Source organism: Lissotriton vulgaris, chromosome 8 (genome assembly GCF_964263255.1).
Source record: "Lissotriton vulgaris chromosome 8, aLisVul1.2, whole genome shotgun sequence".
Classification (NCBI taxonomy): domain Eukaryota; kingdom Metazoa; phylum Chordata; class Amphibia; order Caudata; family Salamandridae; genus Lissotriton; species Lissotriton vulgaris.
Window position 1 is genome coordinate 262,346,488 of NC_141696.1, and position 144,179 is coordinate 262,490,666.

Genomic DNA, 144,179 nt, shown 5'->3' on the forward strand with positions numbered 1-144,179 from the left:
ATTTCTCAGCAAGCCATTGGACTCAAGAAAGTGTGAAAGATGTAGATTCACCAGCCTTTCTGCGATTTTACTGAGTCCCGGCAGCAGAGAAATAGGCCTGTTATTCGCTAGATCCAATGGATCTAGGTGAGGCTTTTTCAAGAGGGCTTTCACAACTGCTCCCTTCCAGCTCGGTGGCACCAGACCACAAGCAAAAGATGCGTTGATTAAGTCGGTGACAGGGTTGGCAATGGTAGCTCCTACCTGTTTCAGGATCCTAATAGGGACCGGATCACTGGGGGAGACACTTTTAATAGTGACCAGCAATTTACGGACCTCTTCTACTGGTGTTGGTCCAGAGGATTTCAGGTATGCGGGGGCTCCAACTGACTCACTGCTAGCCTCTGCTATCTGGTCAATATGGGGCAGGGCACTTAGAATGTTCTCTATTGTAGTATAAAAATAGTTCGCCAGGTCTTTACATTTCTATCCTGGGTTATCATGGGCTGAGGAAGGCTCGGGAACTCTCAATAGCTCCTTAACCACTAAGAAAGTTTCTCTCGAGGAATTCGAGGAGTTTTTAATTCTTTCCTCAAAGAATTGTGCTTTAGTGCGACGAAGAGCACATTTATATGCCCTTATCGCAGAGCGATATTCAATTCTATTAGATTCACCCCAATCCTTCCTCCATGTGCGCTTCAGCTTCCTGCAGCCCTTCCTAAGGATTCTCAACTCAGGCGTATACCAAGGAGCAGAGCCTATTCTCTTCTCCCTTTTTGGGACTGTTCTTTTGGGGAGGATAGAGTCAAGTGAGCTGGTCAGCCAGTTGCTGAAATTTGCATCTGCCAATACCGGGTCAGGGACTAGAGAGGGACGCGAGCCTTCAAGTTTGAGGACCCAATTCTCAACCGACAATCTGGACCAAGCTCTTTCCAGAGTGCGAAAACTAGGAGGAGGGGATATAGTCATGGCCTCCATTTGCCAAGTAAAAGGAACCAAGAAATGGTCTGACCACGGGAGAGGGTAGGGAGGCATAGCCTTACAAAGGGGCACATGAGAGAAAATCGGGTCAAGCAAATGGCCCTTATTGTGTGTTGCTCCAGAATTGATCAGGCTTACCTCATAGGCCTTAAGACCACATTGTACGTCTGTCGCTAACACATCCGCTGGATCGTTAAAGTGGAGATTAAGATCTCCCAGCATCATAAAGTTGGTAGCAGTAGATGCCAAAACTGTAACGGTTTCCATTAGGGAGCTGGCAAAATTTCCAATGCACCCTGGTGGACGATACACCAGTAAACCTGACACGGAGACCGTGGGTGAAATCTACAAAGAGAACTGACAGCTCTCACAGTCCAGCACCCCACTGTTCTGTGCCCTACATACAAATGAATCCCTACATAGTATGGCAATGCCACCTCCTCGACCTACTGGCCTGTTCTGAGAGTATATTAAAAAGCCAGAGGGAAGGGCTCGTACAATGTCCACCCCTGAGCTCGAGGTGAGCCACGTTCCCGTTAAAAACAGGATATCTAAATTATGATCCTGTATAAGAAAATTAATCTCTAAAGAATGCCTCGGGAGGGATCTGCAATTCAATAAGGCCATTTGCAGGGAGCTCTTTCCTATAGGTGACTGGGTCCAGCAGCATACCTCACAATGAGTAAAAGGTTTTACTCCCCTGTGAATATAGTTGCATGTCGTCTTTTTTGCGGGACGTAGTGCTAGCAGATCATCGCAGGTGTAGATGATCCTGGGCCCTAATGATTTGGACATAGATCATGGCCCTGAGCCCGCCTGGGCCCGGACGGGTGCAGACGGGCTGAACTCAGGTGTAACTCCGGCGGAAATCCGGCGGGCCCGCCTCGCGTGACTGCTGCGCGTTAAACATATCCGTATTAAATAAAGATCTAGCGTCCTTATGACGACTAGACCGTCAGCAAAGATGGCGCCGCCAGGCATCCTTCTCTCTACAAAGATGTCTGCCGAGGAGGGGATGTTCGACAAGGGACCCGCCGAAAAAGCCGTGCTATTCCAATTATGGTGCAGGCAAGTGGGCCAGGTATTTAAAAACAGGGGAGAAGGCAAAATAAAACAAAATAAATACCAAATAGCAGGATTTTTAAGATATCGCTATATAGCTCGCAAATTAGCGCAATTAAGCGCAGCACGCACTGATTCCTTACTCGTGCCACCAGTCAGTTCTAAAGACTGATCGAGTGATTCCTTCGCCTTAAATAAAGATCTAGCGTCCTTATGACGACTAGACCGTCAGCAAAGATGGCGCCGCCAGGCGTCCTTCTCTCCACAAAGATGTCCGCCGAGGAGGGGATGTTCGACAAGGGACCCTTGCTATATAGCTTGCAAATTAGCGCAATTAAGCGCAGCACGCACTGATTCCTTACTCGTGCCACCAGTCTGCTCGCAAGCTTTTGCAGACTACCTGGTGGAAGCAGCCATGGTGTGGTTCGGACAGCAGTATTTCATTGCTTCCCCTATTTCCTATGATGTGACAATACAAGACATTGATGATTTGAGCAGCACTTGAGACCCGGACCTTGGCGGCTCAAAATGCAAACACTTCTAACTACTTATTGGACCTGGGCCAAATTCCAAGGGTATCTGAGTTATGATCATTTATACACTCCACACATCCCTCTTGCAGGCAATCCTTGGCTGCCAGTATCTATAGAAGACCTCACTAAGCGCATCTTGTTTGCCTTTCGTCTGCTCCAGCTGGGCGACCTCTTTGCAAATGCTATTTTGCGCTGTGTCACATTCCTAACAGATAGAAGCAATGTGCCGTACATGGATAAGTTCATAATACATCGATTACACAACACTATACATGCCACAGTTCTGACTGCCTTGATGGAACTCCCGATTTTCCACTCCTGTCACTATTTATTATAACTACAGATGATTCCCACTTGGTCTCACGGCTCTCTCACTGAAATCTGTGCAGGACAGAGGAGTGCATTTGGCATGGGAGACTGATCTGGGAAAATCCCATACTTGAAATGGCGCAAACCAATCTGGTCTCAAACCATCATAGGCACAATTATTTACATTTCAAATATCTTCATCAAGCCTATGCTACCCCTCATCTATAAGCTAAATGTCAACCCACTTAATCACACCGCTGCACCAGTTGTGCCATGGACCATGCAGACTTCTCACACCTGGCGTTGAACTGTGCACCAATATTCACTTTTTGGGGTGAAGTGTTCAGCATATTATCACAGATTATCTGAATAGAAGTAGCCCCATATCCGCTCATGGCACTATTAGGATACGTTAAGCCACTCCCTATTGTGATTTGGCGATATGCCGCTATTGCACTCTTACTAACAAAGCACCAGGTATATTAACATTGGTGTGCCACATCAGTTCCAACAATTAGAGGCTGGGTCCGATTTAGTTAGCTGCGACACAATGAGTGACATTTATGCCACACTGCAACCTCCCACTTCCAGGTCTACAAATGTATGGCAACCTCTAAGTAATTACTTGCTGCTTCTTTCACTTGAGGATGCAACACCTGCCCATACCCAAGACGCACTCTAATCCAAGAGACGTGCAACTATAGCATACACCATCTGCAGAATCCCACGGGAGGGATGATTGACACAAATTCGCACATAATTATCTCTCCCATTTCACTCTGGATATTAGTCATTCCATGTGGTCATTAAGTTCTTCCCTTGCTATTGATTACTATACTATTTTGCATTGCATCTCTTTCTGGTGCTATTTCAAGTTCAAGTTTCAATCTTTATTTCGATCAATTAGACCATCAAAGATATACAAAAAATCACAGTCATTTTAAAACATTGGTTAAAAATGCCGGGAAAGAACTGAGAGCGGTACTACGTAGGTGATCCGACGGGGTATTGCCCCACACACACGGATGTGACCACGGGGTACCCCCAGAACCCTCGCCTCCCATGGGGCTAATTGCTCCCACCTAATGGGTCACTGGACCTCTAAAGTGGACAAGGACTATAGGTCATATCCACAGAGTGGCACTACCTATATAGTAGGGTAAGATTGGAGCCCCCTGATTGGTCCTGACGAAAGCCATGTACCTCTGGGACACTATGGCTGAAACATGTTGACCTTTTGTTGTTTGAGAATTCACATGGTGGTGATTGAATGATTGGTTTCTTATTCACCGCATTTCCTGCTTTTAAATCCCACATGGTTCCCCTACTAAATAAAGTTTCATGGGGGAATTCTAGATGGCTTTTTAACTCACTATTCCCTTAGGGCCCCCACTCACTTTAGAAAAGTGCATCCCTGTCGTCAGGTATATGCCCGTCCTCCACCAAACGGGGTTTCTGGAGGGCGAGGACTGGCAGATGATGAAGCATGACACCTGGCGGTGTGTGATGCCAGTCCATCACTTTTTGTGAGATGCCCTAGTACTGCTTGGCTATCCACATTCACTTGGTCCTTTTTCTAGAAGTGGTCTATTTTTGTGATATATAAAAAAAGGGCTGGCAATATAAAAGTAGTCCGTGAGCAGTAAGCTGAGAAACATGAATGAGATAAAGATAACATAAAATGAAATAAAATTGTTAAGGGCCCAGCTCCGCTTTCAAGATGCGGGTACGGATAAACCACATGGCTGTGAGGTATTTCGCCAGTGCAAAAACAGTTAGGGGTGAGACATCGGATTTTAAAATTCTGTACGTGGGGGAGAACTGTCTGCAACCAAAGTTTTTGATGAGGGGGACAAGCCAGTATTTTCTGATGTCTTGGTAGGCCTTGCAAAATAGGACCACATGTAAGTTACTTTCCACAGCGAGAGCACATGCCGGGCATAGCTTCGTAGTTGGTGGCGATGTCCAGGAGCTGGTGAAAGACCTAAGGGGCAGTGTGCCGTATCTCCACTGGAGAAATAGCTTCCTGGTTAACACAGGGGTCATCCCATCCAGTACACTCTCCAGGCAGTAGGAGTCTTTACTTTGAGTAAATAGAGTCGTCAGTGAACCCTCACGCTTGATGTCTAAAGCAATGGAAAGTTTTAGATCATAATAAGCCTTTGACAGAACTTTACATGGTATCCTGGCAGATGCGTTCGCTGGGTCAGTCCATAATTCTGAGAACCCTAGGCTCTCACACGATATTTGTATGTATTTTAGCCTCGGAATCTGGATAGCTTTTGGTTGGATTAGAAACTCCTTGAGCTCTGACCTGTAGTTGATAAGTTCCTCGCTGCTCCATAGCTTTCGCCAAAATGTTAAAGGTTTAAGACCCAGTTCCTCTGTAATTGGTCTGAGTCCCAGGTCTAGTCTCAAAGGGAGTAGCGGCGTGCTTGATGGAAGTGCAACCAATTGTCTGATGAATTCGTTTTCAGTTGTCATCAAATTTAGGGCTGAAGTGTGACCCCAAAGTTCAGCCCCGTAGGTTACAGCACCCCGTGCCTGGGCTTTATAGATCTGGATAACTGGGCCCAGTGGACGATGTGTTGATTTAGTCAACATCCTTGTGATACCTCCCGCGATCTGCACCAATTTCAAGTTTGCCTTGGTCTGGTGTGTCCCCCATGTCATGTTCTCATTTAAGGTTACACCTAGATATTCAAATGTGGAAACCCTCTCTAAGCGTGATGAGCCAAGCCGTGGATTGGGACGTGTCTTCGAGGAGGGATTTAGGATCATATATTTTGTTTTTAGAACATTGATCTCTAGGCCCATCTCCGTACAGAATACCAGAAAGAGTCAAGAATTTGCTGAATCCCCATTGGGGTTTTGGACAGCAGCAGGGTGTCGTCCGCTAACATGATTGCGGGCACCCTGCTGCCATTCAATTTGGGGGCATCGGTGTGTTCAATCCCATTCAGGTGGGCGATTACCGCGTTGACAAAGAGGCAGAACAGGGTCGGTGCGAGCACACATCCCTGTCTCACCCCTCTGTCAAGGGGGAATCTATCTGTTAGTTTGCCATTTCTTCCACACCTGACACGTGCAAAGTTGTTCCGATGCAGTCTCTGTAGAATTCCAAGGATATCAGGTGGAACCCCCATCTCAGCGAGCAAACTCCACAATTTCATTCTAGGCACCAAGTCAAAGGCAGCTCGCAAGTCCACGAAAACCATGTACAAGCTGCCCCCCTCGAATAGCGCCGTCCTCCAATAGATGAGGTTTATGCGGAAAATCTGATCTATTGTGGACACCCCCCTTCTAAATCCTGCCTGGTAAGGACTAAGAGTGTCAGTTTCTTCTAACCAAGCCTGAAGGCGATCTAACATAAGCCTGCCAAAAAGCTCTGGAACACGTCTATTAAGCTGATGGGCCTGTAGTTGGCTTGGAAGCAGAGGCGAGCCCTTCTTAAATATAGGAACCACCTCTGCCCCCAGCCAAGTACTAGGGATCTCCATGCCCAACAGGACAGCATTAAATATTGTGACAAGATAGGGGGCCAATACGTCAGGCTCCTGTTTGAACAGGTCACCTGGGAGACCGTCCAATCCGGGGGCCTTACCAGATGCCAGTCCCGCGATGGCTGTTCGCACCTCCTTTAATGTAAACAAGTCGCCCTTGCAGTGCATGGGCGTGCTTGGGAGTGGATTACAAGTGTCCCCAGCATCCGAGGTGTAGAGCGATTGGAAGTGCGCCTGCCACACCCCGGGTGCAATATTTGGTTCAATTGCTGAAAGTAAGTGCCCAGAGCCCCCATTGACAATTCGCCAAAACTTGCGATAATCCCTGGTAGCTAGGGAACTAGAGAGTTCCTCCCACTGGCCCTCCTCCCATTCCATCTTGGCCTGGGCGACCAGTTTCTTGTATACCCGTCTACTGGCCTGTATCTTCCCTCTGCCTTTGCCTTTCTTGATACATAAGAGGAGTTCTCCCTTTGCCTTGCGGCATGCAGCATTATACCATGAGGACTTGCGATGTGGTCCCCCACTTTTGCATTGGGCTTCGGTAAAAAGATCATCCGCCATGGTCCTACTAAGATCCTCGTGAGCCAGATATATTAATTTATGTGTCTCCTCATTGCGGATTTCATCAATTAAGTTACCTACCTTTTCCAAGATCGGAATTATTCCAGCATAAAGCTTTGGAAGCTTCTCTCGGCTAGCAGCTAGTTTTTCCCACCTAATTCTCCTTCTGTTGTTTTCAAGGAGGAGCTCAGGTTTGGTCACCACCATGCTTTGATCACTGACCTCCATACCAGGGTGGGCAAAATCTAGTTCTAGAGCATTGTGGTCGCTATCAGCTCTTTTTGCTACCCTAAAGTCAATGATATCCGACCATGCAGAAAGTTGTACAAGGACATAGTCCAAGCGCGACTCCCTTCCCACTCTGTTGTAGGTGTGTCTGCTCGATATATCAGATTTGATACGCCCATTGCAGGCTCTAACTCTGTGCTTGAGAGTTAGGGCAGTAATCTGTAAGGCTAGAGGTGTCCAAGCTCTGGGAGGGGGTGCCACTGCGGGGGGAACCGCCCACCTTGCATCCTCTTCCATCATAAAACCATCCAAGAGGCCTGCTAGGTGCTCAAAATGTGAATTCAAGTCCCCACCAATCAAGAATGGGGTGCCCCTAGGAATTTCACTAAGGTAAGCTGATAGTTCCTCGATGGTGGGCGATTTGCGTATTCTGTTAACCGGCATTGAATAAACATTTATCACGGCAAGTCTGGCTGAGTTAGGCCATTCTAACAAGACCACTAGTATGTCCTCAGATGCCAGGGGAAGGCGTGCTGCCTGGCAGCCCAAATGGGTCGCCACCCATGTTGTAAGCCCGCCAGAGGGACGACCCCTTCCCGCCCACTTTGCGGGAATGGAAAATGCCAGGTAACCCCGTCGGGAATATTCTTCCCTCGCCCAGGTCTCTTGGAACATACATACATCCCCGGTATCCACAAAAGCGGTCCATTCCTGTAGGTCTAGCTTATTGCCTAGGCCGGCCACATTCCACAAAATTAGCTTCAAGGATGGTGGTTTTGAGGTCTGGACCAGTTTTGGTGACATAACATTGCTACTTGAATTGACCACGAATGTTACCACGGGAGTCCGATCACCACTAGGGGACCGAGCATCCCTAGGTACCCTTGTCTCCGAGTTTATAGGGGGGGTGTCTGCATTAATTTGATTTTTGTCGACAAACTGGCTCAAGTCTAGCATTGGGTCAGATGTGTGTCTAGGGAGAATAAAATCTGCCTCCGCACCCTCCCTTAGGTACAAGTTGTCCCCGGTGACATTCTGCCTGGACTGTCAGTCTATCATATCCCCCTGTTAGACAGGGGGAAATATGTATGGTGTTGGAATCTGGGGTGGCGATAATCAGCTCTCTCTCTTCTCCTCCAACCGACTCCCCCTCTTTGACAGACTTCCCATCCCTCTTCTTCGGTGTTTGGAGGATAATACACTTGTTGGTGGTGACTTGGATAGTAGAAGTCCCCTCTCCCACCTGCCTCAGGGGGACTCCCCCAACCCTCCTCCTCGTAGGCACATGTCAGCCGGGGATAAAAAAAGGAGAGAGGTAGGGGCTGAATGTTGGTTCCCTGGTCCTCGTAATGATAGCCACAGATGTGAGAAACGGTCATGGGGTCTCTGAAGCTGACCAGGACACAATCTCCTTTGATAGTTTTTCTAGTCGTGCCCACCCACGGGACCCTTCTTACCATAAGGACATCACTAGTTATACCCTGCGGTAGAGGTCTATACTTGGATAGCCAGTCCAACACCTTGTTCTTAAGAGAAGCGGTGGATTCTATCAGTGTTGTTTTTAACTCTTGGGCCCCTGCTAAGATTACTGTGTACTGGCTGGCCTCCGGCAGCAAGTTCACTGCTCTTGGCTTTTTTTTTGTTCACTAGAGACTCATCTGTCAGTGTGACTGCTTTTTGGGGTAAGCTAGGGCAGGAATGTTAGCCTTAGGCTGGATAGAAATGGTTTTGGGAGGTGAGACCTGTGGATGGTTGGGAGTAGCTATGTTAGTACTAGGTTGCATGATCTTATTTGAAGGGGCAGTTGGTTTGTCCTGCTGTACTAAAGGGCCTGTGCTTTTCCCCGTGTTGCTGTTGGCTAGGGCACCCCTCTTAATCTTAGTCACTGTCCCTGATCTGCCACCCTTGTCCTCTATTTTGAGGAATAATAGTGGTATGTTCTAAAGACACAGCAGTCTGAGACTCTGATAGGGTTGCCTCAGCTCCCTCAATAGGCATAATCCCCGTTATGCTGGGTCCATGACTATTTATCTTCGGATAAGGGTTCTTCTTTGTGGTATTTGTCTTCCTCCCGCCACTTTTCTGTGCCCTATTTTTCACTTAAGGTACCGCTCCTTCCCTTAACACCTGCAATATAACTCTGTCATTGGTAATTACCACATCTAACTCGTGGTCGGGGTTGGAAATTTGGGCTGGCTGGAGTTGGACTGGTGGGAGGTTTAACAAACTCATGTCATCAAGGTCACTTGCTTCCTTTAGACTAGTGTGGGAGCTAGAGATGGACAAGTCTAAGTTCATAGGGTGCTCGCTATTCCTAGTTGCCCCGTTGCTTGTGCCAGTTGGCTCAGTGCAATTGAGTCTGTTAGTTGGAGTCTTGGCTTGTGCAAGGGGGCCCATGGAGGACCTTCTCACCCAGTCAATTTCTTGGGAAATGCGCCTTTCGAGAATTGTAATTTAGTCGATCAATAATGACCCCGCTTTTACAGAGTAATTGTCCAGAGTACCTTTTGTGGCTCCTGTAGCCGCCTGCGTGCTTTTGCTCCTTGTTTCCATCGTTGTCATCCTTGGTCACAATAAGAAGCATTGGATTCCTGGTAAATGGTTGAAAGGGAGGTGGCCCGGTCTGGTCTCTGCCGATCTCTAACGGCCTCAAACGGCCTGCCCTTTGCCCGGGCTTCGCCCCGTGCTCCGTCCCGCGCACGCGTCCGTCGATCCGCGGGGGAGGGCTTGTTAATATATTGGGAGGGTGCAGGGGCGGGAAGAGACACCAGCTGCGCTGAGTTGTGAAAGCGCTTGGTATGCTGGATCTCGCAGTCCCGACCCCTGCTGCTGCTTTTCTCACTTTCCCCTCAGCATTCCCCCGCCTGCGTGGATTGTTCTCCTGACGATTTTCAACAAAGTCCGTGATGGGCAGAAGTTCCCAGCAGAAAGTACCAGCTAGGAAAAACGGCCTCGAGCCGTAAATAGCCTGGAGAGGGGCTGGGGCGGGAAGAGACACCAGTTGCGCTGAGTTGTGAAAGCGCTTGGTATGCTGGATCTCGCAGTCCCGACCCCTGCTGCTGCTGTTCTCACTTTCCACTCAGCGTTCCCTGCCTGCGTGGATTGTTCTCCTGACGATTTTCAACAAAGTCCGTGACGGGCAGAAGTTCGCAGCAGAAAGTACCAGCAAGGAAAAATGGCTGCGAGCGGCACCCGCGGAGCGGACGGCGAGCCGTAAATAGCCTGTGGAGGGGCTGGGGCGGGAAGAGACACCAGTTGCGCTGAGTTGTGAAAGCGCTTAGTATGCTGGATCTCACAGTCCCGACCCCTGCTGCTGCTGTTCTCACTTTCCCCTCCACGTTCCCCGCCTTCGTGGATTGTTCTCCTGACGATTTTCAACAAAGTCTGTGATGGGCAGAAGTTCCCAGCAGAAAGTACCAGCTAGGATAAACGGCTGCGAGCGGTGCTATTTACCTCTGTACACATCCACTGGTGTATTTTTCTCTTACTACGTTGTACAGGTTTGCACAAACAGATTATATTTCAGTAATTGTACGATATTCCTCCCTTGGCTTATATTGCACATAATGAAACAGAAAACGTGAGATGCATCTTTAGCGATTATTTTCCTTGAGCATGATGTTGGTAGTTAATTAGTAATTTTGCAAAAAGCATTGAATCAGGGACCAAGTGACAATAGTACGAAGGTATAACGATAAGATATTATTGACAAGATTGACATTTACGAATTCCATTTTCAATTAAACACAAATCTTCTACAAGATTCCATCTTCGTACTATTATCATTTGGACTTTAACAATTTATGCGGCAGATGGTGTTGTCATTTTATAGCAGTTGATAGCACAGAACAGATTTTTATGGCTTGGGTCTCTAGTCCCTCCGAGAAACAAAATCACATTAAACAGGATATTTAATTAGTAGACAGAAAATGTATGGAATAATTTAATTGTAAAGATCACACAGATAGTATTGTGAAAATGTGTAAATGAGAAGTTATGTACCCTAGAAAAGTTGCATTCGTTATTTAGCAGAGCCTAGTTTTGTTATATATTTAAACAATGTTTTTTAACTTCATTAGCGAAACAATTAAATTATGAATAGATTGAAATTGTTTGTAAACCCACTTAGAAATCTCTACTAAAATGCAATAATTCTAAATAAATGTATACAAATGAAAGTAATCTTCACCCTAAATCATCTACTGTCTCATAGTAACATAAGTTGCTTGTATTATTATGGTTACTCCTGAGTAAGCAATTTCAGAAGTATAGAACTCTATTTAATTCGTTCAATTTGTGCATAATGTTCTACGCTGATGTAGCTTACTTTAATATCACCTCAGAGTGCCAGTACGGAAGCATTGATTGCTAGTGTAGAAGAACATATTTGTGAACATTGTGCAAGGCATTTAGGGGCACATTTATGAAAGGGTTGCGTCACTTCTGCACCAAGCAACAGGGTTCAAAAGCGACACAATGCCTATCTTTGATTTATCACGACACTCAAGGCCACAGTGTGTGGCCCGAGTGCCTTGATGAATCCAGAGTAATGCAGTAGCAATTGTTGCATTGCATAGCGCTGCTCCAGGGATGAGTTCCCTGGGTGGTCCCTGTGTGGTGCGTTGAGTGGGCCCCCCTCCCCAAGCATCATTAGGCCCTGCTGACCCCAACCCCAAGGGCCATATTTTTAACAAAATTGAGGGTGGAAGGCTGTGCAGCTCCCTCTCTGAGCCCTAAAAGGCACAAGGGGACCCTGTCCCTGGGCACAAATCTAATTTAAAAAATGCCCTAATTAGACCCAATGGACCCCATCTACTGGGACTGCATTTAAGTGAAAAAGAGTAGGGGGACACTCTATTCCCCTCCTTGAGCAATCACAGGTCCCAGGATGGTGCACATACCCATGGGACTTTCTTTATAATAGGTGGGTGTGCCATCCAACCAACATGTTGGGGGTTGCAGTTGGAGCAAAAGTACCCTCGCAGCCCCAGCCTGCTCCCCGCATAATGCAGGAGCTGGCAATGCTCTTAGCCAAAGGGAGCAGCTGCATTTATTGGGCAGGAGCAACTAGTGTTATATTTTTCTGCCCACATCAGTGGAGACATGGAAACATAACACAAATCTGCTCCCAACTGGTGGGAACTTTTTTAAGCTCCCACCAGCTGGGAGCAGACTTAGGGTCCGATTACGATGTGGGGCGGAATACCTCCTCCCAACAGTCAGATTCTCCTAGACCGCGTCAGAGCCCATCCGCCTGACTCGATCGAATTTCAATCCGCCTGACCAATTAAGATGTTCTTGGTTGGATTGCAAACCGCACAGTCTTTCCAAATTGGTTTCACCTGACTCTCAGAGTATCTGTGTCAGTCGGAGCTGCTTCATACAGTTCTTTGGACAGTGTTTCTAACCGAGCAATTAAGATGTCGGTTTCCAACAGCCTTTTTGAGTCAGCCTGTCTGACATGAAAAGGCTGTTGGAAAGTGCCTTTGTCGGCCCTTGGCAGGCTCCCCTTCATCCTGTGGCCTCCAGTTTAGGGTTGAGGGGGTACACGAGGGATCCCTCCTGTAAAAGCATGCACTGTGTGGTAGTCGCAACAGGGTGCAGGTTTTACTACAAATGAGACTCCGACCGAACAGTGTTCAGTCACATTGTAATCAGTCGGGCAGAATGGTCGGATTCGATTCCGAGAAGGAGTGAGGTGGAAAGTTTCCACACAACATTGTAATCGGTCCCTTAGTGTTTGCTCTCATGTGGTGGGAGATTTTAAAATGCTCCTGTCAGTGTCCCAGGGTGGGTTCCCCAGGACCCAGTTAGGGAACGGGCCCAAGGGGATGGGGTCCTTGGGGCCAATAAAGGCTCAGGCAGGGATCTGTGCTGACCCCCTTCTCCAAAGTTTACATTTCAGTCTCAGAGGATGGGGTCCCCAGGGCCTAATTAGGCTCAGGGAGAAGGGCCAGGCACTCCCTCCTTTCATTTGTTTACTCGGCAGAGGGTGACAGGGTCTGGAGGGCTTTTCAGATTCAGGGAGGGGTTGATTTTCCCTGTGCTCAGTGACTAATTTGGCTGTGGGAGGGGGGCTGCATGCACTCCTTTTGTTTAACCTCTGGCCTGGTGGATGCGGTTCTAGGGGCCTCTCAGAGGCTTGGGGAGGGCTGCCACGTGCAGCCTTCACCCCCCAAAAATACAATGCATTCCCCCGGGCCCATGGCCCACCCATGGGAGATTTAATTAACAAGCATGTAAGTCTGTGCTTGTTTTACCACCAAACTCAAACTGGAATGAATAAAAGCAACCCCTGACACTTGTTTCATTATGAAAGGGTACTGTTTTAACATATACTGGGTGCTCCCTTGTGTTTGTACAAAGCAATACTGATAGCGAAACACAAGTCAGGAAACCTTGTGTATGGACATAAATATACTGATAGCGAAACACGAGTCAGGGGTTGCTTTTACTAATTCGAGGTTGGCTTGGGTGGTATTTTACCAATCCCAAGCTGTAATATGGTGCATGGACTGGTAAAAGGCTTTTGTCACTTTACAGCTGGGCATGGCATGGATGGTATACTCCCTGTTTTGCACTGCACTTTTTCAGCACCATTCTGTGGCACGGACACCTTTACAAGATGAACCAGTAGTGTGTGTTGTCTGGCCAATTCATCTGGGCTCGGACTCACCACCCTGGTTAGACGTCCTACATGACGAGGCTCCGCCAGATGGGTGGGCTGATAGGATATCTAACATATACTCGTGTCATGTGACCACTTGGTCTGGTTCAGTGCAATCCAAAAGGGTCACTTTAATAGGACCTCATAGACTCAGCTACGTCGGTTATCAGACCCTCCAACTCTTTATGTTCGTTATGGATGGTATACACCTGTTACAACGCACTACCACTACAACGCAGGCATTACAACGCATACCATTACAACGCATTGCGCTGGGGGGCGCTCTAGGATAGGGAATAAGTATAATTTACTATCCAACACCTTCCCTAGGGTCCACGGGGACTGGAGTTAGAATAGTAAATTATACTTACCACTATCCAGCACCTCAAAGCGCTATGCGTTGTAACGGTATGCGTTGTAAATACCGCGTTGTAATGGTATGCGGAGTAAAAGTATGCGTTGTAACGTCATACATCCGGCATGGATGCCACCATGCTAATCCTTTGCTTAAATACTTTGCTATAGAAATGGCAAAAGACTTTGCCCCTTTCTAGACTTTGCCCCTTTCTATCGCATCATGGATGGCATTGTGCTAATCCTATGCTTAAAAACTTTGAAAATCATACATTTGAAGTGAGCAAATTTAGAGTGTCACTGGTAATGTGGGGTGCTCTATACAGGAGCTGCTTTCCACATAAACTTGGGAACTACCCAGAGTTTTCTGCTTCTTTTTTGCATGACTTATGGAGCTCTCTATGCCTGAAAGGGTATTGTTTTGACTTATGCTGGGTGATCCCTTGTGTCTGGACAAAGCTAAAGTTATCTGAAAGCTATAATGATAGCAAAAAATATGTCAGGGGTTACTTTTATTCATTTCAGGATGGCTTGGGTGGCATTTTTCCAATACAAAGTTGTAATACTGTGTTTGAGTAGTAAAAGGCTTTTGTCATTTTACAGTTCAGCATGGATGGTCCTGTGCTAATTCTAAGGCGATGGCCGTTTCATTGGGGAGCCTAAATGCCCCCTAGGTCTCCGTCGAGTCCCTGCCTCCTGCTGGAGCTGCTGAATATGCTGCTCCATGGGTCCTAATGTAATGTTTCTGTTTCCCTGCTTGCTAGACAGCGGGCAGAGAAACAGACACTTGCTCTGCTTTCAGCAAGTGAGAGCATTTTGTGCTCTCGCTTTCTGAAAGCAAAGCACTTGTTTACTAGGACGTGGCATTAGCGGTGCTCCCACTAAGCCATAGAAAATGTTATTGTCTCCCAGGTGGTCACCCCTGGACATTACTGGAGCTGGCCCTGTGGGGTGGCGGTACCCAGGGTCCTGTGTGGTTCCTAAAGGGGATCCACGCAGCCCCCCTTTTTTGTTCTAATTTGGCCCGAGGAGGTTGTGGTCCCCGAAGCTTGGGGTCTGAAAGGACCCCCTTAAATATTGTACTTGTGCCCCTGGGAGGTGACCGTCCCGAGGGATGTGGGGATTGTACTTGCCTTTGGATGGCGGCAGTTCCTGGGGCAGTAAGGGATACCTTGCAGTACTTATAAAGGAAACAAAGTGCTCTGGGGACGTGGCGGACCTCGGTGAAGGGGGCTCCATGAGTCCATTTTATTGAAATTAGACCCAGGTAGGTCTCCTTGGCAGGAGGGTCCGTGAGGCCACCCATATTATTTTAATTAGCCCACGGAGGTTGCAGTATAAATGGTTCAACAAGGCCTCCCCATATTATAGGAATTGGCCCCAGGGAGATGGCAATTGCTGAGGCTGCAGGCAAGCCTGGTGGACCCCTTCACATTCAAAATCAAAACTGCCTCTGGGAGTTGGGAATCCCCAGAAGTTTGATAAGTCATATGAGTGGGGCCCCCGGCGCCTTCTTCCTATATTTAGGATATGCCCCAGGTGACTGAGTGCATAGATGTGTTAGTGGTATATGGGTGAGTAAATGCATATGTGGAAGGAAGTGTATGTGAGTGTTGGAGTATATCAGTGACTGTATGTGTGAGTGATTCTGACAGTGGCCTTATGGGTGAGTATGTGCTTGTGTCACTGACAGAATATGTGAGTGAGTATGTGTTAGTATCTGTATGAATTAGTTAGTGTGTGTATACCTGTATAGATCAGTAATGGCTGTATGATTGACTCAATGAGTGACTGAGTAGGTATGTGAGTATCTCTATGGGTGGCTGACAGTATTTGAGTGGCTGTATGGGTGTATGAGTAGATATATCAGTAGATGTATCAGTGAGTGAATTGGTATATGAGTGGCTGTATGGGTAACTGAGTGGATATATCTGTAGACTTGTGAATCAGTGAGTGAGTCAGTGAGTGACATCTAACATGGGCTTCGATTGGAATTCCACAGAGCATATTATGAAGCCCATTATCGCCGCTTTATCGGCCGTTTTCGGCCGATAAAGGGACGATAATTTTAGTGCACAGGCTTGATAATATTTCCCTACATTCTCAGGGCTAGGTGATAGGCTGGGACCAGCCTGGCATGTAAAATGGCTGCCGTGCATGACAAAATTGTGGCATTGTAAAAAAGGCAAGTTGGAGCAGACATTGTTTATCAATAAGGATTCATTTATAACAATGGGGCATATTATCAAGCCTGTGCGCTAAAATTATCGCCGCTTTATCGGCCGAAAACGGCCGATAAAGCGGCGATAATGGGCTTGATAATATGCTCTATGGATTTCCAATCGAAGCACATGCTAGATGTGAAGACATCTAAAATGGGCTTCGATTGGAATTCCACAGAGCATATTATCAAGCCCATTATCGCCGCTTTATCGGCCGTTTTCGGCCGATAAAGCGGCGATAATTTTAGCGCACAGGCTTGATAATATGCCCCAAAATATTTTATCGCACTGAGAAATTGGTGGTCAACACTTCCTGATTTCCTTCGAATCGAACGTTAACAGACGTCACGCAGCAAAAAAAAAAAAAAAGCTCACGCACAGCCGCTGGAACACATGTATCAACATATATGAGACTCCTCACCCACCCTCAGAAAATATAAGGGATTAGGATACGTCTCTCGCACCTCCTTATACCTAGTAATTTAATTAAAACGAAGCACAAAATGGCGTATTCCCGTGCAGTTTGCGGCCCAGTTCGGTGTTTGGGAAGCGCTTCTACCGTGAAAAATATATTTTTTTTATTTTCCCCAGGGGACCCTTTAAAAATCCCAACAACATTCCTAGGGGGTCAACAGGGGTATACCTTGCCCCCTTTCATTAAATTCCCCCTTCGTTTTTCACCTCTTCTTCTCTCTCGATCCTACCGAGAGATAAGATGGCGGCCGCTCCGGACTGTTCAGAATGTTGACAGACACCGGGGACCCAATCAGCTTCGCATTGCAAAGTTCCGTTTCGCAGGTGGGAGCGTATTTACAAGAAACTTGCACCATGAAGAACGCTTTCCATTTAAAAAAGAAAAATAACATTATACACACTCATATGCCTTATAAATATGACCAAAAACAACCTAAGAAGCTTTAGCAGTACATATCCAGAAATGTAATTGATTTCAAATAATGACTTACTTCATTGGTAGGCCTTCACATGTATTATTTCCTTTGTTTTCTTAAGTGAAAATCTTATCTGCAACCATGTGTTGGCCTTACCTCAAATAAACAAAACCGGCGATGGACTGAATGAGGATCAATGATACACTTTCACCCCAGTCAAAAGATCTGGGCCTAAATAAACCTGTAGATAGGCCACACCTTATCGTTATTCTGAATTAATCATTTAAAATATTAGGGAGAGATTTATGACTGTTGTATGCCTGTTTTGTAGCACTGTGTGTCATTTTTGTGATGCAGTGCTGGTGCAAAAGATTTGCTATGTTAAATAATAAGTAGGGCATTAAGTTTTTGATGACTGTTATTCATTTACTGTTGGGTAATAGTGGTTATTAACATTTTTTATTATATTTTTCAACAGATTCAACTGCAGATTCTTTCATAGTTTGGAAAATGCCTACAAAAAATAGAATTAGAAAGGCTAGAAAACGTCAAAGACAGCACGGTGATGTTTTATTGCAGCAGTCCTCTTCCCTAAATACTTATCAAAACACCAAGAAAGCTCCGGGTAAGAGCACAAAATCTTTCTTAAAAAATATTTGTAGTAAAAAAAGTATTTATCGCCAAAATGTTTCAGTTCAGAAAAAGAAGAGTAATTTAAATGCAAAGGAAAGACCCATGAAAAATGTTACTGGTAGAGGAAGAGATAACTCTGTGCATGATAGTAGAAGGAAAGAACAGTTTAGGGAGATTCGAAAACGAATGTTCCGTAATAGGATAATAGTTAATTTAATAAAAAATATTAAGAAATGCAAACAGAAAGCGGCATTTTATAAGAAGAAGAAAAATGTAGAGAAAATTATTGATCATGCTTTTGAAATTAAGTGAAAGTTGTTTATTTTGGTAATCAATAGAATTAGGAAACTAAGCAAGGTAATTTCTGATTTCAAAACAAACAGTAGATGGAAGAGAGTAGTAAATCGTAGCAACTTTTGTGAAGTTTTTTCCGGAGAATGGATGCATAGTTCAAGTTCTGAGGCATTTTTTAATGAGGAGAGTTATTTTCAGGATAATGATTTGGTGCATGCAGTTGACACCAGTGGTCGCGCTTATGAAGTGAAGGATGGTTGTGCAGTTGAAAAAGAAAAACTTGTGACAACAGAGACAGAAGAGGCGCTAAGTGATGAGGTTTTAGGAAGACGTCCTAAGGGTCCTGTGTACATTTGGAAGTGTAGTTCTATTTCCAGTGTGCGACAGGTTTCCATCAATTTGCTTTGTGATTTTATACGGACATTTAATAAGAAAAGTTTGAAGCAGAAAATGAAGTTGTTGCAAGATTTAGATCCTTGCAGAGTGAGACAAATGACAGGTTTGCGTGGTCATTCACTGGCTTGTCTTTCCAGGAGAGTATGCCAGAGTGTTTTTCATCATTTCAGGATGCTAGCAGTGCATCATAATAAAGTGAGAAAATTAGTGAGAATGTTGTATTATGCAAAGAGTCCAGCAATTATGCTTAAACAATTATGTGCTGCTCTTTTGCATGGTTCTGAAATAGATGTGAAGAATATTTGTGAAGAAATTGAGTTTTGTTACTTTAGTAGTAAAGATGAGAATGTTCAAATTGACCCTGAAGTAGAGAGTAATGTTGAAGATAATGTACAGGTTTACAGTACAGATAATTTTCAGAAAGAAATTGCCACGTTTCAGATGAAATCAAGTGAGAGGCCTAATTTCACTTGTGTATGTTGTCGACGCACTTACTATAAGAATCAGACTAAGGTAGTGGATTTATATGCAAAAAGTGAAAGGGAAAATAATAGTGAATGGAAGGATTTTGCCACATACTTGATGGTAGAAAATTATTTTGATTTGGGATCGGATCAACGTGTGTGTACTTATTGTTGTAATAAATTAAACCAAAACCAGATGCCTGCTAGGGCAGTTCATAATAATCTGGAATTGGTTGAGATTCCTTCTGAATTGAAGGATTTAAATACTTATGAATCTATTTTGATTCAAAGTATCCATCCCTTTCAGGCTATTGTAAGAATGGAGCCAAAGACAGGGAAGTTGCCTCCAGCAGATTTACAGAGAGGATTAAAGGGAAGAGTTGTTTATTTGCCTCTAGATTTGAATAAAAACATTAACACAATTGGAGTAGAAGAAGTGGAAGAGGAACCTCTGGTTATCTTGGTTAATGGGGTTCCGACAAAGAATAAGAAAATATGGCAAGATTTAGTGGATGTTAGGAAAGTGAAAAAGGCAACAGTGTATTTGAAGAAAAATAATAAGTATTATAAGAATGTGTATGTTGCAGAAGAGGAAGTAAGTGATGAAGAGGATAGCGATTTGTGTGCTGGCCAAATTGAGAAAGTAGAGGCCTCTAAAAGTGAAGAAATATATGAACATTATAGTGTTCATCCTTTGCATTCCAAGGAAGTCATGGGGAATGCTATTGAGTTGTTTCAAATGAAACAAGCCAAAGGGAGTCCCATTAGTGTTTGGGAGGAAAGTTTGGAAGCTCGGTGTTTCCCACAGCTATTTCCCACAGGTCGAGGAGGAAGATATGATGAGCGATCTCATCAAATTCCTGCGTCTGAATACCGGACTTTACGATTGTATGCAGAAGATCCTAGGTTTCGTCAATGCATTCCCTATTTGTTTCATCTCCTGTTTGAAAGCGATCTGTCTGGACTGTCATATGCAGTGAACCACATCTTAAAAAGTGGTATACAGATGCGAAATATCTCGGCAAGGGACTTTATGCATAAAGTCAATGTCCAAGATAGTATTTTGGATTCTCACTTAATTAATCTCATGGCGTGTCAGCGTGGTACTAATGAGTACTGGTACCGTCGTCATGGTGATTTAAAATGTATGCTGAGGAACTTAGGAACTCCGACATGGTTCCTCACTCTGAGCTGTGCCGAGTATGGCTGTGAAGACTTACTTGAATTTCTACGAGAAGCAAATGGAAATATTGAAAACATTGAATTCAAGACACCTGGAGAACTGTGTTCTTTGGATCCTGTGAATGTATGCAGGTACTTCAATCATAAATTTGAAGCTATGATGTCTTTCATCACAAATAAGAAGAATCCACCTCTTGGAGAGGTGTTGGATTTCTTCTGGAGAAAGGAGTACCAAGCAAGAGGTGCTCCTCATATACATATGTTGTTGTGGATCAAGGATGCACCTAAATTTGGAACAGATCCGGATCACTTAGTGATGAATTTCATAGAACAGTATTCTACGTGTGCTGTTCCAAACGCAACGGAGAAGAAAAGCCTAAGAGAACAAGTTCTACGTTTCCAAAGCCATCGTTGTGGAAAGTACTGTCGTCGTAAATTCAGAAACAAGGACAAGTTCTACACCAAATGTCGTTTCAACTTTCCACGACCGGTGATTTCTAAAGGAAAAGTGAACAGTTTGATGTCTTCACTACGACATAATGTGACGAGGAAATCACCCAAAAATACATACAATTTGAAAAGGAACGAAGAGTCCAAGTACATCAACGACTACAACCCAGTGATTTTGTCCATGTGGAATGCTAACATGGATATACAGTTTGTGGGTGACAACTGTATGGCTGTGGCTCGGTATGTGACATCTTACATCACCAAAAAAGAAAAGACAGAACTGAAGGATATGTGGGAGGACATTTCCCATGAAAAGAGCCTCAGCAAGAAGTTGTACAGTTTCAGTCTGAAGATGTTGTCGCATCGAGAAATCGGAGCTTACGAATGTTCAGATCGATTGTCTTCAGCAAGTCTCTATGCCAAATCCAGGAGTATTGTTTGGGCGAGTCTTGGTCTTGCTGCAACGTGAAATCGGGTTCTAAAACCTGTCCGTGAAATTGAATATTTGGCAGAAAAGGAACCAAACAGTACCGACATTTTGAAGACCAACATGTTGGATACATATTATCCAAATCGAAGCAGTCACCTTGAGAATGTTTGTCTATATGAGGTTCTACAAAATTATATATTGAAGAGGAACATCAAAGAAGATATTGAGAAAGGAGTGTATGCTGTAATTGGAAGTGAGGGATGCCTGGTCAAGCAAAGAAAATGCCAATTAGTAAACCATCGAAAATTGAGTGGCGAATCTCCAGAAAAAAAGGAGTTTTTCTATTTAGCACTTTTGCAACTTTTCAAGCCTTGGCGTGCAGAAGAGGAACTGCTTGGAGATTTCCTCTGTTACGAAGACTCTTTCACTGCTGCTAAGGAGACCATAGAATGTCCTGCTTTTCACAAATATCAAGAAATGCTAACTTTGGAAATTGAGCAGGAAGCAACGATTGCAGCCGAGATTGCCAGAGACAGTTCTCAGGACAGTCAGAGTTCTGTTTCATTGAGTCAAGATCCACTTGGAGGACCTATTATCGAAAATGAAGCTGCCACTGCTATGAATGAAGTGGAAAGAGCCATGGCACATGCTCAGGAGGATTCAGTTAAGTTAGAAGACTTGGAAAAACAACTCAACGTTGAGCAGAGGAAAATATATGATGAAGTTACCAAGCAAATTGAGCATGGATTAAGTCATGAGAAGAAAGAGTGCTCATGTACATCGTTGAAGCCTGTCCGACTGTATGTGAGTGGAGAAGCGGGAACTGGAAAAAGTTTCCTCATTAAAGCAATTTCATGCTATCTGCAGGAAAGGACTGAGTCATCGCTGTCTTGTGTTGTCACCGCTCCTACTGGACTTGCAGCACATAACATTAAAGGTATTACTTTGCATCGTCTACTGATGCTGCCGGTGGAGCATGACAACAAATTACAATACAACAAGTTATCTGGGGATGCTTGCTGTGAAGTTTCGAGAGTCTTGAGGAAAATGAAGCTACTTATCATTGACGAAGTAAGCATGGTTTCCAATGTCATGCTTGCCTTTGTGCATTTGAGAATGCAAGAAGTACTTAAAACTGAATATGATGTGTTATTTGGTGGCAAACACATCATTGTTTTCGGAGATCTGCTGCAGCTGACACCAGTAAAAGGACAACCTGTGTTCAAAATACTCACGCATGAAGATACCAGGAAGTGCTTAGGGAGCATTGGCAACGTCAATATATGGTTAAACTTCAATTATGCTGAACTGCATGAAAATATGCGTCAGGCAAAAGATGAAGATTACAAGAATATTCTACAAGATATTAGAATTGGAAAAGTGACCGAGCATGGAAAAGAAGCTTTAAATGCACGATTACTTTCAAATTTATATCCCGGACAAGAGATTGTGGCAGAGAATATTTTTCAGAAAATTACTGAGAAGAAATCCGGAATATGTTTGATGCCAACTCTTGCAGAATGTGCCATCTTCAACAACAAAATGTTGAATTTAGAAAAGCAAGAGATTGTGAAACTTGAAGCTATTGACAAAATAGAGCATATGGGATCAACAATTATTTTGTCAGAGAATTTGAAATCAAAATTGGATTCATTAGAGAAGACTATATCTAAAACAGCGGGTTTTGAAAAGACTCTGAATGTGTGTTTAAATTGCCGAATCATTTTGAGAAGGAATTTACATGTTGAAAGAGGTCTGGTAAATGGATCAATGGGTAATGTTGTTGATTTTGAGAAATACAAAAGTAGAGATGGAATTGAATTTTTAAAAATTAAATTTGATGGCATTGAGGAAGTACAGGTAATTGGTCGTTGTTCTGCTAGGTTTTTGCTTGTTAAAGACTTATATGTTCGCCGTAAACAGTTTCCTGTTTGCTTGGCATATGCGGTGACAATCCATAAATCGCAAGGTTTAAGTGTAGACAGTGCATTGGTGAATATTGGCAGTTCTGTGTTCAAGGAGGGTATGGCATATGTGGCATTGTCACGAGTTAGAACTTTATCGGGATTGTACTTGATTGACTGTGATGTCACAAACATTTGTGCGGATCTAGATTGTGTTAAGGAATACAATAGGTTAAGAAGAGAGTATGCGCCACATTTGCCTCAATATCCTTTGTTTGAGAAACGTGTGGTAGGCCGGAAACGTAGAAATATCAGTAATAGTAGGGAGGTTGTAGCAAAAAGACCAAAAGTCGATGAACCGAAAATTGTTAGCAGAAAGAAAGTGGATTCTGTTGAAGATGTTGTCGGTTTTCAATTTGAAAACAGTTCTGGTGTCAACTGCTATGCAAATGTAGTGGTTAATGTTCTCTTTTCACTAGAGAGTTTAAAAGAACAGATTCTGTTGAATTCAGAACAAATTTTATGCTGTTTGTTGAATTCTGTTTTCGAGAAATGTAGCACTGATCGTACAAAAGTAGAAAGTGTGTCTGAAGTTCGTTATCTGTTAGATGAATGTTCAGGTCAAACAGACTTCTCTGAAAATAATCAGCAAGATTGTCAGGAGTTTTTAATGTATATGCTTGATGTATTGCAAGATGAGGGTGTAGATGTAGATCACCTGTTTGGGGTTTCTTATCAATGGCAGCATGACTGCGAGAACTGTAGGGTATCAAGTACTACTAGTGTAGACTCAGAAAGATTTATATATTTAACTTTGCCAGACAGTAAATCAGTCTCCTTTAATAAGCTAGTAAATGCAGCGGATCACAACATGGAGTGTAGCCAATGTAAATCTGAAATGATGTCAACATTATTTATACGTAGATATGGACAGTATGTCATTTTAATGATCCAACGATGTAGGCCTGATGGGTCAAAATTGTCAACTTTAATAAAAAATTTTGTGGCTTCTCAGCTTTCAATATCAGGAAGGACTTTTGTAACTCTAGCAATTATCTATCACGATGGTCCTTCAACAACATCAGGACATTATACAGCTTATTTAAAGGCTCGAAACGGCTGGTCATTCTGCAATGATTCCGTTGTAACTTTAAAAAATAAATTGCCGTTTGACCTTAAAAATTCTTACCTGTTGTTTTTAAAACCAAAATTTTAATGAAAGAATCTCGGGATTTCCTGTGAAGAATTGCAAAAGATTCATGAAGTAGAGGGAATGTAAGTCTGCAATGCTGTCTAGATTATTGGTGCAAAAGTTTTAATTATAATGTCAATTTAAAAATCCAACTATATAAACCTGATGCAAGTAAGTCTGCTTCATAGTAAGCAGTATCAGTGTCATAGGAAAAGGAGAACATGAGTGACAAAGAAGGGTAAGATATTAGTAGTCCTGGATTGTGAAAATGATCTTAAATGTTTTCTTTTTGAAAGTTGTGAAAACAGAAAATGTCGGGATTTGATTGGAAGAATTACAAGACTTACGAATCGCGGCAACATGATTTGGCCTAGTGGAAACATGTGATAGAATGAGAGAAGTCTTTTCTTGTATGTAACATATTTTTCGAATCGATCGAGGTTTTCTTTCAGAAAGTGGCGGGCTGAAAATATTTATAGCACAACAGAGTGGAAGCTGTTCATAGGAGATCCTTCGACGTCATTGAAAGTAAGTTAATTTTAAGGAGTTTTGAATTCAGATTTCTTAGGTTGTATGGGTTTTTTAAACACAATCATTTTGATTGTGGTCTTTTTTTCCCCGCTGTTACATGATGAATACCTTCGAGTCACTGATTTAAGTGAAATTTGATACATTCTGAGAACAGCAAAAATAAACCATTTAACATGTATAATTAATATTCTGCTTTTTGTACTTATGAAATACATTTAGAAATGTGAGGTAGATATGGAGAAACTGAGTCTTCTGTAAGTGTCAATTTTAATGCTTACAGTGCTGTACTTCTGTGTACTGTTTTTTTTTTTAAACTGAATAGGCCTCACCTTAAAGAAACCTCTTGAAAGGACACATCTTATTTGCATCCTGAAACAATCATTTAAAATGTTAGACACAATTTTATGATAGCTTTACATCTCTTTTGTGCTGCTATTGCATCACTATTGTGAGACATTAGCAATGCAAAAGAAGCACCATGTTCCAAAATAGGCCTCATTTCTTCAGCATGAAGATACTGTTACTTTAAAATATATATCTTTAGGATTGTGTACGGGGCGTAGAGAAGCAGAGGCTTCTGTCAGTTTCAAAGTTGTTTAAAAACTGTTTCTTCTTGATCCTTTTCCCTTCTTTTTTCTAATTTTTAAATACATGTTCTAATATTTTTGGAAATGTTTGTTCTCTCTTTTACAGATTGAAAGTATGAAAAAGTTTCTTTTACAGTTAACAAGAATTATAAGGTAAATGTTTTGTACTTTTTTAACCTGCATTCCACTGCTGATGATGTCACTGACTATGTTATGAATGATGTAAGAAGTGGGCATGTTTTACTACAATGGTAGGTCTTTACAGCTATTATCTCCTCTGTATTCTTCAACAAGCATTAATTTTGATATGCAACCCTGAGTACGGTTCACTTTAAACAAACTTTTAGAGAGGACACACCTTATCGTGACCCTCAATCAATCATTTAGTCTATCACATTTAACATCTATCAGTTCTCCTGCTTCATTTCTTTAATCTTTACTTTCCTGTGTTTGCTACTTCTCTCATTCCTTTCTCTATTACTTAATTATTCTACTCCTTCCAGTATTTTTTTCACTCCCTCTCTTCTCATACTTCTTCATTATTATTCACTAATTCTGTCTCTATTAATGTTACTGTTTCTGAATGATCTCCAAAAATTTTTAAAACAAGAACAGTAAGTATAAGGATAGGAAACAGACATTTATGTTACAAGAAAGACAGCGACAGGAAGTAAACAAAAGATACTGTTACTCGCAATCCACTTCTGATGATGTCACTGACTATGTCAAAAATTATGTAATATATGACATGATCAGAAGTGAATTGCGGGTAACAGTATGTTTTCTTTACTCCCTATAGCTGTCTTTTTTGTAACATAACTGTCTGTTTCCTTTCCTTATACTTACTGTTCTTTTTTTAAAAAATGTTTTTTGGTTCGCTCATAGTTCGCGTACCGGAGTGCGAACTAGGAGCGAACTAAAAGAAATAGAGCTTGGCAGAGTTCAAAGACTTCTACCAATTTTTTTTTATAATGGGAAGGTAGTTCTGAAAAGAACTTTTTTTTGGCTTTTTGTTATTTTAATTTTTTTTATTATTTTTCTGAACATTTATTATATTTTTTTGATTTTTTCAGAAAATTTTTTTTTTTTTTTTTGGGGGGAGGGGGGAAACAAAAATGATTCATCGAAGAGGGCTCAACAGGAGCAACAAAAAAAAGAAGAATTTATTTTTGGGGGCGTTTTGGACATACATGATTTTTGATTGCTCTCATTATAAGAGTTATGCTACTTTCTCTGTAGCATAATATTTGATTGCACCACACGCACATTTGTTTCACTTCCCCCATGTCCATTTGAATATTCCGGATCAACTCCCTTGCTTCTGGTCCCGAAACTTCTGGCACGACCGATCTTCTGGCTATTGCTGGGGAATTTTGTTGTTCATCCCGAAGCTGAGCAGCACTATAATTATTTGGGTGCCACCTACTCATGTGCCTGTGCATTGTAAAATTCCCAAAACTATATTTTTTGTCCGTCCCCCTTGAAAGGCGATCATCACAGATACAGCAGAAGACATATCTGGCGTTCACTTTCTTTTGCCCTGGTGGAATTTTAAACAATTGCCAGATGAAATTTTCCTTCCTATTGTACCTTCTGGGCTCCTCTGGCAAATATTCAGGCTCTTCCTCCTCTTCCTGATCTTCCTCTTCTTGAAAGATTGGTTGAGTAGGTGGTCCTTTTTTTCCATGAGGAGGTGGAGGTGGTGGTGGGGGAACACTACCAGAAGCAACAACTGAAGCCATTTCTCTGGAATGTAAAAGGGTCTTTCTCTCACCAAGATGAAAGTCAGAGTGAGGAAAGAAGGAGGTGTTTTCATCATTTGGGAAAAGCCAAAGTTCTAAACCAATGAAAAGTGTTAATTTTAGATCACATGACCTAGTATTACATCATTAGGAAACCAAAAGTGAAATGAACTAATGAAAAGTGTTATTACCGAGTCACATGACCTGCTGTCTTTACGTTTCGCGCTTTGCGCCGCTATCCAATCCGCTTCCGGGTCCGCTAACTTGGCGCGTCGGATAACGTATTACGCGACAATGCAAAACGTCATGATAACGTAACAGTTACGCTTAAGGAACGATTACCGGCTCGCGCACCAAGTCGCGGCTTTGAATTGAGCTAACGGGAAGCTGACCGGTTCGCGGACTAGGAGCGGAACAATATATATTTTTTTTTTTAAATGTATAAAAGACATGTACAATATATTTTATGATTTAAAGAAGAATACATTTTACAGATACAAATATTAGCTTTCAAAAAACCATTGAAATTCAATGAAAAAACCATAGGTTATAGTCCATATATAGTTAGGAATTTGCATTTACAAAACCTTATTTTACTCGCATAAAACCATTGAAATTCCATATATAGTTAGATGCGCTAACTATATATCGCGCACCCGCAATCCACTGCTGATGATGTCACATATTATATCATTCATGACATGGTCAGTGACATCACTGATGACATCACTGATGACATCTCAAATGACATCACTGATGACATCTCAAATGACATCACTGATGACATCACTGATGACATCTCAAATGACATCACTGATGACATCACTGATGACATCTCAAATGAAATCACTGGTGACATCACTCATGATATCATTCATGTGCTAATACAATGAATCTCTTCAGAGTCTAATATAACCTTAGATACAATCAGTGTAAACAGACACTCACAGACTGTCACTCATCCATGGAGTTACTCACACAACTAGTCAGTCATGCAAACAATCAATCACACCTCCATTTCCTCAACTATACAGTTATACAAACTTTACTTATTCAAACATATACTAACACATATTTTCTCTCTTCTACAATCCCTGATACAAGTTCACAATGATCCATACAGCCACTCACACATTCACTAGCTCTTATGCACAGTTATTTATATATGTCAACTCTCACATGTACTGTGTTTTACATATGTACTTACTTTGACATGTAGCACTGAAATATCCATTCACTCACCAATACACTCATGCACACAGTTAACCTCCCATAGAGCTGTTTCCACATGCACTTTTGAAACCATACATCTAGTGAATCCACTGCTCACACATCTATGCACAGAGTCATACACCTCCCAGCCACCCACACACACACTCAGTGTCCCATACAAATACTTGGGCAACTAATGAATAACCCATATAGTTACTCATATAGCTACTGATCAACACATGCAGCAGTTTATAGAACAACAGACATAATGATGCACAAATTAAGACAGTTTGGTCACTAACCCATGCACTCAGTGAGACACATTTAATCACTCACTCATACAGTCAGTCATGCACCTACTAAATCCTTCATCCAGACACTTATACATCCACTCATTCTTCAATATGTAAGACATATTTTAACTTTACAGAAACATACAGTCACTGGATGTTGTGATCAGTGATGTCATCAGTGATGTCACTGACCATGTCATGAATGATGTAATATGTGACATCATCAGCAGTGGATTGCGGGTGCGGGATATATAGTTAGCGCATCTAACTATATATGGAATTTCAATGGTTTTATGCAAGTAAAATAAGGTTTTGTAAATGCAAATTCCTAACTATATATGGACTATAACCTATGGTTTTTTCATTGAATATATATATATATATATATATATATATATATATATATATATATATATATATATATATATATATATATATATATATATATATATATACATACATCACAGTGCATTTTGGGAATTGTAGGACATTAAACCAAGTGTGTAACATGACAGCCTGAGATGCATCCAATAGCTGTGGTGTAATGAGGCAAATGTTACTCACCTGTGAACAAGTCTCGCAATGGAGACGAAACGCGCCAGGAAATCCTGTGTGCTGCCACTGAGCACTATAAAATAAACGCCAGATTATGCCAGATACTGGGCCTCGGAATCTTCTTTGTTCTTTCTGTTGCAAATTAACAGGGTGCTATAGATACATATATATATATATATGAGAACCAGATCCTGGAAAGAAAGCAAACTCCTTTACAGCGAACTGCTACACCAGGAACGGACCATCACAAAAGGTTTGAAGTTTTCTTAGTGCAGTTTATTCAAGCCTTCACACAACATGACGCGTTTCAGCCGGGTTTCCCCGGCCTTGATCACATGACGTTTTAGGAAAAATACCACCCATAAATACCATGAAACAATTTAGACCCTCCCATCTTTCACATAGAGAGGGAAAACAGACTAAGTCATATATAAAATGCATAATTCCCACAAGCAGAGGCTATTAATTACCCACAAGCATTAAGTCAGGTTGAAACGTCGACATCTTAAATTTGAACCCCCTTGGACCACCAAAAACCCTAATGTGGTAACGTGTAACATAAATAGGATTTAATTCTGAAGCACTAGGTTTTGAAATTCGGAAGTGGACAAGTTGATATTATTTTGAAATTATTGCTCCAGTATTGTTTTTTTATATTGTCACCAAATCTTTCTCCTTTCTTTCTCTTAATCACAAGCGTCAATTCTTGAGCACTACCTCTATGCACGTTCTTATGAGCACTCTCAATTTCGTACTCAAATATTGAAAATAAAAAACTGTATTTGAACCTTTGAATTATAAAAGGAACATACATGACTGGTAGAATTAAAAGGAACTAATTCTCCAAGTGATTGTGTTGGGTCTTGCAATTTTAGAAACAATTTTGGATTGTATACCAGGAGCAATTGGATGAAGGCTCAAACTGAGTAATTAATGACTATAAGTGTGATAAAATCTCTAAGTTCATTTCGGTCAAGGACCATTGTTTTTGATAACGTACTGTACCCAGGTCCAGGACCAATTTGGGTTACCCCATTGTTGATAATGGCTTAAAAGCCCAAACAGCCTTAAAAAATAGGCTGAAAGGCAACTATGTGTGGTAAGTAAGTAAAACCACTAAGAGTGGAAAAAAAGCAAATCAATATACAAGAGGTCCACAAAAGAAGTCAATAAAGCCCTTAAAAATCATAAAATCATCAAAATGTAGTCGAACATGAAAAGTAGCAGCAACAACAAGTTATTTGAATGTATATGTTCGTCCACCACAATCACAGTGCAAAATGCTACTTTTCATATTAATTAATTCCCATCATATAGAATGAATCAATAAAGTCCAAGTGCAAAAAATATCAATTTGATATATCGAGAATTGTAGGATAGCAGCAGCTGGAAGTGGTGAGGTGCAAGTGCACAGTTCGAAAAATGGATCAATATTTGATCTGAACCTCTCAAAAAAGATGACACATAAATAACATTTCATGCTAAATAAAGCCACACTGGTCATTTTAATTGAAAAACTAAAAAATAATGTGTAAATAAAGCAACACAAAAAATTATGAATAAACAGAGGAAAAAAGCAGCACACATGGGGCATAATGTTGAGAACCTAAGAGTCAATAATACAGTTCAGTTACGAAAAGCGACACCACTATAAATAGAGACCTGATAACAACGAAAGTACATAAATAGACCATAAAACATGATTCAAAGACATAAGGATTTATAAAAAATTATGCAGATCGTCATTCATGTTTAACCCATTCGGAACTCTGGTATCTAACAGAAGAATAAAATGTGTTTCTCTCTGTCTAGGTAATTTATCTCGATCCCCCCCCCCCGACCGGGGTTAGGGACTGAACCTAGAACAGTATATTCCAAATCCTTCAATTTATTAGTGTGTATGGATTTGAAGTGTCTAGCCATGGGATAATTACTATCCAAATTGACAATGGCCCTAACGTGTTGCAAGATACGTTTGTTGACAGGAAGCTTGGTGCTTCCTATATACTCCAAATTGCAAGTGCATTTGAGTTTGTAAATTACATACTCTGACCTGCAGGTCAGGTATTCTTGAATGGCAATGCATTTCTCGGTAAAGGCTGATTGATAGTATGTGCCATTCTTGGCAAACATGCAAGCCCGACAGGATGTGCATTTAAAGAAACCCATTTTAGATAACCAGGTTCGCTTGGATAAAGTTTCAGGCATGGATCGGTCAAGGGCATCCCTCATAGAGGGCGCTCTTCTAGAATGATATCTGTCATAAGGATCGGCCATTCGGAGTATATAATTCGTCGAATGGTCTTCTCTTCGGTGGAAAAAGTCGTAATCAGGCGAATCGGACCAACTGCATTAGGGTCAATCGATTTAACAACCTTTGGTTTAAGTAAATAATCCATCGATTTTATTTTTGCCTTATGGAGAGCCTAATCGAGTAGTTTACTGTTGTAGCTCCGTTGGAGAAATCTTTGAACTAACTCAGCCAGGCGACTATCAGATGTTGGTGTGTCACTGCAAATCTGCCGGATACGGATAAATTCACTATACATAATGCTGTTGATAGTGTGTTTAGGGTGTGAACTTTGGGCATGTAGAATTGAATTGCCCGCGGTGGACTTTCTATAGAGTTTAGTATAAAGTCTACCCCCCTCAACGTATAGTTGAACATCTAAAAACTCTGCAAAGTCGTTAGTAACAGAAGCAGTGAATCTCAAGTTGTGATCATTAATATTGATTTCATGAACAAAGGCATAAGCTTGCTCCTTAGTACCACTCCAAATGATACAGATGTCGTAAATGTAACGCCAGTAGTGAACGATATACGCTCTCCACTGATGATGGGTGCTACCAAGCACGTGCTCCTCCCACCAGCCAACATGCAAGCATGAATAGCTGGGGAGAAGCACGGACCCATGACCACTCCCCATTGTTGATGGAAAATAGCATTTTGGAAGTGGAAAAAGTTGTTGCGAAGACAGATTTCTGTCATTTCAAGAAGCATTGTATTATGTTCTCTTAAAAGCACCTCTCGGCTGTCAAGAAAATATTTAGTTGCCTCAATACCCTGACAGTGATGTATACTAGTATAAAGTGATTCTATGTCCATCACAACAAAAAAATAGTTAGAGCACCAATTCACATCCTTTATTTTAACAAGAAAATCGGTAGTGTCTTTGAGGTATGATGGTAAATTGGTCATATGAGGTTGGAGAAAAAAATCCACATACTTTGAGAGATTTTCATTCATGCTCCCTTGGGCTGATATAATTGGACGGCCAGGGACAGGAGTGACCAGTTTGTGTACTTTTGGCAGAAGGTAGAACAAAGGAATGATACGATGTTCAACACTCAAGAATTTAACCTCTTCCTTGGTAAGCAGTCCTTTCCTCTTCCAATGATGAATCTTTTTGCGGGTAATCTCTTCACTGTTTTTCATAGTAGTTCTGGTCGATTTAGTGTAGCAAGTAGGATCGGATAGATAGATAGATGTTTAACAGCCTCTTTTAAATAATCCTCGCTTGACCATAAAACAGTGTTACCACCCTTATCAGAATTTTTTATGATGACATTTGGGTTGTTCTGTAGTTTCTTAATCAAAAGATGGTTTTGGTTGTTGTTATAATCCATCTGTTTAGATTTACCCAAACTGCTTTTGTTAACTTCTTTAAGTTCTGTAATTACTTTGTCACTGAAGACATCCACAGCATCCTTGGGCATGAGTGGCAAAAAGGTCGATTTCGCTCGGAAGGGACTAGGAGCAGATTTATTGACATTGATGGTTTGACTGACAGTAGGAGCGTCCTGTGTGCCATCCTCATAAGCAAGGTCAAGGAGAGATTGTAAACCCCCGATGTTTCTCACTTGCAAAGGTATAGTATTCATTGCAGTAGATATGGCAGCAGATGCAATTTCCTTTCGCACAGAATGTAACAGAAAATATTTCATTAGTTTAATTTTCCGAATAAATTTAAAAACATCAATGCGCGTCTGATTGTAAGAAAAATCAGCCGTATTACTTGTTGCAGCTCCTGTGCCTGATTGCTTTTTACTTGATAATGCTTGACGTTTGTAATTGTCGTATTTTCTGGCGAATGTGAAAATACGGCCAGTAGCGTAGTCATTGTGGTCTCTGGCAAATTTATATATTTTCCTCTCTTTAATTGACTCTTCATATTTTGTAATGCGTGTTTCTATTTCCTTCTTGCTTTTAGCTATGAGGTCAGTTTCGCCTGTGGCCTCCAACAGACCATCAATACGATCTATCCACAATAATAACACTTCACGGTCAGATTCAACATATTTATTGAGGATATGTAGCATATTCTTAGAGGCCTGAAGATTGTTGTCCGCCCATTCCTGCAACATTTTTGGATTCGGGTTTTCGTACGTGGGCACAATTAGTACCCGGAGGCCCCTGGGAACACGGTTAGCGTCACAATATTTTCCAGGGATTTCTTGTCCCACCATTTTGATAATTCATTACGTAGTAATTTTTCCAATACTTTCAAAAGGATCTTGGCATTGCTGTTAACATTAGTAGTTTAATTTACTCGCGGCTCCTCTGTAACCGCCGGGAGGTTCTCAAACAGAGCCTTGGCTGCTGTCTCCCTATTTCAGAGCGCGTCGCTGGAAAACATGATGTAAAATCAATAAACGGCACTTGCAAATTCGCCGTACATATATATATATATTTATATATATATTACCAACTGGCGGTCGCTAGTAGGTATATATTTATAGTGCGGACCTAGTTACCATAGGAAATCCCCAACATTCTATTGGGAATAACTTTGGCGGCGATTGAGGAATCTGCGCGTAATTTTCCTTAAAATTGCTTCGCTCCGCTCCTTTCCTGAAAGTTTCTGGGGGATTTGTCAAGCAGGGCCCGAGAAAAAAGGGGGGTCCCAAAACGTGTTTTCCCCATGTTAATTTCCATAGGGACCTTTAGACACGGCTACAGCCCGAACGGCTGAATGGAATTACACCAAACATGGCAAAATGGTAGGGCCTGGTATGCAGATGTGCCTTTGCTATGATTGGTGAAAATCCCTCCAGTAGTTCTTGAGAAAATTGAATTTGAGCAAATTATATATCTACATGCGCTCACCGTACGCGTACCATACGCGTACGTGCGCGTACCCTTACATGTGCGAGCGAGTTTATGATTGGCTAGCAGTCGACTGTCAACATTCCAAACTGTCCAAACCAGGAAGTGTTGGCTACCATCTTGTTTTTAAGGAGAACTGAGGCACAAGAGAGCCCAAAACGAGAGTGGAAAACACGAAAAGGGGGCAGGGTAGAGACCCCCCCAACCCTCTAGCCCTTCTCAGGGGGTCTCAGGACATCATCCAGTGACACACAGTCAATGGATGATGTCATCAGTGATGTCATTAGTGATGTCAAATGAGATGTCATCAGTGATGTCATCAATGATGTCATTTGAGATGTCATCAGTGATGTCACTGACCATGCCATGAATGATGTAATATGTGACATCATCAGCAGTGGATTGCGGGTGCGCGAAATATAGTTAGTACGACCAACTATATAGGAGCAATTTCAATGGTTTTTTAAATGCTAATTCCTAACTATATAAGGTCTGAAACCTATGGTTTTTTAAGTGAATTTGCAAGGTTTTTAAAATGCTAATTCCTAACTATATAAGGCCTGAAACCAAGGGTTTCTAAGTGAATTTGCAAGGTTTTTTAAATGCTAATTCCTAACTATATAAGGCCTGAAACCTATGGTTTTTTAATATATATAATATATATATATATATATATATTATAAATCCAAAGGTTGCTTGTAAGCATAACGCGCACTCAGCAGTATGTATGCTCAAATTGTTTTATTCTTCAAAAAAACGTTACACGTTTCGACACTGAATGTGTCTTGATCACACGTGTGACAATTGTTCTTCAGGTGTTATTAGGTAAAAAATTAATGAATTTTTTGACCATCCTGATTTTAGAGAAACATGCAACGGACACCTTCTGGACTTGTTTATGAAATGAGAGGCTGGTGTCCCATCTAACCCCAAGGTTTTTCACTGATTCCTTGGGTAAGGGGGGCATGCTTAATTTGTGGGGCCACCAAAGATTGGACTCAAGAGGGGAGGGCTGGTGGAAGAAGAGAACCTCAGTTTTTCCGGCGTTGAGCCGGAGGAGGTTGTCGTCCATCCAACGGGCTATGTTATTGAGGCAGTTCTTTAGGGGGTCGAAGGTGGACTGAGTAGGGTTATTATAAGCGAACAAAAGCTGAATGTCGTCAGCGTAAGAGGTAGCTTTTATACCTGATTGGGCCATGATCCCGTCCAAAGGAGAGAAGTAAACATTGAATAAAAGGGGGCTTAGTGAGAAGCCCTCCGGGACTCCCCACTTAAGCGGGAGGGTGTCCGAGGTGAAGGGAGGGGCGAATAGCGCCTGAGTCCAGTTTTTTAAAAAGGAAGCAAGCCATTCCAATGCCTTACCTTGAATGCCCTTAGATCGGAGACGGTCAAGAAGAAAAGGGTGGGAGACGGTGTCGAATGCTGCTGACAAGTCGAGCAGCACCAACACCGCTCTGGACCCCTCATCCAGTCTCCATCTCACAGAATCGGCCATTTCTATTAAAGCCGACTCAGTACTATAACCGGTTCTAAACCCATGTTGTGAGTCTTTCTTTATTTCTTTATTTCGGCTAAAATGCCATAAAAGACAGTGCATACATTACATTGCATTTCATTAATAATTAAAAAACATGTTATCACTTAAGTACATAAAACACGGTACATAAAATACAATACAGGTCGGAGGATAATTTGAGCGGGAACATACATTCATAGAACATAGAATGGACCATCATGTCAATCCCAAACAATCAGTTCAATTACAATTAATGCCCCATTTTTTTCCTTTGATAAAAGATAGAAAGTAAAAATCTACTGACACTAAATATTATATGTTGAGATGTGTTTGTTGTTAGGATTCTCAGAGTCTGTGAACATGACCTCAAGCCTAAAAGTAGGCATAATGGTTTAATCCACTTCTTTCTTGCCTGTAGATAAAAAGGGCAGAAAAAGAGAATGTGCTGCTCGTTTTCGGTCTGGTTATGGTCGCACATGGGGCAAATTTCATCCATTACTGGGGATGATGAGTCGCGGTTCCTAGCCCAACGTGCCAAAGTAGTTTTAATTAATAAATTTCCATACCGAAATTTTAAAAATAAAGTTTTGGCAAGTGGGGGCTCTATCTCGTCCATAAAAATCTCATAAAGGGGTTCATCCTTAAAGCTTAGAAACTTTGCAACTAAGGTACCACTAGTTGTAATATTTACAGTCCTACTTAATATAAAACTCCAAAGGCCCTTTTTAGGATTAATTTGGGATTAGCAGGTAATTGCTCGGGATTCTCCCAAAAATGCTTCAATCCTATATTATTCAGCCATGTCTTAATATGCCTTAGCCATGGGGTGGTGCTCTGGCTGTCAAGAGTCATGATTTCCTTCAACCCGTCTCTGTAGTCTTGAAGTTCGGGCACATGCCATAATCTCACCCACAGCATTAGAGGTCGAATCAAGACTTGGTAATCAGTCCTTTTGAAGTTTAGGTCAAGCTCCAGGGGAACTAGTGGGGTGCCTCTAGGGGATTCAAGAAAGTTGGCGAGTTGCTGATGGGCTAGTTTTTCAAGCACTTTTGCAGGGGCGGGTAATAGTGAGATTGGCCTATAGTTAGATGGTTCATTGGGGTCAGCATTGGGTTTTTTAAGGATGGGGACCAGTCGGCGTGCTTCCAGGAATCAGGGAAAATGCCTGTCTGAAAGGAGTCATTCCAGATCTCATTCAGAATTGGGTTAAGAAGAGGGGCCAGAGTATTGTATTGTTTGGCCAGCCAGGGGTCTGCGATTTATTGACAACCTGTTTCTTTTATGGAAAGGAAAGGAGTCGGAGTTCTATACCTTCTTTGCCAACCTCAATGCGAATGAAGTTGGCTTAAGAGTCACTTGCTCAGTAAGTGCAAAGGAGATAGAGTTCTTGGACACAAAGGTCTATATTAAAGAAAACAAAATACAGACCACTGTCCACAGAAAGAGAACAGCCACTAACAGTCTCCTGCACGGACTAATCTTTCACCCTCAAAAATTAAAAAAGAGCATACCGTACGGAGAACTGTTACGTATGAGAAGAAATTGCTCTGAGGATGCGGAAATGGAAAAGAAATTTGCAGAAACAAAAACACGCTTCAAACAACGTGGATATAAAACAACAGATCTAAATTAAAGTGAAACAAAAGCTAGAATGAGGCAAGAGCAGAGACTCTGCTGAGCAGAGAGGAAAAAACTGAACTTACAAGAATCCAAAAAGAGACCAAATCGAACGCCAAAGAAAACAATCAAATAGCTGGAAAGGAAGAACAACCACGTATGATAATAACATTCAGCAAAGAGAGTTACAAAATACAAAAGATATTAACAAAATATTGGCACATACTTCAAAAGGATCTTGACATAGGAACAAACATCGGAGACCGCCCATTGGTTTCTTATCGAAGAGCACCCAATCTCTCAGACCATCTAGTACACAGTCACTTTGAAATTAAGAAACCTGAATCCTGGCTGCACATTAGAAGTAAGGGCTTCACAAAATGAATGACGTGCAAAGCCTGTAAGATAGGCCGGAACATCAAAAGTCTCCGAGATCCAGCAGGCAAATAATCTGCAGTCATCTTTTGTTGTCTACATGTTGCAATGTTATTGTGGAAAAGAATACATTGGCAGCACAACATGCCCTCTCAAAAAACGGATATTAGAGCACATCCGTACCATTCAGAATGGTGATCACACCTATGCTTTAGCCAAACACATGGCTACCCACCAAGGAAAAACGTGGTTGGATGTGAAATATTTTGGAATGGCAATTATTCCACAGCATGAGAGAGGTGGGAATCAGACACAGAAACTCAGACGATTAGAATCAAAGTTGATCATGATATTCAAAACAAAACAACCGTCAGGTTTGAATGGAGACGAAGAAATGTACGTTCACCTGTAAAGGAATAAAAAAAGGAGAAAAATAAGAAGAAAAGAAAAGAAACAAGATGAAAAATACCAACCAGATAATTCTTATTATGGACTGAACAAGAAGGAACATAACTTTTTGACTGTTTCTGGTAAGCATCGCTGCATGAGACACTCTACTGCTGATGAAAATGGATCATGAACAATGTGAAACAAATACACATGGGGGGTGGTAATACACAATGGGGACCCAGGGCACTCAGCCCTAGATTGTTCAATAGACACCTAGTCATAAGTTACATACACGATCAAGTATCATTCACAGTGATTTTGATCGAATACATCCATGAGGTTCATGAGTGTGAAAAGCGGTCTGTTTTAAATGTCAGAAAAATGCTTAAAGTGTAGTAACATACATAATTCCTCGTTGTTTCACACTACCTTCCACATATGAGCACTTTAATGCTCGTTAAATAAAGTTAAATAACATACATACTACAAGATCCAGCATGCACCACTACAAACAACTGGGTGGAATGGTATAAATAGGAAAATCAAAAAGGGACTAACAACAAACACTGCTGTGACAAGGAACTATGGTTCGAAACGCGTAGGAGCTTTTGTCACGTTCTGAAAATAAATAACTGCTTGAAATCCAAGAAGTGTGCAGCAAAACTTTATTTTCGTGTGGAATATATACACAGAAATATGCATATTCGGATACACATATACACATATCTATTACGGGGACATCTTGACTACAATCAGCGCCATGAATTTTGCAAGGTTATGTGACCTCTATGTACTGTATTGCATTCAGGCGCTTTATTTTGGCAATATGTGATTTATGTTGTATGCATCTGTGTTATATATTTTTCACACACCATTGAGTGAGGAATTGAATGTATTTAAATTTAATGGATGGGGCGTTTTTATTACGCTTTTGCATTGTAGTATTTTGTCAGTGTCTAGCCTCTTTCAGTATTTAATGGCATTTTAATCATGCGTCCCTTAGATTGATAAAAGCAGTTTCCCTGCCAAAACGCTTTTCTCATCTGTACGAAGCTGCGGTGACCCATGGCATTAAATATTTGATTCAGATTTTACCTACCTCGAGTGCGTGCCCTTCCTCTTGTTTTTGGCATGAGGTTGGATGGATGTAATATATATATATATATATGTATATATATATATATACTAGCAGCCCGTCCCGACCTTGTCCGGGAACAATCAGGCTTCCCGGACCCCCGCCTGCACTGACAATGCCCAGAAGCCCGGGCCCCCGCCCGGCCCGTCCCCCGCCTGCCCTGACCCCAGCCTGCCCCGACATTGTCCGTGGGTCCCCTTACCTCAGCCGCCGCTCCTTCCCCGCTCTCCTCAGTTTACTTGTCTGCCGCTCCTCGCTCCTCACCGCCGCTGTCCGCTGCTCGTCACCTAAACGCTCCTACCGCCTGTCCGCTGCTTGTCACCTCACCGCCGCTGGTCCCGCTCCTCCGGCCTTTCCGCTGCTCCTCACGTCACCGCTCCTCCCCAGCGCCATGTCCGCTGCTCCTCGTCGCTCTCCTGGACGCCACTCCTCCCTGCGCTACTGACGTGAGCATGCACGTCGCGGACGGCGCTACTTTGGAGGGACTACTTTTTTTTTTATGTACATTTTTTAAATAACGTTTTTTTTTTATTTATATAGCCTATAACCATCTGCACACCCTGATGATTACAACGGTTTATCCGGTGTGTGGATTGGCGCTGTGGTTCCCGAGTTTACCCGCCTTAAAGCCTCAAAGTTCTTCCTTTATTATAGTAGTATATATATATATATATATACCATCAAAGTTGCGCCGGTAATTGAGCCACGTGCACTTCAGGTGGGGTCAGTGTAACGGGACTGGTGCCCCCCGTTAATACTCCAACACCACGTAGGAGTAGGAACACCGACACCAGCCTGAACGTTTCAGGAAAATGCTTTTATTACGTGTTGAAAAGCCGGCAAGTAGGTGAAAATAAACCCAACGCGTTTCTCCTCCCAAAGAGGCTTGATCACGGGCAAAGTCTCTGCTTTCACCTCGCCTCACGCTTTACCGGAAGGTTTGGTGTTCACCCAGAGTGCACTTTTAAACAGGTGTGTCCATTTTTTTATACACGAAGAGAAACAGCATGTTGCAACTATATTGGTTCCTATTAAAGCAAACATGCTGCCTTCAATTCTTTAAGTGGGGTATGTTTAAAAATGCCAAGTTCGTTTTTCAATCCACTTCTTCTCCATTTAACTTGCACAATCCTTCCTTCAGTCAGCAAGTAGAAAAATCCATCTTGCACCCCATGCTCGCATTTCATCCGATTTTCACATGGAAAAATTCCGTCCTTAATCTTTGAAAATGCTTGCAGGCTGGGCTCATGGAAAATTAAAAGTTGCGCCGGTAAGTGAGCCACGTACACTTCAGGGGGGGTTAGTTTAACGGGACCGGTGCCCCCCGTTAATGCTCCAACACCACCCAACTTGCCTTACAAGTAGGAACACCGACACCAGGCTGAAGGTTTCAGAAAAATGCTTTTATTCCATGTAGAAAAGCTGGCAAGTAGGTGAAAATAAACCCAACGCGTTTCTCCTCCCAAAGAAGCTTGATATATATCCTACTGGCCTACTGGTGGTCACCAGTAGGTATTTCTGGTTAGGACCAGCCTTCATGAAGGTTTCCCAAAAAAGTTTCAAGGTAGGTTCTGGTTTTCATGGAAAGTTTGGGGGTGATCCATGCAGTGGGATCTGAGAATTTTCGGCGTGAAATAAGGGTGCATTTGTAATGTTAATTCCCATAGGAAACTTTAGTAGCACCTACAGCCCAGCAGGCTGAACGGACTTAAACCAAATTTGGCAGGGAGGTAGGTGTTGGATCAAAGAAAAGCCTTTGCCTATTTGGTGTACATCTATTCAGTAGTTTTTTTAAAACTTACGTTGAAAATTATAGGGATATATCTGGCATTTCGCAATGGGAAATGCTCTGATTGACTGGATGCAACATGATCAGAAAGTTATGGCCATCATTTTATCTCTCACGAATGGTTCTTTGGGCTGAAGCTTTTTGTGAAAGCCCTCATAAGGGGTCGGAGAAGAGGTACTCTGACTGCATGTTTGAGAAATTGGGGTGTTAGTGACACAAGGTACGTGTTCAAAATAGATTTTTAAAATCACGTGCGACATTCGTGACAATGGTGCGACCACCAGCATGGCCCCCCTGTGTACTGTCACAGGGGCAATGTGACTATTGACAAAGTTGCGAATATTGCTAAGAATATAAAAAATATATCAATGAATCATTAGTACACATTATTATTGAGATATTGAGATTTTGATAAATGTTTTTATAGCGGTATTTATCTAGTGAGTTATGTACTGTGATGGTTAGAATTAATTATATAGCTAGAATTGTTTATGTGATGGGGGCTCGTAAATTCCTGCTTTAACTTTCTGTCTTCACAACTTAATCGCAGGTATCACAATGACCAGTGTCCTCACGAACTCCGGCCTCACCGCAAAAAATAGGAATTAGGTTTTAGAGATGCTTGTCCTAGAAATATAAGGTAAAAACATGACTTTGAAGTGTACAGTAATAAACCCCCTATTGTGTGAAATAGTGTAATATGTGTGCATATATGTGTTTTCACTTCATGAAAAAGACTTGAAGGTCACAGTTAGCGACCGCATCTCGATGTCCTTAATAACTATGAAAAACAAATAGGTCTGAAAGAAGGTTTTTAAACAAACATATGAGTTTAAATATGCTTTGAAAGAGGTATGTATATAGTAAAATGTGAAGAGCAAATGTTCAGAAAGGATTTTTTTAATATTATTTTTTGATGTGTTGGTGGTCATTGAATGTCTGGTTTTGTGTTTTGTTTTTGTGCCGTGTCTGCGGTGATCGCGACGTTATCGTGAAGTATGTAAAAAAAAAACTTTTTAAAAACTTCACAATATTTTGTGCACTAACGTGGTTCTGATAAGAGCTGTTAGGTTGGTTGTATGTATATGGCTGCTATATATAAGACTGGATGCAGAGCTTCAGATTACTTAGAAACATCCTGTCTCCTTCCTCTGTAAATTACACTTCATTATTTCTATAAATTTCATGCATGTCAAAACGCAGATTGTTTTTATAGATACAGCCCATGAGATAGTCTCTTAGGAATGCAGAAACAGTTTTTTTAACATGTTTCCTGGCTACGTCAATCTGTGGATAGAATGGATTTGATCAATTCCATTTCTGTCTTTGGCATAAATTAGAGTACACCAAGACAGAGTGAGGGAAAATTGACATCAGTTCTGCAAAGGTTGCTTTCATTAGGATTTTCCAGCCCTACCCCAGTCAATGTGCCATGGTCAATACCACCACAGTGCACAATCATGAGGTCAGTGGTATGTACCCCAACCTAGGCCTAAGTAGCAAAGCAACCTTTTACCTACATTTGTCCTATCTTGCTCTGCATAATGGTTCTAGCACTTACCGAGTTAAGTGCTGAATAAATGTTGATTAATTTCCTTGAAACAAGCCTCAATTATTATGCATAGGGATTCTTATTAAAAACTCCTGCACATGATCTACATAACAGGATTTACATATTCTGTTCAAATGTAATTGTCGTCTTCATTGTAGGGCAACAGAACTACTTTGCATAATTGCAATTATTGATTAGGCTTATTTCCATGATCGTACTCACAACATATTTATTGTGGTAGGAACCCCAAGGATATCTTTGTGGTATAAAAGAACCGCACCTTCATGAGATAAGCAGAGGAGATGCTTCCATGCTGAAAAAGATACTGGGGTCTCCGCATTCTGAAGCTTTGACACGCTGCGCTCTGACATCCTTTGCGGGGTGTCCAATGCGAGACCAAGAAGGGGTCCTTCATTTTCTCCCATCAGGTAATGAGGTTGCTCTTTCCTAGGGGTTTCTTGCAATTACACCCACACACATGCTAGGCACACCTCAGTACACTTAGGTAGGGTCTGCATTGTAGGAGTACACTTAATTACTGTAATTACTGTAATGTTTATACGCCTGCATATAGTCACTGTTTTAGCACCATTGTAGAATTCTACCTTCTATTTACTCTGTTGGTGCTTGTAATATTTTACATTTACTTCTGTCTAATGATTTTTGCAATAAGCCTCTTTTATACTAGAATGACACTGGTTCAATAAATGCTTATTGAAAACGTCCCCAATGTTTATACTGTGTATCTCTCTGAGACTAAGTGAGCACGATTGACTGAGCGAAAAGAACTGTACTATTTCCGCGATCCCAAAACGGTCAAGGGTTGTCATGTTCGAGGGTTGCCAGAAACTATTCAGTGAGCTAGATGGTCTACAGGCTGACATATCCTTTAGGGGTGCCCAGAACCAGTCTTGGCACCAAGCCCTAAGTTTATGAAATACGTATAACTGGAGGTGTGAATTTTAAAGATTACATACAATCTTAGAGCTTAAAAGTTTAAAACTCCAACTGGTGTATCTGGTTGCTTTAGACTAGGGTAAATCCAAAAGTTCAGGCTGACTGCATTGGATAAAGGGACCAACCTTGGTCCATTGCAAAGTACCTTAGATGCGTCATCGATGCGGGAAGCACAGAGGCGATGAGTCGCTGTCAAACACTGGGTCGAAGGCGATAGTTGGTGGAATTTGATATCCATGGTCCATGCAGCAGCAGTAATGCATCAGCATTGAGTGAGATGCACCAGTTGCGATCAACGCAACTTTGTTGATGAGTGGGTTCTGCCAATTACAGTACTTTACTCCCACTTCCAAGGGCCCAGGACTGGATTGGCTCCACTTGGCAGGGCAAGACTTGCAGCAAGCAAAGCCAAGGTGCTGTTACAGGTTGATGAGAAGCCTTTAATGTCTCTGAGACTTAGAACAGGGGCAAAATAGCATGCCCTTGGAGTCACTCTGGATTTCAGTGAGATGGGTCCAGCCCCTCCTCAGCAGGGCAGAGTGTAGCAAGCAGCAGGGAAGCACAGCAGAACAACATTTCTTCCAGAGCAACAGTCCAGTAGAGTGCCAGCCATTGTAGCAGCACAGCAGTTCTTCCTCATGGCAGAGTTAGTCACGGGTCCGGTAGTGTACTGAAGCAGTAGGGTCAGAAGTCCAGTTCTTATACCGATTTGTGCTTTTGAAGTTGGGGGTGGTGTCAAAGAAGGGATTTGATGTGTGCAGACATCCTCGCTCCCAGTTCTGGCTTCGGACTCACTCCAGGGGGTTTGCAACCATTTGTGTAGCTTCTTCCTCCAATCCTGCCCAGGGTGACCCATCAGGATGTGGATTACAACTCAGTCACACATAAGCTGCCTTTGTGTGTGGGTGTCCACAGGGAATGCACAAAGTCCAGCTGTCACCCACCCCAGACATGTATTGGAGACAGGCTACAGGCACACAGGGCTAAGAGCAGAAAAACACCCTCTTTCTAATGAATGAATTCAACTTTACCAGAAAAGGCGATTTATCATTACCATTCCAAAGATATGAAACATGACAGATCTACTCTTCTCAATCAGGAGTTACAGCTTGAAAGTGTAATAAGGAATTCCCAATCTTAGACTTTGAGAGAGGTAGGCCGCACAGTAGTGAAAAATTGGTGTGGGTATTTTTCGCTACCAGCGCATGCAAAACTTAAAAGTGTATGTCCTAACATTTGATTACACAGCACCCTGTCCTATGGGCTGCTTAGGGCCTACCTTAGGGGTGACTTATATGTAATAAAGGGGGAGTTTAAGGATTGGCAAGGGGTTTTAAATGCCAAGTCAATATGGCAGTGTAAACTGCACACACATGATCTGCAGTGGCAAACTTAGACATGTTCAAAGTGCTACTTGTGTGGGTGGCACAATCAGTGCAGCAGGTCGACTAGCGTTATGATTTACAAACAAGGGAACCCGTTAGGTAGCATCGGACCAAGGGTATCAATTATTACAAGAAACAAAGGTCCTGTGGTAACAGAGAATTTTTGAGAACACCAATGATGATATACAGACCACAATGAGTTCTATATATGTTTTTCCAATGCCCAGCCGGACAAAGGATTTTAATTCAATTGATATTCAAGAATAAATTCAAAGGAATATAAGCACACACAATTATACAGGGGCACAGTCCTGTACCCAAAATGAGGATTATGTCTACACTGCTGTTTATGTTATTCCAATGCGCAGAGCCTATAGGGAAAATAGGAACTACACTACATGGTGCCTAATGTTTGGTAAGGCGATAAAACTAACGCAAGACGTTAGAGTAACTCAGTTGTGCTTTTTCACACAGACCCTTTCTCCCGTAAATACTCCAATAGACGTCTGGAGTGGGTGAAAGGTTAAAATCCGCCCAAACTTAGTAGAAAGAGATTCCTATGTAAAGCTTCTGGTTTATTCAACGTTGAAGGATACAGTGTTCCTAAATATTGTGCACCTAATCTTTGTCTCCTTGCAGACCTGCTCTGAAAAACTTTCCTTTATACAATGTCAGTACTAGACAACGGGACCGCTGAAGCCGCAGTAGATGCGAATCAACGGGACGCCGGTGTTAATGAACCGGGTGCGATAATCATCCCGGTCAACATAAGAAAAATTATAACGTTAAAACTTATAGAAAATGGACTGACCACACAAGGTGGCACAGTCGTCTTCGTGATAGAGGCACATGACTATCGGCAGAAAGAGGTATTCTATTCTTGGATAAAATTTCCAGCGGCAAACGCTGCAAAACACGAGTTCCACTATTACAAAATAGAGGATCCACCGGAAGAGTACGCTCCTTTCGAGGAGATTGAAATCCCATTAAAATACCAAGAGCATCTGCTCTGGTTTAAAGGCGCCCTAAAACACAATAATCAATCATATTACCAGGCTCGGTCCACTAGGTAGACCAGGAGCAACGTGGCCGGTTCTAGCCAGCTACACACCACATCCGGACATTGATAAAATGTCTAAAGAAGAACTTTTAGCACAGCTAAAAACATTAATTAAAATACATAGACAATTAATACAATATGTAATGCGGACTGCAACAGTCCAAACAGCTGTTAATGTCCCACAGCTGACCCCTCATCAGGGGAACACAAATAAAATTACACCACAGAACATACAATCATGTCTTGGTAAAACACCCATAAAACAGGAACAAATTCCTTTCTGGTTAGCGCAGAAAATTACTCAAATAGAGGCAGTATTTCCGAATACTACCCCTATTGAGAAACACAGAATTCTGACCATCTGCCTTCCAATGGGGGTGGCACCACATGTGGAGGACTGTGACACTTGGGGTACAGTCTTGGCTTCCATTTACACAAAAACACATGGTGTTCCGTCAATGGCGGTAATACCAGATGTGCTAAAACAGATTCAGAATGAATACGGTCCAGAACCTGCTTTAACTCTTGGTATGAAATTACTGAAAGACTTCAAGCAGGTCTCTGCTATATTACTAGCCAATATAAAAGGAGAAGCAGCATCTGTGGCGATCCGCCAGAAGTTGAAGGAAACAGATATAACAGATCAACCAATTGAGCTTGCCAGAATTATAGAAAAATGTTATGAAGAATTAGGTAGAGACAGCTTGGGTGGTAAACCAGTAAAACCCCAACTACTCGAAAATCCTGAAAAATTATTTATTAAAAATAATTCAAACACTCCTAAAAAGAACTGGGATGGGAATAAACAATCCACTCCCAAGGAAAAAGTTTTCCAGTCCAGAGGAAGGTCTCCTCGACGGAGGGAAAGAGCTCCGACTCAAGAACACCAGTCTCCCCAGAGGGAGCCCTCTGAGAAAAGATATAACCTTAGAAATAGGGATAACTTGAAGAAGCCTGATAGATATCAAAGTATTGATACACGTCCCTCTCGATCTTTTTCGCAGAAATCGGAAAGAAGAGGATGGTCGGACCCAGGAGAGCACACCAAGTCCAAAGACAAGGAACCTGCTCAAAGTAAAAAATCACAATTTCCAAGAAAGAAGGTAGCCAGTATTAGAGTAATCGAACATGCCGAGAATACTGAGAACACAGCTGAAAAACAGGGAGTGGGCACAGACAATGCTAGACAGTGCAGCAGAAATCACCATAGCTCGCAAGATCCTAATGAGTCATCTGGAGACAGTGGACACAAATGAATACATTCAAGTAGAAACTGCCGACACCAGAGTTAGCCAACCTCATAAGATATACGAAATAACACTGCGTATAGAGGGAGATAAGACTAGGAAAATAAGGGGTCTGTTCTGGGATAAACTCTCAAAAGGCTATGACATCCTGTTAGCTGAAAAAGATTGGCCCCCGGAGTTTGTCAGGGAGTGCCCTCGTGGGGAAGAAATGATTATGCCAGCCTTCTCGAATCACATTCCGATTCACACTTAATATATATATGCAAGGAAATGGGCAGTGGCCCAGGCACCAGCATTATATAAAAACCATGTAGGATTGGATGAAGACTCTCCTCCTCACAAAATCCAGTTAAAAAGTCAACCGACTGCACAAAGGCAGTATCCAATTAAGCAAGAAGCTAAAAACAAGTCAGGGAGATTTTAGATCAACTTGAATACCAGGGGGTGATTGAAACATGCACCTCTCAAATGAACAATCCTTTGTTTCCTGTCTCCAAACCGGACGATTCATATCGTCTAGTCTTGGACTACAGACACCTTAACTCATGTTGCAAAACATTTGCAGTACAAAATTCGCACAGTGCTGCACTAATGAATAACATAGTTCGCAAAAAATATAAAACGGCATTAGACATATCTAATGGTTTCTTTTGTCAAAATATTGCACCAGAAAGCAGATACTTGACCGCTTTCTCAGTAATGGGGTCTCAGAAAAATTTCTGTAGGCTCCCACAGGGATTCAAGAACAGAGTTACTACAAATATATGATGATGAGGCATTATCTTATGTCGATGACATCTATCTAACAGAAGACGACTTGGAGACTCACTTGAAAAGGGTGAATACCATAATGCTTGGGTTCGCAGCAGAGGGTTACAAATTCAACTTTAAAAAGTCTCGAATTGCCCATCTGACAGTCTTATTTTTATGATACAAATTATCAAGTGAAGGAAAAAGCCTAGCGGACAACTTCTTAGAGAAGTGCGCTGTACTCCAAGCACCAAAAACGCTGAAGAACTTACAATCAATTCTAGGCTTCCTGAATTTCGGAAGAATTACATTCTAAATTATGCGGAGAGGGTTAAACCTCTCTACGAACTAATTAAACCTGATTTTAAACAAATCAACTGGACTCAAAAACACACAGAAATTTTGAGATCATTGCAAACAGACATGTTAGCAAAAACAAAATTAGATACATGTGACAATACACGCAACCTTGTAATCTGAGTCATCCCAGGAAGATGTGGATTCACGTACCTGACCTCTAATGAGGGAGAAACGGTACCAATAGCTTACAAATCTCACTTGTACACACAAGCAGAAAAAACATTCAGTCTCACAGAAAATACTGTGAAAGCAGTACAAACTGCAATAGCGAATGAACGAGAACTAGCACACGGCAAAAGGATCATTGTCCTCACAGCGGAATCCGCCTTTGAGGCGCTATTCAGCCCAGTAAACCTGCCTACAGTGTCACTGGATCCGAAATGGATACAGTGGGAAAACTCTCTTGCTGCAGAAGACGTGAAATACTATTTCGCCCCGCACATGAAAAAACTGAATGATTTAACTTATGAAAAAGAATATCCTCGGCCAATCGAAATTCTGCCCCTTGAACAGTACTCCTGTATAATCTACACAGACAGATGTGTACAGCATTACAATGTAGAAAATAAATCCTACGATGCAGCCTGCGCGATTGTTAAAGGTCGCTGGCTGTGCGGTAAATTCAGACCGAAAATAACAAAAACTGAATCACTGAGAAAATGTTCGGCTCAGCGAGCTGAAATCAGATCTTTAAAGATGGCGCTTGAAAATGCAGAACGTGAATTCCCGACACTAATCGTGTGCGATTCGCATTTTTGCGTCCATTCTTACAATATTTAGTTGCAGAGCTGGATTCAAAATGATTACAAAGATGATACAGGTGCCACAATCAAGCATAAAATGCTTTGGAAACAGGTAGTTCTTTTACAGAAAGAACTACAAAAGACTCACGTGATACACACTCTGAGTCATCAACGTGATGGCGTTCACGTTGCAGGGAATTCATTGGCTATTACAGCCACAGCGGAAGCAACTAAACCGGCTTCCGTAGCCTCAAAAAAGCGTTCAGAAAAATACATAGACGGGGAAACCATGCTGGCAGTAAAAACGTCCTTAAAAGGCGACTGTGCAGCACTACCCGTGAACTATCCACTCATTTATGCATACGTAATTGATGCAAACTCCGTTCCTTTTGCTCGAATCCCTGGAGTGGGGGATAGGGTAATTCCAAACACGAACCGGAGAATCTTTTTAATAGCAGACCCACACATGGGATTCGGTCCGAGGCACAAAAAGATCAAAGAATCTCTGACTGACTTACAATCAGAGTACTGGTGGCCGGGGATGAGCGTGCAACATCAAATATTTGCAAAAAACTGTCAAGACTGCGAAAGAGATCGCAGTAGTGAACCGGTCCAGCCTGTTGCCCAGATACCTTTTATGGACAGGGTAATGCTGTCTATATGCAAACCAGCGTCCTATTAATTGTCTAAGACTACATTCACTTAGAAAATGTGGCCCCAGCGCTCGGCTGACGCCAAAACTGTTATAAAAGATCTGCGAGTCTTTATCGGCACATACGCAATTGCCATGTTCCATTCTGACCAGGGTCCTGCTTTCAGCTCTCGAACTTATAAGGAGACCATGGCCAGTATGGGCGTTGGGTTGCGATTCTCTTGTCCATCACACCCTGAGGGGAACAGTGTAGTGGAAAGAAAAAAACGAGACATAAAGCAATCTATAACAGCGAAGGTATTAGGTTCGGGTGATGGGTGGGTCAAACATTTAATAGGCGTCCAACTTATTCTAAATAATTTGCCAAGAAATTCTCTAAAAGGTTTCAGCCCGTACAAACTATTGTTCGGAACTAGAATGCATATTCAGGACCTTGATAGTCAGGCTTCAGTGGTAAAATTATAAGAATAAAGATTTTGACATCAAAGATCGTTTGGCTGTTTTACAGGACTTGAATGAAACAAGAAAATCCTTAAGCAACATAAAGTAAAAGCAACAGCCAACTACCACTGAAGACACACCACCTGTCCCAGCAAGACCTGTCTGGATTCCAAAGATTGGGGATCTAGTCAGCGAGAAAATAGCGGTGAAGAAGGAATTTTGGCCTTCTTACAGAAAAGCAGTACCTGTCTTGGCAATCAACGGAACAAGATCAGTAGTACTACCGCCTCTTGCTGGTAAAAAGGAGAACCGAGTTGTACCAATCGACCTGGTAAAACACAATCATGTGGCCTATAATCAACAGTAGGCTAAGTGGACTCCCAAGAAATAACAGAATACCCAAATTTGCAACAATCCAAGAGGTTCAAACTGAAAGACTAATCACATTTGATAAACCTGCAGTGCACAGAGAGGGGCTATGCAATAATGCCATGGAACTCGTGCCTCTTGAAACACAGATTGAAACAGTTCGTCATGAAACACCAGTCTACAATGATGTGGCATCAGAATGTGCTAACGAAAGACAAATTGAGAAACAAATCCCAACAATTGACAGAACTGCCTCTGGCTACTTCATCAACTTAGATACCTTTTCTGAAGATCAAAACGACCCTGAAGTGAGACTAGAAATAAAGACTTTTAAAGAAAAAGCAACAGAACTCTTTCATCAACTCAAGGAAACTTACCTTATTTCTCCATGGTTAGAGTTGGTTGGTTTGGGCTAGGTGTATTTTTCCTCCTGCTTTGGCTCATCATGATACTTTGTTTGGGAAAATTCATTGAAGGGAAATACAGTTCAATGGACACAGCAAGTCAGAACATCAACTTAGTTCTAAAACCTCACAAATCATCCCACGTGAAGAAAAGAGAACTATCAACAGTAAATGTCACAGCCATTCCAATACCCGGCGGGGTAGTATGGGACAAGACTGACTATGAAGTATATGGCCCGGTCAAGATCTTGAAATATCCTCGCCAGTTCAAGGTTTCCTTAAGTGACTTTGTAAAACCAAGTACATTCTCTGATGATTGGGATTTTGAAAGTATAAATAATATAATGTCGGATTTAGTGTTGTCAGCAAGATTTACAGAACATGATTATTTACAAGGTTCGTCTAATTATGAACAGATGTACTGCTTCTCACATTATGCAGACCACTACTTACATAAATCTGCACAAAATAGAAATGTTTTTAAATATAACCAATGGGAACATTGTCCTACTCCACCTAAAAGCAGTTCAAAAACGTTTTTTGAGAAATTCCAATACTTCTCAGGGTTTAATACAAGTAATGCAGAAACGTTTTATTATAAACTATTGGATAAAACAGGGTTGAAAACAATGCTGACAAATACTAAATTGATATATTCAGAAGCATTTTATGAAAAATCATGACATTTGGTTTTGATTTCTGGAAAAACAACATTGAAACAAAAACAATCTGGGGTACAAAAGATTGGCAGGTACAAGGCCTAGAAGCATTATTTCGAGCCTGCATGATCCCAGAACAAATAATGTTCTTAAATGACACAATTCACCAAACAACCTGTCTTGGCCTAGCTAAGATTAAAGACCTTAACAAACCGTCTATTCCAAAGCCAATACCTGATAATGCAACAACAGAAGTTGAAATAGACGTACCTAAAATTTTACATCTAAACAGAACACATCCTGATTGAAAAAAGTGGTTAATCTGGCCTGCTGACACGAATAACTGTCAAGATAGATTCCTGAACAAAACACAGGGGTTAAAAATGACCAGACCAGACCCTAGATACTCCCAGAGACAACATCCAGGGATAGTAACAACATACAGTGTAGGGAAACTGTGCCTTGAATGGCTAGAAACATCCACATTGGCGGAAATTAAGCAACACTTATCTTTACTTAAAGATGGTGCTGATTTGCGCTATTTCATTATGGGACCACGCAAGCAGCGTCAAAAGCGTTTCATAGCGGCAAGTATATATGTGGCATACAACGAGGCTTGGAAAGTAACGCAAATTGAAACAGCTGAAAAAATACGAGAAATTGATCGTATTCATTTGGAAAAATCACTTTCTTTTTTGGACAATGGGTTAAGGACTCTGTCCTCCAGATTATATTCACTGGACAGTATTGTATCATTTGCCATCGATATAATAGATAAAGACTTGCTAATGTTACAACATGGCCAGTCGCAATTACGTTCTATTGTACAGCTAGGCTGGACGCTGCAAAATCTTCGTTCAGGCTATGTGCCATGGCGTTTAATCAACACAACGTCATTATTTTCCATCTTTAACATTACTGATAAACAAATCAGCGTGGCACAGAAAGGAGCAGACTATACAATCAAGAGCATCGAAAAACTTGAGAGATTACCATTGACAATGTCAGAAAGACCTGTCATTGAATGGATAATACACGGGATTATCACAATTCCGATAAGAACTTTCCAATTTAAAAATTGCCTTGAATATATACCGACTGGCCAGTATGTTATGTTATGTTAATTTCGATTTATATAGCGCCAAATCACCGACAGGGCTCTTAGCGCTTGCTTTGAGAACCCGTCCTGCCTTTCCCTGCGAGATAACCCCTACTGGGCATCCCCAAGGTGAAGACCAGGCATTCCATCGCGGTGGGCCGTAGTGGAGATTAAGCAAGCTATTGCCCAGAGTTGCAGAGTGTGAACCCATGATTCGAGTAGGCACCGAGGCGAGAATTATCAAGTCCATGGACATTTTTGAGCTCAAGACCCTGCCGCGTCGGGAATTGAACCCTGGTCCCCGGTCTGACCTCTGCATCAGGGTCTGCCTCCTCTAACCAGTGAGCCACACGTATGAACGATTGGGTAAAGGGTACATTAAGTCAGCATGGAAATTAGCATGGAAATTACCATATACACACACATGCTACAGTGACAGCAACGAAAATGTATTTCTTAGTGGTGAAAATTGCAAACATTCACTAAGCGGTATACTTTTGTGCCAGGGTATTAATTTACATGGGGCCTGTGAAGGGACTTCAAACAACCTTTCATGCCACCAACATGTCACACCTGCAACGCAGATAGAGCCCTTCTTTAGGCAGCTTTCTAACAGGAGTTACATTCTAATAACGGATCACAGCTGTTGTGGCTTGATGCCAGGGAAAGCATATCTCGTAAGTGTAACTTCCATGGTCACTTGCTGTATGCAAGCATTGTTTCCAAACGGCCCTGGAGATTCCGAGACGCTGATTTGGCCTCCTTTGAATGTCTCTTCTATACGAATTGATACTTTAAGCAGAATGAAGTCTGTGCTTTTACAGACAACAGTGCCCATAACGTCTTCAAAAGAGACGTATGATCTCCAAGTTGCAAGGACAACATCGGAGGCAAGGATGGAAGAAACGATCCTAGCAGTACGCTACCGGGACCGCATAACTAGAGTCCTTGGATTGGCCAGGCTGAGAGATCTGAACATGAGCTGGTTTCTTTCATTCAGACCTATAAGGCAGACCTGCATCTTACCTGTGCTTCGATGTATGCTATGCGGAGAAGAATGCGTGTTAGACACCTGTCTTGCACTACCATCAGCAGTACCAATGGATATCGATACTTTGCTAAATCCTGTAACGGCTCACGCATCGTGTTGTCCCCAGCGGCTACCAATCCTGATGACGGCATTCGTTGAGACTCCAGTGCTACGACTAGGTGGCGGCAGTGAAGCGATACATGAAAGCAACATCACCCAGGTACGGCCTTCTGTGAGCATTGCTGATCCAAACATCAATGATACCAATCATTCTCACGGGAAACACCCATTACATCGGAAGCACTACATCGCGTGACTATCGCATCGCGACCATTACATCGCAGATGGCTTCACACCGCATGCTAAGACGCCGCATGCTAACACGCCGCAATGACTTTTACATCTGCAGACATTACATCGGAAATGACACGAAACGCTTTTACATCGGAAGACAATACATCGGAAATGACACGAAACGGAATGATGGAGCACACAGACATGACATCGGAAATAACACGGAACGGAATGATGATTTATGGCCCAAACAATTGCATATTAATGAGCATAAATGATTATGATTTATGGCCCAAATATTGAAAGCACACAGACATGGCATCGGAAATGACACGAAACGGAATGATGGAGCACACAGGCATGACATCGGAAATAACACGGAACGGAATGATGATTTATGGCCCAAACAATTGCAAGTACACGAAATGGAATATTAATGAGCATAAATGATTAGTACACGAAACGGAATATTAATGAGCATAAATGATTATGATTTATGGCCCAAATATTGAAAGCACACAGACATGACATCGGAAATGACACGAAACGGAATGATGATTTAGGGCCCAAACAAGTGCAAGTACACGAAACGGAATATTAATCAGCATAAATGATTTACGAGCACATTTAAAGCACAACTTTGGTGCCGGGGACTCATGTTACAACCTGCTGACACATAAACAATGTACATGTTTTAGGGGCGCAAAAATACATCAATAAAATAACAAAAAAAAAGCTGCCGGGGAATAATGTTCGAACCTGCTGTCACGGCAACAATAAAAAACAAACATAAACAATGTTTGTACACTCCGTATATTTATAATAACTTACTTTTTATACAATGCGTACATTTCATTTTTATGCCTCCATGGGTGGGGTGGATCGGTTGCTGGGTGCGTGAATGGGTCACTTGCTGGGTGCGTGATGGACTGTGTGGGTGGATGGATGGATGGATGCGTGGGTGGGTGGATGGATGCGTGGGTGGGTGGATGTATGGATGAGTGTGTGGGTGGATGGATGCGTGGGTGGGTGGGTGGATGGATGCATGGATGAGTGGGTGGGTGGGTGCGTGGGTGAGTGTGTGGGTGGATGGATGCGTGGATGAGTGTGTGGGTGGATGGATGCGTGGGTGGGTGGATGGATGCATGGCTGAGTGGGTGGGTGGGTGGGTGCATGGGTGAGTGTGTGGGTGGATGGATGCGTGGATGAGTGTGTGGGTGGATGGATGCGTGGGTGGGTGGATGCATGCATGGCTGAGTGGGTGGGTGGGTGGGTGCATGGGTGAGTGTGTGGGTGGATGGATGCGTGGGTGAGTGTGTGGGTGGATGGATGCGTGGATGAGTGTGTGGGTGGATGGATGCGTGGGTGGGTGGATGCGTAAACTGTCATATTATTCACGTAATTTTTGGAAGCATAATTACGCTGAATTACAGCAAAGTTATGTGAATTTACGTGGCCGTACGCAATGACCATATCCCAGCATTTAGCACTATTTTATTAATGCAAAATACACACTCATGTCCATAATGGGCCAAAGGTTCCATTTTGATGTTCCTGTGCTCCTGCTGTAGGATTATGGTGACAAATTCCTCATAATCAGGCAAATGGAAGTAATTGCATATGTTTTGGTAATTTCACGTCGAAAGAGTTACATGAAATTGTCAAAATTACTCAGATTACTCCTACATAGTTACACTTTCGCACAGACCGAATTTTCAGTTCCAATTAAAGAAATAAAGGAAATGAAAGCCTCCTATACTCATTAACCTCCAACATTGGTATTTGCCCCATTGTTTCTTATACTAAGGTGATTTATGAGTCAATAATTGTCACGTGTGGACTGGGTCTCACGTGCCAACTCATCTTCTGACACACCTTCATTACTGTCTTTATGAAATGTATTGAACATATGTCTGCCAGTTCATAGAGGGGTTGCACATACAACAGTACAGTGTGCTGTCATCTTATGAATTTATATGTACTTATTTATTGTTATTTTAAAATCGGGCAATAAGTTCACATGTGAGATAATGCATATACCCCTGACTCCATGCTATATTATTTATTTTGCCTAAATATAAACAATGTACATGTTTTATGTGCGCAAACATTCTAAGAATGACTTACTTTTGATACCAACAATGATTTACGGCCACATAATGGACAACGATGTGGTCTGGGGGCACCGCGCACAACTTTGGTGCCGGGGACTCATGTTCGAACCTGCTGTCACGTCAAAGAATAAAAACAATTTGCTGCCGGGGACTAATGTTCGAACCTGCTGACAGCTACCGAACCTTAGTACTTCGCATCGATAGTCACGCGATGTAGTGCTTCCGATGTAATGGGTGTTTCCCGCAGTTACCATGTGCCACAATCAGTATCCCTTCTGCCCTGCCCTGCCCTTCTAAAACCTCTGCTGCAGTTACTTCATGTGCGAGGAATATCACTCAAAAACACATTCGAGCGCATCGTATCCTGAATGCCTTTCATGACTCACACCCAAAAAAAACAGGACCCAGGTTCGTGTCTTAACACACAATATGTGTAGCAATTGCGTGGTTAGTAAATAGTAAAGGGCAATTCCGGTGCGCGAGACAAGGGTCCTGGCTAGGGGGGCCGACTGCCATGAATGCAAATGCGGGACGGTGAGTGTAAAGAATCCGGACAAAGGTTACACATCATGACAAAATGTAATTAGATTTGGGGGAAAAGGTACGTCATATAGACACATCAGAGCGCAAAGAGCTGGTTTAACGCTCAACAATATTTTCTGGTCACTTACTTGCAATGGCGGAGGACGGGCCGCTGGGACGCTGCACTCACGTCTGGCTAGCTGGACGAAGAACTGCAAAATGGATGGAGGCATGGGGGGCGAGTCCTTTTATACCACCCCAATATGTGTTATCGACATATAAGGCGAAGCACTTTAAAAAGCCTGCAATTTATTCAGAAATTATTACAAATGTAATTAACACAACCCCCAAAAATATGCAACATATGCAAACATACCATAGAAAGCGAAGATTTGGCGTTCAGGTGAGGGGGGTGGGGGGGGTGGGGGGGCCAGGGCATAGAGGCGGGTTCTCGCAGCTGACTCAAAACAACGCGTTGTTATGCCATGCGACAAGATGGACTGCGGGGTAAAGTACGGCCCAATAGAAATCAACGGGATCGCGTTGCAATAGCATGCGAGGTGAAAACACACGATGTGATGGACTCGGCGATCCAAAACATGCGGGGAAAAAGCGCGCGATGTAAATGTGCGCGATGTAACGTCATACATCCCATTCTCACACCTGCCAAGTTACAGCATTATCGAACTTGGTCGAACTGTCACCTGAATATGTAGACATGTTCTTTAAAAGCCTGTCTGATATGATGTTCTCGCCTGAACAGCAACAATGAATTTTTGGAAGCACATTCCGGCGCACAGCGTTCCCATGAACTCTGAATATGGCCTTCAGTTTTGATCAACAAAAAGTACTAAAAAGCGTTTGGAACTCTATTCCCCCGTTCACCATGAAAAAAATTTTTATTGAACATTTTTCAAAATATTTACCTTTTTTTCCTGGCACGAATACCACTGCTTAAAGTAGAACTATCCATAAAGAACAGAACTTCAATTTTCAGTAAATCTAGAGACAAAATAACTTTTCCTCAGCCTCTAGCACATTTTACAACAAATGCATTTATATGTGATGAAATAGTCTCGCCCTTCTTTTCTGTATTAAGAGACATTTAAAGTGTAATTTTTTCGCAAAATCGTTCAACTGATTACATTGCTATAATTTTTGAATGATTTCTATGCTTAAAGACGTACAGTACCTATATTTTCATGTATTTCAAATACGCCATTTCAAATGCTACATGTATTTTGGGGTGGGAAGTATTACACGCACATCTTATTGCTTTAGTTTTTAGTAATTTGATGGACATAAATTCGTGGAGTGGGTGTCATGTTCTATCTAGGACCCCGATCAGAGCCATATTTCAGAAACTCGCCTCTGCAGCTCATTACAGTATATGACACAGAAGAAGCCACTATCTTAGATTCCTAGATTACACACCGAGTTCTTTTAAACAGATAAAACTCCCAGCAACCTGGGAAAGCCCCGCTTGCTTTGTTTTCATTAGTAATAGAACTCTAATGAGCACAGTAAGAACGACCAGTTCTTAGTAGTATCTTTATTGACATCTTATGTCCAAAAACTTACGTCAAACAAGGCACCTTCCAGGTATAAATAATACCAACGTTGCCGTAAGCAAACACAGCGATGGTGGTGGAGAATACAGGAGCAGAACAGCTGTCCCTTGCAGAGCCCAGCAGATGCGAGAAGCCCACGGACGCTGCCCCTCCTCCTTGATGCGCTGAGAAAGACGCTGTCTTTTCTCCTGCCGAGAAAATCCAGCTCCGGCGTTTCCAGCCTACCCTTGCGGGTAACTGGGATATCGAGTCCTGAGGGGAGATACCAGACCTCCAACATTCTATTCCAGAGGTACAGTGTTGACTAAACCCTTAGAGAGAATTCTTGAAGAAAACCCTTGGCAAAACCAACTTAACTTAAACTGCTACTTACTTACTCCCTCCCAAGTATTAGGCTTAGGTCAGGTACACTGGGGTAGGCGTAGTATGAAGCACCAGTTGAGGACGTTAGCTAAATGTATATATGAATGTATATATTTTATTCATTTTAACTATCGTATGGCTAAGAAACCATATCAATGCTTTTACAGTATTATTTCGCAATCCTCCTTTTACTGTACGCACTTTTTATAATAACAAGTCTTGCAACTGTGGCATATGGCTGAGATACCCGCCACCCCCTCTCAACACAATCCCCAAAGGAGGGAAACCGGAAACAGTTCTTGAAGTTTTTGGAAAAGGGAGGGAGTGACCCTCCCCGGCCGTATTTATTAAAACAAAAAATTAAAACATTAAACAGTTTCATATTAATGTACAATTTCATTACCACATTGTGATGTTTGGCTAACCTTAACAGATTCTCTAATACAGAGGTTCTCCTAGCCGAACTAACAACCTACAAAACATTTTCTTGAAATATTGAAATTGTACATCCTAACGTTTAAGGGCCAACGGCAAGGTCGTAACCGGTGTCAAGATCCCTAACCAGAAATACCCCCCCCCCACTTGGGAGGGGCGACAGCACTGAGGCGTACCTCAAGTGCAACTACCAATTTCCCTTGACTTGACGGGGGCCCCAATAAACTCGACGCCACTTAAAGGTCGTTCGAGGACTCGTGTGAGTATCTAGAAGGTAGCGTAGACCTCCCCCCAAACCCCACACAACTTACCACATCTGCCGTCGCAGACGTCACTGGCCCCGGGAAATTCCCCAGGAGGGGGCTGTAACCCCTCCTACACCGGAAGGGGCCTTGACCGCCTTTCCTTTCCTTCCGGCGGCCCATCCTTAGAAGGGACCGCCTCCCCGTTGAGGGGCCAAAGGCCACCTCTCCCGAGCGCTCCCATCCGTGTTGGGTGACGCCCACTCATAGGGATCTTCCAATTACTGCTCACCGATCATGACCTTACCGCCCGACCAAAATAAATACGACAATGCTAACTAAACAACAATACATTGGCCACTATGACCAAAATAAGCATGCTTATAAATGGACACTAAAAAACCGAATATCTTTAATCACAAAACATACATAAAATCGACCAACTTTATTACACACTCAATATCAATACGATAATACCACAACCTGTAAACGAAATAGAATTATTGATCCATTTTATTACAAACAACTGGCTGTCTTCAGGGGCTGGTGGGTGGGTCAAAATTGGCTCTTCGTTCCGTCTCGAGCTCACGTGCAGCGAGGGGGTTCAGCTTCAGAGCACAGGAACAAGAGGATGTCTTCTGGTCTTGCGTCCCTTTTTATCCGTCTTCAGGGCGGGCGTAAACCCGCCCCTGCCTGCCCCGAGGGAGTGGCCAGCCGCGTCAGTGTCTAGGCCAGCCCACTCTAGGGCGGGAAAGAGCACGCCCCGGCTACGCCGCTTCGGGCATACCAGCCGAGACGCGCCTCCCGCCCAAAATGGCTTCCCGGGGGGATCGAGGTACTCTGCCATACGTTCGGGGGGACCGAGTGGTCGCCCCTTTCCATATGGCTGAGATACCCGCCACCCCCTCTCAACACAATCCCCAAAGGAGGGAAACCGGAAACAGTTCTTGAAGTTTTTGGAAAAGGGAGGGAGTGACCCTCCCCGGCCGTATTTATTAAAACAAAAAATTAAAACATTAAACAGTTTCATATTAATGTACAATTTCATTACCACATTGCGATGTTTGGCTAACCTTAACAGATTCTCTAATACAGAGGTTCTCCTAGCCGAACTAACAACCTACAAAACATTTTCTTGAAATATTGAAATTGTACATCCTAACGTTTAAGGGCCAACGGCAAGGTCGTAACCGGTGTCAAGATCCCTAACCAGAAATACCCCCCCCCCACTTGGGAGGGGCGACAGCACTGAGGCGTACCTCAAGTGCAACTACCAATTTCCCTTGACTTGACGGGGGCCCCAATAAACTCGACGCCACTTAAAGGTCGTTCGAGGACTCGTGTGAGTATCTAGAAGGTAGCGTAGACCTCCCCCCAAACCCCACACAACTTACCACATCTGCCGTCGCAGACGTCACTGGCCCCGGGAAATTCCCCAGGAGGGGGCTGTAACCCCTCCTACACCGGAAGGGGCCTTGACCGCCTTTCCTTTCCTTCCGGCGGCCCATCCTTAGAAGGGACCGCCTCCCCGTTGAGGGGCCAAAGGCCACCTCTCCCGAGCGCTCCCATCCGTGTTGGGTGACGCCCACTCATAGGGATCTTCCAATTACTGCTCACCGATCATGACCTTACCGCCACAGGCCGGATAGTTGACCGGCTATCCGGACCCCCCAAAAAAGCTCCTACGTAAAGGTCATGCTTTAACGTTTTTTAACCATGCTAAGAAGTCTCCTATGAGTAACTCATTCCCCACCCGAGACAAATGCACACCATCCCCCGAATACATACTGTCATCATTAATACAGCCATGCGGAATAGAATGCAATGTCCCGGAACGGAACAACCTACTCACTTTGTTATTAAGCTTTCTGACAGACTGATTCAAAGCAGGAATAGAAATAGCCCCCCGCCACACCTTTCGTGGGATCATATGGGACCACGCAATTGTGCACCCCGGAACTCTCCTCGCCAACCAACTTACAGTGGAAAGCATTGCCTCCAGGAGAAGTCGTCTACCGGTGGTTACCAAATCATTGCCCCCTAAATGTACTATGACTATAGACGGCGGTGACCTCGTCCGCCCTAACAAATCCTCAAAATATGCTTGAAACTGGTCAATACAGAGACCGCCTCTTCCGTAGAAGGACACCCTGTACCCGTATTCCCCAGCTACGTGAATCATGTCACCTGCTTTGAATACGTCCGCGGCACGCCTCACGTATGAGTGGCCCACGACCCACACCTCCTTTTCCACAGCCGGTGATGTCTGACCGCTGGCCCGGTGTTGGGTCGACTGCATAGTCCGCCCCGCCTTGTAGGCTTGCGCAACTGAAAACCAAACAAAAACAAGAGGCGTGAGTACATCATTACCGCTTTACAACATGTGCAACCGCACATACCTCTTATAACAATTGGAGGACCAACGCCCCACTCGTTTCACTTGTTCAACATTAAGACCCCTGGCTGTAGCTTCCGTAGCAGCCCCTATCCGAAAGGAATGGGTCCCAAACTCGCCCGGGTTCAAGCCCGCAGCGGCAATTGACATCGCAAGCACCCGCTGAAACTGAAATTTCGTCAGTGGGGTGGCGTCCGCGTGTCTCAACAAGGTCCCCCCCCATAGTGCCACCCTTCGTGCTAGGTAATCTTCTAAACACTTTACCGGACACATGGAGGACCCGGGAATCCTGCGTATGATTATGCAGTCACCCATCCCGTCTTGATCGGTCTTGGACCTGACAAAGGAGATAGTCATTGCCTCTCCTCTGATCTGAATGTGTTCTCGGCACAAACCCCCTGCCACATCCTGTTTGTTCCTTGCCACCAGTTCGCTTACCCGCATCGCCCCGTGAAATGCTAGCGTAAAAGCGGCTCGGAACAATACCGCCTCGAACTGAGATGAACATGTGGCAGGGAGTGTAGCCAACAACTGGGCCAACCTATCCAAACCTATCGGGCGCCTCTCATCTACTCTGCGACCCTCAAGGCGTTGCCACCCACGCAGCGCTTTCTGTACAACGAAAGACGCTGTCGGGTCCTGGATACTATGGGCCCTGGCAACAAAGGAAATAGCAGCACGATGCCTCTGGGCCGTAGCCACCGATTTCCCAGCCCTACGTAAGGACATCAGAAAATTCACTACCCATTCCTCATGGCCCCAAAGCCTCTCTCTATCAGTCCCCAAAAAGGCTAAATAGGACCGAAACGCCCCTTCATATGCCTTCCTCGTCCTTGGTGCTAGACTCTCTCCCACGAGGTGACGAAGTTCGGGGCACCGAGAGACCAGAGAGCTTCTGGAAAGGGTGCCGGCTCTGGGTCCGCTGAGGGAAGGAAACCCGAGAAAGCCTGCATATGAAAACGAGACAGTGCATCAGCCGCCTGATTCATTACCCCTGGGACATGTTTTGCTCTGAATAGTACATTCAGTTGCATACACAGTAAAACAATTTCTTTGAGCAGTCTTAAAATCAGTTTACATCGTGCTGCCTGACTATTGATGCACTCGACCACGGTCATATTGTCAGACCAAAATATCACAGAGTGATCTTTGAACCCTTCTGGCCAGGTTCTCAGGGCCACCAAAATGGGGAAAAGTTCCAGGAAAGCAATATTACTTGTCAGACCATTGTCATGCCACCATGTCGGCCACCTTTGTGCCGACCATTTTGTGCCGAAGATGGCACCAAAACCTATGCTACCTGCTGAATCTGTCCATAGCCCCAGCTCTTCAGAGGACACGGCTGGTTTGTTCCAGATGACTCGACCATTAAAGTCCGCCAGAAATGCTAACCAAATACGCACGTCCTGGCGGACCTCAGCCGATAATCTCGTGCGATGATGGCCCTCCTTTAGGCCGACCATAGCTTGGGCAATTGAACGAGAAAAGGGGCGGGCCATCGGTATAACTCTCAGGGCAAAATTCAACTGTCCCACCAACTGCTGTAATTGATGCAGCGTAACTTTAGATCCATTTAGACACACTTGCAGGGCTGCCCTGAACTTCCACACTTTGTCAGTTGGCAAACGAAAACAACCCTCTCTGGAGTCTAACTCGATCCCCAGAAACTCGAGGCAAGTCGCAGGACCCACCGTCTTACCTGGTGCCAATGGCACACCAAACTGCTTCATCAATACACAAAATTCGGCCAAGGCCCGGCCACATTCGAGATCCCCGGCTGCCCCAAGAAACAGAAAATCATCAAGGTAATGCATTACATGTTGGAAACCCGTCTTCTTTGTGAAGACCCATTGTAGAAAACTACTGAATTTCTCGAAATAGGCACAAGATATAGAGCACCCCATCGGCATACACCTATCCATGTAATAATAACCCTGAAACATGAAACCTAGGAGACGCTGGTCGTCTGGGTGTACCGGGAGCAACCGGAACGCTGACTCGATATCTGACTTCGCCATCAGCGCCCCGGGCCCCAGGCGATTCAAAATGGCTACGGCCTCATCGAAGGATGCGTACCGCACCGAACACACTTCCGGATCTATTGCATCGTTTACAGAAAGACCACGTGGAGCTGACAAATTATGAATCAGTCGGAACTCACCTGGGTCCTTCTTGGGGACCACCCCTAAAGGAGAACAAACAAAATCCTGTACCGGGGGTATACTAAACGGGCCGGCGACCCGACCTCGAGTAACCTCTTTCCGGATCTTATCCTGAACCACGGTCGTATGCTGCAGGACGGAAAGTTGATTTTTACACTTCTCCACACCCTGAAAGTCCCCTACCGGGATGCGGAAACCATACGAAAATCCGTTCCGCAGCACCCCAGCAGAAGTACGATCCGGGTATTCACTGAGCCAGGGAATCATCGCCAAGGTATCAATCGGGGTAGGTAAAGGCGCCCCTCGGACTACGTTAGACCTGTTTGGCGCCTCCTCTCCCCCCGTTATCACCCGTTTTGGCTCTGCACGTGGACTCAGGATGGGACGACCCGCACCCACTACATTCATGTTTAAATTTACACGACCCCTGGGGCCTGGTACATTTACCTCTGTTGAAATTGAAGCAGAACCCCCTTTTTCCTGTATTGCCGGCAGGTCTCGAGTAATCGTCGGTACTCGTACCTGACCGAAAGGGCGTCCCTCCATATTGGCGGGAGGATTCGCCAACATTACTTCCTACCAATGGCATTTTCAACATACCTGTCTCCTTCATTTTATCCCATGTCAAAGAATCATAACAATCCCAGGTTAAGCTTTTATTATGCTCTTTTGCCTTTCTAAAAAGATTATCATAGCAGAACCAATGGTTACCCTGGTGTGATGTCGAGTACCCCATGATTCGTGACTGATAGGTCGGCAACTCGGAAAGCAACTCGGGCCTACGTTCCCCCAAGATCGACGTAAAAATTCCCCATGCATTGCCCCAATTGCCGATAGTCTCATTTACCTTAAAGGCGGCCATTTTTGCCCGCCAAACACTCGGATGCATAAGATCTTTCTGACCCTTAACATGCTCCACCTCATAATGATCAACAAGCAATGAGAAGATGTTCACATATTCCCCCGCCCAAATCTTCTCCTTAATTGCCAAAGGCACATGTTGACCCAACCTTTCTCTACGAGAGGGTGCTGACTCATCCCTCGCAATCGGCAATGGCCGCTTACCTGCACCGGACGCTGCATCTGCGGTCGCAATCGTCCCTTGTGGCTTTTCGACTACTGCAGCCGGCGCGGACACCTTGGCTGTATCCCGTTTCTCGCGCAATTGCTTCATCAGCGCCTGGGCCTCGGCAGCCGTGGCGCCCTCACTACTGTCGCCCAACCACGCTGCAAGTTGTGCTGCCAGCTCGGGCGGCATATCCTCCTTGGACACCGGGGTGACCACCACAGGAATCGGATTCCCCTCCGCCGGTACTGGGGTTGGCGCTTCGAGCGGGGTACAGGGAACCGGGGCGTCTCCCCCAGCTGGTCCCCTCCTTGGCCTCTTGGCTCTTCCTCCTGGAGCTGCTCCAGCCGACGGACGCTCCGGCCCCCCTTCCCCGTCTCTCTCCGCCACCCGCTTCTTCAGCTCAGTCATCTCCTTCATGAGAACCCGAACCATCTGTTCGGTCGTCATTTTCTTCCCGCCTTTCTTGGGCATTTCTCCGACAGAGACAAAAGAAAGATTACAACGCTCAAAATTGGCTCTTCGTTCCGTCTCGAGCTCACGTGCAGCGAGGGGGTGCAGCTTCAGAGCACAGGAACAAGAGGATGTCTTCTGGTCTTGCGTCCCTTTTTATCCGTCTTCAGGGCGGGCGTAAACCCGCCCCTGCCTGCCCCGAGGGCGTGGCCAGCCGCGTCAGTGTCTAGGCCAGCCCACTCTAGGGCAGGAAAGAGCACGCCCCGGCTACGCCGCTTCGGGCATACCAGCCGAGACGCGCCTCCCGCCCAAAATGGCTTCCCGGGGGGATCGAGGTACTCTGCCATACGTTCGGGGGGACCGAGTGGTCGCCCCTTTCCATTTCATTTCTCTTGCATGAGAAGAAAGACTGTTCAATAAATAATACCTTTTATTGAAAACGCCCGTCTCTCTATTCTCTCCATCCTGGTGAAAGTAATTCTTGCACAACTGACTGAGTGAAATAGCTGTCTATTGTTTCACACGACTCTAGAGATTGACTCTTATTCTAAGGAGCAAAGTTGTCATATTTATGCGGTTGTTGGAAAACTGAATCCCTTCTTGTCTGAGCCAGGGAAGCTGATCACTTCCTATTCAGTCAAGAAAGTTTCCAGTGACCTCTGAGCTAGTTGGTACAAACCCAATTAAGTCTAACATAGTCAGTAGAGACCTGGAAGACCGCACTTCTACGTCTACACTGGTGTTTATGTTATTCCAATGCGCAGGGGCTATATGGAAAATAGGAACTACACTACAAGTTACGTTGATTACGTTTGATTTGCGCAAAATTGAGTATGTGGAGCAGTGTATGTGTAAGGGACGAGCGAGGCAAGATATGTTTGAATGTGTGCATATGTGGGTGAAAGAAGTGCGTGGGCGGGAGAAACGTGAGCAAGCGCTGATTGAGAAGGAACAACGAAAGAGTAAGCGTGAGAGGGCGCAAGAGTTGAAAAAGCATGAAGCAAAGGAATTAGAAGAAAAGCAGGAAAAGGAACGCAGATTGCAGATATCTGGCCAGTATGCTGTTCGGCAGCCTCTTTATCCTGTCCTTAATAAACCTGATGATGATTTTTCGATTACCCCCAGAGAAGGTGGACACGCGGTCTATGTTATCGAACGATCGTATGGCTGACCTTCGAAAGATCGCTCATCGAGTCCTCAAGGCTACTGTTTCTCTTCCTGAGTTAATGCAGTCTCTTAAAGGATGGCAGGATAGGGAGAAATTATATTTTACTGAATCTCTTTCTGATGAAGTGGTTACATCTTTTCGGAAATATTCCGATGTTCTTGAACCTGATGATGTGGTATACGATTCTAAAGAATTGCGTAAAGGTCGTCTCTCACCTTCTCAGGTGCCCGACGCGGTTCGACGGCTGTTTGCATTGTGGATGAGATATTTCAGCTATGGGACAAAGCACGCAAAAAGAAAGCGGAAGAGGAGCAAACAAATCCGAGCGGCGGCAGGAAGCAGTCATCTATTCTTCATTCAGATAAGACTGAGCTAGTGCATGTCAAGCGAGAGGCAGCGCCTCTGTATGTTCCTCCTAAAGGAGCGGGTACTACTTCGGATAAAACTTCTCCTGATGCTAGAGGGTAGGCATGGGCGGATTTTGCGGATCCACGATCCGCGAACTTGCGGATTTGCAGATCCGCAAAATCCGCGAATTTGCGGATTCGCAGATTTTGCGGATTTTCTTAATGGGGAGGGTCTTCTGTGCGGCCTCGACGATGCTCACGATTGTTTTTGGGCTGATGATGAATCAGTCACTGAATTTGAGCTTCAACTAGTTCCAGCGCCCATGTGTGTGTTACTATGCAATCGCCCCGAAGGGCGCAGGGGTCCCTTAAGTGAGCTGTCAGTTTCAACCTATAATCCTGTAACTATTTTAGGATGGCGCCGGCAAGCTGCCAGCGCCATCCTAAAATAGTTACTAAATTAGCTTCATCAGGAAGCATTAATAGATAAAATAAAGCAGGTGCTCGAGCACCTGCTTTATTTTATCTATTAGTGCTTCCTGTTGAAGCTAACATAGTAACTATTTTAGGATGTCGCTGGAAGCCTGCCGGCGCCATCCTAAAATAGTTACAACTTCAAGCTTGAAGGCTTGAACTTTTGCCCCCCGAATCCACAGCTCGCGGATTTGCGGATTTTTGGTAAATTCGCGGGAGTTTGCGGATTGCGGATTTACCGAAAATCCGTGAAATCCGCGAGCGGAATGGATTTTGCGCTCACACCTACTAGAGGGTACCTCATTTATAATTGGGTTTATACTCCTTGGAATAGAGCGGATGTTATGGCATTAAAAGCTGCATTACCTGATCCACAAATGAATCCTGCCGCCTTTTATGAGTAAGTTGAGGGGACTCTAAACTCTTGCATTATGACATTAGCTGATATTGATTTATTTTTTGGGCTCATATTACCCCCCGATATGTGGAGATCTGTGCGGAAAGTAGATGATCTAGTTGCTTTTAAGGTCAGGTGGGCGGATCTTGAGGATGAGGATAGAGACAGGAAACCTGCGCAAAAGCCACCCCAGTCGATTTTAGACCTTCCTGCTGCTATTTTGGCTAAATTAAAAACGATTATTCCCCCTAAAAAGATTGATTGGACTATGTTAGCGTCATGTAAGCAGAAGGTAGATGAATCAGTTTCAGATTTCTTTACGCGATTTGAGGAAACCTTTCATGATTTTAGCGACCCGTTGCTTACGGACGACACGGGCTGACATCTTTTTGTTGATAAGTATGTTTCGAATTTATTGCCAGGAGTGGCAGCTCGGTTAAAAGCGAGTGAAAGCTCTTGGACGACTTCGTCTCTGGCATCCCTTCTGACGATGGCTCAGTATTATGAGCGTCAGGAATTAGAAACGAAGGGTAATGAAGAGAAGAAGTCTAAAGATTTGAAAATGAAGGTTATGTTAGTGCAAGTGTACGGACCGCCCCATAGAGGTACCGAAAGGGGTGGTCGAGGATCGTATAGTTCTTCCTTTGTTCGTTCGGATTTGGCTAGGGATCAATGTGCGTATTGCAAGCAGATGGGCCATTGGGTTAGAGAGTGTCCATTGTTGCGCGCACAGCAGAAAGGGCGTGGTCAAGGACCAATGAGAAATAGAGGGGGCCTTCCAGGCCCTAGGGGCAACACGAATGACCGTGCTAGGTTTGATTCTCATATGCGACCGCAAGAAGGGTCTAATGTTTTTGATCGACAAAATCAATGCCAAATATCTGATTACGAACGCCCTGAATGTCCTGATTCACAGTATGCATAGGATTGCGTAGGATGGGGTAAGGAATCAGTTGAAGTACAAGTAGATCAGAGGGGTCCTTATGTTACAGCACATGTTTTGGGTTCTACTGATTGGTTTCTGGTTGATACATTAGCTACTCATAGCGCTTTGTCTAAACAATTGGTTCCGAGGGCCCCCCTGTCTGGCTTAACGATTACATCAATAGGGTTCGATGGAACACCTTCTCTTAGCCCACTATCACAACCTCGTACACTTCATGTAGATAACTTTGTTGCACCATGTCCATTCTTGCTCCCCAAACACGCCAACAACAACTATAAGATAGTGATACCTCAATACCCAGTGGTTTCTGACATTACGACACTTCTTACTCTGGTTCCACCAACTGCGACCATGTTCTCCGTTATAGACTTGAAGAATGCTTTCTTTTCGATCCCTATTCATCCTGATAGCCGATATCTTTTCGGCTTCACTTTGAATAATCGATCGTATAGATTTTGTAGAGTTCCTCAAGGCTATACTGAGAGTCCTAGCATTTATAGCCAAGCGTTGAAACGGCAATTAGATTCTTTTGTTCTACCTGAAGGTGTGGCGCTTATACAAGATGTTGATGACATCTTGTTGGCGGCCGATACCCCTGAGCAATGTGAGAAGTGTACACTGTCTTTGCTTGCTTTTCTGGCATCACATAATCACAAAGTATCAAAGAAGAAATTGCAATATTGTAGACCAAAGGTAACCTACTTAGGTCACCTTTTGTCTAAGGAGGGGCGTGCACTTACACCAGATCATATTCAAGCAATTTTGGACACACCAGCAACCTCTACGCAGAAAGTTGTTCGAGCATTCTTGGGTCTTACTTCCTTTTGCAGACAGTGGATACTGGGTTTTTCACACATAGTTTAACCACTGTTAGCGCTTTTGACAAAGTACACTCCAGTTCCCCTTCCCTGGACAAATGAGTGTGAGAATGCTTTCCAGCAATTACGACAGGCCCTTTGTTCAGCACCAGTACTAGGCACCCCTGATTATACGAAGTCTTTTACATTGTATGTACATGAGAGAGATGGATGCGCATTATCAGTGTTAGTATAGATGCAGGTGCTTGACCCTGTTGTTCGAGAAATATCTGGTTGTTTTCGCTCGGTTGCAGCGCCAGCTGTGTCAATACGTCAGAGGGAGGGGATTGTGTTATCTCATAAGCTGTTGGTGTTGGTCCCCCATGCTGTTGATGTTCTTTTGAATCAGACAAAGACGCAGCACTTAACTAGTGCTCCTCTAACAGGATATGAGCTGACACTATTGGCCCCTCATATTACATTAAAGAGAAGTGCATCATTAAACCCAGCCACGTTGTTGCCATTTCCGGCGACTCAGCCTGAGGCGCAAGAAACACATGACTGTGTTTTTGTGACTGAGGAACAGACAAAGGGTCGTATTGATTTGCAGGACACGCCCTTTACAGATGTGGATGGAGAGCTGAGGGTGGATGGGTCTTGCCTGAAGCTATCAGACGTCACTACCTCAGCAGCATATGCAATTACTACGTTACACACAATAGTGGAGACAGCACGAATACCACAGAAACCAGCTCAAGCAGCAGAACTGATAGCGTTGACATGAGCATGTGAGCTTAGTGCAGGATTATGCGTGAATGTCTACACGGATAGCCACTATGCTTTTAGAGTAGCGCACGATTTGGCCTGCTCTGGAAGGAAAGGGGCTTTTTGACATAACATGGAGCACAGATAATGTACAGGGAGTTAGTGCATAATCTTTTGACTGCATTGACTTATCCAAAGAAGATAGCCATAGTGAAGTGCAACGCACACAAGAAAATGACAGATAAAGTGGGAGAAGGAAATGCTTTCGTAGACCGAGTAGCACGTGAAACTGCGATGCAGCCTGACTCCACTCCAATGTACCTTGTGAAGTCACAAGCTGAGCGTTAGCATGATGCTAGGAAGGAAGTGCTAGAGATACAGAGGACCGCTTCTGATAAAGAACGGGAGCAATGGTCTAAGGATGGAAAGTTGGATGATGAAGGTTGTTGGAGAAATAAACAAATGGATAAGTGGAAGTTACCCACAGCCTTTGTACAACCTACGGTTAAGATGGAACATGGGCAAGCATATGTTGGAGCTTCGGCAATTGTGAAATTGCTTACGCAAGTTTGGGAGCATCCAGAGATTGCTAGTACGGCTAAGAGAGTAGTACAGACCTGGATGATTTGTCTTAAGTACAATCCAGGAAAAGGGACACAAACTCCAGCAGGAGGATTTGCCACACCCACCGCACCTTTTGAAGTATTGCAAATGGATTATATTCAGCTGGCACGCTGCAATAATCTGAAATACGTCTTAGTTGTGGTTTGTGCATTCAGTAAATGGATTGAAGCATACCCTATGAAGGACAATACTGCAATTACTATGGCAAAGGTGTTATTGACGGAATTCTCTCCTCGATACGGTGTTTGTAGATTGTTGTGGAGTAACAACGGGCCTCATTTTATAGCGGAAGTTGTTAAGTATGTCCTGAAGGGATTTGGAATAAAACAGAAATTTCATGCAGTGTTCCACCCGCAATCAGCAGGATTGGTGGAAAAGTACAATGGTACTCTAAAGCTTAAAATAGCGAAGATACAAGCTTCTACTTCTTTGACTTGGCCAGATGCCTTGCCTTTGGCATTATTGTCTATCAGATCAGTACCACACTCTCGGACAGGCCTTACGCCCTATGAGATAGTATTTGGGCGTCCCATGAATATATGGGGAGTGCCCAAGCCAAGTTCAGTGTATGATGTACCTTGTGTTTTAATGAATGACTATTTGGCACAATTAACTGACAGTCTGATTTCTATTCATCAACAGGTTCGAGAAGCACTCCCTGACCGGTCCACAGGTGCAGGCCATAATCCCCAGCCTGGAGATTTCGTCCTTATAAAATCATTCGAGAGGTCGAGCAGTCTGGAGCCGAGGTGGTGTGGTCCTGAGCAGGTTCATCTTGCGACAAGAACAGCAGTCCGAGTTACCAACCGGAAGAACTGGATCCATTCCATACATAGTCGGAAGGTGCAACCTGGACTGGTAGAACCTGCTGTATTGACCGACCATTGAGAAATCCTGACTGCGGAGAGAGGCCGTGCTGTGGTACCTGACGAATCTGAGGAGTTCTTCCCGGACCCCTGAGTCCCTGGAGCGAGAAGATATAATCTGCGACCAAGGAAAGAGCCTGCAGTTGTGTGATAAGTTGTCAGAAGGGTCCCTAGGTCAGTGAAACAGATAGCCGATGAGGCAAGGGGGGCTCAGCCCTGCAGTAGAGTAGTGACGCCCATCTTGGCCCGCTGGTGAAGAAAACAATGGCTGCCTAGGGGGAAGAGTTCTGACAACCCTTTAGTTTCAGGAAGATACTGTTTGTACATTTGTTCGAATGGATAAGAAGAAGATTTTTTGTGCTGTAGGGTTCATTGCTACTGTAGCAGTTGTTGCTGCAATCACGTGGTTTGTCGAGAATGCAATTCCTGCCCGTGAGTTGTATGTTGTTTCCACTCCAGTGCCAGATGAGCATTTCTTTTATACACTTCCATATCAAGAATTGAAGCATCAGCAGTCGTACTTGAATAATACTTTCATTCAGATGCTACACCACACCCATGTAGCTACTAATGCCACAAACTGTTGGATATGTGGGATGATGCCAGCACATCAGAAGAAGGGGGGAACACCGTTTATACCTCCTCCCTTCTCTCATAATGGCTCCTGTCGAGCATGGTACACTTTGCTTTTTGCCACGAGGAAGCCTACAGTGGGCAGACTGCTTTTCAGACTGAATAAAGAATGCCATCAGGACAAAGAAGGTTATCCACAAACCAACGGAACTATATGGGAGTGGGAAGAATATCGACCGGACAATGATTCAATGCCCTATATTTTTACGAACACTAGAGACATTGTTGGCAATGAAAAGTTTGTAATTTCAGTGGCCCAAGCACAAGCAGATTTATGTGTACAGAGTGTAGGTTATATCCCTGTAGGTGTTAGTGATTGTATTATTGTGTTAAATATTGATGGTCTGATTAACAGCTCATTTCTGGCTTCTCATAACACTTACTTTGTATGTGGCGATAGAGATTATTACCGATTACCAGCTGGATGGTCCAGAGTATGTTATGTAGCCTTTTTATTACCGCCTGTATTCCTAGCACCTGCATCATATCATAAAGATTTGAAATTATTGAATAATGTAACTGTAAATAGATACAAACGGACTTTGTCTATTGATAATGTAGACCAAACTGATACTAGTTTGCAACAATACATAGATTTTATTTTTCTTTGTTGGAGCTGCTCTGAATAGTAGGAAAATACAGCGATTTACTAGAGTAGTGGAAGCTGTGACGAATCAAACTGCTGCAGCTCTTGGGAATCTCACTGAAGAGCTGCAAATTACTAGAATTGTTGCGTTACAAAACCGAATGGTGTTCGACGTAATGTTAGCAGACCGAGGCGGTGCTTGTAGAATTATTGGAAGTAGATGTTGTGTATTTATTCCTTATCACACTCCTTCTGTATACAAGTCAATTAATAAGCTACATAAGATCGCAGCTGATATACATGTCGAAAATGGAACCTGGATATGTTCAAGTTGGTTCTGGACTTTGATCTCCACATGGGGTTGGAAAGTTCTTACTGGTCTCTGTATAGTTATTGCAATTATTTTTACATGTTGTGTATGTATTCAATGTAGTCCAATGATATGTTCCCTATGTGTTTCATTTTGTGTACCTAATAAAAGAGCTGTTGCTGAGGCTGTCCACCAGAAAAGCATAACTAGAGAGGTAGCTGAAATGATGAGCATCAACATTAACGATGAGTATTTAGATTATCCCAGGAAACTGAATGTCTTCAGTTAATGCTGAAAGGGTCGTCTGTTGTAAATAAAACAGCGATAATGTTAAGCATTAGCTAAAGACATGATATTGTATTTTCACTTGTCGTGTTTTCCCGCTCAAACTCTTGATACGGTCAGACTCCATCTTGTTTTCTGTCCTCCATTTTGTCTGCTACATTTTGCCATGTGCTCGCCATGTGATGAGTCCTACCTTTTCGCTAGTCGCCTTTAGGATTTGCCCAGCAACAGTCTATAAATAGCCCTTTGTGCATCTAGCGCATGCTCAGTAAGAGTCACATCTGTCTTTGATTAGCGTAGATAGGAATGTGCATTTTCGCGGGCCTCAAGAACCGTTAACTCCACCCATGTATTGATCATGTTCAGAAATGTCCATATATGGTCGTAAATCATGTTCTGAGTTGTACCCGCCTATTTATGAGCCCCTTCTTTGTGTATAAAAGGGGACTGTGTGCTTGAGTTCATTGTGCTACTCTGTACAATGCTGTAGAGTGTTGTGTGGGCTGTAGTACCACCTTTAAAGGTTTATTAAACTTGTCTTTGTATTTTCAGTTTCCGTGCCAAATTCTTTGTGTAGTCTGAGGACTTCATGCACAGAAGGGCGAACCCTTTGCACTTACAGGCCTTGCTGAGGTCTTAACTCATCAATAATATAACCCATAATTTCTCCCTTGGTACTAAATTGAATGCCAATTTTAAGTCACCAAAGATCATGTAGGGGAGGCACCCTCCAAGATCATTGTCATCCAGTGCAGGAATTGCAGCTTGAATATTTGGCCGATAGTGGAAATTTTTGCTCTAAAACCGGCCTGATAAGGGCAAAGAATAGTCTATATAGATATAGAGAGATCTCGCTTTTCTGTAATGCTTTGATAATGTCCGATCGCATGCAAGAGGAATCTCCCATTCCTATTAAACCAGTCATGATTGCTTATAGCTCCTGAGGGGGGTGGTTACCTCTCTTCGAACAAATAGCATCTTCAAAGCTTCAAATCTCCACACTTGCGGCTTGGGTTGGCAATTTTGATTTCTAAATCTAAACTGATACAGTTAAATTATACTGTACTACCAGGTTAATGTGAGGATGAAAGCTGCTAATTTTTTAAGTAAATACGCCACCTTCAAATTTTGATAATTTGCTGCAATTCCACCTTAGAATCAGGAGGATTCAAGGCAGATGCCACTAAGCATTGCTAATGTTGGCAACAAAGAGGGAGCGACTTTGATTGTTTTGTAGTGTGTTGTAGCACATGTACAGTGCTTCACACACCTGTCATCTTCGTGAAGCATGCAATGTGCTTCTTGTCCTTGGGTGCTGGTCATACCAAAAGACACACAAACTCAGAGACCTCATCCACTGCCTTCGATAAAGATATTTCTAGATTTGAAAGAGTGCAGGCGTTCTGAACTGCATGGTAAAATGGAAATCACGAATACTTTGACTCTACTTCATAAACACCGGAAAACAGCATGAATACCAAGATAAGAATAACATTATAAGCGGGCAGGGGGTGATGCCCACTCCATTCCTTGCCTATCACAAATAGTGTGGTTCAAGTTTAAAACATTACGACAAAATAGTGATCATTACGCACCGTTTCCGAAGAAAAATACCTAGGAATGCCATTTGAGTGCTATGCTTAGCCAATGTCCTTCATGTGTGGATAAGCCTACATCACTTTATGTGCTAAAATTGAATCACAACTTATCACGTAATTATATACACCTAAATTATACTAATAGTTAAAAGAAATGTTGTTGGATCATTTGAATGCAACATTTTCGATTTTATTTACATTGCAGATGGATGTCACTCAAACTAGAGGAATATTGGAACTGTCACACGGTGATTAACTTCAGGTGACATGTTTATTCCTTTCCGGTTTTAAGCCCATGGCACATCATCGCTGTCAAACACCCAGCATGCCACCTCTATCTGCGGATGCTAAATCAGCGTGCTGTGAAATGTCAATCACACTCTTTTAATGTTTCAAAACGATTATTCTCCCAAATTACAACAACAGAGTAGGCGCCTTTTGCAACCATTTCCGTCGTTTTCATACATTATCTAAACCTAATGGAAAACAATTATTACTATTAGTAGTTACTAGATTTGAATTTGCATTTGCTTGAACTGTTTTCAGGTCCTCTGATAACACCAATAAAAAGATTTTTTATTTATTTAGCCCAGTGATAATGTGAAATAAGTTTAGCTATTCTTTATTTTTATTTTACAAATGCTTGTGGAATGGCAGCACCACGCCAATAGCATTACAATCTCATTTAAGCAGTTGCTAGCACTTTTGCGTGCTAATGAATCTTGGTATTCCTATATAACAAAAAAAATGTATAAAGAAAAAGTCCACAAGGATATTTCCACAGAATTTCATAGCGCCTTTAGGAAACTTCTGTCCTCGAGCAGAGAACTCAGCTCCATTTCTCCATCCTTTTTCCTGTACGGAACCACTCAGGTGTGTGCATCTGTTCACACCTTTTCTGAATATGAGAACCATCACCCATGAGTAATAACAGGGGGGGCATATTATCAAGGGGGTTTATCTCCGCTTTTTTGGCTTTAAAAGCCAAGAAAGCGGAGATAAAATGATCTCCCTATTACCTAGCTGTCGCTAACACCAGTTAGCGACAGCTAGTAGGAGATAGCGACCATCTTGGGCCCCGCTTTGCATGTCAGTGATATTCATAAAGTGCAAAGTGGGCGTGCCAAGATGTTAGCGACTGGAAACAGTCGCTAAAATCGCTATCTCCTATTACCAACTTTTGGAGATATTCGGCTAACCGCGAATATCTCCAAAAGCTAACACCTGCCCTGAGCAGTTCTTAGCCATGTCATCCAATGGTAGGTGGATAACATGGCTAATAGCATTAGCTCGGTAATGCATGAATATCGCTGACTTTTCAGCGATATTCATGCATTTCGGCCGATTTTTATCGCTTAGGAGATAAACCTTGATAATAGCAAGGTTCCTAAGCGATAAAAAACGCCGCAGCTCGGCGTTAAAAATATTGCTGCTAAGCCAACATAGCAATAATTATCGCTAGTTGTTGGTAATATGCCCCAGGGTGCCTTAATGCTTATTTGTCTATGGTTTTGTATTTAGGGTCCACTGCACTTTGCGGGTTAGCTTTCTGTGTTGGATGTAACATAAATCGTATACTCTACTGTGCATTGTGTTTAATACATCGCATTTGTTGATGTCATTAAATGGAGCTGAAATACAATCCTTGTCACTTATCTCTTACCTATGAAAAGCAATCTGGTGCCTACATGGCTACCACCGTGCAACAAAAGGCCAACTATACAAATGAATTATATAGAAATGGGTGTCTTATGCTGAACAGGAATTACAGAAGTTTCACTATTGCAACTTTAGCAATAGGCTGAGGCTACTGCCTTTGAAGCAGCTTAAACATGTTCACAAATCTGTGAAAACCATTAAATTCACTTATGGCCCATTTTTGAAAGCTTTATGCAAATTTGACAAGGTAGACTGAGTTTAAGATGTGATTCCACAATGTGATATCCCCGTGTTACAGTTTTAAAAATCCTGTTGGATACAAAACGACTTAACTGAATGACACATTTGCAGGGTTTATTGGGAGCTCTTTTCTAACTATGACGAGGAGGAATTCTGAAGTTTTGTGTAAGTGTTATCATTCAGTTCAAGGACTATCCAAATGTCTGTGTTTGCAATCCAGGGCCCATGTGACAGAAAATGCACAGGTGGCGCATTCGGCTTTAGTGACTACTTTCTTCACTCCTGTGACCCTTTGGTATGCTTGGCGATGCCTGTGTGGCCACACAGATGCTTGTGTATCCCCTTCTAAAAATTAGTACACAGAGCACACATTTCATTTCATTTCATGAAGCTTTATTCGGTTCATATTGTACAAATGACCATAAAAGCATACAGGCAAAAACAATTTGTAAAAAAGAAAACAAAGTTTAAAACATCATACTTTGCCTAAAATTAATAGATTTACATATAAAAGTAGCAGTAAAACTACATATATCCGGCGAGTTCACACTATAAATCAACTTCATAGCTGCATCAACCCTATAGATTCCATATTTTATAAACATAGGTTTAAGATAGACCATCCTGAGATTCAAGAATAGGGTAAGATTAACTTAAAGTGCAGTGTGCTTTGTTTTGAATACCCGTCACATGGACAAGGGCCAACAGGATGTTTCTTAGGATGAGGAAAGGCCACCAGAACGTGATCCAGTCCAAATCTTTGTCTTGTGAGAACAAACCTGTGGGCTGGTCTAGTTACCTGGCTTAGATATAACTGAGGGCCTTCATAGTTAATGTATTTATTAAAGAGACTGACTGTAGTCAGGTGGCCATTGCTAACTAGACGACTATCGGCTTGATACAACATTAATTTATTTTTCAATTCCTGCTTAGGGATGTCTCCTGCAGCACACAGATTCATTATTATGTCGAGACCATAAGTAGCCTAAAAACTGTCTACGGTGTACTTTATCCAAGGGATCTTGGTATAATTAACCAGGTCAAGACAATCCTTAATAACATGTTGGTTGAAAACTGTCTCTTCCTTGTGCCAAATGGCACGCCAGATCATTAAAGGCCTTAGTGAAACAAGGTCACACTAATAGGCAGCCCCCACTTCCGAAATCGGTTGGTGCAGAGGTAGGTAGACCGAGAAGTTTTAAAGGAAGATATTTTCTTCCGTTTGCAAACTGCCTACGTTGGAATAACCCCACAACCCTGCCCCGTATAATGCAATCGAGACACTCCTTGCCTTATAAATCTGAATCATATCACCGACTCGTCTATCGCCGATTTTTTAGGCGAATTTAAATATGCCATTGGCACTTTTTGACATTTTAGACCTTACACTAATGAGCTCTTTGGGCCAGCTACCATCACTCGAAAAAGTCACACCCAGGTAACAAAACTTTTGAACTTGCTGCACTTTCATCCCTTCTATAAAAATGTTATGGTTTTTGTTAGTCCTAGCACCACAGATCATCGTACCGGTTTTACTGTTGTTAATTAATAATTTCCTTTCTTTTATAAAAACTGAGAACCAGTCCATCAGGCGCTGGAGTCCTATGGGGGTCCGTGATAAAAGCACAGCATCATCTGCATAAAGCAGTACTGGCACTCCTAACCCGTTTACCTGAAGTGCTTCAGCTTTAACTGATTTTAAAATTATGTCAACAGCATTAATAAAAAGAGTGAATAGCAGGGGGGCGAGAACACAACCCTGCCCTATACCACGCTTTACATTAAAATTAGGGGTACACTCCCCACTTACCCCATAGCGCACACAGGCTTGCATCTTTTCGTAAAGGCGAGCTAAAAAGAAAATAATTACCTCTGGTGCACCGAGTTTTAGCAGGGCTGGCCATAAAATAGAGTGGTCGACCAAATCGAATGCACTGCTTAAATCAGCAAAGCAAAGATATAAGGTGCCGCGCTGGGCCTTGGTGTATTTGCCAATTAGTAAATCTAGATTTAAGCATTATTTTAGTGTACCACAGTCCTTCCTAAAACCATATTGCGAGGTCGCCAGAATCCCCTTCTCGTCTGCCCACTCTTCCAACCTGGTCAGCAACACTCTGCTCATAATTTTCACTGATGAGTCGAGTAAGCTGATTGGGCAGTAATTACAAGCTGCTGACTTGTCACCCTGCTTATAGATAGGGATAATATTAGAGTCTCCCCATGTTGGCGTAATCATGGTTGTTACTGCTGCATTAAGAACAAAAGTAAGTATAGGGCCCCATAACAATGGGAGAGTCCTATAGACATCAATTGGAACCCCGTCCGGTCCCTGGGCCTTAACCCCCTTGCTGGTCTTAATACAGCACTCCACCTCGGCTGGAGTAATGTTCAATGGAACTATAGGCCATAATATAGTTGAAAAGTGAGTGACCCAGGCCTCACTGCTGACATTGGATGCAAGGTGAGGGGCTTTATCATCCTTAAGAAAGGGGGAGTTAACCGTAGCCCAAAACAGGCAGCAATCGGAGGTATCCGCTGCCTGCACTAAATTGTCCCAGGCTTCTTGCTGCAACTCCCTCTTCCTTTTTGAGAGAGACACTTTATAGTCATGTCTCAAAAGTATTACCCTATTCTTGTCCCTGGGTTTAAAAGCTAAAGCCTGTTTCAACTGGGTAAGGAGGGCTGTACAAGCATGATCAAACCATCCATTTTTGTGCGCGGCTTTCCCTTTCCTGGTCCCAGTGAATATGGTGTCTACAGTCTTAATAATATTAATAAAATTATCTATGATAAAAAGTGGAGCATTCCCTGGTGTCAGGATACCATTAATATCTGCCATGGATTTAGATATAAGTAGGCTCATTACCTTGTCAGATTTTTCCCCATTCCACCTTAACCTTGTCCCGTTTAATCTATGAGGTTCAATGTTAACTACGGTTCTGGAGATCCGTTGTGTACTACATTTCCAGATCTCAGTTCTCATTAAAATACGGTTATGGTCAATTAAGGTGGATTCCTCAATAACCGGGGTCAAACAATATAGCACAATGCTTGATTAAACCATAACATGGTCAATATGAGAATTACTGTTCCTGCCTGTATAGGTCGGAATTAATTGGCCCTTAGCATCTTTGCAGGCTGTAAGAGCTCTAAACCATAAGTTGACAGTAAATTATTTATTGCCTCCCCATACTCATTATGTGGGAAATGTGGTGTATTATCACCCCTATTGTTTTGTATCCCACATACCCTGGAAAGCGACATTGGGCAGATCGCAGAATTAAAATCACCTAACCAAATAAAATCAAAGGTAGTTTTTGCCTCTGATACAAGCTTCAGTAAGGCACTTTCTAATTCATCTATAACTTTGTGCCGTGTGTTATCGAAAATATTATTGCAAAAGTTAATTAAAAGCACATCTTGGCCTTTCTTCTCCCGTATCCATAAGATTTGTGAAGGTGTCCCTACAGTTAAGTGTTTGACAACAGTCAGCATTAGATTCACAGATGTTAGGATAAGCAGACCACCTTTAGCTCTACCGTACCGCTGCTTTTTATGCTTCTAGATGGTAGCTTACAAACTCATCAAAACTTGGTTTAGTAGAACACCAGGTTTCTTTTAAACACAGGATGTCATGTGATCTAATGAAATCAGTCCACCCCAGCATTTTTCCCTTAGATGCCAAGCCGGCTATGTTCCAACTAACGATTGATATCCCACTCATGTTGCAACAATCGGACTGGTCTTGGGCAGTGAAACAATTATTAGCATCCCCTCTATGCTCTACTTCATCTAAACCAGCATTTATATTATTTGCATCTGTGGATCCTTGGTCATTTGCCGCCCTCTCTATGTTAAAGACAGATTTGTGCCCACTGTAAATCCTATTTAGATCAGCCTTCAGAGTTAGCTCCGGATCTAAGCATTTTTCGCTTAATTCGTTCGCCTTGTTAATAGGAATCACACACATTGGAGACCCACAATCCTGTGTATGTCAATCATTTATATCCAGGAAACTCAAGGCTTGATATTTATTCTGTACCGGAACCTCGAAAATTTGCCGATGAGTAGATGTAAAAGTAGGTGTAGAAGGTCTACCTCTACTATTAACAGGTGGTGCTTTCATATGGTGACTGTAGAAGTAACCAAGTGGGCGTACACATACACTGTTCTCATCATAGGTTAGAGAGGCCGCTGTTAACAAAACAGTTGCGACGTGTTGGGGATGTTTAAAATTAACAATAACACAATCGCCCCTGCAGGTCTTACTTGAATTGCCAATCCAATTTACCCTTCTAGTAGTACGTATTTGATCGGAGTAGGTAATTGGGAACCCACATTGCTTATGCAACCAAGAAACTGTTTTGTTTTTAAGGGATTCATGTGATTCTTGCTGATGCATGCTCGGATTTAAATCAGAAGATGGTACGTTAGTTAAAACAACTACATAAGGTGCACAATCGGGTGGGAGATTAATAAAACAAATTTTCTTTACTACTATTTTCCCCGTCGTACTTTCTGGTACTGATCAGATGTAGTTTCTTTAGTTATATTTAACCTCCGAGTATGTGAATCTGGTGCATCTTTACTAACTTCGGGGCCCTTATCAACACCCCTACATCTTTCAGCCATACCAATGTGGGCCTCCAGAAGTCAATCTAATCTTAACACTTCTGCTGACATTTGGTCAAGTTTGACTACTAAGGTTTTAATGATCTTATTTAGCTTGTCTTCTATAATGCTGGCTAAAAGATCAAGTTGCTCATTGTTCAAATTGACTGTGCCGTTTTTGTCTATTAGATCCACGTCATATGCGGTACTTTTGGATGCTATTTCAACTTTTCTTTTGTTATGGTTCCCTCCACGCTTAAGTTGCCCTTTCCTACAGGTCCTCAGTGCTCTAGGGGCTGGAAAAGACTGTACTGGAGTGTCATGAGATGTGTCCATTATGGCCTGGTTGGGTGCTGGTAGAACAGGCACTTCCGTTGTTAAATCATCAGGGTCACATCTATCATCCAGTGGTAATGCCATTGTTGGTGAAGGGGGTGTAGAAGATAAAGCAGGGGAGCTCCCCCGACCTAGCGATTTTCGCCGCTCGTTGTTAATTTTATTAACTACTTTCACTGAGTAGTTATCCAGCGTGGCCTTTTGTTTGGACATGATTGGCACTAGCAACAGATCCCAATGTTTTCAATTATAAAGGGCTAGAGGTGCTGGAAACAGTACAGGTATAGTTTTTATCATCTCAGAAAGACCAATGGTGTTGTAAGTCAGTTAATAAAAAAAACAATGTTAAAATAAATCTGAAAGTCTCACTTGGCACGTGTAAGTGGTCTATATGGCAACGACCAGGGGACCTGGCCCAGCCCAGCCTCATCCAGCCCCGTACTGCCACAGACTGTCCCGCCCTTGTCCCAGGCTTCATCCGCGAGTGTCCCGCAATGCGAAGGGAACCGCTTCCTTTTCAAGCACCTCCGGGCGCGATGGCAGGCGGAAGTGAGTGCAAAGCAGCCTGGGAGCTGTAGTTCCCCCTGCACCATCCCATCGCTGTTGTGGACTACGGCGGCAGGGGTGAACCACAGCGTGAGGTCCCCAGGAGTAGCGAACTGGCTGGCGAAGGTTTTGCAAGCCCCAAAGCTTGTGGCGTGCTCCCGATAAGCTCCCCGCTCCACCGATGGAACCGCTTTCTTTTCAAGCGCCTCCGGGTGCGATGGCAGGCGGAAGTGAGTGCAAAGCAGCCTGGGAGATGTAATTCCCCCCGCAGCGTCCCATTGGTGTTGTGGATTACGGCGTCAGGGGTGAACCACAGCGTGAGGTACCCAGGAGTAGCGAACTGGCTGGTGAAGGTCTGGCAAGCCCCAAAGCTTGTGGTGTGCTCCCGGTAAGCTCCCTGCTACACCGAGGGAACCGCTTTCTTTTCAAGCGCCTCCGGGCACGATGGCAGGCGGAAGTGAGTGCAAAGCAGCCTGGGAGCTGTAGTTCCCCCCGCAGCATCTGATCGGTGTTGTGGACTCTGGCGGCAGGGGTGAACCACAGCGTGATGTCCCCAGGAGTAGCGAACAGGCTGGCGAAGGTCTGACAAGCCCCAAAGCTCCTGGTTTGCTCCCGGTAAGCTCCCCGCTCCACCGAGGGAACCGCTTCCTTTTCAAGTGCCTCCGGGCGCGATGGCAGGGTGAAGTGAGCGCAAAGCAGCCTGGGAGCTGTAGTTCCCCCCGCGGTGTCCGATCAGTGTTGTGGACTATGGCGGCTGGAGTGAACCACAACGTGAGGTTCCCAGGAGTAGCGAACTGGCTGGCGAAGGTCTGGCAAGCACCAAAGCTCAGGGTGTGCTCGCGGTAAGCTCCCCGCTGCACCGAGGGACCCTCTTCCTTTTCAAGCGCCTCCGGGTGCGATGGCAGGCGGAAGTGAGCGCAAAGCAGCCTGGGAGCTGTCGTTCCCCCCGCAGCGTCCGATCGGTGTTGTGGACTACGGCGGCATGGGTGAACCACAGCGTGAGGTCCCCAGGAGTAGCGAACTGGCTGGCGAAGGTCTGGCAAGCCCTAAAGCTTGTGGTGTTCTCCCTGCTCAGTCACTGCTCCTGTCCTGTCACTGCTCCTGCTCTATCATCACTCCTACCCTGTCTCTGCTCCCACTCAGTCACTGCTCCTGCTCAGTCATTGCTCCTGCCCCATCACTGCTCCTGCCCTATCACTACTCCTGCCTTTCATCGCTCCTGCTCAGTCACTGCTCTTGCCCGATCACTGTTCCTACTATACTTAATACTTTAGAAATAAAATACAAATTAAAAAAGCAAAGTGATCTAATATTAACATGCCGATTTATTTTGTCAGTACCGGGTCAAACGAGATTTGCTTTGCTTGGATTTGGATGGTATAGTGATATTTAGGATACTGTGATTTATTTACGTTGGTCTGTCAATGAACAACATTGGCAAACTGCACAAGGCTGCAAGTTCCCCACAGTGCGCTGAATGGGGAAAGCTTCTCTGTAATCAGTAATTGCAATCTTTGCAGACCCCCAGGATATTACAGCACAGATTTCCAAATTTAGCGGCACAAAAATGGAAATTTAGCGGTACAAAAATGGAAATTTAGCGGCATTATTGAAGCACTTAATTTTACTCCTTACCATTTATTTTCAGCCATAAATCAAAGGCTCTGTTTCAGCTGAGTATTCCACTTTATAATAGGCATGTTTAAAGTGTCTGAGAGTGTTTGTTTGCTATATTCTTTTTGATAACACTTTGGAGCATAGATTAAGCCAAGCACAGGGTTGCTGGTCATCCTGCTGTATCTGTGGGACTGAGTCCTGACCCCAAAGGGCTGTCTTCAAGGTCCTGGACTCTTGACTGGAATCAAAGTGTACTTCTCCCAGCTGACCTGAGGGTTTCACCAGAACTGAGGCAGATTGACACACAGCCACCGGGTCCAATGCAGAGTAAAATAGTGAAAGACTCTATATCAGGCTGGGCTGACCAAGGGTGATAGGGAGTGAACACTAGTGGCCATCCTAGTGATAGTAGGAGGGCCTTGTGGAGATGGAAACGAATTGAGCTGAATAAAGCTCTTATACATTGGTAAGGAGCAAGTAGCCCTACCATAATACAAATTACTGATGAAAGAGACAATGAGCAGTGCCAAGTGCACTTGTGTGTTAAGAAACAATAAGAGTAGATCTGCATAAGCAAGCTGCTGGCTGATAATTTACTAGGGGGCATAAGCCACTTCTTAGAGATGTGTGGTAATGCTCCAAATGCCCACTGTAATGGATTACGGGACACCAGCAGAATGCCTGTGCACATGAACATTACACGAACAGGATGAAATATGAGATGGCAGACTAAATATAGTTATTCAAAGCCAAAAAAAAGATTCACCGACTCAACAACAAGGTCACCACTCTGAAGGGAACTAATGATATACGGCACTTCGGTGGTGTTAAATTGTCTATAATGTCTGACATTTGTAGAAATTTCCCAGATGCCTATTATTCATAATAACCGAGCCGGAAAATGAGCATGCAGAAAGCACAGAAGCAATCTGATTTAAGGCAATGGAGTAAGACACTGTATGAAAGCAAACGTCTCAAACTTAAACTGAATTAAATTATATGAAGTAGGAAAGGAGGTCAACAAGTCAACAAAATCATACATATAATTGCTAAGCGTCACAAAAAAAAATTCTGAGTGAATTGGATGCAACCATATGAAAACTCACCAGTCCTTCAATAATTCTGTAATGAAAGAGCCAAATGTACAGAACTCAACTACGATTGTAAGTACGCCTGAAGAAAAGTGAAAAATGAATTACCCCTAATGTTACTTAACTAAACATATGTAAGGTCCGCAATTTGCTTGCTAGAAATGTGGGGGCATAAACTTACCAGTTCATAAAGATGCAGAAGCACTCCAATGGCAACAACACGCCCTCTGCAAGAGGAAGGGAGTAACTCCATCTCAGTGCACACACCAACCTTTCCGTACTGTAAATCACTGCCGATGAGTGAGCGAAAGGTGGTTGATTTGCTGAATGCACTGCGAAACTCAAATGATTTCTGTAAAGACTAAGGGTCATATTACCAAGCAATAGCGATAATTATCGCTATTGCTTGATTAGAGACAAAATTTTACAGCAGTGCTGCGGCGATTTTTATCGCAAATAAATCTTGGTATTACCAAGGTTTATAGCAAATGCGATAAAAATCGGCCGCAATGCATGAATATCCCTGAAAGGTCAGCGATATTCATGCATTACCGAGCTAATGCTCTTAGCCATGTTATCCACCTCCCATTGGATAACATGGCTAAGAACTGCTCAGGGCAGGTGTTAGCTTTTGGAGATATTCGTGCTTAGCGCAAATATCTCCAAAAGTTGGTAATAGGAGATAGCAATGTTAGAGACTGTTTCCAGTCGCTAACATCTTGGCACGCCTACTTTGCATGTCATTAGTGATAAATATCACTGACATGCAAAGTGGGGCCCAAGATGGTCGCTATCTCCTACTATCTATCGCTAACTGGTGTTAGTGACAGCTAGGTAATAGGGAGATAATTTTATCTCCGCTTTCTTGGCTTTTAAAGCCAAAAAAGCAGAGATAAACACCCTCAAGCAGGCACCAACAAAGCATTTGCCAGTCAACATCTCTGAAGCTCCAGCCGGACTTCGAAATAGTTTCAGCCAAGGAAGAGGATTTCCAGACTTCACCGAGGCCAACCCGGGTCCCCAGCAAAGCTGAGACCCGCAGCCCTCACAAGTGATGTGGAACTTGACCCCTGGACACCATGCACATTTGCTAGTGCATTGACTTCCTAACATTTCTTGAAGTTGCGCTTTGGGTTATGTGTATCCCAAGCCCCAAGCATCTTTTGCACTGAAGCTTGTGGGCCTACACGCCACGAGAATTCTGTGAGCCTGCTTCTTGCATTTCAGCTTTAGGCTCCATCACAATCCCTGGCCTGTCAACTGGTGGGTAACCGTGAAGGCAATTCTGATTTTCCTTGGGCTTCCTGTTTGCTCTAGTTGTACCCTGACTTCCCACTATGTGGTTAGTCCCTCAGACCTTGCTGGTCGACACTGAAGCATTTCTTTACTTTCTGCCTGGGTTGTTGTTGCCAAGGCTTGTGGGTCCAATCTGGGCACTGACACACCAGCACTAGACTTCCTTTGTGGAATAGCTCAATTCCAGATCCCGGTTGTTGTTGAAACCTCCCGGTCCTCGTGGCTGAAATTACCCGACATTGGTGGGCATTCAACTATCGTGCCCCTGGTCACTGGCAAGTTACCCAGACTCTGTCCCCTCTGCTTTCATGTTCTTCTCATCTTCGATCCAGGCTTGGATCACACCAGACACTTTTCGCTTCCACGGCAGCAGCACTTTGAAGCAGATTGCCATTGGAAACGACAACGATTCCCGACACCAAAAGACACCTATGGTCCCGGCTACCCTGGGTGAGGTAACTCAAATTTTCCGGTGCTCCCACGGGTGTTGGTTCTAGAACCACTTAAGTCTAAAGGGGTTTGCTCAAAGTCCTCTCCTACATGTCCTTTATCTTTAAATTTCCAACTGCGACTTTCCCCATAGAAGTTAAAGGTGATTCTCGTCTGTGTTCTCACACTGCACGCGTCCCCCATGGGTCCCCTGTGTCACTACCTTGGGTGGTTCCTGATGGCCCCAGCAGTTTACAGGCTCTAGGCCTTGTATCTATGCAAGTCGTGGTTCTTATACCACTTTCTTAATGTATGGTTTAGTGCGCCCCTGGGCTCAATGCATATTGTGCTAATTTACTGTGTGATATTAAGTTTACCATGTGTACTTTTGCCTCTAGCCCCATAAAGGTACTAGAGGGATGTGTTTACAAAAAATACATATATTTCATATATATATATACCTGGTGTACTTCTCCTTTCATTTGGTCATTCACAAGATTATTGACTGGTAAAACAAGCTGCTTTACATTCCTCCAAGACTTAGCCTGAAGGCTGTTCTCCACAGCTACCACTAGGAAAGCTTTCTATAAAGGTTGTCTTTAACCTACCATCAATAAGGGTCGTTTGGACTGGTGCAAGGTGCCCACTAGAATAGTGGACAGCATATGACAGGCCAATTCCTCACAGCTGCTATACCGTAGGTGACACTTGGAGAGACAAGACAGATGTCTAGAAAAAAATGTAAAAATACTTGCTAAATACATGTTTTAGTTTCAATCAAATTTTGCTTTTGACCAACTATTCCTATAGATTCACCTTTTTCTGTAGCTAAACTGGAGTATTTTACCACAGGGTGTGGGTCTCAGTTTTCTGCTCATAACGGTGCATGTGGTCATGAAGGAATTCAATGTACCACTGACTACAAAATGATGGATGGCAGTTTATATATTTGTTTGGCTGGTGTTCCATAATTGAAGTAAAAACATGCTTTGAACATCCTTTTTTTTATTGAGTGAAAATAAAATAACAGTATGAAGGTGAACAGAACATCAATATTCCTATACGGCTAATTAAAACCAAAACTAAGAAACGGAGTAACTGTATGCATAAGGTAGTTTAACAGTGCCTAGGAGTGAAGATGATATGGTTATGTAAAATGATTGTTGTAGTTAAAAAAATGTTTTAAAAAAGATATGATTTCTATATAGAAAAAAAAGATCTTAATACAAAATGCAAAATAACCAATTCGTATAATATCAACATGAGGAAAGTAAAGGAGGTTTAGAGACTTCTTGTTGCATTGGAGGCAGTGAGAAGGAAAGTTTAGCACTAGCATTAATTAATAATGTGACAGGCAACCATAAATTCAAAGGTTTCATTGCCATATGTAGAGGATACACAAAAGTAGTATCTAATCTATGATTATAACAGACAGCGTACCACCATGCTTGATATGATAATTTGATAAGATCCTTCCAATTTTTGGGTATTTGTTGAAAAGCAACTGCCATTATTAGGTCAATTATCTTTGTGTTAGAAACAGAATCTGCTCATATAGTAAATAAACTGCCTAGAAACACATGACTAGCAGAAAAAGGACAACTGGAGTCAAAGATTACATTAATTTGAGGCCATATATTTTTCAAACAATTGTGAAAAGGTGGATATGTGAAGAGTAAGTGATATAGATCTGCATGTGGGGAGGAACATGTCCAACATGTATCCTAGAGCTCAGCTATCGCTATTGCTTGGTTAGAGACAAAAAATTACCGCTGAGCTGTGCCGATTTTTATCGGTATTACCAAGGTTTATCGCAAATGCGATAAAAATTGTCGGCAATGCATGAATATCGCTGAAAAGTCAGCGATATTCATGCATTACCGAGCTAATGCTCCTAGCCATGTTATCCACCTCTCATTGGATAACATGGCTTAGAACTGCTCAGGGCAGGTGTTGGCTTTTGGAGATATTCGTGCTTAGCGCGAATATCTCCAAAAGTTGGTAATAGGAGATAGCGATGTTAGCGACTGTTTCCAGTCTCTAACATCTTGGCACGCCCACTTTGCATGTCATTAGTGATAAATATCACTGACATGCAAAGCGGGGCCCAAGATGGTCGCTATCTCTTACTAGCTGTCGCTAACTGGTGTTAGCGACAGCTAGGTAATAGGGAGATAATTTTATCTCCGCTTTCTTGGCTTTTAAAGGCAAAAAAGCAGAGATAAACCCCCTTGATAATATGCCCCAGCATGCCTTGTACCCAAAATAACTGGAGATAACAGAAGTCTATAATATAAAAAAATAGTGTCTGAGTGGTGTTCGCTGCTCAGGAGGATTTCCTAATTTTGGCCCACATTTCGTTCCATATTGCTGTGGACCAGCCAATCTCCACATCTTTTTGCCAAGAGAGTTCCACTTTAGTTTTTTCTCTTGCATTACATAAAACATGAAAATAATTATATATAACAGAGGCTTTGGAGGTAATACGTAGAAGAGGGTGTAGTTTGTTAACCAAAGAGAAGGCAAGATTGGCGGGACGGTTTGGGAGTACATATTGGGCATGATCGCTTAATAAGGCTTGTTTCAAGAGGAGATTTTTAGGTTGAAAAGACGTAGGTAGACCAAAAGGTCTACTGGGTTGCGAAATGGACATATCTCATCTTGTATATACAATTGATGTATCCAAACTAAACCTCTTTAACTCCATGATTTCCAATACAAGGGTCTGTTGTGTATCAATATCATGTTATTATGCCATATTGTGGATTTGGAGAAAGAGGTTCAATCCATAGGATCTAACGAAGAATTAGGGCTCAAAATTTGAAATGTGTGTTTACTTACAGGAGTGGATAGAGATTGTGGTTTACGAGGAAAGATAGATATTTTTTAAATGAAAAGGGAGAAATAAAGGATTGTTCAAACTTAGTCCAAAGAGGACAATCCTCGAGAGACTGAGAAAGCCATCTCACTGCTTGACGAAGTAAAAAAGATATGTGATATGTAGGGAAGTCCGGGAAATTAACAACGTCTTTTGACTATGGACGAGTCAATTTGGATAAGGACTTACACTATTTTTTATTACTCCACAGAAAGGCGGAATATATAGAGTTAATTGTCTTTAAAAATTCCAAAGAAATAGATACTGGGATATTTGAAATTGTATAAAGAATTATAGGGGACAACATCATCTTTATGGTATCTAGACGACCCCACCAAGATAAGTATAGGGGGTGCTATTTAGTGGTCAGGAAGGATAGTCTCTGTATACAATTTTCCATGGAGCGTGAAATTGTACTTGGGATATAAGGGGTAAACTGTAAACCTAACTACCTAATATGTTGGGGATCCAAGTAAAACTTGAAATAGCAAAGTCATCCATGAATGTATATTTCGTTAAAGGTAAGATGTAACATTTATCTTTATTTAATTTATATTGAGAGATAGCTGCAAAGGAATCAACCTCTTTTAGGAATGCCGGGAGAGAAGTCTGCGGTTGTGAGATAAAAAGTAATACATCATCAGCATAAGCTGCCAATTTGATTTGAGTGGAGGAGTAATAACTGGGGAAAATCATAGGGGTTTGAATGGGGGTGGCTCTGCCATTGTTCATATTGCTCATAGTAAGGGTCACCTCAATTTACCCCCTGAATGTACACCCTATACTGTCGTGCATTCAAATGTTCCACCAATAGCACCCAATTCCGAGGAGCACTGGTCTTCTCTAAGAAATAGGGCACTCCACTAATTGGATACAAAGACGGGGTTGGGTAGCCATCTGTTTCAGGATTTTGAAATGGTTAGAAGGGTTCCCTGGATAGGGAAATGAAACAAAACTAGCAGGGGTGAGTGCATAGTATTGAACTTTGGGTCCAACAGATTTAGTTCAAACCATTTTAGAAAGAGCAGGGACAAGGCATATGACGCGACCTCCCGGCTATTGTCCATAACCAGGGGTATGAGTTTAATGAGCCAACCTATAATCGGTTTGATAAGGCTTTTTCAAACCTGGACGCACAGGACTGACTGTCAGACAGGTCGGCCAATGTTAATAAACATGAGGGAAATCAAATGAGGGACATATTAGCTATTCGGCCAACTACTACGATAAAGGAACAAGAAGCCCTGGTACTGAGAAACATACAGCCAGCAATTCCAGGTGACTATCAGACACAGGTAGAGGGTGGTATTGGATATGCGTCAACTGGCGGTGGTGGAATATCCAATACCCCTTATAATACTGATAGAAGTACAAATTAATCTGATCTTAGAATTCTGAGCTGGAATGTTGCTGGCCTTGAGCCAAGATTAGCTGACACAGATTGGCTACGTATAATTTTCCTGCCAAGATGTAATAATGTTTCAGAAAAAATTTGCCACACACGATTTGCATATAGAAGGCTTCCTCTGCTTCAGTCTAATACCTCTTAAGCCAGACTTTTGCCGCGCAGTTGGGGGCCTATTCATTAGGAGTAGCATAGCATGTGGAGGGAGCATTAAGGTAATACCTACAAATAGTGCGAATATACAAATACTAGAATATAAACGACGCGTCCCTTTTTATTTAATACATTTTTACAACAATGATTTCTATTCTGTCCCAAATAGGAATTTCACAGAGCTTTTTAAAATTATTTAAAAAAAAGTCCAAGGTCCAGACGAGTGCATGAGGATTTTTCGGGGGGGGGGGGGATTTAATGGCACACGACATGCAGACCCAGCTGTGCGGAGGGGCTTGGAATTAGACACTTTCCTTAGTGAATATATCCTTACTAATGTAATGGATTTGGGTTTATCCACCACAAATCAGCAGGCACTGACGTTCAGAGGAAGGATAGCGCTTCAACTATTGACTTTATTTTTGTTTCCCCTTGCCTCGCAGATCGCCTTTTGGCCACAGAGGTTTCTGTAACAGATTTTGGGGACCATAACCCCCTGACAGTGATTCTAAGATTAGCATCCCGCCCCGTGTATGCTATCTTTCAAGGGGCTAGGAATATAACTCCATCGACAGATAAACTTAGATTAAAGTGGAGGGGGGTCGACAGTGGTGAAATAGTCGAGACTCTGTTAAAAGGGCATTCAGATTTAATTACCTCATGCCTATCAACTAGAGTTTCAAATGTAATCAAAGATTTTATCAAACTCTGTACGGTGATTAGATCCCTTTTATCGGTGCTACTCCATCAGAATGACAAAGAATCAAGATGGTCTATCACAACTGCTCGGAGGCCAACAGGAGTCTGCGTAAGGCACTAACTGCTAAACCTAGATGCAGGGTAGACATAGGGGCAGCTAGGAAAGTGTATAAAACCACCATAAACGATCGGAAGGGTACTCTCCAGAGTAAACGCTGGGAAGCTCTATCGGAGTCAGCTGTAGGAAAGAATGGCAACTTATTTTGGTCTGCAGTCAGAGACCTGCGTAACATGGGCCAACAATTAACACCAGTTAGCTGTACCATCTCCAGTAGTTCATGGGAGAATCACTTCTCTAAAATCTGTGCTACGCCGTTACACGGCTTAGACCACTGCATACAGGGTCACTAATGCTGCCTACAGATAACACTGTTGGAGGTAGAAGAGGCTCCTGGTTCTGACGGGCTGCCCATAGATATAATAAAGTGTAATCCAGAATTTTGGGCCCCAGTCCTTTTGAATGTTTTTAACAGTTTACCCCAAGCCCCCGTGCCTGATACATGGGCTACGAGCATTATTGTTCCATTCTATAAAAAGGGGGATAGGTCAGAGCCAATTAATTACAGGCCAATTTCTTTGCTTGACAACACCTTAAAGATTTTGGGTCGTTTTATCTACAATAGGATTTTAGATTGGACGGAAGAAAGTGGCATATTAGACCCTTGTCAACTGGCCTTTAGAAGCAAGGTCGGCACAATAGAACAGTGTTTGAACCTTAATTTGGTTATTAATAAATACAACACCGCCCGTTTTTCCCCTATTTATTTAGCGTTTATGGACCTATCATCTGCTTTTGATTTAGTTAATAGGTCCAAACTCTGGTCTATTTTGTTGGATTATGGTCTGGATCAATCCTTGGTACATTTTTTGGCATTTTAACATACTGATCTTAAGGCACAAGTAAGGTTAAGCATGGGAGGTGAGGTGTCAGGCCCAGCTAAGGTAGGAAGGGGAGTTAGATGGTGGTGCGTTTTAGCACCTCTGCTTTTTATTATTTATATCAATGGACTGAGTAACTCCCTGAAACAGTCAACCCCAGACGTCCCAATGATTAATGGCAAATTATTGCCTATACTCCTTTACTCAGATGATGCGGTCCTAATGGGCCGCACCCCGAATTCTCTGCGTATTCTGGTCAAAAGTTTTGTAGAGTACATGGACTGCTGGACTTACGCGTGAATTTTAAAAAGTCTTTTATTATGTCATGCGTACCAGGGAAACACCAGCTTAATTCTATATTGGTAGGGAATGACAGACTAATTTCCATCCATACCTTCCCATATTTGGGGATGGTCTTAGCTGCAAATGGCTTATAGAGCAAATTCTCAAAGGCCATCAATTCTATTTTAATTCTTCCACGTCCGAAGAAAACAGGTGCTATTGAAGCAATTTTAAGGATTTTTAAATTGCAATGCGTACCAGTAGCTACCTATGGGGCAGAGATATGGGGTTTGGCGAAGAATCGATGCATCCAGCAGGAAGAAAATCGGTTTTGTAGAAAGCTGCTGGGTGCACCGATTTCTACTTCTCAGTATATTTGCCATAAGGAACTTAACTTACATTTTATTTGTGATTTTATTGGAGCCCGACCTGTGTTATTTTGGCCCTCAGTTTGGAGGAACAAGAAATTATAACTGATTGCCTCAAGTGCGAAAGAGGAATGGATATTCCCTGGCACTCGTGGTTCTATAAAAATGTGTACAGTATTGACAAAGGTAGCCTCTTTTTAGACCCAAATAGAGCCGATTCATTACATAAGAATGATTTGAGGAAAGCACTTTACGCCCTTTACAACACAGAAAGGGTCACAGAAGAATCTAAGAAAACTACAGTCCTTAGTTACATGGGCAGGGAATTGTATAGGCATCCTTTACTAATGTATCTTACCCTGCCAATGGTAAACTAGGAAAGAAGCCTTTTATTTCAACTGAGGGCGGGAACTGTAAGATTCTTGTTAAGTTTTCCTCTTGGCTATTGGCCAACCCTTGAAAACATAAGACGCCCCTGCGATGGGGTGAGCGCACAAACTGATTTGCACTTCTTTTTCTTCTGTAAATATTATCTAAAATATGGAACATGGGGGGCATATTATCAAGGACAGGCGATACATTATCGCCGCTTTTATTGGCAGGAAACTGCCGATAAAGCGGCGATAATGTCCTTGATAATATGCTCCATGAATTCCAATCGAAGCCCATGTTAGATGTCTTCACATCTAACATGGGCTTCGATTGGAATTCATAGAGCATATTATCAAGGCCATTATCGCCGCTTTATCGGCAGTTTCCTGCCAATAAAAGCGGCGATAATGTATCGCCTGTCCTTGATAATATGCTCCATGGTTTTTAACTCCTTAATTCCCTTTTTTTTAAAACATAGACACATCACCGTGGGGGAATCATATCAGATGCTGCTTTCTTTGGACAATGATGAAATCATTTTCCGCACTAGCACTTTTTTGAGAACTGCCACCCGAGCGGGCAAAATGATGGATAATCCCTGACTTCCCTTTCGTTCAGTAATTTGTAAAATTTGTCTGATGTCTATTATGATCTATCAAATTTTAGTAAGGATTTTATAACATCATTGTAAATCTGTGTATGTGCTTTTATGAATTCTTGGAATTCAAAAAAAGATCTATGAAATGAAAAAAAAAAGAAGTTAAATCCATGTATGTCCCTATTTTGATGGGTTTTTGATAAAAAGGTTCAAATGCCAAATTAAAGAGGACTGGGGACAATGGACAACTCTGTTGGGCACCTCTACCTAATTAAAAGTAAGAAGATGTTCCTCCATTTGCACAAACTTCTGCTCTTGGATTGGTGTATAAGATTGATATTAAGGAAATAATTTTAGGACCAAAGCAAAACCACTTAAGTGTGTGAAAAAGGTAAGGCCATTCCACTCTATTAAACGCTTTCCCTGCATCTAATGCTATTGCTACCAATGAGTCAGAGATATGGGAAGATTTTGACAGGATATTAAAAAATAAGTGAGTATTATCTGTAATAAGGCAGCCTTTTAAAATAAAAACAATTGTTCCGTTCCTAACAAGTCAGAGAGGTAGGATTCAAGGCGTATGGGCAAAGCCTCTGAAAATATCCTATAATCAATATTAACTAGAGAAATGGGTCGATCATTTTTACAGTATCTTAGATCTTTACCTTCCTTATGGATGAGACAGATTAGGGCATCTAAGAAGGAGCCAGAGGATTTCCCTAAGAGCAAAAACGAATCAAAAAGATTATGCAATTTGAGGAGTGACAGGTTTGTGAAATGTGTAAAAAACTCAATTGTGAAATCATCCGGTCCAGGTGCCTTATCTTTCTTAAGTGTCTGTAGTGCGATGATGAGTTCTTTTTGTGATAAAGCAGATTCCAGAACTGTAAAATCTGATTGAATGTCAGAGGGTTTTTGAATGTCAGATAGGAAATGACAAATGTGATGTTCTACGGAGGGGATTTCTGATGTGTATAATGTCTTGTAAAATTGAAGAAATTCATTTAAAATATCATTTTCTTTTAAATTGCAATGTTTGATGTTCATCCATGATGGATTCTATGTTAAGTATGTTAAGTTTAACTTTCAAGTAAATGGCTAACACCTTTCCGGCTTTATTCTGACCTCCATAAAACTTCGCACTGGATTTCAATAAATATGTTGAAGCATTATTTGTTGATTCCTTATTGAACTGAAGTTTGACATTTATAATTTCTGATAAACAATTTTTTGATTTGGAAGAATAATAAGAATCCTCCAATCCCTTTATATTGGCTAGGAGGGTTTTGGTAAGTTCTCTGGTTGCTTTGCGATTTTTAGAAAATAACAATAATAAAATCTTGAGCTGAAGCTTTGAAAGCATCCCATACCACATGAAAAGGCAAAGTATCTGATTCATTAAGGGTAAAATATTAACTATGGGCGCAAAATCTGCTCCGCTCGCAAAATTTTCGAATTTTCAGCAAAATTCGTGATCCACGAATCTCGCAAAATTGCCCAAAAATTTGTGAATTCGCAAGCGGGCAGATTATTTTTTTTGGGCCCACAGGAAGCACACTTAAGGCAGGTGCTCGAGTTGAAGCTAACTTTGTAACCATTTTAGAATGGCGCCAGCAAGCTGCCAGAGTGCTTGCTGGCGCCATTCTAAAATGGTTACAAAGTTAGCTTCAACTCGGGCACCTGCCTTAACTCTGTAAGTGTTTCCTGTGGGCCAAAAACTAAACCTCAACAGGAAGCAGGTGCCTGAGTGAAAGCTCAAATTCAGTAACCTTTTAATCAGCCCGAGAAATTAGTGAGCACGGTCGAGGCTGGGAAGTGTGCTTTAACCCCATATCTGCCGTTAAAAATTATCTGTAATCCCAGAGGGAGGTCTTTGCATCCCTGAGTTTCTCGAGCCCAATCCCCGTTCCTGTGACCAGGAGGCTGCTTTCTCCTCACCTGCTGCCCTGCTCGCTCTCTGACTCTTTATACACGAGGCATGTTGACAAGCATAGAAGCCCCGCACCACACACTAGCGGCATCAAACGTCTTCCGGTCCTTTCATAACTATGATGGACAGCTCACTCAAGGGACCTCAGTGTCTTTTGGTGCTGTGGCAAAGTTACAGGCACACATGGTCAGTGGAGACAAATCTTCTGGCCCTACGCAGCTGCAGTGTAGGAAAAGCACTATCATTTACCCAACAAGGTAGCACTTACTGGATTACCCAGTAGAAAGTACCTCAGTTGAGTGGAGGTATTGCCAGTCAGTCAGTCAAGTTTCTTTATTCGATTAATACAAATCAAAAAAGATGGACACATAATACATTTCATCATTACATCATTACATCATTACAAGCACAGTACATTGATCTATTGATTACAAACTTAAAAAGTGTAAGAAATTCATACAACCATATTTTATGAAATTAATACATATGGATGGTATCTAAAAGTTATAAAAAGTTATAAAAAGTAATAAAAACATCATATATGCTAAAAATGATCAAATATTAATTAGTGAAGACCCTGAGTTTGAGCGATTCTTGTTAATGCGTACTCCCGCAGCTAAAAAATTTGCTACATGGAATGTTACTTTTGCGGTGGGTAAAAGTTGCAGGAACATGAATGCTGGCCTGACCTGTACAAAGCCTGCCTCACGCAAAATTGGTAGCAAGTATTTTTTCCTAATCATGGTGTAGTGATCACAAAACATAATAAAATGTAAAGTGTCCTGAACGGAAAAATGATCACAGTCACAGGGTTTTGCATTCACTGGTATATCCCAATTTTGATAATGACCAAGCATTAAATGAATAAGGTTAAAACGAAATCTGATTAAAAATCGATGAAATGGTCTGGTTACTAAAATAAGATAGGGTTCAATGCCCGGGACAGTCATTAGTGTGTAGTTCTTTCTGACAAGTGGCTTCTTTAGTTCAGTTTCTTCCCTTTCTGGTACTTTTTACTGTGTTGACATCCGCTTTTGTAATACATTCTGGGGAGAAAAAAAGGTCAGGACGACCCGCTTGTGTGAGTTGTAACTTTACATATCTCACCCATGGGATGTTTAAGGCTCTATCCAAGGCTAAACAATCTTTAAGAATTATATGATTTAATGATATCTCCTTGTTGAGCCAGGTTTTTATCCAGCAAGTAACTGGGGCTAACTTTAATGCGTCTGTTACGTAACCCTGACCCAGTTCCACGTGTAGTGAGTATATAGGGGTGGAATTAGGGACAGAAAGCAAGGATCTCAGAAATGTATTTTCCACCTTTTGAATCTTGTCTTGGTTTGTGTGTCCCCAGATGGCGGAGCCATAATAGGCTATAGACAGGCATTTTGCTTTATATACTTTTATAATAGACTCCATTGGGCGGGCTCCCACCCTTTTCATAAATCCAAGCAAAGCTGCAGCAGCTCTAGCTACAGCGTTGCTTTTTGAAAGTTTCTGGGGGTCCCAGGTTCCTCTATCATCAAATAAGACTCCTAAGTATGGCAAGGATGGGACTCTCTTTAACTCCTGCCCAGTACAAAAAAAAGTTTTCGTTTTCTTTTTTCTACCTGCAGCTCCAGTGATCATGATCTGCGATTTCTGAGTGTTAATTTTCAGATCTAGGGAGGCCATAAAATTACCAAAAGAATCCAGTAGACGGCTAAGGGCCACCCCTGAGCATGCAAAAAGAACGGCGTCATCTGCGTACAGGAGGACCGGGATCTTTGTCTCTCCTGCACGAGGGATGTCCAGGAATGCGTCCGCCAAAGCTGGCTCTAGGGCGTTAATGTAAAGTGTGAAGAGGAGGGGAGCTAGGATACATCCTTGCCTACCCCCCCTCTCTGATTTAAAATGACATGTGCACCTGCCCTCCTTGGTGACTCTAACCGAGGCCGAAAGGTCGCGGTGAAGTTCGGCTATATAGCTAACCAGTGGGGGATCAAAGCCCATGTCCAAGAGGACCCACACAGCTTCGCCCTGTTAACAAGGTCGAAAGCAGAGGAGAGGTCCATGAAGGCCATGTACAGAGAGCCCCCCTGGTGATCGAGTACTTATTTCTAAGGAGTTCAAGATTAAGACACTGATCCAGTGTGCTTCTTTTTGCCCTGAAGCCATATTGTGCATTTGACATAATCCCTTTCCCATCGAGCCAGGTGGTCAGTCTCCCCAATAACACTCTACCCAGGATTTTTACACTGGAGTCTATTAGCGAGATCGGCCTATAACAGGCTGGATCTCCCCTCAGACGTTTTTTAAAAATTGGGATGATTATCGATTTTGCCCAAGACTCAGGAAAGTTATAGTCTCTTGTGGCATTAAAAACATTAGTAAGAATTTTGGCCCAAAAAGTCGGTGCGCATTTGAAGAGATCGGCGGGTACCCCATCTGGGCCCGGTGCTTTGTTCTTTAGTGTGTCATTTATGTCTTTCTCCACTTCCTCAGCCCTAAAGGCCGAGGAAGTTTTCTCATGTGCAGTAGTGTGGGCTGGATGACTGTATATCTTTCCAAAGTGTGCCATCCACTGTTCATCCGGAATAATGCATTCTATTCCATGGTTCTCTGTGCCCGAGAAGTAGGGATGATTTATGATTGACCAAAATTTGGAGCTGTCCCGCAGTGCCTCAACCGATAATAAATCATTCCAGGCTTTGTCTTTAATCTTTAGTTTACGGGCCTGGATGGCTTGTTTATATTGTTTTCTAAGGGATGCAATAAGTGCTCTGTCCCTTGGTTTATCTTTTAGCGCTGTAAGGAGGACTGAGTGGGCTTTTGTACAATTGGAGTCAAACCATTTTGGGCCCGAACTCAAACCTGGTTTTATTTTTACCGTTAACTCGGCATTGACTTGATGGCATATGACGTTAAAAGCCTCAATTAGTGTTATATTTGGGTCAATATTATCCAGGCAAATGCCCCCCTCTGCCTCAGCCTTAGCAAGGGTATCTTGTAGGAAGGTCATTGGGATTACTTTGTCCCATTTTAGCCTCCGGTTCTGGTCTTTAGGGACCAGGTCAGTGGCACAAAGAACCTGCGTCTCAATGCGTCCCAATGGCCCCAATCGAGCAACTTCCAGAATTATGGGATTGTGGTCACTAAAAACAGAATGTTCTACCCTGTAATTTATGGCCTGCAATAAAACACAAGTAGAAATGAAAATAAAATCAATAACCGTGCCTTTGTTATTTCCTACATATGTATTCAACCTATGCCCAGTTTCACAGCATCCAGATTCATAGAGGTTCATTGATGCCAGGAGAAGCTCCAAGGCCTCCCCCTGTTCAGTATGTTCAAAGTGCGTCGGGAGTGAGTGAGGGGGGCCCTCGCTATCTTCCCTTAGGCACTCTAAGCTACATGGGTGAATATTAAAGTCTCCCATGAGTATGACCTCAAACTCATGTTTACTGGACTCCTTATACTTGTTCAAGAACTCTCCTAAAGAGTCTAGATGCTAACTTGGGGTGTGACTGACTGGGGAATTATAAAAGTTTATCAATAATAGGGTGGGGGAGTTAGTTATCTTAAGTTCGACAACTCGACAATTTCTAGAACCAGAATCAATCTGTTTAACTCTACCTTTAATATTTAATGAGATGAGTGTAACTAGTCCTCCCTTCGCTCTGCCAGCCATGCTAGGTTCGGCTGGGATACTAAAGTGAGTATATCCATCCAGAGCCATGCTATTTCTCGTGTCCCATGTTTCTTGCAATGCTATAATATCATGGGCTCTAATCATTCCCAGCCAATTTCCAGCCTTGCTTTTGGATCTGAGACCGGCTATATTCCAGCTCAGGATACTACATGTGTTTTTGGGAGGTGGTGTGGCAGCGATCTCAGCTTTTTTACCACATTGATTTGGTTGTCAATCAATGTCGTCCATCCCAACAAGTGGCAAAAAACGGTTTAAAAGAGGTATACCCCGCGTGATGTGTTGGCCTTATTCCTAGGGTCCTTTGATGATGTGATGTATTGCTCAGGTGGAATACAGCATGCCCTCAGTCTGGAAGTTCTGTCGTGTGCAAGTATACCTGATTGGGGTTGGCTGTTGGATAATGATACAGGCCGCCTAACGTTCTGTGCATTTAAAGGTGGATAGAAAAAACCCAAAGGATATGATCCAACCCCTGTTTTTGTGATCCCAGAGCCATCCCAAAACAGTCTATCAGCGGCATTTTTCCCACCAAAATTCACAACAATACAGTCCCCTGGTATTGACTTGGTACCTTTACCTACCCACCCCACTCTCCTACCTATAGTAATGGATGCAGGTATGTCGTAGTCCCCACTAGAGTAGTGTCTACACCCCTCTCTAGTTTTGCTTAGGAGGTCCACTGTAGACTCGGTGGCCCCATGTGCTAGGGGTGGAATCCCGGTTAGTACAGCTACAAAGGGGGTGGCATCGGGGGGGAGATGCAGCCTAAAATTACTAGCTTTATGAATATTTGTAGTGAGATTTGACTGGGATGTTGTATGTTTCTGGGTGGTGGGGTTGATATCAAGTGCACCGATGAGGGTGTTTTCTTTACTATGGTTCGGATTTATAAGATCACCTCCGTGTTTAGCGTTCATTTTTGCTCGTGTGTCAGGTGTAATTGTGCTTGGACCTGAGCATTCCATTGCTTCCAAAACTATGGGGAGAGCAGGCTTAGGGATGGTGTTCCCCTCCCGGGAGTGCGATAGATAGTCCTTTATAAAAATGTCTATAGTTTCGCACCTTTTTAATAAGCCAGCTACGCAAGCGTTAATTGAGTCTATTCGTAGTTAACAAATTCCTCCAGTTTGTCTCCCAAGAATGCGTTCATAATTTGTCCTTGATCTTGATCTACTTGCAAATGTTTCGTTTTACGGAGGTATTGCAAAAAACGATGGCATCTTCGTGGATAACTATGCAGGGCAGGATTAATTCTGGCACAAGGCTCCTGTCACAAAAATTAAACTTCAACAGGAAGCACTTACAGATAAAAATAAAGCAGGTGCTCGAGTTGAAGCCCAATTTCAGTTCCGTTTTAATCATCCCAAAGGCATTAGTGAGGACGGTCGAGGCTGGGCAAGTGTGCTTTAACCCCATATCTATAGTTGAAAAGTATCTGTAATAACCGAGGGAGGTCTTTGCATCCCTGTGCTTCTCAAGCGCAATCCCCGTGTAGTTCCTGTGACCAGGAGGCTTCTTTCTCCTCACCTGCTGCCCTGCTCGCTCTCTACCCTTTATACACAAGAGGCATGTTGACACGCATAAAAGCCCCGCACCACACACTAGCGGTATTAAACGTCTTCCCGTCCTTTCCAAACTATGATGGACAGCTTACTCAAGGGACCTCGGCGCCTTTTGGCGCTGTGGCAAAGTTACAGGCACACATGGTCAGTGGAGACAAATCTTCTGGCCCTACGTAGCTGCAGTGTAGGAAAAGCACTATCATTTACCCAAAGAGGTAGTACTTACTGCCTTAGAAAGTAGAAAGTATTCCAGTTGAGTAGAGGTATTGCACAAAACGGTGGCATCTTCGTGGATAACTATGCAGGGAAGGATTCATTCAGGCACGAGGCTCCTGTCACAAAAAATAAACCTCAACAGGAAGGAACTACAGATATAAATAAAGCAGGTGCGGGAGTTGAAGCTCAAATTCAGTAACGTTCTAATCAGCCCAAAACATTAGTGAGCAAGGTCGAGGCTGGGCAAGTGTGCTTTAATCCCATATCTGTAGTCGAAAATTAGTTGTAATACTCGAGGAAGGTCTTTGAATCCATGAGTTTCAGGGAGGAAAGATGGCGATCTAACACGGATCGCTGTGCTCGCGCTCTAGGTTCCCGATCGGTCATGCAGCAGTAAGAGCTCCTGGACGTGTGCTCACTAAGGAGATTATGGAAATCATGACCAAGGCACTGGAGTGACTACGACTATGTGATTCAACCTGGATAATAATGCTTAAGTCCTTAAACATCGAGACATCTCACTGATTTCCCGCCACAACCGGTCGCCTCGATCAGCTATACTGGATGGATTATAACCCTTCCTCGTGTCCAGTTTGGGTATTCTACTCCTATATTGGACGGGCTGTAATCAGACACTTCTTCGGAAGCCCTGCAACTCTGACAAGCTATCCTGAGAGTAGCACTCACCACACTGAAGCTGACAATCGGATGCTGAATCCAGTCTCAGAGACTCCTGGTGCAAGATCGGCTTTAGGGGCGATGGCTCCTAGGATCGCCGTTCCGCCTGCTACTTCAGCTACATCGGCGGCTGCTCGAACAAGGGCCGCGAGGCAGGCTCAGCATGAGGTAGCATAACGTCGGGGGCAGAAAGACAGATGGCCACACAGGAGAAAGTGGATCTACTCGCACGGACACCCAAGACGACAGGCGCAGCAGCTGCAACGGCGCTCAGCTCAGCCGGGTCGAAGGCCGTGACCCGGAAGAAGGACGCTCGTAAGGACGCCGCTGGGCCCTCTGTGGTTGAGTTGATGCGAAGAGGCTCGGCTACTCTTCCGGGCCAGGGGAAGCAGAGCCAGGCAATACACCCAGACAATATTGACAGCCGCACTCCGAGCTCCTCCGACGGCTTAAACAGCCTGGGCTCGGGCTCGAATATCATGTTGAGAGAAAACATGAGTACAGAGAGCACGGAGGTCACCGAGAGCAATGAGACCACCGAGCGCTCTCAAGAAGACGGCACAGATTGTACTGAAGGCGTAGATCAAATCCAAGCCCCCGCAAGTTCTGAGGTGAGCACTGCTGCAATACTTGGCACGCAAAGCAATATTGTGGCAATTTATGAGAATGTGGCACTTTCAGTGGCTGAGCCCTCTTTGGATGCCGGCATTTATGTAGGCAAAGGTACTGCAAGCAACCCTGACAATCAGCCATCGTTGCAAGGTAACTCGTGCTCATCTGCACAGGATAGCATAATAAACACTAGTTCCAGCTAAACACCATCGCTGCTAGTGATATTTTCCTCCTGTGCTGGAATTTTCAAAAGTCCGTGGAATATGACGAGCTGGGCTCGTCATCATCCTGGTAGGAGGCTACTTCATGACGAGCCCAGCTCGTCATGAGCCTGGAAGGGGTTAAGCAACGACCAAACGATGACTAATGCAATGGCAGGCACTGCTATACATGCTACTGGCGAACCAGCCAAAGCTGGTATTACCAACAAACGGAATGTTGCACAATGGCAAAACATTCACCCCCCAGTCACAAATCTGGGTTTAATCCATTGTTATTTTACTCACCACACCACCCCAGTTTAGACATGTCCATATGCAAATCAGTCTTGAGCCTGTGCCTCATCGGAACAGTCCAGCCCGAACTGCCAAGCCATGTCTTCCCTGGACCAGAATCAAGCATCCTAGGACCGGTTTCTGGCTATCAGCCGTCATCAGCCAGGTTAGCTTGATTCCAGTGGCATGAAGAGCACGGGACTCACGTATGCGCATACCTGTCCCACTCGGGGTGACAAATGCAAAAACAACAATTGATGGACGGAATGTTGCACAATGGCAAAACATTCACCCCCAGTCACAGATCTGGGTTTAATCCATTGTTATGTTGCTCACCACACCACCCCAGTTCAGACAAGGCCATATGCAAATCAGTCTTGACCCTGTGCCTCATGGGAACAGTCTAGCTCGAACTGCTGAGCCATGTCTTCCCTGGACTGGCATCAAGCATCCTAGGACCGATTTCTGGCAATCAGTTGTCATCAGCCAGGATAGCTTGATTCCAGTGGCATGGAGAGCACGGGACGAGTCTAAAAGTAGAGCGTTATTAAAACACCATTTTCGAGGCTTGTTCGTTTTCTGTAGAACATCAAGCTGGATTGTAGTGGGAGCGTGAACAGATATTAGAATTGAGCCAATATCTACCGCCAATAAGGACTGAGAGCTATTAAGTGGTATTAAAAAATAATCTATTCTCGATTGGGTGTGATGAGCCGGAGAATAATACGTGTATTACCTTAAAGTATGGTTACGGAGTCTCCAAGCATCTATAAGGTTATATTGCTTACTAGTTTGTAAGAAGAGTTTATGTGCTTTATGAGGGACAAATTAAACCGCTGAGTTACAGTACAAAAAGGGATCAAAATCTTGATTGCAGTCACCTATAAGAATAAAGTTATTATCAATACAGTGCGAAATTTGTTGAGTTAAGAATGTCCAAGAAGAGGGATTCCCAGCAGTGGGAGCATGTACATTAAGTAAAGAGATCAGAGCATTTCCCATCTGAAATTGAATAAACATCTACCATTTTTCTCAGAACATTGTGAGTGTACTTTTATGGAATATGATTTATGACAAAGAGTTAAGACACCATTGCTATTCCCTGGAGAGGAAAAAACTTCCCTACCCATCCTCTTTGTAATTTAGGTGATTCCTCTTCCATTAGATGTGATTTTTGTAGACAGGCTATATCCGCTTCCAGCTCAGCTAAATGTATTAATTCTCTCTGTCTTTTAATTAACCCCGGGCATAGTTTGCGTAGTTGCGCTACACGAAGCTATGTGAAGTGCGCTGTTCGCGATGATTGCACAGTGCCAGATGCTTGTCCGCACTGTACAATCTTTGAAAATGGCATCTCACACAGTGCGAGCTGTCGTTTTCTGCCACTCGAGTAGATTTTTACTCCAGCGGCAGCTTTCACAACACGGACTGGTAGTTTCTCATCCCAAGTGTTAGCAAGCTTATGCGACCACTCACAATGAGAAACCTGACCTCCCCGCGTTGAGAATCTCACCGGGAGGATTATCCTCCTTGTTGGCGATTGCCAACTTGATGTTTCTGATCATGAATGAGGAAAAAGTTTCGCCGGGATGTCATTTTGCTCGCTCGCTGTCGCCAACTTGACCATGAGGACTGCGAGCGAGCAAAAAATGCCAACTACACAATGCTACGCGATTTTTCACTGTGCTGCAAGCAATTCGCGTAGCGTGAAGTAGCACAAACTACGCAAACTTTGCCAGCGTATCATAGTTGGCCACCCAGGGCTACTTTTAATAGGCCTTCCAAAAGACAAGAGACAAGTTTTAAGAACATAAGACAATCATGAAGAAAAAGAAAGAACCATAGAAGCATACTAAAGAACAAACCAATTGTATGCAACGTGAATCAAAAAGACTGGGGGAGAGGAGGAAGAAAAATAAAAATGAAAATGTAACTATTTCATTCGAGGGATAAGAAAACAACAGAGGAAAAAAGAGATGAGCATAAGAGTAGGAATGGAAACATGAAAAGAGAAGGGATAAAGAAATAGGTAAGAAGAGAGAACAAAAATACAAGAGATGAATTATATCTAGGGACTTACAAAAAATCCAAGACATAAGAGAGGTGGGGGGAGATGAAGCCACATGGAACAATGACGTGTTCAGACTCCATTCAGGTAGGCGGGAAGGAAGGCGGGACTGACGAGCAATAAGACACAGGGGGAATACAATAAGGAGATATCACCTGTGAGGAAAGAAAGGAAGGTTAATATACAATCAAAAGTGTTGGTGAAAAAAAACATTATAGTCAACTTTTTATGAACCAAGAAAATTATTAACAATCTGAATCATGCAACAAAAGTCAAAAGTATGACCTAAACAAAGGCATCTACTTATTATGCAAAGAAGACATGTCCTTAGAATCTACATGGCAAGAATTAAGAAAGCTTTTCAGTCTTCATAGGTTCTTCATACGTGGTAGTCTTGTTGTTAATGGTCACATTGAGCAGGCATAGGTGAAAGAGACTGTAATGTGCAAAAATAGATAGTAGCTGCGGTCTCATTGCCAGGAATTTTCAACACCTATCAGCAGTAGGTTTCAAATAATCTTGAGAGAAGAACAGAGGATTATCTAACTAAGCAATAAGATTGATGGCTCTGGCAGCTGACAAAGTCTTGATCAAATCAGTGCATTCCAAGAAATTTAAGATTACACTTCTTGGTTTCCTCGCAGTGGATGATGACATTACAGACGCAGGGCCCAATCGGTGTGCCCTCTGAATGTTGAGACAGGTATCCTCTGGTAGCTTAAGGATTTTTAGAATAAAGAATTTGAAGAAAGTGATTGGATCTAAGCCCTCCGTGCCCTTCGGCAATCCATAGATGCAAAGAATATTCCTTCTGTTCCTATTTTCAAGATTTTCAACCTGTTTTTGAAGCGTTGACACTTGAGAGTGGAGAGCCTCTACCTTGATGTTAAATGAGCTCATAGATTCAATATTTTGTTCCATTGTAATAACCTTGTCCTCTAGACTTGGCCATCTGTCTGTTGGAACTTGTAATTTAGAGCTCTAATTTCCTCCAGTAGCAAGTCCCATGACACTGAAGAGGATTGCTTGGGAGGAGATGGGGGATCTTTCTTCAAGCGCTTGCTTGACACTTTACTAGTACCAGAGGCTATATTAATGGCAGATGAAGATGTGCCCTTGGATGATACATTTTTTGAATACTCTATTTAAAAGCTTTTAAAATGAGAATTAGAATGAGTTGAAAGTTTGCCTGCCAGGGGTGTTGATTGATATAAGACTTTCATTAATTTGCCCATGCACCTAAACAAGGATATAGTAAGTAGAGCAATTTGAGTGAAAAGAAAGTACTGACTTTGATGTACTATTCAACAATGTTGAGATGACATCTCCATATTGTGGGAGTGAAGAAGCAATTGGAGTATGAATGCGGAATAACAAGCTCCTGCTAACATGGCAAAGAAGGGTAAACAGTAATTTGATGACCAAACTGCATCATTAAGTGAAAATTTCATTAATCCACCCTTATATTTGTTTTTGTGAAGCATCACAAACTGTTAAAAATAAGAGTGAAGGATTGTATTTCTTATTTGAAAGCAGAAAAGAGGCTGACGCTGATTATTAGAGGCATGCCTTTCCGGTGAGGGAAAAAAAGAAAATAGCTTTAAAAGATGCCTCATTAACCCCTTCGACGCTGATGACGAGCTGGGCTCGTCATGGCGTAGCCTCCTCGCACGCTGATGACGAGCCCAGCTCGTCACGCAAAGTGCGATTTTGAAAAACCCAGCGTGCGAGCGGAATTCCGCTAGCGCGCATGCGGTTAATATTGAGGGAAAAAGTGTTAGTGAACGGGTAAAATAAAAGGCAACAAACAGAGCATTTCTGTCAGGAATAGCATATGAGATATGGCTATATAATAGCCCAAATATTGCAATTCACAGCAATGGAGGGAGAAAAAAGACAGGAAAAAGCAACAATGTCACTTACATTTCCTTCGTGAACGTATTTGAGGGCACTGCATCAACAATCTCCTGAGACTAGAGTTAAGATGGCCGCCATTTAAAAGATGTAGCCGCTCCGTAACGCGGTAAATGAAACACATTTCATACGGGATGCCGCGGTGAGCAGGGAATGTCTCACTTCCGAGGAATTAGACCATCATTTTGATGTGTGAATGGAAGGTGAGTGCTGCTCCAGGTCTGCCGCCATGTTTACTGTCAAGGGAGAATCATGGACCAGCCACCATCTTCCTTGGGCACCTTTGAACATCATTTTCAAAGGAGCATTTGTTTGTGACAGAATGTTAATTTATTTTGTACGTTTAAAAAAATATGTTTATTCGCGTTACAGTTATAAAATGTTGGACACATTACAGACTTTTAAAAGCGTATTTGGACATGGTTTCCATTTACTGTTTTCTTTCGAAATATGGTGTTAGGGAAATATTATTCTTACCACTTTTTGTAAATTTAAAACATGTCACAAATATGTACATTTTAGTGTGTTAAAACACATTTTCACCGTGCGTTATTACAGTATGCATTACACTGTGCATTATTACAGTATTAACACAATGCATTATTACAGTATGCATGGTTAATGCAACCATGATGATGGTATGCGTAGTTAAGGCATGTTTATTGTGTTCAATGTAATTGTGTGGTTCAGACATGTGTTGTTCACATTCGTGTTGTTCAGGAACTCTCATTGTTGCCCTTGAGTTGTAAAGGTATTTGTGTTTTATGCAATCATAATTCCATCTTACAACCGTTTTCACCACAAACTGCAAGTATGTAGAAAATATAAAAATCAACTACTGTAAGAAATTGGTTATTGGTCAAGATTGTTGGACGCCCAACCCAGGCAACAAATGCAAAACCCACTAAATTTACCTGTATCTAACCATCTGGTAGCTTGGCACACAAGCAGACAGTTTTAACTTAGAGCCCAGGCATAAAGTATTCATGCAGCACACAAACAGTAAGAAAGTGAAAACACAAAACTAGAAAAATCCCAAACCAATCTAGAAAAATAGATCAAATATTATTCAATAAAACAATACTTTACAGCAGCACTTTGGATCCAAGTTTACCATGCAATTGGTCTGTTGACCCAGTCTCTAGGTCTAAGTATGGCATAACTATACTTTGGTGCGGATCTCACCATTAATGTACACTTCAATAATCATAGTCAAGATTCACTGACACACTGCATATCTAAACTATATATGCTAACTCACATCATAAGTTGTGCTCAGGTTTACACCAATTCATGAATAGTCCCCTTTTCCTTAGTCTACCTGTGCTTAAATACTGGTACGAATTTGATAGGAGGTCTGATCTCTCAGCCCAGACATGGGTATGCACATATTCATGTGCAAATGTTCAATCAGCCCAGAGCCCCTTACCAAAGCTGAACAGCATCAGACCTTGATTTAAAGGCAAGCACTGACAAATAATAGATATAGTTAATTTTGTTAGTCTGCAGACTCAGTGAGACTCACAGAAGTATGCACTCAAATAAGCAAAAAGAGGGTCAAATAGAATGGAACAAATTATTCTAACCTCTTCCCCATCAGGTGTGTATCATGAATACAAATATTTTGGAATCACATATTTTCAATATATTCATATTGCTGACCATGTCGGTATTGATAATGCACCACATACATTTAAGGGGTCACCCATACTGTCAAACACTTGGTTCCCGTCTCCACCTGCCTATCATTTTCCCTCCAAATTAAACCACATGCACAATCTGTACACACAGTAGTCTAGGCTTCATCTACTTTGGTTCCTTTGCTACTTTCGCACAGCGAAAGCCCAAAATAAAATCATAGAGACAAACTGACTTCTAACATTTCTACTCAAAAAAATAATCAGTGCAAACAGTAAATATTTGGCCTCCCCTACACATCATGATTTTGAGCCATTAGGCTCTCAAGCTGCCATTCCACTCTGGGAGTGTACACTCTTTTTGTTAGCCACCAACAGTAATGTAGAATCAAACCTTGTGTATTCGTATGCAATACCTAGATTTTACAATTTATCATAGTGTACTTCCCTCTGTTTGTGCGCTCTGAATGTTTTTCTTTTTCTGTACTTTCAATCCTCTGTTACTGTAGTCATCTTTTAAAGAGTTGCTGCTGCCAAGGCCATTGGATCTTCCATCATAAACCTGTATTACAAATGTGGATTTTGTTGCTTCAAGATTGCGTTCCCTTCCCCAAGAGGTTTGATTAAATGAGCTTTACCTTCACCTTCAAATGCCAGCTGAGAGGAGAGCCTATGAGTAAACGACCACTGCTTGTGTGAAATGAGCTACACTTGTTTTTATTTAACTTGTGTTTTGTGTGAGAAATGTTTTAAAAACACATTTTTTTACTCTCAAACTGCTTTCATTGTCTGAAGCCCTCATTATTTTCTCATTTTAATAATGTGAGTGAAGTTTAACCACATCTTCTCTTAGGCTTTCACTGTAGTATATTCTCCGTCCAATGATATGTATTCTTCCCATTTTTTTCTGCATCCCAGCATAACACAGGCCCCAAGAAGGTGACTTCATAAACTTCTCAGTCACCCATATGTTCTTCTCTTAGGTTGTGGATATGTAGATTATTCCGCCTGGGTCTGTTTTCTAAGTTTTCACTTTTATCCACAAGCTTTTGTACTTGTTCTCCCATTTATGGAGTGCCCAATCTGCATTTGTGGCAATTGAAACAAGTATCCAAAAACAGCTTTGATTGGTCGGGGGAGGCAAGATGGCGGCCGCTGAGCTGGCGGTGTGAGTAGCCGGCTCCTCCACTCCCGGTCAGAAGGGAAGGAAAAAGGAGTTACCCTGTGCCTAAATCGTACGATCTTGGATGAATGTTCTCGATGCTCTCTGTCTCTGCTGTCGAAGATCAAATCACTGAAGGAATTTTGCCGTGAGCTGAGCTGAGTGAGCTTTTTGGTGCCGGTGCTGGCGTTCCTGTATCTGCGTCTCGAGGACCCGCCTCCCGATGGTGCATCTGTTACTGCTATTCTCCGGAACGCTGCTTGGAACGCTTCAGGCTTGGTGTTTTTTCTTCCTCTGGCTTAGATCTTCACGGGGGGCTATTTCCGGCAGCTGGTGTGATATGCCTCCAAAACCTCCAAATTCTTTGAAACCGCCGGTTACAGGAGTGTAAAAACGAAGACCCTGGTGATGGATCCAGAAGCTCTGGGCCCCGTACAGGACACTCAGATAGCTGAAGAGTCAGTCATAATTCAGCAGCCATTAAGTCATAAAAGAGGTGGTGAGCGTGTCAACAAAAATAATATATTATCTCAAACTGTACCAGCTATGTTCGAGAAGCAGTCAATTAAAAACGAGCGGATTCAGCGTGTTGAAACTAAAGCTTCAGAGGCAGTAATTCATGGTAATAGCACAGTGACCACCATAATTCAGGAGGAATTCTCTCAAGAGGCTGTGGTTAGCCGACCTGAAACATCCGAAGGAGTACAAATGCATGAGCCTGAGTCTGAACCTGAGCTTCCAGAAAAAGGCATTATGGGAACTGTAGTCTCCGGAATAGTTTCTGGTGTAACTAATGAAAGTCTGGGTGGAATATCTATGACACCAGGAGCGATGCCCGTTACGGAGGTAATAAAACTTCCTGGCCAAGACCTTACTGATAATTTTTTTTCAATGTCGGATCTTACGTCAGATGAAAGCATTGAAAGAGACTGGGCTGATCATCCAGGTGATAGCAGTATGGATGAGGAATCGAGGTTTAGTGAGATTTCTCCAGGGTTAGCTATCACGGTCAAGAAACGTAGAGTTAGAAAAACACAGGGTGCGAGAAATAAAGCTAGTGATCCTAGTGATCCTGAATTGGTGGCAGCTTGTTCGTCCAGCTCTTTATGAGAGCATGTACAGCGTGAGGATCCCGATCAGGAAGTGACATTAACTATGATCTATCAGACGATGATGTCACATAGACCCGAGACGAAGATCGATATTGCTCGCACTCAAGCAACCTGTCGAAAGGTACAGGACGCTGTTAGGCGTGTTACAAAAATATGTACTGACATCTCTACAAGGGTCTCTGAGGCCAAGACAAGAATATCTACTCTTGAGAATGAATTTGCTGCACAGAAATTAGAACTCTCTTCTCTTAAAGCAAAACGGGATGACATTAGTCCTAAGCTTATGATAACATCCTTCTTCTGGGTGGCTAGCAAAGATGTAATTCGTAAATTACAGACTGTCCAGAACATGGCAGCGTCTGTTATGTAATTTACCCTTTCAATCCTCCACCTCCCCTTCTTTGCATAGCCTTCATTGGCTACGCATTGAGAGTCGCTCTAAATTTAAGGCGCTCTGTTTCACACATAGAATCATCTGGGGTAAGGCACCTCATTATCTAACATCCTTGATTCATCTGTACGTCCCCTCGCGCTCTCTGCGGTCATCCAACCAACAAAAACTCCAGATTCTCAGAATTAGGAGAGCCAAAATAGGCGGTCGTTCATTTGCCTTCTTAGCCCATTCCCTGTGGAACTCTCTTCTTCTTCCTCTTCGAACGGAATCTAACCATCTTACGTTCCGCAGGGATCTTAAAACTTGGCTTTTCTATCAATAAACAAGTCTGCAAGCACACTCCCTTTGTCTTTGGTTTAGCGCCGGGAAACCTTCGGCTAGCTGCGCGCTTTATGAGATTAAATATAAATATAAATAAAATAAAAAAGCTCACAGAGTTAGAAAACCAATTTCGGAAAAACAATCTGCGTGTCTTGTGGATCCCGGAAAATCTAGGGTTGTCGGACATTCAGAACTTTATCTGTGAATTTTTCTCCGAAGCAATTCCAGAACTTACATTGTGGGACTGGGCTGTAGTAATTGAGCAAGCGCATCGTTTCCCATTTTCAATTAATAAAGCTAGGCAAAAAGAAGGTGATCATCCAAGAGCAATATTGGTTAGATTCAACAATTTTCTGGCCAGGGAAGCTGTTTTTGGCTTGGCAAGATCAGACAAGAAGCGAACTGCCAAGGGGTGTAATTTTTTTGTTAAGCCTTATTTTTGTCAGGTAACTGTATCTAAACGGTGGCATCTTAGGCAGTTGATTGCTGGATTTCAGGAAAAGGGTTCTGTAGTATACTTGCAAAACCCGGCTAAAATAAAAGTTATTGTGAAGGGTCAAACACATTTTTTTCTTTCTGAAATTGCGGCAAAAGAATACCTACCCTCATAATGAATTTTTTTTTTTTTTAAATGATAAATTTAAAAGATGATGTTTTTTTTCAGTATTCGTGTGCTTATACGGAATTATCCGCAATATCAGCTTGTTAGTGATGGTTAGGCTAAGTCGGGTCACTGTCGTAGAAATCCTTTTTCTTCTGACCTTGGAAAGGAGGGGAGGGCACTCTGTGTTCCCATGGACTGTCAGTCCCTGTGCCTCATGTGGTGGGTTGGGGAGGAAGGAGGGGAAGGAGTGTGGGTGGGGGGTTGGTGAAGGGGGGCTGTGGTGGGTGGTGGTGGTGGGGAGGGTGTAAATCAGCAACAGTTGTTATTCAGCATGGGCTTGCTGGGGCTGGCTTTAATTTGTCTTGGAACATGAATTCATCTACTAGATACGATATGAAAATGAAACTGAAAGTCGCAATGCTGTTTTTGTTTATTCTTGACTTACAAAATGGGTAGGAAACTGAGGGTTTGCACGCTGAACGTTAACGGCCTTAACAATGCAAAAAAAAGGGAATTTTGGCCAAAATGATACAACTTTTGCAAATAGACATCCTTTGTCTACAGGAAACACATGTTGCCTGGGAAAAAAGGGATTGGCTAAAAAAGCTGGGTCTAGACTTGCTAATATGTTCCAAACAAACAGGGATTAAGAGGGGAGTTGCTATTTTTATCCTGCGAGGTTTAGGGGTGTGTGTCAAATCATTAGCAGATAAATGGGGAATATGGGTATTGGCAGAACTTCAGATATCGCAACATAAATTTACGATATGTACAATATACGGCCCAAATCTAGACGATTCTGAGCTGTTGAATTTTCAGGATTTAGAGCTTGCTTTATGGAGTCAACCTATTATTCTTTGCGGGGATTTCAATATCCATATTGAAGCCGGGTGGGACATCAGGTAAAGTGAGGAATATTCGGGGTACAAACCTCGGATTTTTAAAGCTCTACGTAATTTAGTGTTGGATAATGGGTTCATGGCCGTTTGACATACCTTATGCCCCGAGGATTCTGGATATAGCTTTTTTTCTGCCCCCCATCGGAAATTTGTTCGTCTTGACTATTTTTTGTTTCTCAACACTTTATTGACAAAATAGAGATTGAAATTCTCCCCAAACTGTTATCAGACCATAACCCATTGTTATTAGACATTCGACTACCCCGTTGCAGAAGGCACCAAAGTGAAATGGTTGTTTCGAAGGAATTTATTATTTGAGGATGATTATTTGCAATACATGACTAAAATTATTCAAGAGTTCTTTAAGATTAATAATGATACTGCTTCTATTCCAATTGTCTGGGACACATTTAAATCTATATCTAGGGGGGAAACTCTTAACTACTCGAATTTCCAGCAAAAAGCTAAACGAAATAAGTTCAAAAGTGATTGCGATACTGATTTGAAGGCAGAGATAAAATTAGCAGAAAATATAAAATCTAGGCAATATACAGAGGAAGCCCAATTAGATCTGTCTATCAAACGCAGCATAGTTTATTCCCATATAGCGGACCAGGTTGCGTGTAAATTCAGACAATATAAGAGAGAAAGTTACAAATTAAATGAACAAAAGGGTAAAGTATTAGCCCAGAGATTAAGGCAAAAGGCAATTTTTTATGAAATCTCAAAAATCCGTGATATAAATGGGATTATTAGGACTTCTAAAGTGGATATACTAGAAGCATTTAGTGAGTTCTATCAGTTATTATATCATCAGCCTGATGATGTTGTGGATAAAGGAATAAATACATCACTATATTTGGAAAGCATAGATATGCTGGACTATCAGAAGAGCAGAAAAAGCACATTGTCTGCTCCAATTACATGGGAGGAAATTGAGATAGCAATTCTGGGCCTGCCCATGGGGAAGGCAATGGGACCAGACAATGTGCCCTTAGAATTTTATCGTTTATTTCAAGGTATACTGAAGCCTGAAATGCTTAAAATATTTCAGCAAGGTTTTTTAGGTAATCCCCCGATTCATGGTCGCTAGCCACTATAGTTATTTTTAAAAAGAAAGGGAAGGCTGATGATGAGCTAGGGTCATACAGACCGATCTATTTTATTACTGCTGACAGCAAGATTTTTTCCAAAATTCTTGCAAACAGACTGAATGATTTTATGTCGACCCTCGTCTCACCGAGACAAAATGGATTTATCTTGAAGCGAGACACTACAGACCATGTTAAGAAAATTATACCAATTCTGGACTGGGCGCAGGCCACGGATTCCCAAGCTGTGGTGGCCCTGTTGGACGCTGAAAAAGCGTTCAACAGGGTCGCCTGGGGGTTCTTATGGGCTGTAATGGTATGGAAAGGATTTCCTAAGGAATATATTGTGGCAATAAAAGCAATTTATCATCATCCAAAGGCCGCTATCTGGATAACAAACACATTATCTGAGTATTTTATGATAACAAGGGGGACAAGGCAAGGTTGTCCTTGTTCCCCCTTGTTGTTCGCTTTGTATATATACCTTACCTCAATAAATTGGAAAAGGAGATTGATATTACTCCGGTTACCATGTTACAAAACGAATTCAAAGTATTCGCGTGCGCCAATGATGTTGCCATTACCACCTCGGATATCAGACAGGCTCTACACAAAATATTTGATTTAGCTAATGAATTTGGAGGTCTCTCAGGATATAAGTTAAATATTACAAAAACGCAACTAATTCATTCAGAAAAGGGCCGGCCTAATGACATAGTCTTTGCTCCAGAGGCACACTATGTTGGGATTACAATATCCTCCAAAGTGGATGATATAGTGCGTCTTAACATAGAACCGGTCTTAAAAATCTGCTAATAGAACCTTGGAAAGGCTAAATAACCTACATTTTTCACTTTATGGTCGTACTAATATATTAAAAATGGTGATCTTCTCTAAAATTTTGTATTTATTTCGCACTATACCGCTTTTGTTCTCTTCTCTTTATTTTTCTAAAATTGATAGAATGTCGTCTAGGTTTCTCTGGGAATATCATCGATCCAGAAGGGTTTTGAAATGGTGTATCCTCCCAAGACTGAAAGGTGGCTGAGGGATTCCTAATTTTCAGTTATACTATTGGGCTATCTTACTTAGATATTTGGGTATACTAATTTTTCCAGATATCAGATTGGAAGAGTCGCTTAGCCCATCGATCTACGAAATGTTATTGGGGAGGAAGCCCATCAATGCTTAGGGCCCCATTAGGATGGCGGGCGGGCTTTGCCCGCCCGCCATCCTATCAGAAATTGGGACCGCCCGCCCTAAGGGCGGGGGTCCCGCACGCACCATTAGGATGTGCCCGCCACAGTGGCGGCCACATCCTGTATTTATAGTATTGTGGCGGACGGAGCTCTCTGCTTCGCCCGGCACAATACTAAAAATGCTTAGCAGCATTTACGTAATCAAAGGGGCAAGTACCGCGCGGTGCCTGTCACTTTGATTATGCAAATGCAGGGGGGTACCACAGGCACCCCCCGTGTGCCACCCACCTTTGGCCTTCACTCCGGGGGCCCACAGTAGGCCCCCAGAGTGAACACTGCCTGCCTTTCCGTGTCGGCATTGCCGCCGCTGAAAGGCATTGCACACTTGCCATTGTAATATGGCTGGCGGTGTCTCATAGACACCGCCACCATATTAATCATTTTACGCCCCGGCCGCAATGCGACCGGGGCGGAAAAGTGGCGGGCGGTGTTTCCCTCAGTTGCGGTCCCCCCCGCCATTGTAATGTGGCGGGGGAAAAGGGTGGCGGGCGGTCATTTCTGTCGGGCGGATCACCACCGCCACCATGGCGTTGCCGATCCGCCCGACATCCTAATGGAGCCCTTAGTAAGAATACTAGAACCCAGTTATTATAAAAAGATGAAATTTAAAATCATGATAGCGCCTTCGGTAATTTGGCAGATTGAAAAGAAAATTCTCCGATGTGGTGTTTTAAATTACTATTCTACTTTATTAAATAACCAAATGCTACCTGAGATCTTTAAGGATCAACTCATGAGTATATGGCTTTCAGCTGGGATCTGGTCATTAGCAGACCTTTATCAAGGTATTAAGGTTGCTTCTTTTTCTTCTTAAAAACAGAAATATAATTTACTTAGATACGATTTTTTAAAATATCTTCAAGTACCAAGCTTCTTGGAATCTAAGGGTCTCCTTGATCATTTATCAATGACTAAAAGTAATATTCTGGAAACTAGTAGAAGGGGAAAGAAAATTGGTGTAGTATATCAGATGATGATAAATCAAATTGAAGATGATTTGCATTTGGTTGAGAGCAAATGGCAGAGGAAACTTGAAATAGATAATATTGATGTATCCAGAGCAATTGAATTATCGATTAGAATGCTATTCAATGGCTCGCTACAAAGCCAACATTTTATGTCTATTTTTGATTTATATTATTCCCCCGCTAAGTTGTCAAAATGGAAAGTAAGAAATGGTGATAAGTGTAAGATATGTGATTATGCAGCTGCTGATTCTAAACATATGTTTTTTAATTGCCCGAAACGTTCTCAATTGATTACGGATGTCGATTTTTTTTTTAAATAACAGATTGAGGATTGGAGTACGACTGACTGCTGAATCGACTATTCTTGGTCTTCAAATGAATCAAATTGGAAAGAGGTCAGCAGCTGAAGAAGATTTTTTATTTATTTGTATGTCAATTTACCGTTTCTGTATCACTTCTCGCTGGTTAGATCCGGAGCCACCAGTATTTAATCATGGCAATCGAAATTACTATCTATATACCACTTAGAAATGGCGATTTATAGTTTCAAAGGACAAAAAAAGAAAATATTTGGACAAAATGTATGGGCTTTTATTTCAAAATGGAGGTGACTTTGTATGGTTCTATTGTTTATACGTTTGTACTTCTGCTCTCAATTCTTTTTTTGTATTTCTCTTTTTGTATTTGTTCAATATACAACTGATTGCTGAAATGAAATCAATAAAAAAAACATTAAAAAAACACAAAAACAGCTATGATTGTGGTGGTTTATTGAAAGATGTGAGTTACCTTTGTGAAATTATTATTGCTTTACTTAAGGCTTTGCTGTATTTTTGTAGGGTGAGGACAGTATTTGTTTCTGGAATACCCAAATACATTATTTCAAAAGTAAAATATTTGTTTGGATGTTCTATTTATCAGGTTAATTGCTTTTTGTGGATGGTTACAATGTCCATGGGAATGAGCGGGCATTGTGGTGTGGTGATGGGGTATGAGATGGTTCTATTATTTATTTTTTTAAATCTTTTTAATAACAAACCAAAATAACAGCATCAGGTGACCATCAATATTAATACAATAATCACATGTACATTACGAAAAATCACAATATACAAATAGGATTTTCTTAGGGATCATGAAGACTCCAACGATACAGCATCTTCGTGCACGGTCGGAGGAGTACAGATATCTCCTCTGTAGCTATTCGAAGCGCCCCAAATGTTCCCCCACTTCCTGGGTCAACCCCTAGCCACATATACCGACCTCTCTCTAAACATACACCAGTCTAGATCCTCCATCCATTTCCCAATTTGAGGCACCTGACTGGTACCCCACAACTGCGCGATGTTATGCTTAGCAATCATACATGCCAGGATCACCCATTGCTTCCCATGTGCTGTAAAGTCAGAAGCCTCCCAAACATTCAAAATACAGCGTCGAGTCTCCAACAGTATCTCCACTCCCAGCACCTCTCTAAACTTTTCATGGATCGTGACCCAATAGCGTTGTATTTCCATACAATGCCATAAAACATGCAAGAACGATCCGGTCACACCAAATCCTCTCCGACACATCCGGTCCTCCACCAAGCCCATCCGCACCAATTGAGGTCCTGTTATGTAAGATCAGTGCAATATATTCAATTGCACCAGCCGCAGTCTCATTTGGATAGCTACTATTTTAGTGGAAGATACTGACTTTCTCCAATCTTCATCATCTAGAACTAGGCCGTCTGCACTCTAAGTGCTAACAACGGATCCTCTGTATGATTAATCAGTTTTCTGTAGATCAATGAAATACTTTTAGTGGGGAGCTGCCCGTCCAGCACCCGATCCTCTAATGGGGAAACCTCCGGAGGCATAGTGCCACGGGGGATATTTGCCAGCAAGGCATGTCTCATCTGGAGGTACGTATATCTCTCGCTCTTATGCAGCTGGTGGCTTTCCTGCAGGGCTTCAAACGTAAGGATCCCATCCTTCTGCCACACATGTTTAATCCGTGAGATCCCAATGAGGTCCCATCGATCAAAGCCCTTCATTTTCCACAGACTACCCAAAACCTCCGAAACTCCATAGTGGAGTAGCCAAGGTGATCCTCTCATCCCACTTGAGATGCTAGTTAGCCACATGCCACACACGAACCGCATGCGCCGCCAGTACAATAAGGGAGACTCTGCCTAGCCTATCATAGAGGGCCCTCAAATAGTCACGTCCTGGCATCTGGCCTTTATCCATCGCATACCCAGGGTCCAGGGGCGATCCATAGATCGCATGATTAATTGCCGCCAATTGGGAGGCCCAATAGCACTTACGGAGGTCGGATAAACCGATCCCTCCGTCATACCAGGGCAACGTGAGTTTGGAGAATGCAATACGCTGTCTGCCCTCCCAGAGGAGCTGCCGCTGAAGAGGCTCTATTTTCTTGAAATAGGAGGGAGGTACCGGATCCATGGCATTCTGAAGCGCATATAAGTACCAGCATAGTGCCATCATTTTAAACAGTACAGCATGACCCAGTAGGGAGAGTGGCAACTCCTTCCACCTCGCCACATCTCTCCGAAGCCCAGCCAACGGGGGCCCCAGATTATTATCATATCGTAGCTTCAGGTCCTTGGTAATAAAAATTCCCAGGTATCTAAAGCCAACAGGTTCCACCTGCAGCGGGCAGGTGCCTGGGACATCTGGAGGATCGCCGCCCCCACCCAAACCGGTCTCTGAACTCAAAAACCTTGGCGTGTGGCTTGACTCCAAACTTACCTTCTCGTGCCACACTAAGAAGGTGGCATCTACATGCTTTGGCATCCTGCGTGGTTTGAGGCCCATCCTCAAATTTTTTGATGCCCCCACCCGCCAGTTGGTGATTCAAGCCAGCATAGCATCAAGGCTTGACTATGCTAGTTCACTGTTTTTAGGCGCCAATCAGGCGGAGGTCCTGCGACTCCAACGGGTGCAGAACGCGGCTGCCAGGGCTCTGGTAGGCCTGCCACGATTCTGTTCAGCCCGTAGTACAATTTGTAAATTACATTGGCTGCCAGTAATCAGGCGCATAGAGTTTAAGACAATGTGTTTCGCATTTAAAATTCTTAAAACCGACACCCCTTCCATCCTCCAGCATCTTTTGACCCTGTATATGCCATCTTGCAGTCTTCGCTCTGCTAGTCAAAATCTAGCACTTGTTCCACGCTTTAAAAAAAGTAGACTAGGTGGTCGTTCTTTTACTGTATTGGCTGCCAAGCTTTGGAATGCGCTTCCTGGGCACATTCGAGCCTTGGAAGATCTTCTGGTTTTTAGGAAGGCTGTTAAAACGCATCTCTTTCCCCTGCCTTATTAAAAATTTCTGTTCTTTCTGTTTCTGCCTGTTATGTTGCTTTTCCAGTTATAGCGCCGGGACGCCCCTTCGCTGGGGCAGCTGTGCGCTCAAAAATCTTAGTAACATAACATAACATAACATAACAAAAAGGACTGACTTCAACCAGTTAATGGCGAAATCTGAATACCTCCCAAATATAGCCAGGACGTCCAGGAAATTAGCCAGTGATTCCCGGGGGGTGGTAAGATAGGATGTCATCTGCGCATAGCGAAATTTTGTCTTCCCGGTCTGGCGTCCATCTCAGCCCTCTAATCGTCATGTCCCAATGGACCCAAGCCACCAACGGCTCAAGCGCCAGTGCAAATAGTAATGGGGAGAGAGGACATCCCTGGCTTGTACCCCATCCCGGAGGGAAATCCGCTGATCTATGGTTATTCACCACCACCCTTATGAGGGGGTGTGTGTACAAAAGACGGATCCACCCAATGAATTCCGGTCCAAAGCCCATCTTTTTCAAAACTGCAAATAAGTATGGCCACTCGACCCTGTCAAAGGCCATGGTAGCATCCAGTGACAAGAGATCCACCGGCTCGTGTATGTGTGACGCACCGGCCAGAACCCTGTGTAGCCTCCGTATGTTTAGGGCTGTATTATGACGGGGCATGAATCCAGATTGACCCGGATGGATCACGGCCGTAATGACCTTGACCAGCCTGATCGCCAATAATTTTGCAAGCACTTTGGGCTCTGCATTTAAAAGAGAGACTGGCTGATAAGAAGAACACGCTGTCTTGGGTTTACGGTCTATATGAATGACAACTATATTGGCTACACGCTGATCATATGGGAGCTGACCCTCTTCTTTGCTCTCAATAAACATGTCTTGCAGGAAAGGCATGAACTTGTTCGCATTCAATTTGTGCAGCTCTATGGGGATTCCGTTTGGGCCAGTGGTCTTCCCGGAGTTCACCCCCCTGATGGCCTGTGCGACTTCATCGTTAGTGAGGAGGGAGTCCAGATACTGCCTGTCCTCCTCCGAGAGCGTCAGCATCTGAATATCTTGTATCATATCTGCATTATCAGCTTCTGTGTATGCATTTGCCGCCATGTATACTACTCTGTAATAGGTCGAGAACTCCTCTGCTATCTGAAGCGGATCTATAATTCTGCCAAAGCTCTCCGAGTGCAACTCCAGTACCAATCAGGACACCCTCTCCCCTCTCTCCAACCACGTGATCAGCTTCCCGGCTTTATCACCCTGCTCATAGATCTTACTCTGAGTTACTGCGTGTAGCACCTTAGCCCCATCCCTCGCCAGATTCCTATATTCATCCCGGAGGAGCCTCAGGCAATGCCCCCTTCCAGAGTGTCAGTCCCCGACTCTCCCCCCTCTAAAGCCACCAATTCTGCCTCCACTCTATCTACCTCTGGACAACCCTTTTTCTACTTCCCAGAGATCAAAGACATTGCCTCCCCTCGGACTACGGTTTAATATGCCTCCTACAGGGTGCACTTTGACTCCACCGTTCCCACATTGTTTTGGAAGTAGCATTTCGTGACCCGGCCAATCTCTTTCTTGATGGCAGGGTCTTTTAAATTTATTAACATGGAAACGGGTTGCACACCTTTTCTTACAACCAAATGTTTAACACTACTTTTAACCGCAGTCTTTGTCATGTGGCGTGCTCACTGTTTGACATGCCAAGCCCACATTGCATGTGATGAATGTGAACCTCCATAATGTGGGGCTTTCCTTTTGCCCCACTCCAGTGGCGACAGCCTCCTCTTAACTCCGCTTTTGCGTCAATTTCTTTATCTGTGATTCAAGCTCTACTTATTAAACCATTCTGTGATGACATTTCTTCTCATCATGCTTTTACATCCTTATTCATTCATCCTCGAGCAAGCGAATGCAAATTTCCATAGTTTCTCATGCTTTGGTGGGCCAAACGAACCTCTCTCCCCAAAACACGTACAAAGGCATAGTTCTCTTTAAGCAATTTATTTTTATCCAATGCATTTCGGACCCTAACACGGGTCCTTCGTCAGGGAAAACTGTAAACAAACAATAGAACATATATTTACTGTCATTTTCATATCGTTTTTGTATAAACATTTTTAAGAAACTTAATCCCCGCTACTTTCTACCTTAGAAAATGTTCGTCCCTCTTGGTTGCCCATTCTTCCTGATTGTTGCTTTTAAATTAAACCTCTCGACCTTTCCTCATGTTGTATTCTAATAAAATGACACAGAGTTGAACGAGGGGGAAAGGGAAAGGTACAGACCCGAAGGGAGGGGGTAGAGCTTTTTGACACACGGAATGAATACAACATGAGGAAAGGTCGAGAGGTTTTAAGTTTCTTAAAAATGTTTATACAAAAACGATATGAAAATGACAGTAAATATATGTTCTATTGTTTGTTTACAGTTTTCCCTGACGAAGGACCGGTGTTAGGGTCCGAAATGCATTGGATAAAAATAAATTGCTTAAAGAGAACTATGCCTTTGTACGTGTTTTGGGGAGAGAGGTTCGTTTGGCCCACCAAAGCATGAGACACTATGGAAATTTGCATTCGCTTGCTCGAGGATGAATGAATAAGGATGTAAAAGCATGATGAGAAGAAATGTCATCACAGAATGGTTTAATAAGAAGAGCTTGAATCACAGATAAAGAAATTGACGCAAAAGCGGAGTTAAGAGGAGGCTGTCGCCACTGGAGTGGGGCAAAAGGAAAGCCCCACATTATGGAGGTTCACATTCATCACATGCAATGTGGGCTTGGCATGTCAAACAGTGAACACGCCACATGACAAAGACTGCGGTTAAAAGTAGTGTTAAACATTTGGTTGTAAGAAAAGGTGTGCAACCCGTTTCCATGTTAATACGTCAATGTTTAGCCCCTAAGGGTTAGCACCCAACAGAAGAAATGTACTGTAAGACATAAAGAATAATTTGGATTCCTCAAGCAAGGCGGAAAGACCTGGTTCACTAAGTGCGATTATTTACAAAAGTGTTCAGTTGAAAACGTTTTTTAAAAAAACTAATGATGGACATAAGACTGATATTGCGTTTTATCATTACCCCGTGAATGTTTTTAATGCATCAGCATGAGTTACAAAAGTTCGGTTGATTGGGACCCGACGATTTTTTATGGCATTTAAGATGTCATTGTAGAGGATTATGGGAGTTGTAGATTTGTGTTCAAAATAGTCAGTGTATTGCCAGGTGGTAATCTGGTGTATAATGAGGAGGCGGGTTTGAGAAATGAGGGAAGGAGCTTGCATTTAAACAACGCAGGTTGAAGCTGAAGGTAATGCTTCAACCCGAACGGAGAAAGAAGGATGATATCAGTTTAGCAGGTACGCATTGAGGGTAGAGCTGGGGGAAAGGAAGGGAAATAACGAGGGAAAGGAGGGATGGAGTCGTAAGATTAAGAGATAAAATTGAGAAGTAAATAAAATGACACAGAGTTGAACGAGGGGGAGAGGGAAAGGTACAGACCCGAAGGGAGGGGGTAGAGCTTTTTGACACACGGTAAGAATACAACATGAGGAAAGGTCGAGAGGTTTAATTTAAAAGCAACAATCAGGAAGAATGGGCAACCATGAGGGACAAACATTTTCTAAGGTAGAAAGTAGCGGGGATTAAGTTTCTTAGAAATGTTTATACAAAAACGATATGAAAATGACAGTAAATATATGTTCTATTGTTTGTTTACAGTTTTCCCTGACGAAGGACCCGTGTTAGGGTCCAAAATGCATTGGATAAAAATAAATTGATTAAAGAGAACTATGCCTTTGTACGTGTTTTGGGGAGAGAGGTTCGTTTGGCCCACCAAAGCATGAGAAACTATGGAAATTTGCATTCGCTTGCTCGAGGATGAATGAATAAGGATGTAAAAGCATGATGAGAAGAAATGTCATCACAGAATGGTTTAATAAGTAGAGCTTGAATCACAGATAAAGAAATTGACGCAAAAGCGGAGTTAAGAGGAGGCTGTCGCCACTGGAGTGGGGCAAAAGGAAAGCCCCACATTATGGAGGTTCACATTCATCACATGCAATGTGGGCTTGGCATGTCAAACAGTGAGCACGCCACATGACAAAGACTGCGGTTAAAAGTAGTGTTAAACATTTGGTTGTAAGAAAAGGTGTGCAACCCGTTTCCATGTTAATGCGTCAATGTTTAGCCCCTAAGGGTTAGCACCCAACAGAAGAAATGTACTGTAAGACATAAAGAATAATTTGGATTCCTCAAGCAAGGCGGAAAGACCTGGTTCACTAAGCGCAATTATTTACAAAAGTGTTCAGTTGAAAACGTTTTTTAAAAAAACTAATGATGGACATAAGACTGACATTGCGTTTTATCATTACCCCGTGAATGTTTTTAATGCATCAGCATGAGTTACAAAAGTTCGGTTGATTGGGACCCGACGATTTTTTATGGCATTTAAGATGTCATTGTAGAGGATTCTGGGAGTTGTAGGTTTGTGTTCAAAATAGTCAGTGTATTGCCAGGTGGTAATCTGGTGTATAATGAGGAGGCGGGTCTGAGAAATGAGGGAAGGAGCTTGCATTTAAACAACGCAGGTTGAAGCTGAAGGTAATGCTTCAACCCGAACGGAGAAAGAAGGATGATATCAGTTTAGCAGGTACGCATTGAGGGTAGAGCTGGGGGAAAGGAAGGGAAATACCGAGGGAAAGGAGGGATGGAGTCATAAGATTAAGAGATAAAATTGAGAAGTAAATAAAATGACACAGAGTTGAACGAGGGGGAGAGGGAAAGGTACTGACCCGAAGGGAGGGGGTAGAGCTTTTTGACACACGGAAAGAATACAACATGAGGAAAGGTCGAGAAGTTTAATTTAAAAGCAACAATCAGGAAGAATGGGCAACCATGAGGGACGAACATTTTCTAAGGTAGAAAGTAGCGGGGATTAAGTTTCTTAAAAATGTTTATACAAAAACGATATGAAAATGACAGTAAATATATGTTCTATTGTTTGTTTACAGTTTTCCCTGACTTAGGACCCGTGTTAGGGTCCGAAATGCATTGGATAAAAATAAATTGCTTAAAGAGAACTATGCCTTTGTACGTGTTTTGGGGAGAGAGGTTCGTTTGGCCCACCAAAGCATGAGAAACTATGGAAATTTGCATTCGCTTGCTCGAGGATTAATGAATAAGGATGTAAAAGCATGATGAGAAGAAATGTCATCACAGAATGGTTTAATAAGTAGAGCTTGAATCACAGATAAAGAAATTGACGCAAAAGCGGAGTTAAGAGGAGGCTGTCGCCACTGGAGAGGGGCAAAAGGAAAGCCCCACATTATGGAGGGTCTTTTAAATGCCACACATTTATGGGAACGACTCTACCGACGTCCCTCTAACCCACCTCTACACAAAGCCAGACCGGTGAGTGATCAGAAATCCCCTTGCCCAGATGTCACACCTTTTGGACCCCCGCCACCTGTGACGTAGGCACCAAGACATAGTCTATCCTTGAAAAAGAATGGTGGGCGGCAGAGGAGTGTGTATAATATGTTTCTACTGATTCCTCAGCCTCCATCCGTCTACCAGCCCAGGGGTTTCTACAAATTCTGACAACCATCGGCGAGACGGTGGCAGAGCTCGGGGGGGGGAGCTTATCCACTTCACCATTCATTATAGCATTAAAATCGCCCCCCACAATCAACATACCGACGGGCAATGTTAGGAAAATTTTACACAAATCACGAAAGGTATCAGCCTACAGGGCCAGTGGAACATACACAGACAAAAAGGTAACCGTCCTTTTCTCCCACAACCCAGAAATCCTGATGTATCTGCCGCGGTTGCCCACCCACATGGCTTGAATTGTCAGCTGGAAGGAATTTCGCACTAGGATCCCCACCCCTCTGGAGCCCAAGGTAAATTCAGCATGTGCCACCAGTCTATACCCCAGTGTAGTGCCATACAATGATTTCCCACTAAATGTGTCTCCAGCAACAACACTACGTCAGTAGCATGTCTAACCATTCATTGTTTTATCTTATCTCCCAGCCCATTCACATTCCAACTGAGCGTGGCTATCCCGAACCCCTGTCTACCAGAAGACATTAATATGGTACATCAGATCCAAGTCACCTGATGCGTGAAAAAAACAATCAAAACAAACTTCAAACCATGTTACAGAAATTGTCATCACAGTCGACTTAACAAAACTTTGGTTTCTCAAACCCCCCACACAACCCACACCTGCATCCCCCACCCTGCACCCCTGCCTGTAGCTTACGCTCATCCCAAACTATCTGTGTGCCTGTCGCCCCCAACCTACTCTACAACTAACTAAAAGTAGTAAATGGAGGAGGGCCCCAAGCCGAACTCACCCCCCATGCACCCCTCCACACCGCCTCTACCCAGATCAAGCCCCTGAAGCATCTCTGCCAACTTAGCGGTGCCTGTGGATTATTACACCCCCACCCCGCCTCCCGCTCATTGCACTCTACAGTTCAGGCCCGCTCATTCCCATGTTCAGTTATCTATAGCTCCTCCACCGCTTCTCCATTTTGGCTCTCATTTGCCACTGCATGCGTGCTGTCCAAACAGTCCTCAGCCACCTCAGGATTGTAGAAAAACAAGGCCTTTCCATTATGCTCCACTCAAAGCCGGGCTGGAAACATCATGGCATATTTCATACCTTTGTCACGCAATCGCCTCTTCACCGACAAGAACCCCTGTCGCAGTTTTTACACTGTTTGTGTGAAGTCCGGAAAAAAGGAAAGTATCACATTTTCAACATTTTAACGGGGGCCCTGATCGGGCCGCCTGCAATATCACATCCCTGTCGCGAAAGTTAAAGACCCTTGCGATAATGGGGCGGGGAGGCGCCCCCAGCCTGGGCCTGCCCACTGGAACTCTATGAGCACACTCAACTGTGAAAAAGTTGCTGAGATCTTTAGGTTGGAGGTGGTTAAGCACAATATTTTCGACAAACAAGTCTGGCGTTTGACCCCCCAACTTCTCGGGCACCCCTAAAATACGAACGTTGTTGCATCGCGCTCTACCTTCAAATTCATCCAGCTTCCGATCTGTGAGGGCCCTTGAGGCCTTAAGGTCCCGTACCTCCTGTTGCAACAGATTCACGTCACATATGAGGCAAGCTGTCTTGACCTCCAGTGATTTCACCTTCTCACTTGCTTTAGTGAGATCCACCCTTATCAGCCCCACCTTGATGGCAACAGGGTCTATCTTATTGTCCAGGCCTCCCATCTTTTGTCCCAGTGACGTTTGGACACCTGCAATGGCCGTCATGAGGTCCGATAATGTTGGCTCCACCGAGGAAGGGATATCCGACTCCACCCTCACTTGCGCCCGTTTCGACTCCGCCAGTGACCCTTTTTGCAGGGTGTAGCGCTCCAATGTGTGGGATTGTACATTCCTGGTTCCTCCGGAGGTGCGAGGCTGGCTCTTGTCTTGATCAGTTTTCGACGCCATCGTGGAGCACACTCCCTTGTCACACCACTACACAATTCAATGGCAGTCATCTCCACACTCGCCCCACAGATCCCCACGGGGCCTCTCCTCACCGCTCAGTCAGCTACACCATCCGAACAGCCATGGGGAACAATGGCCACAGCTACGGGGTTACTGCGAGAGACGACCTCCCGGTGCCCCCTCCCGCCCCGATCGTCACCTCTCCGCTTGTTTGTGCCCTTGTCCCCAATAACTGCTTGTCTCTCACTGGGTTGCCATGGGTGGTGGGCACGGTCAGGCCCTTCCGACCTTAAGCCGCAGCCTATATTCGCCAGGTGACCGGGCCTCCTCAACAATGGCCAGATATTCACCCCCCACGTGCTATTTACCAAAACTGCTAACAGGTCCAGGAGACTCCCACGGGGAGAAACACTCACCGCCGCCCACTCCGGATGCTCCTCTCTCGCAATTTTCAGGGCGGGCGAAGCGGCACCCCAGGCTCCTGTGTCCCGTGTCGACCCCCCGGGGCTGCACTCCGACCGGTCTACCCAGCCGCATTCACTGAGGCACTCCACTCCTCTCTCCCATCAGGATTGTGCCAGGGGGTCGGACTCGCCCGCGGCAATGCTGTGGGGCTTATGCCAGCCTTCGTGGGCCCATACACTTTCGTGTAGCTGGTAGGGTGTGTCTTAATGGGCTCGGCCCCCCTGCCTCAATGCCCCTGCAGTAAGCTTCAATGTCGGTTCCTTATATTTCGGCCAATCTTCGGGGATTATCGGGGAGAGTCGGGATCTCCCGGCTTTCCGTGCCTGATGTTGCCGCACTCCCAGCCGGCCGGTAAATCACTTGAGGCCCCGGTTGGGCCGCCGAACCAGGCCCTAAACTGTCCGGTGAAGTATCTTCGCCCCCGGACCTCGGAGGCGGCTCGGACGAGTCTTGGTGGGGGTCGCTTCTACTCTCACACATGGGAGAAGGGCTGGGGAACAGGATGCACCGCAGGATATTGGTGAGGGCGAGGGAGAGCGGCAGGGTCACTGGTTAGGCTCCTCCCAGATGGTTCTATTCTTAAACCATATATGCAATGTGGCATGTAGTTTGTAATTGAGAATGACTGTGTGTTCTTTGATGTTTTTCTTTGCTGACGCAATGCCATTATGGTTGGCAGTGTGATCTGGGATGCTGACATTATGATATCTGGTGGGGCTGGATCGTCAGGGGAACCAGATTTTACTTTCCGAGCTACGGATTCTAGGGATGCAAGATCAAGAAGGGGGAAGTGATCCAGAGTGGGTGGAGGCTGAAGTGGGGGGCTTGCCATAGTTGTATTGGCCCGGACTGAAGGGGTGGTAGCTATGGGGGGGAAGGATGAATAGATTTTGTTGACTTTTTGGTGAAAAAACTCTGCTACGTCATTGCAGTGGGCTGTTGATTTTGTTTCGTGCAGGCTAGTTGGAGGTTTGGTAAGTTTTTTCACAATTTGGGTTTTGATTTGGCTAGGATAATTCTATTCTAGAAGTATGCAGCTTAGGCAGCTTTGACTTCTGCTTTGTAGTCATTGATTGAGTCTCGGTAGCAATTTTTTTTTTCTGGAGAACAATCTAAACGCCATCGTCTTTCGGTTTTTCTGCATTGGCGTTTCTTTTCCTTGAGAGCCTCTGAGTACCAGGGGGCGGTTTTATGGGAGCGTTTCAGGTTGGTTTTACTTTTAGGGAGGGTTTCGTCAAGAGTTTGTGTGATCCAATCTTCATAAGCCTGATTGGCTAGACAAGGATCCTCATTGTAGAGGGGTTGGTTGCTGGCGAGCTTAATGGTCCATTCGTCGACTGGGAGGCGTGACCAGGCTCTGGCGAGTCTTGTTGTGGGTCCAGTCGGTGGTGGCTTAAGTGTGGTCCAGGTGAAGGGGACCAGTAAATGGTCGGTCCATGGGAGAGGAATTGGTAGTCCGGCCACAAGGTCTACACAGTTGCTGAACACAGGATCCAACAGATGGCCCTTAACGTGAGTTGGGGTCTTCACATGTTGGGTTAGTTACAAAGCAGCTAAGTCATCTACGAGCGTAGTGACTGTATGATCCAGTGCAGAGTCGAAATGAAGGTTGAGATCACCTAACAGAGTGAAGTTAGACGTACTACTAACGCGTTCAGCCACAATCGAAGGAAGATGATTGTGGAACTGCTTAGGGGGGCCTGGGGGGCGGTAGATTAGTGTTCCTGAGAAACAGTTATTCGGAGAAAGTTCGAGACTGAAGGCTAAGCTCTCACAGTCAGGGATTGTTTCTGGAGTAACTCGGCAATGAAACTGTTCTTTATAAATGATTGCTAGGCCTCCTCCTCTCCCCTCAGGTCGGTCCTGCCGAGTGATTTGGAAGCTTGGAGGGAGGGCTGTTCGGAGTCTGTGGCGAGCCACGTTTCCGTCAGGAATACTATGTCCGGCATGCGTTCTTCTAATAGTAGGGCAATTTCCGCTCTGTGTTTAGGCAGGGATCTGCAATTTAGCATGAACATACAGTACTCGTGTGTCAGGTCTGGGGCCAGCTTAGGTTTAAGGATTGATTTGCATTTTGGACAGGTTTGTGGAATGTCTTCAGCGTGATAGAGATGCAAGAGGCAGTCCGTAGCAGGGGGCCTGAAACTGTGAAGGGTTTCAGCGTGTAATACCTGGGCTCTTGCAGCTGAGATGTAGGGGGTATGGCCCTGAGCCCGGACTCGATGCGGACGAGCGCAGACGAGCTTGCCTTAAGCGCGCCTTTGGCGCGCAATTGTCGCGCCCGCTGCGCTCATCCGCTGCGCCTCCGGTAGATGCGCATGTTTATAGGGCAGAGAGAGGGTAAGGGGGTGTGGCCTCACAAGTGGGCGTGTCCCGTGGCTGGGTGTGGGTAATGGCGGCAAAAGTTTGTGAGAGACTCTCCCGCATCAGCGCTGATTCCGCTGTGCGGGGATGCCTGCACCAAGCAGATCGGGTGCCAGGTAGATCGGTAAGTGATTTTAAAAGCGATTTCCACACAAGTTTTAAAAAGTAATGCGAGCGATATTACTACTCCCGGCTGTGCCTCAGGAGTTTCCAAATGTTAAATGCGACGCTCGTATTCAGCGCGCTTTAAGTAGTTGTTGCGGGGGCGTGGCCTCACAAGTGGGCGTGTCCCGTGGCTGGGTGTGGGTAATGGCGGCGAAAGTTTGTGAGAGACTCTCCCGCGTCAGCGCTGATTCCGCTGTGCGGGGATGCCTGCACCAAGCAGATCGGGTGCCAGGTAGATCGGTAAGTGATTTTAAAAGCGATTTCCACACAAGTTTTAAAAAGTAATGCGAGCGATATTACTACTCCCGGCTGTGCCTCAGGAGTTTCCAAATGTTAAATGCAACGCTCGTATTCAGCGCGCTTTAAGTAGTTGTTGCGGAGGGCGTGGCCTCACAAGTGGGCGTGTCCCGTGGCTGGGTGTGGGTAATGGCGGCAAAAGTTTGTGAGAGACTCTCCCGCGTCAGCGCTGATTCCGCTGTGCAGGGATGCCTGCACCAAGCAGATCGGGTGCCAGGTAGATCGGTAAGTGATTTTAAAAGCGATTTCCACACAAGTTTTCAAAAGTAATGCGAGCGATATTACTACTCCCGGCTGTGCCTCAGGAGGTTACAAATGTTAAATGCGACGCTCGTATTCAGCGCGCTTTAAGTAGTTGTTGCGGGGGGCGTGGCCTCACAAGTGGGCGTGTCCCGTGGCTGGGCATGGGTAATGGCAGCAAAGGTTTGTGAAAGACTCTCCCGCGTCAGCGCTGATTCCGCTGTGCGGGGGTGCCTGTACCAAGTAGATCGGGTGCCAGGTAGATCGGTAAGTGATTTTAAAAGCGATTTCCACACAAGTTTTAAAAAGTAATGCGAGCGATATTACGACTCCCAGCTGTGCCTCAGGAGGTTCCGAATGCTGTTCTGAAAGGTGCTTAAATGCCTCTCACCTGGGCAGGGGTTGATATAATTACGAGTTTTAAAAAGGCTCCCCAGGCTCTCCTTGCTAACTATAGACCCATCAGCCTCATTGAGAGTATGCCGAAAATCTTTAATAGAATCAGCTTGTCTAGGCTGCGTTAGTGGCTCACTGATACTGCATTATTGACTCTGTTATGTTATGTTAAAATTACTTGTAGAGCGTGTGTACACCAAGCGGTTTCGTGACGCTGAGATTGGGAGGGCAACAGTTACACAAGACAGACACTTTATTTAAATGCCTGGGAGAATACCAGGGTCTTGAGAAGTGTTCTGAACTGAGTGTAGGAGGTGACTGATCTCGGACCAAGAGGGAGAAGGTTACAGAATTGCGGGTCAAGGACAGAAAAACTGAGACCACCGTGTTTTTTTCAGTTTGAAAGTGGGGATAGTGAGCAAGTTCAGATGGGAGGAGCGCAGTTCACGAGAGGGGGTATAGCGCTGAATCCTAGAGGAAATTAATGCAGGGCCACTCCCAGCAAGTGCTTTAAAGATAGTGCAGCCCAGCCTAAAGGCACCTCGTTTAGCCACCGGGAGCCAATGAAGGCTCTTTAAGAGGGGACTGACGTATTGGTGTCTAGGTTGATGATGGAATAGCCTAGCTGCCTGGTTTTGTACCAGTTGTATGCAATGGAGTTGATATGCAGTAATCCCGACATAGAGTGAGTTGGCATAATCTATTCGGGAAGTGACCAGGGCCAGGGTGACTAGAGTCAGGGCCTCAGTGGTCAAGAATCTGCAGATCTTACGTATTCTGCGTAGCTGGAAAAAGCAGACAGAGACCACTGCTCTGATCTGGGGTTTCATACTAATTATAACCCCAAGGCTTTTTACAGATCCTACTGGGCAAGGGGGACTACCTAGGACCGGGGGCCAGAAGGTTGAGTTCCAGGGATTGGCCATTCCTCCTGATGGGATCAGCTCAGTTTTATTCGGTTTAAGTTTTAATTGATGTGCATACATCCAATCGCTCATAACACTCATGGTGGATTGAAAGTTGGAGACTGAGGTGTTATAGGAGTCAATATCAAACATCAGCTGGAGGTCATCAGCATAATTAAATGCTTTGATCCTTCAGAAGACTTCTCAAGACCTAGCTCTTTGATCAGTAGCAGCCCCCACCCCCCCAGTGCCTTGAGACCCTACGGGTATGTAGTGCTCTTTACAAATGTATTGATTGATTGATTCATTGACGCAAGGACCAAATCAAAGGAAGCAAGTATAAGTTAAAAAAAGGGGCGAGAGTGAGGAGTCCTGAGGAACCCTGCATATCAGATTAATTTTCTTGGACGAGAAATTGGCAAGGCGAACTATCTGGGAGCAGTTACAGAGGAAGGAGGAAATCCACTTCAAAGACAGATCCTGTATGCTAGCATTACTGACACTGTCGATCAGGAGCCCATGATCAACCGTGTCAAGCGTGGCAGATAGATCCAGGGGTACCAGGGCCTGAGTGACATTGTTATCAGCCCCTCTCCTTAGCTCATCCATGACTGCTAAAATGACTGCCTCCGTGGAGTGTGCTGGTCTGAAACCTGCCTGGTTGAAGTCAAGATACTGGGATTGCTCAATAAAAGAACTGAGGCAATTTGGTACGTGGGCCTCAAGGATTTTGCTTAGATAGGGGAACAAGAAGATGAGGCAGAAGTTTCTAAGGACCAGGGGATCAGAGTTGTGTTTCTTCAGGATCCGGACAATTACTGCATTTTTTAAGGTGTCAGGCACATTACCTTCTTTGAGAAAGTTATTCAGAAGAGCGAGGGGTGGGCCAGGGTATGTGAGAAAGGCCTCCTGCAGGATATGGGGGCAGCAATCAGTAGGGGACCCTGATCCAACTTTTTTAAGTAACATACAGACTTCTTCCTTAGAGATCAGGAGTGTCTGATCAAGGAGATAGGAGTTTTTGCATGTAATAGCTGGCTTCAAAGAAGGTGTTGTTACAATCAACTAAGTTTTTCATCTTCAGTTGGAAGTATGTATTACTCAGGGGTTGCTGTCCATGCACTAATCTGTTGACCTCCGGTCAGCTTTTGACATTGTCTCTAGGCATGTTCTTTGGAAGGCTCTGGGTGATATGGGTATCCCCAAGTATCTTGTTGATCTTCATCAGGTTACACTCTGGCAACTTTGCACAAGTACATTGCGGGACCCTGGGCGAACTCACAGATGCCATACCTGTCAACCGGAGCATTAGACAGGGATATGCATGCCAGATTTTAGGGTAACACAAGGTATTAGGCAGGGGTGCGTTTTAGCACCCCTACTATTCTAATTGTATATAAATAATGTTGATCGTTGTTTACAAAATATTAATGCTGATGTCCCAAAAGTGGGTTATCGACTGACACCAGTGCTGCTCTATGCAGACAATGCTGTCCTGATTTCAGGGACGGCAAACGGTTTGCATCACCTGATTGAAAAATTTGCACTTTTTATGACTGGGATGGATCTTAAATTAAACTTAACAAAAACCTTGGTTATGACTTGTGGTAGGAAAAATAGAAAGATTAAACAACACCACGTGGAAGGCATTTTGATCGAAAGGTTTACGAGTTTTATTTATTTGGGTTTACTTTTTAATTAAATTGGGACCTGGGGACAACACGTCAATTTAGCAAAGCTAACATTTTCTCGAAGTATGGAAGGGATTTTTAGATTTTCTGAAAAAATAGGGACTAAACTTGTGAGGGAAATGCTCTCTTTATATAGATCAAAAGCAGTTTCACCTGCTTGTTATGGTGCAGCATTATGGGGGAGAGCTAGTGCTGTAACCCTCCAAACACAGGAGAACAAGTGTTTAAAATGATTACTAGCGGCTCCAAGCTCAACGTCTAATATTTTAGCTCATAGAGAATTGTCTGTACCCTATATTAGCAACTTCATAAAAATAGCTGGTTTAACATTATGGCATGGGGTGTGGTCACGTGAAGAAGCTAGGTTTATACAAAATATATCACTAGACTGCCTGTCCCTAGACAAGAGGAGAAAAATAGTTTGGCTAGAATTTATACAATCACTTTTAGAAAGTTGTAATATCAAGTTAGGTTGTAAAGAAACAATGCTAATTGTAGTTTACAGTAAAAAAGAACTGAAAAGAAGACTTACTGTTGCTATGGATTTAGCGAGGGAGGCAGATGAAGCGAAAAAACATAGTGTTATATCCTACTATGAACGTCCCTTCTACATGTGTATACAACCCTACCTTGTTATTATAAGAAACATCCAGCTAAGGTTTTATCTCACTAGATTGAGATTAGGCAGCTTACATTATATAGTTGCTTTACTCGCAAAAAGGAAAATGCATCATTTATTACCAAACTGCCCATGTGACGGTGAATCCCCACAATCAACGTTGCACTTTATTTTATTGTGTGCTTTTTATCGGGATATTCGTAAGCTTATTTTAAAACCTCTTTTTAAAACAAATATATACTATCATTGCAAGCAAGCATTTAAATATTATTTGTGGCTTGGAGAATGAGAGAATTATGAATGCTGCTTGTAAATTTGTCCAAATGGCAATTAAGAAAAGAAAAACCCTTTCGTTCTTGGAGAATGTATTATATGAAAATTATGAAAACCAATGATCCTTAGATACTACATATTAATTGTGAATCAATGAGATTTTAATACTATTTATTGAATTATGTTTTGGTTTTAATTAATATGGTCTGTATGTGTATATTGATGTAAATGTAAATGTATTTGAACTTGTATAGCACACAGCTACCCGCAGTGGGTTTCCCGGCGCTTGCTTAGGGAACCCGTCCTGGTATTCCCCTGCGAGATAACCCATTTCTGGGCATCCCCAAGGTGAAAGCCAGGCATCCCGCCGCGAGGGGCCCTTGTGGAGATTAAGCAAGCTATTGCACAGAGTTACACTCCATGATTGGAATAGGCACTGAGGCGAGAATTGACAGGTCCGGGGAAATTTTGAGCCCAAGACCCACCGAGGCCGGGAATTGAACCCTGGTCCGGGCCAGACCTCTGCATTAGGGTCTGCCGCTCCAACCACTTGAGCCACACTTCTCCATGATGATGAATGCAAATTATATTTGGGATACTCTGTCTGTCTTTATAGCATGCTTTTATGGTCATGGAAAATGTACCGAATAAAGCTTTGACATTTGAAATTTGACAGGGATATGTTTTGGCACCAACTTTATTTCTGCTTTTTATAATGGGTCTGTTGGCGTACTTGGCAGGTTGCGAGAAGTATGACCAAGTCTTACAAGTGTTAAGATACTGCCCGTACTGTTTGCAGACGACACCCTCCTGATTTTTAGATTGTTGATGGGCCTTCAAAAGCTCTTGTCTCAGTTTGGGTGTTTATGCAAGCAGAGGAGGTTGGATGTCAATATCAGCCAGACCAAGTACATGCGGGCAGATTTACAAGCCCCTTGTGCCAATTTTGCTTCTTTTTTAACAAGGGAAAAGTGACGCAAAAGTGGTGCAAGGGGCTTGTAAATCTGCTCCATGGTCTTTAAACCTTGTCCATTATTCAGGGCTAACCCTGAACTGTGTGGAGTCTGGCTTGAGCGAGTTCCAATATTTGATTACTTTGGGGTCACACTAACCGAACACTTCAATTGGTCTCAGCATATTGTAAAATGCAGGTTGAAGCTCAAACAGTACTCAGGTGGAAATATTAGTTCCATTAGGGGCTCCCAATGTTACTCTGTCTCCCCATCTCTACAAATTTACAACACGCAAGCTGTGGGGGCTGCATCATTTAGAGCAGAACTTTCGGGCCACACAGCTTGTAACTCGCCAGTTTTCCTTCATCTTCTGCCTCGTTTAATTTATTCTAACAATTTGGCGACAACGACTGAACCTCACATGCTGCACAGGGGGTAGATGCTGTTCCTCACCCCTGTTCTTGCCAGCCTCTTCATGTTTCCACTCCTCATTGTTTATGCTCCGGGAGGGTGCCTTTCACCATTTCTGGTAGTTTGGGACTGACCGCTGGCATTTTCCGAAGCGTCTTTCTTTCCAATTCAAACAGACTGCTTGTTGTTCTGAGAAGCCCTTTTCCTTGTATCTTCCTCCTCAAGATCGCCTCACTTTTCCTGTGTGCAGTGTCCCAACTTTAGCGCATGCCCCTAAGCGTTTCAATTTTGATACCGCCTCCCTGTTTTGTCATGGAAGGAGAGGCGTGTCTGTTTCATTCTGCCTGAAGCAGTGACCCAGCTTCCTCAAGTTTTTGCCGCAGTGTTCTGAAATTAGTGCATGCCCCCAGGTGGTCCTCCTTGAGTATCTCCTTTCAAGCGTGTCTCAATGCTTTTGAGACGCTTTTCTTCGTTTCCGCCTGTGGTAGCATTCATATTGCTGTTTCCACCGGGGGGCAGTGTTCGTTTTGCTGAAATTCATGTCTTGGCATTGTTCTTCATTTATGAGGCGGAATAGGGATTTTAAGTGTGTTCCTCATCGTCATTGCGGGTGAGAGGCATGTCTACACACACTCTTGTTGAGCCACCAGATTCAGCATTCGTTTTAAGTGAAAGGCTCCTGATATAAGCTCTGCCTGCACAGTAATTTCTAGCTAGTATTCTCTTTGATCTTGGAGAAACCCCCTGCAGGTATCCAGCCTCCTGTTTTTCTCTATTCACAAGTAATTTGGCTATATTTTTACTCTCTGACAAACTCAGCATTTAGCCTGCAGCAAAATAAAAATTCTCTGTGGTCAACATTAGCCTGCAGCATATCCACGCTCAGCATCACCACCTACAGCATTTTCGGACTTTGTCACTAACAGGCACAGTTTCTTTATTTGCCTGCAGTTGTTCTGTGATTAAACGATATTTTCCAACATATTGTTCCATTCATTATTTTAAAGATCTTGTCCAGTCATTTGTGAATATGTCAGTTGCTAATATGAGTCAACCACCCCATTTTTAAATGAAGAAGGAGAACCTGAAATACCATGGGATAGATGGGTAAAAATTCTCCATAACAAAACAAACAGTAGGGGAGGGCTAGAGGGACGTTTAAAGACCGATGCCTAAGTAATGTCCCCAAAGGACTCAATTATACACAAGGTACTTAGGGGTCTAGGAGCTGAAACCAGAAAAGTGTTTACTGCTATAAAACCTAAGTCTAGTTAGTACTACAGGAATATGAACAGTAACAGACCGAATCGCCAATAAATGAAACACCTGTAATCGTGAGTCACCCCAGTTGTTTTGGATTCCCATCAAAGTCTTACAAGATCAATATTATCATTTGGTAATCCCTGGCGGGTATTGTGTCTCCTGACCATTGAGATCACAAGCATACCCTCTCGGATGGTTCGGGGTAGCGACCACAATCACACAGGTATCACAAATGCTGTTGATTCAATGGGAAAGGTGCAGTGCAAAAAGGAATAAGTGGTGATTTAAAATAGGATAGGGATCTAACAAAAGAAAGAAATTTTAATAAGCGTTGGCCCCTTCCTGATTAAAAACAAGAACAGACTGGTAAACTTATCGCATTGATAACAAATATCTGCGCAGATTACAGGTGTTTCATTTATTGGCGATTCGGTCTGTTACTGTTCATATTCCTGTAGTACTAACTAGACTTAGGTTTTATAGCAGTAAACACTTTTCTGGTTTCAGCTCCTAGACCCCTAAGTACCTTGTGTATAATTAAAAATTCTCCATTCCTATCTAATTGCTATGGAGGAGAAACATTTTCCTCAGTGAGAAAACAACACATATTGTTAGATAACTTGGGTGTTCATGCTAGGAAAATTTATGACGATCTTGCTGATGATGAAGAGGAAGATGGTGAGGGAGACATTGATGTTTTCACTACCACGTTAAAAAGGTTGGGTTCTCATTTCAAACATAAAGTTAATATAGTATTAGAAAGACACATATTTTTTCAAAGGGTTCAAGGCAAGAATGAAAAAGTTACTTCATACATAGCTGCTTTGAAAGGGCTTTCTGCCACTTGTGAATTTGGTGCACCAACCGATTCCCTAATCAGCGATCAATTGGTCCAATGCACTAACTATCACAAAGTGCAAGAAAGATTGTTGACTCAGAACCCAGATTTGGATGTGGCAGTTACCATAGCTTAACCCATTGAGCACACAACTATTTGTGTGAAAGAAATGAAAATGAATAAAGACTCTGTATCAGAAGAGAAGCGTGTCAATGTAATTAAAGAAGAAGATGTGGAAATTTTAAAAGTAGTGAGCAGAGATACTGTTGTATCTAAGCTCAAAAAAGAAAATTTAAGATGTTATCGTTGTGGAAAGGCTAATCATTTAGTGTCCTGCCAGAGGGTTGAGTTGTAGTAAATGTAATAAAATGGTGCATTTATGAAAAATGTATCATTCTAAAGATATGATTAAGGATGTACATGTTTTTCATGATCAAACCATTAATACTGCAGATAACAAGTTTATTTTTCAAGTCCATTGTCACTGGGTAGAAGAAAAGGTTAGTTACCCCATTTGCGATATACAATTGGATGGCAGAAATTTTAAAGCTTTTGCAGACTCATGTTCCCCTTACACCCTTATAGACTTTGGCACTTTCCAAATCATATTTGATTAAGATGAATATACATTTGAAAAACCAGATGTACATTCAGGAGGGTACAATAAGGACCATATTACTTTGAAAGGTATGATTATTATGTGCATTACCTTTAAGGACAAACACACTTATGGAAAGATTTACATCACGGAAAAGGGAAGTAACTTATGAGGGTGGAAGCACCAGAAGGATTTAGGTATCACCCTTGATCCCAATAATGTTGAACAAGTTTTACTTATAGAGAGATCCTTAATAGGGAAAGGTAATTGTGATGAATTTACTGAGGTCTTTACCAAAAATGTGGGTTTGCTAAACAATTACATGCACAAAATAAAACTTAAAAATGATGCTGTCCCTATTGCTCTTAAAACCAGGTCCATTCCGTTAGTGATGCGAGATCCATTAAAAAAAGAACTTGAGAAAATTGAAATAATGTGCATTATTCAGGCTGTGGATGGTTCAAAATGGTTGTCTCCCCTTGTGATTACTTCTAAAAAAGAGAGCAATGATATCCGCATGTGTGTGGATTTAAGAAGTTTAAATGCCAATATTTTGGTAGACAGGTACCAGCTTCCAAATATTAATGATATAATATCTGTAATAAATGGTGCCAAGTTCTTTTCTGTATTAGACCTCACCTCAGCATATTATCAAATTACTCTGCACCCTGATTCTCAAATCCTCACAGCTTTCACCACATCTTTTGGCACTTGTACATTTCTTAGAATGCTATTTGGTCTGGCCTCAGCCGCTGCGGCTTTCCAGAGAATAATGCAACATGTTTTGGAAGGTGTAGACACATCCATCTGTTTCCAAGATGACATTCTCATCTATGGGTCTAATGAAGATGAACATAATCATAACTTGAGGAAAGTGTGTTCCAGACTTAGTGAAGTGGGTTTCACAATTAAGAAAAACAAATGCAAGACAGGAGTACCATCTGTTGAATTTCTAGGGCACACATTGTCCAGTGAGGGCATGAAACCTAAAATGAATCTCATTGAGTCTGTGGTAGAAGCTCCTGTTCCTTCTAACAAAGAAGAGATTAAATCTTTCCTCGGTTTGGCTGAGTATATGTCCAAATTTATAAAAAATGTCTCCGATCTCGTACAACCTATTAGAGTCCTACTTGTGAAAGGAAATACATTTGAATGGTTACATATACACAATTTGTCATTTGTTAGACTCAAGAAAGCCATTGCCACAGCACCATGTATTGGAAATTTTGATAGTACGGAAGACACATTTCTTACTACTGATGCTAGTAACAGAGGAATTGTCTCCACCCTGTCTCAAATGCAAGAAGGCAAAGAAAAGATCATAGCTTTTGCCTCCAGGACACTCAAAGATACTGAGGTTAACTATTCGACTATTGAAAAGGATGCCTTATCTTGTTTTTGGGCAACTAACCATTTTAAGTACGTTCTATGGGGCATACCGTTTACACTCAGGACTGACCTCAAACCTTTTGTGTCTTTATTTCTTCTAAATATATTGAGAAAATCACACCTAGGATTGGCAAGTGGTTGGTGTCACTACAAAATTTTAACTTTAAAATTGAGTATGTCCCAGGCATTAAGAACCAGTTTGCTGACTGCCTTTCTCGTTTACATCTAAATAAGCATACAGAAGAAATCATGGATGAATTTGAAGTGTTACATGTGACCATTCCAGCAATTTTAGAGGAAGAGTGGAAAAACCTTATGTTAAAGGACATTACTTTAAAAACTGTTATAGAAAACATCACTAATGGCTGGCCTAAGAAGTGTTCTGATCTTCCTGTTGTATTGCAACCATATTGGAATGTTAAGGACAAATTATCTACTGTAGGAACAAATGTATATAAGTCTGACAAGATAGTTCCTCCTGTGGAGCTCAGACAACGCATCTGTGAAATAGCTCATGAAGAACATCTAGTTAGAAACCTAACCAAAAGTAAACTCCGTTCAGGATACTGGTTCCCTGGCATGGTTACTTTCATTGAGGACTTAGTCCAACACTGGAAGAGCACCATTAGAACCGGTACAAGTTCCCATTAAAGCATAGGAGAAAGTAGGTCTGGACATCATAGGACCTTTACGGATAACTGGTCTACAAGAAACGTTCATTATAGTTTTTAGATGAATATTTCTCAAAATGGATTACTCTTAAGTTTATCAACAAAGAGGACACCAAAGCCATAAAACGGTTTCTTTCTGATGCATTTTCTAGTGAAGGTGTGCATCACACACACATTACCGACAATGGAATGCAGTTGATTTCTGAGGAAATTAGAATTTTCCTGGATGGTCTGGCCATAAAACAAGTTTCTACTCCTTTATATTGTCCAAGTGCAAACGGACTAGTAGAACGCTGCAATAGGATGATTAAAGACACTTTACAATTAGCAATGGTAGTTAACAAACCCATAGTTCAATCTGTCAAAGACATGATATGGTCCTATCACATCACGCCCAACAGTGTAACTGGTTATTCTCCATTTTGTCTTTTAGGAGGACGCAAACCTGGTTCCAGACTTACACCTAATTGGTTATTTGAAGATAATTCATTTGTGTGAGATGGTCAGCTAGCCAAGGAAAAGATTAGGCACCATCAAGAGAAATACAAACTAGAATATGATCGCAGATGGAGAGTCAAACCACATGAAATGAAAATAGGTCAACATGTTCTTGTCATAAAACTTAGGGGCATATTGTCAAGGGGGTTTATCTCCGCTTTTTTGGCTTTAAAAGCCAAGAAAGCGGAGATAAAATTATCTCCCTATTACCTAGCTGTTGCTAACAACCAGTTAGCGACAGCTAGTAGGAGATAGCGACCATCTTGGGCCCCACTTTGCATGTCAGTGATATTTATCACTAATGACATGCAAAGTGGGCGTGCCAAGATGTTAGCGACTGAAAACAGTCGCTAACATCGCTATCTCCTATTAACAACTTTTGGAGATATTCGCGCTAAGCGCGAATATCTCCAAAAGCTAACACCTGCCCTGAGCAGTTCTTAGCCATGTTATCAAAATGGGAGGTGGATAACATGGCTAAGAGCATTAGCTCGGTAATGCATGAATATCGCTGACTTTTCAGCGATATTCATGCATTGCAGCGATTTTTATCGCATTTGCGGTAAACCTTGGTAATACCAAGGTTTATTTGCGGGAAAAATCACCGCAGCTCAGCGGTAAACTTTTGTCTCTAACCAAGCAATAGCGATTATTATCGCTATTGCTTGGTAATATGCCCCCTAATGTCATTACTAACAAGTAGAACAAATACTATGGTCCCTTGAGGATCAAAGATGTCAAGAAGAATGTGGTTACTATGACTGATGACAGCATTTAGAGCATGGATAGGGTGGTTCCTTATTCGGAACAAATGGTGGTAGCAAGTTATGTGACAATTCTAATAAAGAAATCAACATGCCAAAGATCAAAAGGAGTGATAGATATGTAAAGTCACCTAAATGGCATGGAGATTATGTTATTATGTTATGTTATGAAATGACTTTCAACCTTGTGTTAGTTTTCTTGTTTTTTTTACTGCACTTTTGGTTGTCAATTTTTCTCATGGTATTTTTAGACTGTATTTCCTCTGCTTCTTTTTTTATCTTTTGGCAAAGGAGGTGTGTTATAAACTTCCTCCTAATTTAGGTTATGTATTAACAGTATTCATACTCCCTTGTTATTTATCCCCTTTTGGTGCGCTCCATTCCCCCGCAAAGTAATTGTTCGTCCCTGGAACAGGAGTGCAGCATAGAACGTTAGCATTCTTAACTGAGGAGGATTAGGCTAGGCAATCCGAGGAACTTTCTTCTTAAATAAAATCAGTTTTCCTTCATCTTCTGCCTCGTTGAATTTATTCTAACAGTATATCTCTTAGTCTCCCTCTGTCTCTATCTAGTGTTCTCTCCCTCATTCACTTTATGTCCCTCAATGTTTCTTCAATCTCCATCTTTTCTTTGTGTAGTCTTGCTATCTTCCTCTCTGTTGCTTTCTCTCTTTTTCTTTCTCTCTAGCTTTTGTTCTCTCTTCTGTTATGTCTCTTTCATGCAGTCATTCCCTATCATTGTATCTCCTACACCTTCTCTCATTATATGTATCTCTATTTCTCTCTATCTCTCCTTTACTTTGTTATCATTTATTCATCCCTTTTACTTTCTTTCTCGGATTATCTTTTGCCCTGTTGCGCTATGTCTCTGGGCATCTCTCTCCTTGTTTTTACCTACCCAGACCATATTTCCCAGCTCGGATGAACAAAAAGTTTCCCAGTGCTCAGTGATAAAGTAACATACATGACTCTAATCCCCTCCTGCTCTCACGTTATCTCTCCTTCCCCAAGACAGTAAGATGACCTGGGCCCCACACATCATCTGACAGGCTCTTTTTTACACAGTACTGATGCCACCATGCATAATTCTCAAATATCTAGTGTTCTGCATTAGCAGTCTAAGGGTTTCAATGTACTTGGAAGAACTGTGAACCTGCTAATGCGTTGCAATCCTCCTGATGATCCAAACTATACTAAAGCAAACAGTTAGATCAATTAATTTCTGTGATGCTGCAGAGTGGCGAAATTATTGTTAC